The sequence below is a fragment of the Drosophila gunungcola genome, assembly GCF_025200985.1.
Source record: "Drosophila gunungcola strain Sukarami chromosome 2R unlocalized genomic scaffold, Dgunungcola_SK_2 000013F, whole genome shotgun sequence".
Taxonomy (NCBI): domain Eukaryota; kingdom Metazoa; phylum Arthropoda; class Insecta; order Diptera; family Drosophilidae; genus Drosophila; species Drosophila gunungcola.
The window spans coordinates 291,604-414,372 of record NW_026453171.1 but is presented as its reverse complement, the minus strand read 5'-3'; the positions used below and the strand labels follow the sequence as shown (position 1 = coordinate 414,372).

Sequence of the window (122,769 nt, the reverse complement as noted above, 5' to 3'; positions counted from 1 at the left end):
AGCCACCACCTCCCCCAGTTGATGGAACCAAATCTATTGAGTCAATTAGCGAGCGATTATAATGACTGGCCGGTCCATCCCCCTTGTCACTCAACCAGCCAGTCAATCAGCCCTCCTGCATCGCTTTAAAGTCATTGAAAAATTTGCACATAAATTGCGTAAAGTGCACATTTTTGTTTTGTGTTTTTTGTTCAGCCCTAACACGTTTACACGGCCTCGTCGAGGTCCTGGGCCTGGGCCTGGGCCTGGGCCAGGTCCTGTTCCTGTTCCAGTTCCAATGGGCTGCACCCTTTTGCCTGTTCGTCAATGGCAATCACCCCCAATATACATATGTATATGTGCGTGTGTGTTAACCACGTGAATGCATCACCCCTTTATCCGTGTGAGTTGGTCTTCCTCCGCTCGGATCGCTGGCTTTTTCTTCTTTATTTTTATTTGGTCAGCGAATGCGAACATTGTCAGCCCAATTTCACACAAAAAATGCAATCAAATGTGACGCTTTTCATTATCCCCGCGATTTAAATTTTCATTCAGTCGACAAGCGGGGAAGGGATATTGTGGATGTGGGTGGGATTGGCAAAAATTTAAATCAATCAATTCAAATTGCCTTGCCTGAAACGGATTTTAAATTGTTCCTGTGTTTCTTTGAAAACCACATTAATTGGGATAAAACTAAAATAAACTCTGAAAAGTTGAAATATTAATAAGTAATTAAACCCTTTTTGGTCAAATATTACTTAGTAATTATGCTGTATTGCTGGTTTGGCAATGTGCAAACTGAATTCAATTAAATAAAATGCTGGCAGTTATATTTTTCAAACAAATTATGAATTACATACATTATATTTAAATTTTAATAGCGGCTTAATTAGGGAAAAGTTATTGAAAAAAAATGTCTGAAATAATATTTTTAACTTAAAAATCAGGGAGTAAAAAAAAAGTTAAGATCTTTAAAAATAAATAAGATATTTATTTTGATCATTACCAAAAATAAGTAAGCAAGTAGTACAAAATTTTATTGATTTTGAGGAAAGGTTGAAAAATTAGAAAATTACTTATAAAACAGAAGTTTTGTTTTGAATCTCATAAACAAAAGTCACACAATTATTTTCTGTGAAATAAATAAGGGTGTTTAATAATCGTTATTTTTGACACAAAAATAAATATTAAATTTGTTAATTCATTTTATAAATACACTGTTAAGCTAGACATTAAAAAAAAAAAAAACAAATGTTTTTAATGTTTCTTAAAACACATAATGTAATAAAAAATTACACCTTGAATAAAATAAAATATTGTAGTTTTGTAAACATTTTTAGTTGGAAAAGCTATAAAAGTGTAACAGTTCAATGTAATGTTAGGCAATAAAAACGAACAAACTATAAAATATTGTAAAATTCGAAGCATAAAATAATATAAAGATGCATTTTTACCAGTGCACATAGTGAATAAGTGAATCGCTTTTCAAGAAACATTTTTCAAGTCTCAGAGCTTCCAACACTTTACGCTTCGGTGCACTCAAGTTTGGATTTTATTATATTCGGATTTTTGGTGGCTTTGCAGCTTCATCGATCATAATTGAAGTGAAAACAATGTGTGTGCTTTGGGGTGTGTGCGATGTCTCCATATAATATGAGTACAAATACGAGTACGAGTATATGCCAGCGCCTTGAAGAACTTGAAGAACTTGATGCCCTCATTGTTGGTTGGCAGCCAGAGCAGTCATACTAATTGACCATATGGGTCGTTTTGTGCGGCATACTTGAAGTTGGAAGTCGTACATAGGCGAAGGTACTTATGTGCCTTACTCGATTTCGAATATTTGCGCTCTTTATTATGAATTTTAAATCGAATTTGTATGGAAATTAAGAACTGAAAATTGCATTATGACGACGACGTCGACATTGTGTGCGTGTTTATTTTTGTTTTTGTGCAAATTGATTAGTGGGCCAAGCTTACTCCGGGGGTTGGTGAGTTCTCATTCCGAGATTTGATCCCGGTCTGCGTCCCAAATTCCGTGTTTGTTGTTGTGCAGCCCGGTGTAAAGTGATTCGCTTGAGAAAGTGAAATCTGGTCGTGCAAGTTGCGCCCATTTTCGCCCATCTCACTATTCAACTCATTAGCGGCATCTGTCGCCGCTTCCCCCCTGTTTTGGCCAAGTGCCAGCGATTTGGGCCCATTAATTACCCATTTGTACGTGGATGCAACTGAAATTGCAACTGCAACTGCAACAGGGCCGGGCGACCGGCGACGACCGCAAATACAAATTTCATTCATAATGCAGATCGAGTTCTAATTAAACGGCCCAACGCCATCTTGACTAATTGTCTTGGCAATCCCGGCGAGAACATTTGTCTCTGGCATGCTCATAACATTTCTCATATATTTCACAGGAATGAAATGCATTTCTGGTAATCAGTTCAGGGCGGCAACAAATTGACATTGGCAATTTGTTTTCGTTGCCGCCTTTGATCATCCATGCGACTTGCGTCATCTGCTTTCGGCCTATCGTGTTTCCCAATGGCATAAACAAACATTTTCGGTTCTGCTTCCACTTTGGAATGCGTCTAAAAATACCAGAAAACGTTTCGAAATCTCCGCATACACAATAAATATTTTGGGGAATATTTTTGGCATTCCCAGAAAGCTTTTGAGGTGGTATTTGGGAAATTTGAAACGCCGCCTGGAAGTGGAAGTGGAAAAAGCTCTCCCAGACAGCTTAAAATAGACATCCTCCAATGCTGATCGATGCAAAGCTTCATTGGCTATGAGCGTGGAAAACTTTTCGGTAAAGCTTATATGCCTGGATACTGTAGCATCCATTTACCCCTTTGATTGACTCACCCCCCACTGGTCAAATTTTTTCCAAAATCATTATGTTTTTAGAAAAAATTAAATCTAAAAAATCGTTTTTATTTATAAATAATTATAAATTGTTTTAATTAATATTACAATCATGAGATTATTTTACATTTCGTAGTCAATAGACCCCATCCGCTCTACCGGGGGACGTTGTTAGGTGCTGTACAAAATACATGAGGGTGTCGGTTCATTCGTAAAACAATCAAATGGCGATCAACATTTAAGGGAAGCCGCAAGCGATTAACAAGTGGATGGGGATCGCGGCCCATGGCATTAGATTGATAATTCATTGATTGATGGTGTTGTGTTCAGTCAGTACAAAAGATTATTCTCGAACCAAGGATGACACGTTGGTAAATAATGACATTCAAAAACAAATGGGTGGATGGTGTTGGTGTTGTTTTTGTCGGTGGAGCACCCGCTGCCCACACGCCCAGAACCACCAGAAGTAGAGCCAGGTAAGCAGGACAGGTAAGGTGACACCGGGAGGTGCAGGTGGTGCTAGGCAACTGCTTAGAAGCACTTGCGGTGGACGATGCCGGGGCCGGACTCGTCGTACTCCTCCTTGGAGATCCACATCTGCTGGAAGGTGGACAGGGAGGCCAGGATGGAGCCACCGATCCAGACGGAGTACTTGCGCTCTGGGGGAGCGATGATCTTGATCTTGATGGTGGATGGGGCCAGGGAGGTGATCTCCTTCTGCATGCGATCGGCAATACCGGGGTACATGGTGGTGCCACCGGACATGACAATGTTGGCGTACAGGTCCTTGCGGATGTCCACGTCGCACTTCATGATGGAGTTGTAGACGGTCTCGTGGATGCCGCAGGATTCCATTCCCAGGAAGGAAGGCTGGAACAGGGACTCGGGGCAGCGGAAACGCTCGTTGCCGATGGTGATGACCTGTCCGTCGGGAAGCTCGTACGACTTCTCCAGGGAGGTGGAGGCGGCGGCGGTGGCCATCTCCTGCTCGAAGTCCAGGGCAACATAGCACAACTTCTCCTTGATGTCGCGCACGATTTCACGCTCAGCGGTGGTGGTGAAAGAGTAGCCGCGCTCGGTCAGGATCTTCATCAGATAGTCGGTCAAGTCGCGACCAGCCAGATCCAGACGCAGGATGGCGTGGGGCAGGGCATAACCCTCATAGATGGGCACGGTGTGGGAGACACCATCACCGGAGTCCAGGACGATACCGGTGGTACGGCCGGAGGCGTACAGGGAGAGCACGGCCTGGATGGCGACGTACATGGCGGGCGAGTTGAAGGTCTCAAACATGATCTGGGTCATCTTCTCGCGGTTAGCCTTGGGGTTCAGGGGAGCCTCGGTCAGCAGGACGGGGTGCTCCTCGGGGGCAACGCGCAGCTCGTTGTAGAAGGTGTGGTGCCAGATCTTCTCCATATCATCCCAGTTGGTGATGATGCCGTGCTCGATGGGGTACTTCAGGGTGAGGATACCACGCTTGGACTGGGCCTCATCGCCGACGTACGAGTCCTTCTGGCCCATACCGACCATCACACCCTGGTGGCGTGGACGACCGACGATGGATGGGAAGACGGCACGGGGTGCGTCATCACCGGCGAAACCGGCCTTGCACATGCCGGAGCCTGCAGGATAACACAATGGGATACGGGTCCATTAGTCGGCGGTCAAATGGACAGGGGTCCCAGAAGGGGACTACAAATTGCTATAACGGACAGCGTGGAATAAGTCTGGGGACTGCTCTTCAAATACTGAATATACTGGGGCAGTAGTTAAGAGAACAATTTCTCTCAAGAAAAGTTATAGAAAAATAGTACGGGGTTTCCAGAACAAATTTCTCTGAGAAATGTTGTCAAAATTACGGGGATGCTTCTGTGGCCCTATCGGAAATTTTTGTAATCGTTAGTATGGTGATCTCTAGAGTATTTCTTTTCTAAGTGAAACTGGTTAGGTTATTCAGGCACAAATTTCTCTAAGAAATGTTGGCGAAATTGTTGCGATGATGTTTTTAAGTTTCAAGATTTTTAGATAAATTGAATATTTTTTAAGAAATTTGAAATTAATGTCGTTAAAATCAACCAAGTTTTTAGAACATTTTGTTTGTGTATTTTTTTATAATTTCCTTAAGAAATTAAACTAATTTCTATGAAATGATGTCCCGAAGGATGAACAAGTCTTTCCACAAGACTAAATCTTTCACTTTGCGATCACTTTAGCACTAGTTGCGAGAAATATCCTTGCGCTGTTTAGTCCTCTATCATTTTATTTTTCGAAAGCCAAGGAGATAATCCAGTTGATGGGGAATACGCACCATTGTCAACGACCAGAGCAGCAACTTCATCGTCACACATTTTGTTTTAGTTTGTTTGTTTTACGGCACCACGGGTGAATTAAATCAAGAGTTACGGTGTGTACGGCTTGGAACACAACTGACTGACTAAAGTATCGCCGCGTTGGTACTCGGATTTTATACCGCCGCCGAAATGCCATTTCGTCCAAGAAGCGGCGCTGCCATGCCCCCCGCCGCCTCCGCCCCCGCCACGCCCCGCTCCCACAGCGAAATACACAAATACACAACGACGCTATGCTCATGGATGCGCCATAATGCTGCCCACCGGCCGATCCGCCTAAAAATAGATCCTTCAGCATAGGGGGCTCTTTGGAAAACATAAGGCGAGCGAGCGAGAAGGCAGCACTTGGTGGTGCGGCATAGTATGAGTTTAGTATAGTTCGGCGTGATCGAGCGTGGAGATCGTATCGGTTGGGATCGGGTACGATCGGTTGGGTAGCGGGAGCGGATGCCAACCGCTGACGATCGGTGGCCCCCAGTCAAAAAGTGCCGTATAAGGCAAGGAGGCGCCTCCAGCACACTTGCTCGCTCTCTGCGATTCTCTCTCTGCCGATCTCCCACTATATCTACTATATCTTCTATAGACTTAAGGCGGTTCGGTTCGGTTTGGATTCTTGCTGTCGGTCGGTGGGCGGAGGGAGGGGGGTTGGACTCTCGCTTTGTTGTTGGCTTCTATTTTCTCGTATTCCTCGTTGTTTTCATAACTTTCGTGTTTCTCTCATGTCGTAATAAATTCATTTTCTATTTTCGATATGTACATATACACCCGTAGTCAAATCGCATTTTTATATTTTCCCAGCCTTTGCACCTTCATGCCTTTCGTTTCTATTTTTGGTCATATTTCTCATTGCGCTCTCTCGCGCGATCTGCCCACGCCCCTTGTAATGAGCATTAATTCAACTAATTGTTTATTTACAAAATGGATTGGGCATGGGGGACATGAGGGGCCCGAAGGGCATGGGGGGGTTAAGCGGACTAGGACTATGCTCAACCGTTACATTTACATGCCAGCTTTGCAGGGTTCCCATTTAAATTAGGTTTGGTGCATTCTATTTTTGGCCTGCAACTAAGTGGGGCATGTTTACGTTTTATGGCACAATCCGGTGAGGCCAATCGTTTCTATGGATCCTCCTCACACTCTACGCATTTTACTCAATTCCTTCTATATCTTAATACATGGCCACACAAGTATATGTAGGAAGTTTCGGTTGCCATACTACATGGAAAAACAAATGGATTTCGATGTCGCTAAATTGTAGCTGAGACCCAATTTATTTCTCTCCTCTGTACAAATAAAATGTGTATTTTTGCACATTTGTATAGACATATTATACCCGTTAGATGGAGCATGATGTTATCAAAAAGGATGACTAACCCCTAAAATCTTAATTTCCAAATTAACTTTATCAATAGAAATTGTCTGGTTTGAATAGGATTATTTCCAAATTAATTTTAGTCAGTTTTATATATAGCCTATATGACAACAACCAAGGTATTTCTTCAGGGTTGCCAATGAAATAAGTAAGGCAACTTTTAAAAAAGCCTTAAAATAATGAAATCTTTAAAAACCTATTTTTGTACAAGAAAAAACAACGTTTTAAATGCTTATAAAAATATTTTATGAAACAAAAGCCAAGATAAACTGTTCATTATTAAATGTTTGAAATAATAATAATTATTAGAATATCACAATAAGAATGTCCTAATGTGCACATATTTTTTTATAACTTATTAATTTATTTAATTTTGACTGCCAACATTTTTTTTTAAATCTAGTTTTAGGTCACCTACATAATTAAAATATAATTTTACAAATTTGCTTGAGATTATATAGGTCCCTTATATAATATTTTTAAAGTGCAGATTAATTTGTTTGTATCAAATAATTAAAATTAAAATAATTATTAAATATTTTTTAAAACGATTTTTAAAGACGTCGAATTTTTACAACTTTAATATATAAAAATGACAATCTAGATTCTTTGTGGAGGCTTTATGAAATCATGGTCTTCTTTTTAAATACTCCCTCCGTATAATCATAAAATAATAATTAATGTGATATTATACAAACAAATATTATTAAACAGTAAATACAAAATTTTAAATTCTGTTTGGTAAACATAAATTGTCCCTCAAAACACTTATAGAGATTTTACCTGCAGCGTGACGACTAAGACAAGTTTTTGAAAACTGATTAACTAAATGAGTAACTAAGCAAGAAAAATTATCCAACGACCACAAAAACTAATGGTCTTAAATTAAAAATTGTAAATGAATATTTTTTGAAACTTACATCTCATTTTTTCCTTAATGAAATTAAAAGAGCACATGCAATATTTTTTCATTAATAACAATAATTTTTGATAGGACTATCATAGTCGCTTTTTATACCGTAGAAGAGGGTATTATAGTTATAGTTATGTCCGTCTGTCTGTCCGTCCGTTTACAGACGAGTCTCTCAGCTTTAAAGCTATCTGCATTGAACTTTCCCAAAATGTTGCTTTCTAATTCAGGTTGGGGCAAATTGAGTCTTCCTAAAATTTTTTATTTTAACATTTATTTAAAGATTGAAAACGTTATTTTTATTGAGCAATTCAGTTTTTCCCATTAACCGACGAAAACTGCCTGACCAATTTCATTTAAAGTGGCTAAGCAGTTTTGAAGACTAAATATAATTAGTGACAGGTTGACAGGCTAATTTTTTATATAGCTCAAAATTTGTTTACATTCTTAAAATCGACTTAGGTACAAAGAAAAATAGAATGCTTACTAAAAAGTTGAAAGTGGTTGTTAACTTTGGTTACCTTTTTCAGCCAAAGTACTTAAAAACATTAACCAGCGTAACAGAATGGATTTGCCTAGATATTAGCTTAGAAATTTATTGTTCTTTTCACTTTTTAACTTCACTTTTATTTACAAAAGTACTTCTGAAATTGTAACAGCTAGAGAACGTATGTCTAGTTTTTCCACTGCCTCGTAAATTTTAAGTGTTGTTTTTCTATTTTTGTTCACGTCAAACAACTAACTGTTAATTCAGACTTGATTAAAGGTATATCAACGAGGACTATGGATGACTGCCACTGCGTGACCATTTATCCCACCAACCACCACATCAATTGGAAAGGTCCCTTAGGGCATCGGCAGTCAAATGGCAAAGCCAAACTTTGTCGTTGCTCGTTGGAATAAAGAAAATAAAGCCAATTGCAAATAGATTATATAAATGGCTAAATCAAAATTTAATAAAGTCGAGCGAAATGTGCACTCGCTGGAGCGGAGGAAAAGTAGGAGGGCCGGATGTCACCAGTAGTGCCAGGTCCAAGGAATTTTAATAATGATCACGTATCCTGGCAGCGATTCCACCTTGTTGTTTTAGTGCACGTGCGCCAATTGCCAACACTAAGGGGATTCATTTGCGAATTACCCAATGCCAAAAACCGAGCTCCCCCCGCATGAGCAGTCAACCCCCACCTCACCAGAACCAACTCCACCACCACACCAGCGGGCCTAAACAAACACTGAGCCGAGGTCGAAGGCTGGGAATCAACGAAAACAAATTGCAATTGAGCCGGCAAAGGGCCACGTTGGATGGGTGACAAAAAGTGGCCACCGCAACGCACACTGGCAGGATGAGGTTGAGGATGAGGATTGGGATTCGGCTTCGGATTCAGGAGGGATACAGATACAGTCGCGATGCGCATTTGACAGCTCAAGCGGAATGCACACAGACGATGGCGATGAGGATGAAAGGCGCGGACGGGTCCGGGGTTACGCCCAAAGCCAAGGCAACGAGTCGCTACATGGCTGGTGGATAAAGGATATAGTGCTGGGTGGCTGGGAAAAAGTGAGCCCGAGGCCCACCCCATTTGCGTTGCTTAAAAGGCCTTGGATTCCCATGAATTTCGACGGAATTTTTATTAAGTTGCCAATTTGGCAATTGGCAGAGTTGATCAAAGTGGATGGGCAAATGCGGGGGTGCCGAATATTTCCCTCAATTTCTGTGTGAATTAATTTCAAATTAATTTGCCACATGCATTTCAGGGATTTATTGGATTTTCGCAGTCGCAAACACAAAACACAGAGGGAAACCAAAGGGGTAAGCAAATAAAGGGAAGGGTTGGCCACAATCCCTTAATAGGCCTAATCACAATCGATGACCTGATCGGTGATTTGTTTGGCGCATTAGCAGCTCTAGTATTGACCACTGCCCAGCTGCCACAAACTCATCTGCCACTTGGCAGTTCCTCCAGCCCCTGCCCCGTTTTAGTGGCCTGAAATCAGGTCAGGCGAACGCATATAAACACACCATTTCGATTCAGATTGTGATTTCTGGAATGCATTAATTTGTGTTAATGGGGAAAAGAAAAGATTTCCCGTTTGTTAGTGTTTGGAGTGCATGCGAGGTTTATTTTTAGGGGCCCACAATGGATACACACATGGGGCAAAGAGAGTTTGCCTGGAGATGGAATTTTCCATGGGCAACATTTTCCATGGGCGAATCCTATCATGTTTCAGCTAAAACATTTCGCAGACTATCCATTGCATCCATAACTTAAGATTCAGTCATTCACGTGCTGCCTGCAATCGGTCAAAACGAAGGCAGACAAGTGGCCAGTTCTATATTCAAGACCCAAATATTCTATGCCAAATCCGCATATATCTGTGTCCACTTGCTAGACCGAAATACTTTTGGATACGCGCTCCATCGAGTATTGTTTCTCATATCTACAGGTCGATTATACATCTGGTAGTCTCTGTCTGCCGCACTGTACGCCTCCAGGGCGAACAGAAATATTCAAGAACAGACCGTAGAGGCTAAGATAAAGAGGATTCGACATCTAAACGTGTATATGCTCTCTTTCAGAATGTCTATACGAGTTTGGGGTGGACCCATTGCGTTGATAGATTTTATAAAATTTATAATGTTGACATTTGCTCCCCCCCAAACGTCTACTACCAAATTCTTCAATGCTGATATGTTAAACATATTTTCAAACTTACATTTATACAAAAAAACATACAGTTTATTGTATGATATTGCTGTATATTCATAATAAAAAGCTAATTATTTATAAAATTTTTTTATTTTCTTTTCGGAATTTGATTAGTGTACTTATATAACCGTAAGGACAGTTAAATAAGAAACTAAATGCTTATGGAATTTCGATTTTTAAGCCCTACTACCACGAAAACGAGAAAAAAAAAAATTAAAGTTAAATATATAAGTATACGTGTAGAAATTTATTGAATTCGTTTTATTAACACAATATCTCTAAGATTTTTTGCATTCGATTTTTTCCTGTAGATTTTTAATTGCTGTGTTGGGGTCACCCAAATCGATGGTATATATCGCCGGCTATTACCTATGCGAGGGAGGAGAGCAACAACAACGAAAAGTGACGCGGACATTTATGGTGTGCTCTAAAACTGATTCCCCATCGGCTTGCAGCACACTAACGCCCATGTATTGCCGCACCACAACACTGGCACTCTTGGACCAACAACAATCATAATCGGGGAGAATGTTGTTCGATAATTTCGGTTCTGGCCGCTGGTTTCATTTCGTTTGGATGGATTTATTTTTAACGTTGTTATTTTATATATACACGAAATAGAAGCAGCAAGCGCATAGGAAAGCAAAAATATATATTGAAAAACTGTAGAAAATTAGAGGATGAAAAAGCACAAGAAAAATAGCGCCAGCGCTTTCATCATCGACCAAACGGTCGTGATCAGCTGTATGTCGTCAATATGCGATATATCTGATGGCGGATCGAAGATTTTCCTTGGTCGACTGGTGTGTGTGTGAGATGTGTTTTTAATTAAAGTTGGAACAATTGTGATATAGACAAATGGGATATGCGGATAGAGAGAAATTGGAAGAAAGATATATACATTTGGTTTGCCCCATGGCCATTCAGCTTCCGCTCAGACCACTCATGGCCATGGGAAAGCATCTTCATTAGCATCGCGATCGTCATGATCAGTGTGATCATCTAAGTGGTATTCACTCGGACTTGGACTCGGTGGTTTTTGACAATTCCTATTTATAGACCTCCCTCCGCTCTCTGTTTCTGTTGCTGTGGAACACTTGTCGCTTGTCTGCTCCAAAAACAGCCCCGAACCCTCGCAAAATCATTAAGGAATTTTAATTCGACTTCTTCAGTCGTCGCGCCCAGAGTGTCTGTGTGCATGCACTCTTTATTCAAGTTCAATTCAGTTGGACTTTGTCTTGCACTTGGCGTGCATCACAGTTTTGTTTCATTTGTAATGTATTTTTGGTTCGTCACCGCCTCCGCCCCAACACTTCTGGGGCCCCATAATATCACTTCTTGAGGAGGATGGAGCACATGTGATTCCTTGGCTGGCATTTATGCCTTATATGGCGAGTAGTTGGCACCTACACACCCTTGCAATGGGGTATTTTCGGTATTTATATTCACCCGTCCAACTAGATGATTCATGCGCCGCTGATCTCTATCTTGCTCCCCTTCGGAAGTGGCTCGGCCATCTCTCAATGTGGCTATCACTCAATCAATGAGTGATCTATAAATGTATATTAGTTTTTCGCTGCATCATAAGTGCAATGTCCCGGCCCGGCTGCAGTTTGCCTCTCCATCAACTCTAGGTTTGACAAATTTTGCCAAAAAAGATCAAAAAATAAAAACAAATGTTTAAAATTTTGTATATTAATTTTTGATTTTATTTAATTTAAATTTCAAATGAAATGTATAAGGACCGTATTAAAAAATTGGTGTCTCCATCTGTACGGTTCGTTTTGCAGTGGGCTGTCGTATCTGGCCGAGAATCGGCGCCAGTCATTTGTCAAATGTAAAAAATGTCTTAGCTTAACATTGTTTTTCTAGGCTTTTTGTGACTAGGTCATTAAGGCAGAAGGAAGAAAATAAATATATTAACATTACTAGTAGCAGCTGCTATCGGTTTTTCAGTACAAAAACTAAATAATATAAAATTAAGAAATTATTAAAAAAAAAATTTTGGTTGAAGATAGTATGTAAAATGTACATAAATAAGAACAATCCAAAGCATAGACGCAAACCGCCAGATCAGCTACCGTCGCGGTCCACCCAGGTGGCGGGGCTGTAATAGCGAGGACGCGAATCGATAGCTTAGACCATATGTACTAAATTTTGTACTACCTGGTCATATTGGATTTGAGTCAACCGAGACGTATTTACATTTAATCTTCCATTTAATTTAATAAAAATGTTGAAAGCGTAGTTTTTAAATTCTTCGTACATGAAATAAACATGTAGACACTTTTTGTTTGTATTCATTTGGAGAACATGAAATAACTTGCAATTGGAAACTATCAAAAGTTTAGTTTTTGAACGCGTTCTTAATTAGCTTTCTCAAAAATGCATAGTTTGGTTTTCATTAATAACATGTTAATTTTGTGAAGGCAATTCTAAAAGTTATTTATCCGATGAATTTGGTATGTTTACTAATCTTGTGCTTCTTGCGTTGGCATTTAAAAGGACTTTTTTTCCGTTTAATTTAAAATTTTATTATTCCAATTGTAAATTATTCAATTGTAGTCATTTTTTGAAAAACAATTTTCATTTAATAGCATGATATGCGTTGGATTAAATAAAATAAAAATACATGTATCGGCGACTGTCATTACCCTCAGCCCTAAACACTCACCAACTACTTAGTGGCCACCATTTCCATTTCCCTCGACAATTTCAATGTAAACGCAGAGTTTTATTCCCATGGCTTGCGCTTCATATGCAAATGGGTGAGATTTTCCGACCAGATGTTGTGCGTGTGATAAGCGCACCTGATGTAATTGCAGGCAATTATCATTGCGCCGAGGTCCTTGGAGCGAATATTGACGCTCATGTGGGATACGTTTTACTTTACATATAGCTATGTAGTAGCTACAAGTACTAAAACGAACATTCAATACTTGCGACTACCACATAGCTACCCCCTGCCGTGGGCTACATGCTTGCATTTTAATTGCCCGCGGCGTTAATCAATTATGATTTTATTCGTTTCTGTATTAGATTCAACTGCGGCTACTGCACCTGTTTCAGCCCCTTCCAATACGTGTCCTTTGTTTGCACTGCATTTAGTCGCTTTTAATTGCATTTAATTACTGCTTGTCAGCATTTTCTGCTCAATGTCTCCCGATTTTCTTATTAATCAAGTCATTAAGTAGCCTTGAACAGGCGATCAATGGGCCAGATAAGCACTCATAATTGGCCCGACAAGTTGGGTTATTGATTGCTGAGGTCCCCTTAGATTACCTCCCTTATTAGCTCCCCTGCTAATTAAATCCCTTCCCAGAAAGTTTTGGAAATCTTTTTATAAAAACGTTTCGTATTTATTATTGGCTTGTTTGCATAGAAGTTTTTAAATATTTATTACGCAAAATTAATTTCATAAACAATAAAAAGCAGCTGGAAAATAATGAAAAAATTACATTGAAATTATAATAATAATCTTTAAATTCAGCTAAACTTTTAAGCAGTTTAATTTGCCATTCTTTTCATTAAGATTTGCAGTCGGCAAAAGGCAAAGTAGAAGAGTGCAAGGTAAGGTGTAAGTTAATTGATGATTTATTAGTTCGATGTTTTTCAACATCGCAATTTAACCCCTCCCCAGATAAACACAAACACTTTGAGCTAAAACTTGTCATATTTATTTTGTGCTAATATGCATTAGGAATAGACTTCTTCATCAGCCGTTTTTCTCTGAAGTAATTGAAATTTTACAAATACACTTTGCACATGTTAAGTCTACCATACAAGAAACTGCTTCAGAAATAAGTCCTTACAACACGAAATTCACTAAACTTAGAACACACCTAGAAGATGACATAGGGGAATGTGGGTTTTTGATTGGAGCTGAACCTAGTTAGGAACCGTCAGGGGCTAGACAATGGAGACCATGCCCTTGTTAAGGTTGTCCAGGTGCTCCTTGGCCTTGATCCTCAGCGTGGCGATCGAGTTGCTCCGCATGTCGGCAGGCGGCGATGCGGATGACTTGCCAGCCGGAGTGGGTTGGGGCGGAGGACTATCCCGCCCCACGTCCAGCAGCTCGATGTTGGCGCTGGCCGCGCATTTGTCCAGGCTGCTTCCCGGATTACTGCTGGTACTTCCTGCGTCAAGGTCGCTGCTCAGGTCGCGCCCATCCCCGTTGGAATCTGCATTTCCGATGCTCAGGTTTTGGGGCGACATGCAGACGTCCGGGCCACTGCACTCCAGAGAGGCCGAGGAGGAGGACGACTGCGAGGATGAAACGGCGGCGGCGACGGCGACGGCAACGGTCGTTGACGACGAACTGGGCGGCAGGCTGCTGTGCAGGGGCGTGCCGAGGGGGTTCACTCCGTGGTGGGGCGAGCCCAAGGACGTCGCATGCGGCGACATGCGTGCCAGGTGCGGCGAGAGGTGCGACAGTGGTACGACATGATGACCGGCATGCGGGTGGGGCACTCCGTGGGGCGGTGGTGGTGGCGGTGGCTGCGGCTGACCATGCCCCCCGTGACCCACGTGCGGGGGCGGCGGTCCGTTGTGGGCGTGGTGGTGGCCCATGGCCGCCAGACTGCTCATGGTCAGGTTTGCGGGCGCCAGGCTAAGCGGCGGCGTCAGATAGCTGGGGTAAACCGTTTGGGGATGCGACAGAAAGCCTACGGGCAAAGAAAAAGAAAGAGTGGGGTAAATTCCTGTTGAGAATCGTAATTTTGATTTTAATTACTTTAGTAATGGGAGAGTAAAAACGTTAAGTGCCAACTTTAAGGCAAATCAAGAAAGGACGCAAACTTCGGAAAGCAGCTGTCTATACACCCTTTCCAACAAAATAAGCAATATTCTATAAATCGACTTAATACCGATCTAGCCCGTTGAATTTTAAAAAATAATTGTTGAAATCTAAAAAAAATATTTATATTATAGAAGGTGCTGTCCATAACGTGTTTACGATTTTCCCGGTTTCCTGACTCGTCGTTCGGCCTCTAGTTTTGAAATGAGAAAATTTTGTTTTGGGTCGAAATGCCTCTAAAAAGTTATAAAAGCCAAAGGAGGATATACACGTACCTAATTTTGTTTTTATTTCTTTACTTCTGGTAGATATGCCAGCACATGAAACTAAAAGAAAAATAAATCTTTTCACGTTTCTATGAAAAAAAAATTATTTTTTTATTCTTAAGTTTGTATATTTTGTTTGTATTTAAATAAGAATTTTTTTAAATTCTTTTAAAAATCAAAATAAAAATTCACTATTTTTTTTTTCTAAGTACATATACCAACTATTGTACTTTATATGATCTCATTTTCTTTTGTGCGTATGCGTTGATAATAAAAGTTTAATTTCTCGTAATATAAGGTCAACAAAACTATGTCCCTATATTCTGTTTCACAAATGTAAGGTTTCTCCCCAAGTAGAGGGTGTTTCGTACCTGGCAGGGCACTCAGAAGCGGCGGCGATAGCCAGGGATCCACAGGCAGTCCGGAGGCACCGCATCCTAACCGATGTGGCAGTTGGGTGAAGTGGGTCAGACCCAGGCGGAGACTCTCCGATTTTTCCTGGCGACGCCACTTGGCGCGACGATTCTGGAACCACACCTGAAGAAAAGCCAAAATAAGGAAACAAGGAGGTGGGTTAGCTAATTGGGTTGCTAGAAGGGATAGAGAGCACGGAGCAATTTAATTAATCACTTGACAAGAAACGCGCTAATTTAATCGGGCGTTAAGCAACAAAAACAACGAGGAAAGCATTTTCATTTTGAGGAAGAGCAGAGCGCGTAATTAGAAAACGGAAAGCAGAAGCTGGGGGGAAAAGCGGAAAGAGCTCTACGAAAAGAGAGCCACAGCTCCAAAAGAGAGAGCCCCAAAAGACAAAAGCAAAATGGCGGCCAACGCAAAATTGTTAATGAAAACTCAAGCCAACACACACACACCTACACAGAGATCCCAGCAGATAGACCCTGCCATACACACACACACACACCCGCAGGCAGGGAGGCAAACAAAATGGCTGAGCAGCACCCACACAAACTCACCTACACACACGGCGAAAAGCACCCAGAGTAACGAAGGAAATAAAATAAAATTCAATTAGTTGCCTTGGCTCTAATTAGAATTATCGCAACAATGAGTGTGTATTAGTGTGGCTGTCTAATTAGTGGCAGAGAAAGAGAGGGGTATAAAAGCCATCTAGGGAAAGTTTTCATCGCCTAAAGCCTGTTTATTACCACCCCCCAGCTCCCACTTTCTGCCGCTGCCACGCTCAAAGTAATTAAATGCAATTTGCGCAAATTAATAAGAAATTATTTCTGATGGAAATTTCATTACCATGAAATAATGTTGTTGTCGTTGCTGTTTTTGGTTGCTGCTCCTGCCACAAGGACATAAACAACCATCTATAAGTATCTGTGCATCTGCGTGTGCGAGTGTGATGGCTTGTGTGCTCTGGTTTCAGTCGCTATGCGGCTATTTAATTAAGGATAATGGTGCGTAAAATTATTTTCGTTGCCCCGAAACTGATTTGCAAAACAGATTTTGCCAGTCTGCAAACGCAATTTCAAATGGTTTAATTAAAAATACACTACGCAAGGGGAACTTTAAAAAAATCTTACCACAGTCAAGACATAACCTCTTGGAAAGCATTATTTAAAATTTTGGAAATTATTAACTAATGTAATTATAAGCTTTGTTTCTATATATATAAAGTAAAAAATTATCAAAGCTAACAATTATATCTTCAAATTGTGGAGAAAATGTTCAAAAATTTTGTTGGCTTTAGAAATAGTATTTTATTTATAACTATCGAAAACTCATTTTATGCTAATCAAAAGCCAATTAAATCCGTTCCAATTAGAGTTGTTCCTTGATTATCTTTGAATATCTGTCGGATATCAATTAGCAGAGCAGACAGGCAACAATAACAAAATGGCTCATGCCGGCTTCCCCTTTCCCGTTCGCATCCCCTACTCAAACAAATTGAAATCCCATTTTAGAAAGTCTAATTTCCTGTCTCTCAAATCTGTACGAAGAAAATAAATTAAAGTTAGCAGCTTTAGGCCACATTCAGCTCCGCACGCTCAAGCATACACACACATACTCAAACACACTCAAGAGAGAGCAAAAGAGCAAAAGCATGCAGGGAGATAGAAAGAGAGGGCCTTTGCTGGTTGTTATAATTTGAGTTTGTGCTTCTTCATTTTAATTAAATCATCAAAATCAATTTTGTAATTTCCATTCATGGCGCGCCATAATGAAAATCCCCCATACAAACCGAAACAGGGAAAGAGGGAGACAGGAGGACAAGAGAAAGCTCTCACTCTTTCTGGCACGCCCACAAACATCATAATGACCTTTAACCAGCACCGCACTCATCCACCCGAAAGTTGGCAAAATTGTCTGCTTTCATCTTTGGCTGTTGACGCTGTTGCCACCCACCACCCACCATCCACCAGCCAGCACTCTACCCATCCCCCTTCCCCTTGACATGGACCAAACTCAATTTTCCACCCCATAGACACAAATACAAACAGGCTCACCCGCACACACACACAAATTCACAGGCATCCCCATTTTCAGCCATTTTCAATTTTGCTACATTTAGCCGGTTGTGTCCTCAAACAGGACCCAACTACCCACCCACTCACACACCCACCCATTCACCCACCTATCGAGCAGGCCTGCAGCAATTTGGCATTCATGTGGAGCACGCGACTCACCACAAGCACCCCAACCCAGCCCATCACGCAACCACTTTTCAACTTTAATCTTTTTCATAAACTTCACATTGGCAGCAAACAATTTGCGACCCCCAAGCACCACCCAAACCACCACCCCTTAAACATCATCATCTGGCTCTTCCTCTGGCTATGTCATTCTACCATTTTCCTTGTCGTCTTCTTTAATTTTGTTCGCAGCAAAGTTTTGCCGTTTTATTGGAAAACTTCTGCCGCAAAGTGTCGTTCCACCCAAAAAAAAAGTTGAGAGAAGGAATAACCCCACATAGATGTAGAAGTAACTCACACAGCATTCAAGGCGTATACGCAATGTGCGCTCTCTCTCTCTTTCTTTCTCTCTCACTCTGTTTCTCTCTCTCTCTCCCTCGCTATAGTCTAAATGGGTCCCTCTCTTTCACTCGCTGTGTGGCAGAAATTGCTTTTCGAATGTTTCTGACAGTTTGCAAATTGGAAAATTGACTTTTAACACACAAGAGCTTCAGCAGCTTAATAAAACTGTTTGCAACTTGTGGATGGGGAGGGGGCTGGCGGGGGTGGGTGACTTGGAGGGGTGGTTCAATTGTTGCAGTTCGACTTGATATTACACAGACCTTGTTGTTGTTGTCGGATTATTCATACTTCCGTTTTTGGTAGGTTGTTCGGTCTTGTGACCAGGGATTTTGGAACAAATTAATTCCCAAAATCATTGCCTGGGATTGACCAAGAATACACAAAGAGAACCTAGGCAAGCTAAAAACCAGGTTTATTGGAACTCGAAAATTGTGTTAGGTAGATCTTGCAAAGCTTCGATATGAATGGCTTTTTGTTCGGAGTTGACAATCGAGGTATTGCTGGTACAATCAATAGTAACTAAGGACAGACCTTGTAATCCAGAAAGTTTGATTTTGATAATTTGAACGAGGGGCTGAAAGTGTTTTGATTATTTGTACTTCGTTAATATTTAGTTTGCTTTCTATTTTTTCAAATATTTATAAGTTTAATATCTATTCAATTTGTTTTACCTTATGCACATTGCTTGACAATAAGACTTTAATTGATTTGTAACACACTCTCACAAATTTATTATATAAGTCATCTTGTAAAAATCAGAGTTTCCAGTTAAAAAAAAGTTTAACAACGATCTAAAAAACGTTCGATTGTTATACAAAATTTAAACATTTAATGGATTTAATGGGAATCCGAAAACAAAAACACTGTAAAAAGTAAAAACACAAAAATTCGATATAAATTAATGGGGAAAATATGGGTTTGACAGAAACAAGGTAGTTACAAACTGATGTGGCAATGGAAAGAGTAAAACGCTTCGATACCTTTTATCTATCCCAATGGGGGGCACCGGGAATCAGCTCGTGCGAACTGGTCACAACTCCTAGCTACCTATGGCATAATCATTACGCCGGGAACAGGACTATAATTATCCCAGTGCCGCCCGTTTGTCATGCAATTCAATCAAATTGATTGAAAACTCGATGCCATCGAATGCACTTTGTTTGATCTGGTTCTTGTTGGCGATAGGCGAGCTAATTGCATGGAAGCAAAAATATTGCCCAGCATGTCCTGCAATTAGAGACCTGACCCTAGGGGCTAGGGGCTGTTGGTTCGAAAGTCGGGCAGGACAGCCCGTTGCGTTCAAGGATATTGATAGCGGCGCCTAAGGTAATAACCCAAATGCAAACTGCATGGGAACTCCGGCCGCTCCTCGCGCATGCTTTAATTCAATTAAAAAATCCTCAAATCCTGGCTAGGGGAGCCTAATTATAGGGCTGTCCCGGTTCCAGACAGAGACAGACACGAATTGAATTGAGTCCGATTCATTTCTTTGAAGGGCTGTCATAATTCCAGCCCGAACTTGGAGGGACAAAGCCACAGCGTGGAGTCCTTGCCCTGCTAGTTTATGACATGTTTTTTATTCCATTGTTGGCTTTTAGTTCCGGCCCGGGAGCCTCTGAAACGAACTCAGCCCAAGCCAGAAGCTCGGGCATCCTGTTTCGGTCGCTTTGTGCGATTCAGAACAAATTAGAGCAAAGACAAAAGCTTTGACGACGGCCACAATCCGCAAGATGTTTTAATTAGTTTAAGAGCCGACAAGCGTATTGATTTACACTCGATGCCGCCGTTTGTTTTTTCGTTAAAAGAGATTGGGAATGGAAAGATTGAAGCGGCTTACACATATTTCTCCGCGGAAACAAATGTTATATTCTATTTGCAAAAAAAAAAAGGTGTTTTAATATATTTGCTGTACATATTAAATTAAATTTGTCAATTGAGAAAAAATATGAAAAATCAAAATTAATTTAGTTGTCAAAGAAATAGTAAGTATATAGGATAGTATATTTTGCTTTCACGAAGAAGAAATGTTCATAAGCTATGGTAAGACATAAAACTTAAGTCAACTTTTATCATTAAATTTATATAGAAGAAAATTCGGATTGTAAAAATTACATATCTAGAAATCGAAATCCCTTTTAACACCGCCTTTTCAGCTTTTCACACTCCCCTCGCCATTGCTAATTGCAGTCTTATTTTTCCACCGAGTGCCCTGTAATCGAAGGCCAAACACGCGACAAATCTTGATTCTCTGACAGCCGCAGACTCGAACAGCGACTCCGCCTCAAATGTCGCCATGGGAAAAGTCGAGGAAAGCGCTTCAAGGAGAGCGAGCTGCCAATCCGACACCCACTCGATCAGGTCTCGGGTTTCCTTGGGATTTCAATTGGAACTGACTTTGACCAGGGAAATGGAATGGGAGCAGGAGCAGGAGAGGATTGTTTGCCGGGGCGTATTTGCGCGTAGCCACGTGGCACCCTGTATTTAATTAGCTATTTATTTACTCGCTGACATGCCGGGCGGCATTCCGAGCGAAAGAAACGAGCGCACGCACAGTTAATAAGCAGTTAAATCGGCTACAAAGGACGACAAATACCAGGCTCCTGGCGGGGTTGCTTAGCTCAACTGTCACACGGGATTCGGGGCTTTTGCCGGCCTTGGTCCCTGCCACTTCCCAGGCACAGGGACAAATTTCTGTTGACGCATTTTTAATTTGCAACAGTCGAGGGCCCTGAGGGGATGTGAGCAGTTGCCACGCTCAATTTGAATAATTTCAGGGAACACATACAGGTTGGGGTGCACTGCGAAAAAGGTTAAAAACTTAGACCACCCATTCTTTCTTGAAATAACAACAGTCAAAGTATCAAAAATATTAATGTTGACCTTAAAGCTTTTCAAACGACGTTCCAAATTTGTATTTTAATTATTTATATGTTATTTTGTTATTATTAACTTATTTCGTTTTGGTTTTAAGGACTTTAGGATTAAGTTGACAAAAAATATATAGTGTATAAAAGCTTAACATGTCTATAATAGAAGTTTTATGAAAACTTGTATTAAGTAGTTGAGAGGGGAAATTCCTGAAGGCTAAGTAGTAAAATTTATATTTCTTAATATTATAAAATATTTAATAGCATTCTTTCCTGCCTTTATAGAAGTTTTTAAAGCTTTTCCTCTGTGTAGGGCGGCTTAGTTTTCGGGTTCTGCCGCATTCAAAGTTTGTCCTCTGATAACTTAATTATAATTTGCGTGCTCTCGAAAATAATATTGTTATAGTTATAGTTATTCCACCTGCCACCCGAAGCGAAATTTGTTTAGGTGATTAATTAGCACGTAATCAACGTGAATGAGCGGCTGAGGCCAGAGCTTGGAAAATTGTTTAAGTGTTTTGTGATTTATGCAGTCGCAGGAGGAATATATTTGGGAAACGCATAAAACCAATTAGCAGGCAGCGGGAATTAATTAAAAGCGGAAAAGCGAGCCGAGAACGGAATTCTGAGTGCGGAGAAGTTCCTTTTGTGGCCCCATAAAAATGATGTCTGAAATTATAATAAGCCGCTTGGGCCTGACATAATTAGCGTTCATATGTGGGCCCGCCGCTCTCATTCCAGCATTGTCAAAATAAGCATTTATATAAAGCTGATTAAGTCGATTTTACGTATCGCATACATGCCAGTACACAAGTCCCCCCATATTTCTACCTGTCTCACAGATGGGCTTGAAAATTCCCTGTTTTTGTCGGGCCTGGGCATTATTTTGATTGACTGTGGGTCGAAATTGAAATTGTATTGTTGCTGCTAATTTGACAACTTAAGCCCAATGCTCATTTAAACTGACAGCAGAGAGGCATCAGAGTGTTTTGAGGGGATATGGGATATAGGGTTCATCATTCCCTGATTACACAATCCAAAATCAAAGTCATAATTGAATCTCGCTCGGAACTGAAAACTGGATTGAGTGCATCCTTGACATCTGACACAGGACTGGCCTGTAATGCAATAAAACATTATACTCGAAAGCACCCGCACTTTATCCTTTATCCAGTTGCCTTTTGACTCCGAGAAAAAACGCTCGCTGAAGCGAACAGATGTGCAACTCATTACAAAGCATTTAGGCGTTCAAATTGAATAATATTCATAATGTTCCCATCAGCGAGGGGTGTGATGGCCTCTCCAAATAAACCGCCCACCCATCGCCAGCCCATCGCCATCCCGTTTTCCACTTGACACTTGAGGACTTCGGGGCTGGCGGAACAGCTGCTCTCCTGGCTGTTTTCTCAGAGATCCAAGGATTTTGGCAAAAGCAATTTGCCGTAAAAAATGCCCTGACAAAATGGGAAATAATTTCATTGTAGTTGTAATTGTCTTCGCTTGATTACATTGGTCTATATTTTATTTCGCTCTAAGCCAAACAAATGGAGTGGGAGTGTTGGGCTCTCAACAAGCAATCCACGATGTCAAGTGAGGCATGAACATATTTTGGGGGTTGAATTCACCTCGATGGAGGGTGAACTCGATGGAGGGTTATATGATTTATAATTTCATTCCGTTTGATTTATGCATTTATATTAAAATGTGTTGACAGGTTACGGTGAATTTGAGACAACTGAAACCAAACTAAAACAAATCCCCAGCACGTGGCCCGACTCCATCAGCCATCAGGTGGAGGGCGTAGAAAAGCGCAATCATAGTCGATGAAGTCCTGGAAAAGCAAATACCGAGCACAAGGACACGTTTCGCAGCTTAAACGGTGGAAAGGATGCTCTGTTGAAGCGCGGGCTCCGCATGAAAGGCGGCCGAGTAGTAGTAGGCTGCCTTTAAACTCTGCCCCGGGCTCAGACACTAGAGACAACAACACCCTTTGGCCGGGCCGGGCCAGGACATCAGGCCAGAGCCAGAGCCAGACCAGGACCTCGACGACATGGCGAGAGCGGCGCAGAGCAAACTCAATAAGTCGCATAAAAGAATGAAATTGGATGCCAGCGCAAACAAACAGCAAACGATGCCGACAATGTGGTCCTTGCCAGATCCTTCGGCATCTCCGGCCTGGAATTCCTTTGAGCCGCCCGGCAATTGCGTCGTCATCTTCCCGGCTCCCCTGCTCTGCAGCTCCTGCCATCCGCTATCTGCGCTCCTCGCTTTGGCTTTCAAGTTTAATTAATTGCGACACGGATTCAGCGTGGGCGTGTCCCGATCGCAAAAGCCTTTCTTCTCCTTGTTCGAGAAGAGCTTCTAATGAGGGTTAATTGAAAGCGGCAAACTTCTGTGAAGAGTACGCCGTCTCGATTTTGGGCTTCCTCTTGCACCCGTAACCTTTTCTTGAGCGTAGTTAACTGTCTTCAATTATAAATGAGACGACCCATTTATTTGTGGTTATTAGAGGTGGACGCGTGAGCGAAATAATAAATCTATTCATGCGCACCTTTTTGGCAGCTTGCGTCACGAACAATTAAAGCACGTTTCAAGATCAAACATAACCTTTACGAAGAAAAAAAGTTTAAAGTTTTGATCTCAGGTAGTTTTAGCTTTACTTGTAAAACAAGTTTAGTTTTGAAATGTTATTGAGTTGCTTGTAAAGGAAATTTTTATTTTAATTTTATTTATTTATTTGAGTACAATTAAAAAAAGTGACTTTACTAAACTCACTGATGTTAAAGTTCATATTAAGAGTACATGTTTATTTTACAAACTCTCTGATAAGAACTCCCTGGGAAAGGTATGTTTATCTGCTGTTATTCTATATTTATCTTCGAACTTATTTGCTTATGGAATTTCAACACCCCCCTATTCCTGACTGTTTGTCAGCCCCACCCGTGCCATCTAAATTGGCCGTCTCATATCAAGTGCTTGAAAGTTTCCCTCAAGTTTTCTTTTGTTTTAGTTGACAGTTGATCAAAATACATTTTAATAAACGGCAGATGTGTAACACAAACCTACCTAACCCTACCTAAATATGTTATAACCCCGAGTTCCGGATAGGGCAACCCCCTAGCTCAGTCAGCTTTTGTGACCTGACATTTATTTACCCTTGCGGTGGCTTTGTTTTCCTCCTCCTCCCCTGCCATTCGTTCTTGTTGTTATGCCAAGGTGGCATAATGTGTTAATTGCTTTGCCCACACCCACCCCCAACACCCTCCGCCTACGCTAACGGCACTTGAGGGCAGCTGTCGCTTGAGTCCGATGCATATTTTATTCACCATTTAATTATATCAACGGGAGTGCTTCAAAAAAGTGAAATTCAAATACGCATTAACTGCTCTGGGCACACTGGCCAAACGGACACAAATCAGGACAAGTGTCTAATAAATGGTCTTAAAAGAGCCAGCCACTCCCCAAAAGTCTCCGTTGAGATTGAGGCCCTGGAGGGACCACCTCATGACAATAAGTTAAATAAGTTTGAAAGCTTTCCCCCCCGTTTGCAACACCCAGTGGGACCAGCCTACTTAAGCATTCAATGGCTTTGTTCATTCGATTTGATGACCCGCACAGGACATTCTAGTTCCCGATGATGGCGATGAAGGAGCTTGTTTGGCAGTCGGGCCAGCGATCGTTTTCATTATTAGATTTGTATAGGATTTCATGGAGCTGGGGGCACGGAGCGGGCCTAAACAAATGAACCTAATATGCATTATTATTATGGCATGTGAAAACGAAAGCGTTGTGGGAGTCGAGGATATGGCGTGGGTAGTTGTCGATAAAACGGTCATGCAAGCAAACGAATGCCAAAGTTGAAGTAAATATTCAATAAAAAATAATCGAAGCAGAAACCAGAACGAAGCGAGCACACAACGAAATGAGCATAAAAATGTGGAAATGTCGAGGAGGGAAATCCGAATTCAAGCTCCGGCTCAAATCCGAAGGCGAGGGCAAAGACGCAGGCCAAGTGGAATGCAATAAAAATCTATTTTATTTGTTAGTGAAATGACATTTTTATTTGTTTGCTGTTTATGCACATCCACTCTGGCACACTCTCGCACACACACTCACGAATGTAAAGGACGCCCCGGGCTGTGTGTGTCACGTCACACATGTCGTATGAGCAATATATGCAGATAAATAAACTATTACACAGGATTATTATTTGCTTTGGCGCAGGATATTTTGACAGGTTTACGATATTTAATCATTTTACTATGCAAAATAATTGACACAAACTTTTGCCTCCGTCTTTTATCTTTGTTTATTTTTGCTGCTAATAAACCCAATAAAAATGGTCGTTGCACATGGAAATAGTCATGTTTATTTGCCTAACTAAAGCAAGACATGCAGGAATTCTGCTCCAGCCAGTGACAAATAAAAATAATACTATATCTTTTTGCCATCCAACCCCCATTACGATTCGATTTTCTGCGCTCGGCCATGGCAAATTAAGTTTTAATTAAACTCTTTTGGCCCTTGGTTTAATGCGGCGTGTGATTGAGTCGACTGCCGACTTTAACCCTTGACTGAGCGCCAGACAACCCTTCCGATGAACCACACTCAGCCCTGTCAGCCAGTAATCCAAACAAAAGTAATTGTCATCTTCCAGGACATATGTTGCGGCTCTCAGGGTCTCGGTGTTTTAGGGGAAGAAACGATACAGGACCACGGCAAGTGTTAATGATCGTCTAGCTACGCTTTTTTTGGGCGTTAATCTGCCGTTTAATTTGCTGGCTTAACGCGTTTTGTTTTGGTTACCATCGCCGATAATCCCCGAGCTGAGGCTGCTCAGACCCTTGTTTAATGGCTGTTGTTCTTCCCCGTTTTTAGTTGTCTTTCGGGCCGGGCCAAACCACAAAATGACACAATTTCAATTGGACTTGCATAGTTGGGGCCCACGTCTGCCAACGAATATTGCCATTTAAACAACAATCAAACAAGCCACAGAGAAATTCATTCCATTGCCATACACAAAATGCAAAATCCAATCAAACTTTTTAAACAAACATTTAACAAATCTATTACAATGCAATGACAGCAACCAAAAACGAAACCGACGAAAAGTGGGCGACCAAAGCAAAACCCTGAAATGAACTCATCTAAAGGAGAAATTCTATTTGGTGGATGGCTGACTGGGTTTGCAAAGAAACAACTCAGTCAACTTTGGTTACAATTTTTTTTCTCATTTTTTTTTTTTTTTGTCAGCCTATGTGTGCGGGTGAGTGTGTGCAAGCAAACTTAATCAAAACAAATTTCCACCTTCAACGAGTTGCACACCAAGCAATTTCCCAGGCCCAGTCAAAGAGAACAAAAAAAAATAGGAAGCAAAGGAGTAAAAACGATAACTAGAACTTCATGCAAACTAACCGCAAATACGATTACAAACACACAGGACGAAGGACGCTGGCGGGGGAGGCGAGGGCGGGGGCACTGGTGCACCCCACTAAATCGAAAAAACCAGTCAAAGGGTTGGAGAGCTCGTTTCGGTTCCTGCTGGCATAATTTGAATTCGTGTCAATTTGACAAAGTGACACATGAGGGCCAGGCTTCGCTTCATTACTTTTGTATTCCGCTTGTGCGGCCGGGCTATAGATACACCTATAAATACGTACGGCATTTTCGGTATTTGTTTATTTATTTATGTGCTGTGTTGTGTTGGAGACGCCGACGACAGTGTCGCCAACTCTGGCTCTGTGGGCACGATAATGTTTAGTCAATAAAAATGATTTGTCGGCTGAGGAAACGAAACGAAATCGTGAAATTTGATATGTCCTTTGCATTTACATTTACCGGAGGGGGTTTTTGCTAGTGCTCCTTCGCCTCCTCCTTTCACCCCACCCCCACTCCTACGGCTGGAAAACTATGCCAATCGGTTGGTCCACTCTATAACTTACAGCAGCCTCAAGCCGAAGTCCTTTTCCCACTATCAACCAACTACACAGAAAAAATATGATGAAGCCATAAGATTTGTTTAATTTAGTCTTTAAATATATTTAAAAAAAAAAACTGTTAAAATAAATTTAAAATCCTAATATTATAAGAAATATACATTTAAGTAAAGTATTAAATAGATTTCCTTTTTTTTTTTTTTTTTAAGGTTTTCAAGCGAAGTTGGTCAAAATACCTGGACCTAATTGAGTCTTTATAATTCCCAAGTTCTAATTTGAAATATTCCATAATTAAAACCTTAAAATCCAATATAATAATATAGCCTGGATCAATCTTTATAATCCAAATGTAGTACCATACTTGACACATTTTTTTTTGTGTATCACCCACTATCACTCGATAGTTCCTGCTGCCGCTTAAGCGTATTTTATGCTACACCGCTGTGAATGGAATTTACGAGGCGCCCTGCCCGTTCACGTCACAATTTGCCACCCGAAACGAATGGCTGCCAGACATGGCATCCCGCCATATCGCCACATTTCCACATTGCCACTGCCTCAGTGTCTCCGAGCATAAAAGCGCATAGTCGCATAAAATGCATAATTCTCTCCAAAGAAAGAAAAGGAAACTTATTGAATGGGCCACAGACCAACTTGAGAACTCTTTCGGCGTTGTCGTTTCGCTATTGAGACATAAATTGTTCCATGCACTTGGAGGCAAGTTATGCGCAAAGTTTGACAATTATTATTGCTCTTGAGGGGGAATCGGTTAGGGAATAAAAATCATAAATGAATCACTAAAGGAGTTATGGTAATATAAAGGTATTTAATTCCTCAAAAAAAGTCCGTTCGACTGAAATATTTCTAAATGATTTGATGTTAAAATTTACTTGTATGTAAAGTGGATGGAAGTGTTAGTTGCTCAATAATTCCCAAGTGGTGAAGAAGTCAATCAAAAAATGCAAATATCTAGCTTTACTTTCATTAGGGATCCTCCGGCCATAAATCCCTGCCAACCAGTGGAATATCTATGCACATCTAGCACCTTGCATTTACAAGGGCTTTAGATTCGAGGGGATGGTAAAAAGCGGGTACAACTTAATTTCGTTAAAATAAATAGCAAACGGAAATTATTTAATTTCCGGAGCCTGGCTGGCGGTTACTCCAGCTGCAGACACGTTGATTGCACAATTAGCTGGGGAGCGGGTGTAAATCACTTCCATATACCAGACAAACAGGAGATACGGGAGCAATGGAGATGACTCACCTGAACGCGAACCTCCGGCAGGTTCACCTTCATGGCCAGCTCCTCGCGGGAATAAACATCGGGGTAGTGCGACTTCTCAAAGGCACGCTCGAGTTCATGCAGTTGGTAGGTGGTGAAGGTGGTCCGGTTGCGCCGGTGTTTCTTCTTGGCGCAGTTATCGTCTTGGCCTGCCGATAATAATACCAGAAAATCATTGGATAAAAAATCATTGTTCAATAAATTTTCCTTGTTTTACTATCAAAAAAAATGAAATGCTCCTAAAACCACAAAAACACCTTTCTTTAAAAATAATTGTAAATGTATCTATTGAAGAATTAAATATATGTAAAAAAATACATCGATGTTCTGCATAATCGAGTAAGCAACATTTATTAATTTACTTTAATTTGATTTTAATCTTAAAACTTCTATTAGCATAAATTGACAGTTCATAAACAGCTAAATATCAAAATATATATGAGAGGCTAAACTACTAATATCATTATTTTAAAAGCGCTTTTCCAAAAGAACTGATCTTATTAAACTTAGTTCAAACTGGGAAAAAGTAATTTGATCTACTTTTTATCGTATTTGGGGAGAACAAAATACATATATTTTCTATTAATTGTGTGCAGATCGAAAACCTCCAAAAAAGCTCCTATTTTCTTTAATCGGAGATGGTAAATCGTGGGTTATACCACGTAGATTAAACTATTGAGCGCTCGTTTGTATATGAAGCTGTACCCACCCTCGTCATCGCTGCCGGATGTGATCTTCTCGCCCTGCTCGCTGCTGTTGGTCTGGTTGAGGTCCTCGCTGGAGGCGCAGCTGCCGTTGACCAAACTGTCGCTGTCGGCATTTAACCTCTCGCCATGATCGCCGGAATTGTTGCTGCTGCCGCTGGGATTTCCGTTGCCGTTGTTGCTGTTGCGAAAGTCATGCTGAAAGCCCTGCTGCTGTTGCTGCAGTTGCTGGTGGTGGTGAGACTGATGTTGCTGCTGCTGCTGCTGCTGCTGATGATGCACCTCCTCCAAGCTGCGAGCCCGAATGCCGTAATTGCCGCCCAACTGGCCGTTGGCTAATTTGGGCTCATTATCATCACAGAAGGCGCCGGCGGACTTGCGCTTGGCGGCCAGCGGACCACGTGGCGCCGGAGTGGGCGGCGACGTGACGTCGAGCTGCAGCTTTGCCGCGTCATCGTCGTCCTCCTCCATGTCGCTGGCGGAGGACATTGAACGCTCGTCGTATCCAATCTGCGACGGGGCGAGAGACGCCGTTTGGGAGTCCAAAAAGTAGGCACCCGGCGGTGGCGGAGGAGGACCAGCTCCAGTGGGCGATGACTTGGCGTATTTGCCGTTCGGGCTCGGATTCTGCTGGTTCTGCTGCTGCTGCTGCTGCTCCTGCGCCTGAGCAGCCAGGGCGGCCAAGTGCTGCTGGTGGCTGCCAAAGGAGCTGGGCGGCAAAGGGTTGGGTGGAGCGGAGCCAGAGGCTCCGGGCTGCAATTGATTGGCCTCGACCATCTGGTGCATCGAGTTGAGGTAATTGCCCGCCGCCTCCTCCTGGTGCCCGTACCCGTGACCATGTCCATGTCCCTGGCCGAATCCGAAGGCATTGTGGTAGCCAAAGGGAGCGTGTCCGGGGTGCGGGGGATGGCTCGAGTGCGTTGGATGACCTGGCTGGCCCGGTCCCATCTGCTGTCCATGGTGCAGGGACGCCGAATTCGCAACCTGGGCCTGCTGACCCCCAGGCGGAGTGGGGGGGCCATAGGGCAGGCCACCTCCGTTCTTCGCGTGCTGCTGCAGCATGCTGGCCATGTGACTGTCCATGCTGCGCAGCTGCGTCAGGGTCATGCCACAGCGAAGATCTGTGGCATCCTCGTCGCCCAACGAGGGGTCAATGGCGCCTGAAATGGCAACAGAGGTGAGAACGATTTAAGGAAAATCCAGTGTAGAAAAGAATAGGATTGTTAAGTTTGTGGTCTGAAGCAGAAATTTATTGGTTCGAGTTAAAGCTGGGAAAAACTTCATTTCCATAGTTTTTTTAGATAGCTTATCTAAATATTTAAATATTTGTATTTTTTGTATTTCATTTCCTAATCTTTTTACGGGCGATATAGCAGTTTATTTTGAATAGTAAGAATTTATAATTTCGAAATACAATTAGTGTAAGATTCCAATTTACTTTACTGTTAACATAACTAAATAATAATAGAAAATATGTCTTTACAATTTACAATTGATTACAATATTCATGTCTTTAGCAATAAACACATTAGATAAGAACTGCAAAATAAGGAAAACGTATTTTTCAAAGAGTATAACTTAAGAATCAGGGTATTTACTTCCTAGTTCAATGTTGCAAAGAATAAAAACATTTGTACTACTTAGATCTGGAAAGGCACCAATTAGTGCCAAAATATAGGAACTTACATCAATTAACCCGGGCTATATATAGTGCAGACACCATTATTAAGTGTGTAATTAATAGATCACGAACAATGGCTTATGAATCGTAATAAGGTTGGGGTTTCCCTTCTCCCACGCATTCTGCCACCTGATTCGATTTTAATTAGTGTGCCCAATGAGGCGGGAATAGAAGTCATAAGGCTGTTTTCCAACTCGCTGGCTAAAAGCCCGCGCAGCCCGTCTAATAACAACGTGTTATTTAATTTGGCGGTTGACGGGGGCCAATGGAAGCCAGCGACCTGCAGCGGGTCAAACCTGTTGTCCGCCCACCCACTAATAAACGGCTTTCAATTAGACGCCCGGTATTTACAATGTGAGGCAATAAAAATTCTCGGAAAACAGAGTCGGAACTCGGTAGATCGAGGGGGTGGTGAGCTGGTGAGTTTCAGATGAGGCGGTATCGCTCCCTAATGGGCGTTCCAACTAGCGCTGTGGTATATCACGTGACATGCAAGGAAGTCATTAGTTTGGGTTTTAGGTCTTTAGGCGGCGATGGGAGTTCTGGGCTGGATTTTGTGTAACCGAATTCAATTTCTATGTTAAATTGCCTTTTGGGGCAGGGCCGTTGCGTGGAATTGAAACAAAACCAATTACCCAGTCAGACTGGGAAGTTGCTACTCGAGAATATCTGTAATTATTTGATAGTCTTTAGGGTAATTGCTTTTCGATGTAAGTCCGCTTGAAGCCCGTTTCGCTTTGTCGATTGTCTAATGTAATTATGCACCACATCGTTCCGATTCGGCTCAGTCCGATTAATTGGGTCAAAATTTTGGCTAATTAACTTTAAACAGCAGCCAAACGAAGATTGTAAATGCCCCGAATTAACCTTTTCGAGCGTTTTCACCATTCAATCGAAATTTACACGCCCAGCGTGCGTTTTATTGTGAGCCACTGTGGTGCTAATGAAATTAACAACGAAATTCGTTTTGAAAGCCTCTGCAAATGAAGTAGCACAAAAGAGTCGGAATAGTTTTATCCGAATGTGCCACATGAGGCGAGAGACAGTAGCCGCACCACCCGACCCTCATTCCCCCCAAAAACCCCTCGATCCACCTCAATCCACCAAAAATCCACCGCTGTGTTGGCCCACACGGAGTGCGTGAGTTAATTGCGTGTGCAGCGAAAAATAAAAGGCTAAAACAAAAGTTTTCTGCCTATTTTTAGAGGGGCGGGGGGACGTTTCTCACTCTTAAGCAATTGGCCCAAGTGTGAATGATGTGATGGATATATCGCAGGGAATATGTTATATTGTGAGCTTTTATGACAGCTTTTATGACAGGAATCAGAAAGTAGTATAATTTATCTATGGTAAACTTACTCATAAACGGTAAGCAAAGATAAGTTAAGATATCACGATACGTTTCAGAGAATGTAGGTAAATACAGTAGTAATTTAACAGTTATTGTATTAAGAATATTTACGTTTTTAATACTCGCAATAAAGTATTTATAACTAAGACCAGGCCCACGGGGTAAAACTATATTGGTTGAGTTCACTTTTTTCAAAGATAAATCTATCATAATTTAATTACCCTAAAAGGTTTTACAATAATTTTGACTGCTTTTCAGAAAAGTTGTTAATTGAGTTGCCTAACTGAGTAAGTGAATAATAATACATTCTACAACTTCTAAGGTCCTCATCAGATCCAAAAATAGACCAAAAATCCAGTTTTCTAATGTTGAATGAACCGCGTTTCGAGCCACTTCCCATTCACTCAGGTTCGATGGCTTGTACAGACACGTTGGGTATTCATTCAGAGCCAGCCCCGTAACAAACTGATCGACACATCAATTAAGAAATGATTTCCGTGCGCGCTCCATTAGCTTCAAGAAATTTAAGCTAGCGGCTGTAAATTTGTCTGTTGTTAACGCAACAATATTTGAATATGAATTCTGAGCTGCGATTTGGAAGTGCTTAAAATCGTAGATAGCTACTGAGAAAATTTTCTTCAGCGAGATGATAGACTACGATTAGAATAGGGGCTCGTTTTGCTCTAATTTGGCTGGTTTTTTTCCGAGGAATCCTGCCCGACATGAGGGATAAATTGACGTTAATCGCGTCACTTCGACTTCGCCCCTGCCACTGTCCCCTTGTCGAAGTCTTATCCTAATGATGATTTGACAGTTTCCCATTGTTGGGCCAATACTGGGCCATTAGGCGGCCTAATTGATATGTTATTAGCCACGGCGCGTTTCTAAAAGTCATGGAAAGAACAGGTAGGGGCCGAAAGGAAATGCACATTTCGGCTGGTTTCTTGTTCGCCGGAAGATCTTTGCAGCCAGATGAGAGACGCGATATCGGATTCATATCAAAAAGCGAAACAAGCCATAAACAAAACTGTCAATCACAAGTGCTTGTTTACAGGGGGCAGGGGTGTGTTGGTGGCGGGGGGATGTTATGAAAAGTGGTAGAAGCCACAAAAGCGGCTAATAAGACGACGCCGACGCACGGCCACAGACACGCATTAAAATCATTAAGACGCCTTAATGCTCAATTTAATGCCGCGTCAACTGCTTAACAGATCTCGTGTAGATGGATCGTGAAGGGGATCACTTCAGTCAGTCTCTCCCCGTCTCTTTCTTTCCCCATGTAGCTCTCTCTTACTTATATCATGCTTTTCTCTCTTTTTTTTAAGACTATCTTGATGTTAACGATGCAGAGCAGGCTTCTTGACCAAATGCACTTGTGCCTCCTGCGCTTTTAGTGATTGCTTACATCTCAATCTCCCCTCTCACTCTCTGGCTCTCTACCTGTCTCTTTTTGCTGTGGGACGCCACCGTTGCCGCCAGCCGTCAGTTTAAATGCTTTTTGACGGCTTGTGTCTGGCCGCCAGTTTAATTATGGCTTAAATGCGAAACGCTGTGAGCTTGCCTTGCAGCTGGCCCCCAAAATCCCCTGCTCCTTCGATTGATCCACCCCCCTCTAATTAGCCTGCTTCTAATTAATTTGCGGCCATTTAACCCACGCTCTTGTGTTGCCGCTCAGCGCCATTTTGATTTGCTCTTGCTGTTATTGTTATTGTTGTTGTCAATCTGTTTATCTCGATGTTGTTGTTGGTTGTCGATGCTCTTTAGGAGCCTCTTTACCATTTTGGGAGGTGTCTATTGGTGTCTGTTTTGTGCGTTTGTGAAACCACTTAATTGAATTAATTGTTAATGAACTTGCTGTTAATTGTTTTGGTTTTCAATAAATGTTGATTTGCCCATTTAGGCAATTTCTAATTGATTTTCATAATTGGATATATAGCAATTCAAATTTGTTTTATTACAGTCCAGTAAGACTAAAAAACGAAACTCATTCAACAAAATGGAAAACAAATCAAAATGTCTGCAAGAAATCTATAGAGCTTCTAGTTATATTCACCCAAATTCAAATTTAAACTCGAACTAAAAGAAATTTAAAAGAAAAGCTATCGTATGTCATAATGTAATAATTACACCCAATTAAACATGAATTTAAAACTATTGTATGAAAAATGTATCAATAAGATAAGTATTAAATGAGTGATACGAAAGTATCAAAATAATATTAATGTGGTTTAAAAAAAAGGCCTTAGACAACATTCTTCGACTCTTTCTATAAATGACACTATAAAGTATAGGGGTTAAATAATGTAGTAATCAATTAATACTATTACTGTAATACTGTCTGTAGTTTGTTTTCAAGACGCACTTATAAAAATTAAACTTTCAGTTTTGTTATTGGTGTAGATTAAGTTAGATTTTTAAAAATGTTATTTTATAACTTATTATTTAAGGGAGCATTGTAGATTTATATTGGATACTAATTTTTACTGATTTTTCTGTTGTTTAACAATTTAAGACGCAGTTTGTAGAATGTTATCTATATGCACAAAAATCCTTTAATACCTTTGCTTTAATGGTAATAGGAACTCCTTAATTTCCCACCTAGCCTCTTGGATGATCCAAGGACTCAGGGCTATGGAGTTATGGCCATAACCATAATCGCAGCAATATCAATGCCCTCCCATTTTTCGCAAGTCGCTGCCAATTTTAGGCATGGGCGATGGGCGTGGTCGAGACGCGGGAGCGACAATCGCTTGCCGGCAATCAAAACAGAAGCGAAATGAATTATAAATGACGTGCAGAAGACTATTTTTGGCACCCGGATGACGGGGAGGAGCCGTCGCCAGCTGGCACCACAAATCCCCACTATAATCCAGTTAAAAAGCCTTCAAAAGTATTCACTCCCCGCGCAACTAATAGAAGTTTAAATTGGCCCCAAACAAGTGTGGAGGGGGGATTCTAATCCCATCTATGACTTCCTTTTTGCCGTCGTTTCGTTTTCTCCGCGAGCGATTACCGCTGACTGATTGCTTATCAGCTGTCGTGCATCTCGAGGCGTTGCCAAAGTGCCAGTCCCGACGCCACCACCCAACCTCCCAACCACCCACTACCCCATTCCCCCCTGTCAAGGCTAATACAATTTTGCGATTGTGTTTGTTGATTCCATGCGCTGCGAATGGGTAATTGAAATCGATTTGCCCTTTGTGACAGCGCCCACCGATCATCGCTAATGGGCAAATAATGCCCGGTGGCTTTAGCCCCGATTTGTGACTTACCATCGCTGACCGATTCCGCGTTTCGGCCATTGCCATTTCCAGTGCCATTGCGATTCTTCAGGCCGAGAATGGCATCGATTGTGTGGCGCGGCGTAAGCGTCTGTCCGCCCGATCCGAACTTCCTGGCATTATCCTTCAGCAAGTCGTTGCTATCTGCGGGTAGAACAAGAAAATACAAAAACACATTTATATGCAGGGAGTGAGGCCCGAATTAAAAGCCTGTTTGCCAACAGTTTGCCAAAGTCAATTAGGCGCACGACAGCCCAGCGACTCTATGCAAATTTGTCAGCAATTTTGAAAAGTATTAAAATTTAGACCAGTCCCCACATACACACAACTTTATTTGCGATTTTAACGAGCTAAAAGCTGTAATTGCGACCTGGACTCGCGAACCCCCCTTCGCCCTCACCTAATGGCCAGTTGTCACGACGGCATGCTGGAAAGTAGGCAACATGTTGCCTGATGGTTTTATGCATTTTTAACGAAATTAAAACAAACTGTGCCAAGTGGCGACTGGCCGCGGAAGGTGCAGCGGAAAAATCCCTTTAATTACCCCGTCTTGCAATTAGCTTTTAATTTTTCTCTCAAATTTTTCGCTGTGCATGTTAATGCACAAAAAAACATTGCTGTGAACACGCACACACTCAGGCATTCATGAATGTCCGTGTCCGCCAGCAATTTGTGTTAATTAAATCTATAATCAAACAATTGCAAGCCTTTTCCGGCTAAGGCCACACATGGAAAAAAATGTTCAACATTAAATCGCTTGGCCAAACGGGACATAAATAAAAGCTGTTAGAACTAACCGTTGGACTATGAATAAAATTAGTTGGAGATGTATGAATGAATGTACTTTTTTATTTATCAATAAATAAATATTTATTTGGAGGTTTATGAATAAATGAATTCTTTTTATAATCAATGTATTTTAAATTAATACAAAAAGTTTACAAAAGCCTTAGTTAATGTTCACCAAGCAATGAACAATTAAAGAACGGAGCACACAATTCAATAAATTTTACAATTCTACTATACCTATAAAAAGTGTTCTGGATTTAATATAAGCCGTTTCATACTGTTGTATTTTCCAATTGTTAATTTTTTTCAAAACTAAGTTTATGTTCAATTTAATAAGAGCCAGAATATGTTTAGATCAAAAATATAAACCAATATTTGTGTATATTCCAAATTTTTTAAAACCAGCGAAAAGTGTTCCTATCACTTTGTTATAAATTGTGAAAATTGCCGTCGGAATATGTGCTCACCTTCCGTCGAGATCACAGTATTGTTGTTGGCCAGATGGGCGGCGTAGTGCTCGTGGAACTGCTCCAGGTTCTTGAACTTCTCCACGATCATCTGCAGATTCTTGGCATCCCTGACATTGCCGAGCAGGTGGCGCAAATGCTCCAGTTGCTTGGGCGGGAGCTTCTGATTGCCGCCGCCCTGCTGCACCAGCTGCTCGAAGATGTGCTGGAATGTGGCGGCGGGGTTGTTGCTCGCAGCGGAGGAGTTGTTGGCCACTCCGCCTGGACCACCTGGACCACTCGATCCAGCTGATATCGCTCCTGGCTTGGTGGCTGGCGGCGACCCAGGCTGGCCAGAAGCCACTTCGAGGGCAGGCGGCGTCGAAGCTTTGATATCCATTCGATACTGTAGAGCAAAAGTACTTTTTTCGGCAATGATATGTTTGATCACAGTTAAGGCAGAAGCACAGAAACAGACACACACAAAATTTGTATTTGATGCACTCTCAGAATTTCAGTCACTTTTCCTCTGGCTAAATGTCAAGCATTTTACAGTCACAAGCGGGAAAACTTCTGCTCCGAAATTACCAACTACCGAAACCGTTGCGCACCGAGCCAAGGCAGAGTTGGCAATAAACTCGAATTCAGCGACTGTGGCCCGCTGACGGCTCGAGTTTCCAAATCGAATTGGAAACCGGTTGAGTTCGCCACATCTATATATAATCGGTGTTCCTGTGTGTGTGCTTCAGAGGGGCGGAGTCAACATGAGAGAGGATTCGAGAGCGGGAGAGAGTGCGCAGGACTCGCGGGGTGGCTCGCGCGCTCTTTGGCGGCACGGGTCAGAGTCGTCCTTCCCAGGCCATGCGATCCGGAGTTTAGAGTGTAACAATGAGTTTTCAGGAGACCCAGCCAAGTGGTTTGTTTGTCGGCTTCGTAATAAAATAAACTAACTGCACTTACTGCCCTTCGACCAGCCGTCCTGGGCGGGGTGTCCTTGCTGAGTCCTTGCATTCTTTCGCCCTGCCCTGGAATTATGACTTTAGTGCCACAGATTTTTCGACCACAATTCCATCGGAAAACCATTTTGGGCTTAGGCCACAAAGTGTATGACTCGTTTAGTCTCTCCCTCTCTCCCTCACTCCCTCTCTATCTGTCCGCATTTCCCTATCGCTCTACAGCTTCTCCCAAGGAGCGTGAAACCTAAAACGGATACATAAGTGGATTTTGTTAATATCCTGCTATTGTTACAAATTTGCAAGCTGATTGCGGCGAGCGGCATTTGTCAAGGAAATAAACTTAAAAGCATTCGGCAAGCAGCTGAGGTCAGGGAATTTATTATGCATTATGGCTCAGCTGTCTTGATTAGCACAGCAAATAAAAGCGTTGAATAAAATGGTATATAAATGTATATATTGGTTCAATAACTAATACTTATAAATAGTGTTTAATTTTAATAAGATCTCGTCAAAAACCATTTTCAACACATCTGTAAATTTGTAGACATTCTGTAATTGTTGCAAGCCATAGTTTATTATAAATATGCTCAAAAAGTTTACCGTTCAAATACCAATTTCTTATTCTTAATTTTATTTTCTCTTTTTTTTCCCCACAATAAAAATTTATGTCAGGAACCAAAAATAACCGTTATAAAAAAAATACTCGAGTTTTTACACTACTTTGACTGTGTTTTGTATACCTGGTAAAGAAGTTTTACATGTGACGTTGGTTAATGAAAATCGTAGTCCTTAAGAAACAAAAGTTCCAAAAGCATTTTTTTAGGTTCCTTGGTTTTTTATTTCAAACGAAATCGAAGAGTTTTAGAAATACTTTTGAATTATGCTAAAGGGCAGATTAGAAACAACCTTGTAAATTTGTAAAGGTAGCATGACATTTTGGATGTATACGATTGAATGTTATTTAGTCTGCCTTAATCTAGAGAAAACTATGATTATTACAGTTGATGCTTAAACCTGTTCAAAAATGTAGTTCATCAGCTGATTAGCTAGCTAAAAACACTTTGGTCACTGTGGGTGAGTTGCCTGGAAGGCCCCCGACCACTTCCGACACTTTGATTGCCAGTCGAGTAATAGACGCAGTCAGCCAGTTCAGCCAGCCATTAAGCGTGGCCAATACCATTACCATTTACATTTAGCCGGCATCTCGCAGCTTACCTGTTGTCATGAGTTGTGGTTTTTCCCCTGAGCACGACTATTTCATTTCAGCCCAGTTCATTCAGTTTCTCTTTTGGCTTCGGTTCAATTTGCCCGTTTACGCTATCTTCCATTACACGTTAAATGAAAATGCCAGATAACCAGCGCACAGTCCACCCATTTTACCCGCCCACACCCTGCCACTCGGTTTGGACCCTCCTTTTGGCCCAACGATTCGATTTGTGCCAACTAATGAGCTCTTAATGCGCGTTTATTCTTACGCATAACGAGCTTGCCAAACGTAATTACGTCCTAGGGATGTGTGTGTGTGTGTGTGTGTGAGTGTTGGGGAGAGGGGGACTCTTGTGCTCTCTGGCTGTCAGTGTGTGTATCTGTGAGAGGCTGCCATGTTGGCGCGATGCTTAATTGAAGTGGAGCGTCAGACGGACAAACTGGGGTATCTCCGTCTGTTCTGTAGGTGAATGTGTGTGTGTGTATCCACTTAAGCCCGCATCAGTGTGAGTGTGAGTCCTTGCATCCTTTTCATTTACGCCACATCCGCAACGTTAACTCGCTGCTCTGCCACTCCGCAACTTTTCGTCGCTTCCCCCTTTTTTGTTTTAAATTAATTTGCTTTTAATTTGCTTTATTATGTGGCAATTTCTCCCTCTTTCGCTGGATTAATTAGTTTGCTTTTATCGTTAAGCAGTTAACGGCGACTTTCCGACAAAATGTGTGCTCGAAGAGATGAGAAAGGTACATTTTGGCCAAATTAAGCATACGCCCGATTGGCAGGGGTGACATCTAATTGGTGGTTCTGCGTTGCCATTGCTGATATGATCTGATATTATCCGGCAGATGTGACCAAACAGCACATAACTGAATAGTCTTATCAAACTGAGAACCCTTAAATCTAAATCATTATGCGCCTGCGTAAAAGTCTTAAAAAAATAAGAGGATATTCTGCTGCTGTAATGGAAAACCAGTTTGCTGGGCTACCTTTTAGCTCTAGGCCTTCCTCTCATAATTCGAAATCTGGCTCTCCCTATCCAGTGGGCGTGGCCTAAACAAGTCGCTCTCTTTCCCGCTCTCTTCGAACGTTTGTGTGGGTGAGCGCTTCGGCGCATTAAAATAACTCATACACAAGCACTACGGCCGCGCTCACATATGCACGCACACCGACATGCCTTGTGGTAGACCATTGAAAAAGTGATGAAAATAACTCTCTGTCACTTTATTGGCGCTTAACGAGTTTGAGTTGATGAAGAATTTAATTTATGATGCTGCTCACACCATCAAGAAAAGCGAGCAGCCCCGAAAGAGATGGCAATACAGGAGGGGAGAAAGAGAGAGAGGGAAGGAAAATGGGTGGTAAAATGAAAGGGAGGTAGCCAAAAACCGCAGAGCACAAGAGGCGGAGAACGAGAGAGAGGGGAAAAAAGAAGAAAAATTAATGAACTCGTAACTGTCGCTTTTGCAAATTGGGCTCTGAGAGTGTGCAAGTGTATGTATATGTGTGTGTGGCACTCAGACCCACATACTCACACACACAGGAGGAAACAGCAGCCGTCGCTGCCGGCAGACGTCAAGCTTTGATGATTTAATTTTCTGGTCTTCTAATTTAATTTTATTATAGAAATACAGACATATGTGTGTGTGTGTGTGTGTGTGTGTGTGTGAGTGAGTCTGAGGGAGAGGCGCTTGCTTGTGTAAGTGTCTCACACCCTCACAGACACACATGCAAATTCGTTAATGGAAAATGGTGGCGTTTAATTGAAAAAGGAAGTGCGCCAAAGGGCTGAGCGACAGAGACGGGCGAAAGAGGTGCGGGGGGGAGGGAAAAGGACTCGGCGAGGACCGAGTTTTCCATGAAAATTAATTTCATGTGTGCGACTGCCTCGCTGTCTCTTTCCTTGCAGACATCTTTTTGTTGTTATTTCTTTCACCATTTTTATCTTTAATTTATTTTGTTGCTGTTTTTGGTGCGGTCACTGTTGCAATAACAATTTTCAATTATTTGTATTTGCTTGTATTGTCGGAAAAAAAATTGAAACAGAAAGCGAGTAAACAAGTGCTCTGTTCAGTTTGCTCACCCACAAAGTTAATTGAATTAAATATTCCAGCGAGATAATTACAAAATGGCGTTGATTAATCGTCAGCCGCCATATTGATTTTGCCAGCAACAATATTTAATGATTAACAATTAACATTGAACAGGGATTTTTGATGCAGACACTTCAGCCATGCCATTCCATTCTCTTTGTGCCTTAATAAAAGCAATTAAAATTCATTAGCTGCAAACACACACACGCACACTCACTAGCAAGGACTCACACAATCACACACTAATGCCATCATGCGCTCGTTTTCTCAATTATTCATTCAATTTTGCATGCCACAAAAGCAAGAGCCAAGGCAACTTAGCAATCCTCCAACCACCCACCATCCACAAAGCTCTGCGGAGCATCCTCCATACATATTCATGCGGCTAAATGAAAACGGCAACACTTAAATGCAATTTGCCTCAATTTTACCAGCAGCCAACTCAGCTCTCCTCCCCTACCCACCCTTCTCTTCCGATCCTTTTTTCCCGTCAAGCATCTTGGCTTAGAGCGTCTTAACGTCTTTTCATGGCACTTACATCGTCATTCTATTCGTCTAATTTCATTTTCTTGCACAAACTGCTGTACTGCTGAGGAAAAGTCGTTGGGCTGAGCTGAGTTGGCCAAACTGCCTTCGGTTTATTCAGCTACTAGAGGAGTTGGATTCTGGCAGACTGGCTGCTTTATTCTAATTACATTCAATTAAATATGTTGATTGATATGTTTGTTCTGCCGCGACTTCGTCGATAGAGTTAACGACTTGGCAAAAGATTTTGGTAAATGAGGCACGAAATTACTTGGCCTTTGTTTATGTTCTAGTTGTATCTTTAGCTCAAGTACAAAAATATTCTGCATAGATTTTTTGCTTGTCCCAGGCAAGACTTTTCGTTTTATAAAGTTTGTTCATATTATGATGCAAATTTAAAAATGTAGAAGTATAATTAATATTATATAAATAAGAAAGGCATAAAACGGAAACAAAAAAAATTTTGAAATTATAATGATCAATAATAAAAAAATTTGGGACCGAAAATAAAAGGTTTTTTAAAAAAGTACAGCTAATTGATAAAACTTTCAATCGTGTTTAATAAAGAAACATAATAATAGTTTATAAAGTCCTTTAGAAATACTGAGCTTATTTGGATTTGATAAATTCTAAAATGTCGCTTGTCTACTTTGACAGATAAACAGGTTTTCAAACTAATTAATTGCATATTATTTTCATTTTTGTGTTTCATTTTCACCTAATTCAACATACATAAACGCACAAACTTCCACAAGCATGATGAGTAATTATTGCCATTCTGGGAAAAATTGGATTAATTTTCTAACAAACATTTTCATATTAATTGAACATTTTGTGTGCAATCAATTTGCATATCAAGCATTAATAAATGGAATTATCCGTTTTTAATTGCATTTCTCAGACAAAAGTTTTAGTTTTTGGCCGAAAAATAAATTGTTTTGTCCACGTCCCAGGCTGCAGAACCGAAACGAAAAGCGCGACCGAAAAATTAAGCTTTATTTGTGGAAATTGCAATTCAATTAAGTTTTCAAAACATGCAAATTGCGAATGGGCGCACAGGACAAATATTGACAGAGCACAGAGCCCAACAACAATAACTGTGTGGCCCGAAACTTGCTTGTATAATTTCATTAGCGTTGATTTGCAGCAAATGCAATTGCAGTAGAATTCACTTGGCCTGCCATTGATTAAACAAGTTGACGTGGAGGTCCACGTCCGAATTGGAGGCCTCAAATCGAATTGGACCCGGGGAGGTATCCGGAATAAAAACTGATTACAAGCGAATGGCCCTGGACGGGCCGAAAATTTCCCATCTATGGTTAGGCGCCAACTGATAATTATAGTCGTAAGCCTGGAAACTGGAACTCTGATTGCCAAGCAGCAGCTGTAATGAAGGAAGGGGAGGGAGGAACTGGGACAGGAGATGAGGGTGCGTCGCCGCAGGAGGCCCAAAAACCCAATCCCAGGTCATTCCCATTTCCATTCCCGTTCCCATTCCCTGTGCCGTTGCCAATCTCAATCCCAATCCCAATCCCAGGGCGAACATGTCCGCAACAGTTTCCGCTGCACTAACGAAATTACAGTCGCAGACTCACACGCACACATTGGCAGAGCTGTGTCCTGCGGCGATTGTGCGCACAGGATGCGGAACAGGCTCAGGACCCTGCAAACGGCTAATGCTAATGCTAATACTCTTTGAACGACTAATTAGTGAATTACTATATAAGCAAACTATTTGCCCAGCAAACGGCAACCCCAAGCAAATTGTGCGGAAGACTGTGCAGGATCTGGACCACAAATCAAGCGACCGCCAGGACCAATTAGACTCAACTTGGAGGTAATGGGGTCCCGGTTGTCAAGTCAAAGGGTGAGCGTATTGGGCAAGCTTTTATTGTTGGGCCTAAAGCGATTTCAACGAGTGTTTGCTAATTAAACGAATGCGTGCGATCGCTTTTTGAGTTACTCAATGTCGCTCAATATCAATATTTAGCAACCAAAAAATCAAAGTATTGGTTTTTCATTTATTATAAAATTTTATATTGCTTTCGTGTGAGTATAAATCCCACGAGAATTCATGAAGCTTCTAAAAATAATTACAAAAATGTATAACACATAGTTTTATGATCGATGTACTATATCAATTATATTTAAAAAATTTCACAGAAATTGTAGAGAATCAGAGAATCAGGTTCAGCATATTTTAACCGCTCATTTAAAAAGCAGCAATATAACGACCGATTTCGAACTGATTGCGGATAATTTTATGGAGCTAAGTGGTGCATGCATATAAGAAATTTTAAAATGAATATTAGAGCCAATAAATCGATTTTTCTTCATATATTATGTTTTATAAGTTTTTGATCGATTAATCCAAAACTCTTGCCTAAAATCCGGTTCGGAAGCGGTTAAGGTAGACTGTGCGATCCTGGAGCGGCTGCACTGGTCTTGCGTTTCGTTCGATCCGAGCTCCCCGCCGGTTCCTCAACTGCCGGAACTCGTTCAGCTGGCGCTCGCTAATGGCCAATGACGCTGGGTGCACCCACCACTCCGCGCCCCGATGACACGGAGGTTCGGTGAGGGATCCGTGGTAGCTGTAAAAGTTTGTGTAGAAGGCTGGCATCAGGTAACCGAGCGGAAAGGGGGGCACTTCCACCGCCTGACCCGCCTGCTGGACAGCCACGAGGTGCTGGACAAGCACATCGAAGAACGGATTGTCTTCGGAAAATTGGAACAAATAGGAAATAACCAGGAGACCCTGGCTGGAGATGCAGCCATCCTGAAAGGCATCTGTGTGGAGGCACTGCATCTCCAGCGGGCTGTGCCGATGGTCCACTGTATGCTCCGAACCGGATGAATTGCTCCAGCTCCAGCGGAAGGAGATTTCCCGGAAGTCGAAGCGCCCGAGAAGGTCACCGCCATCGATGGAGGGCGTGCGACCGGGAAAGACAGCTCGAAGGAGCAGCGTGTGCCCGTTGTTCTCCAGGCGAATGCCCAAGGGCACATCATTATAATTGGACCATATTAAGGGCGAGTTAAAGTAGCTGAGCTCCAGACAGTTCCGCTCTATGTTAATGGGACTCTGATTGTTGAACGGCACATTCCAAGGTATGCGGACCCCTGTCCCATCCGTAGTCGTAGGATTCTGGCGAGCCGCGAAGGGTGCATTCCAAATTCCTGTTGGGGCCTCCAAGTCGATCCTCACCAGCGTCCCCTGCTCCCTCCTCCTCCGATCTGCTCTCGCACCTGTTGGCCATGGCGAATCCCGAGTAGACATTGAACAACACCAATAGGGCCACGCAAACGGCCAGGATCAGCTTGAGCGCATTGCTGTCCTGCAGACGGGAGGATAGCTCCTCCAGCCAACACCAGAGCTGCTTCCACAGACCACAGGTTAGGCACTCGTTCATCCTTATAATTGCAAAATAAAATGCGCTAAGAAAACTTAGAGGGAAATGTTTATTCCATTGGATGACAGCCAAGTACAGGCCTTCCTGGTTGAGCGGCAAAATTGAGAAAATTTCTAATTAAACCCGCTGAAAAGTTAATTATTTTGAAAAACAAATTGGGCGCGCAGCAATTTTGTGCGAAAACATTTGCAATTTGTTCGCATTTGTATTTTGCATAAATTAATTACGCACAAAACTCTCTTCGGCGGCGGAAATTGCTTGCACAAATATCCTGTGACGCTCCTGCGTGGACGTGGACATAGACCCTCCTGTCGCCTGCCGCCTCCCGCCTCCTCCCTTAACCCTTCTCTGTTGCATTTTGGGAAATTAATTAGTTTTGTATGTACAAAATAGGCGAAATGAGCTCTAGGAGCCAAGCGGAAATTATTTCCAGCTCTCTAACACCTTTTGTACTGCGGCATGAGCTACACAGAAAAAAGAGGAACCATAGAATGACTGATTGAGTAACCATCCCTAGACAAATGGTTAAATGGATGTTTTCTCTCTGTGCCATGTTTCCATGTTTGACTTATGGCCTGTGAAATTTGAGACTTTTTGGCCATCTCTGATTAGCATAAAGTTATCAAAAGGCAGCCACGCCCACCGTGCGGGGTTCAAGGGGTGCGTTCCCACTGCGATTCAATTATGACATTTTTCTGATCAATTCGTTTGGCTTTGATTTGATTTCATTTTCCTGCACTTGTGCAGGGCGTTGACGTCTGCCAAATGTTACAAATCGTCCGTGCCTGGCCTCTCAGGACCTCCTCTCATCTGCCTGGGTGTCCTGGTGGTATCCGTAGTATCCGTCGTGTCCTGCGGCACTCGAGCTGCACGCAAATTGACGGGTAAGCATGTGGCATAAACGGAAACACTAACATCGTTAGGCGAGTCCTGCCAGAGGGTGCCAAAATAACAAAATACGAAAATAACGGAATAACAATCATAACCATTTTTGAGTAACCAGGCCCCGCGGCAGTTGTTTTCATTTGTGACCGAATGACTCGATTTTTATGGTCGCTTAGGGTTAATTGAGGCTGCAGATTCGGTTCAGGGGTTGCTTGTTACGCAACGTTTGTTTTGGTTACAGGGCTTTAATATCCTGTACAAGGGCTCTATTTAAGTGGTCAAAATTGTTTGATCGACTTTTACAAATCACTGTTATATTAAGATTATACCATGCTTATAAGAAAACACAATGCATCATGGAAAAAGTAAGTGTAGCGTTTATATATTTTGGTGAGCTAAGGATTTGGAGTACAACTTTATTGTAAGCTTCATGAGGACAACAAATAGTAAATAAAAACAAAGTTCTAAAAATTTGTATTTTCTTGCAGGAATCGGGTGACTTTATCAGATAGTTCGCATAGAAACCATCGGAAAAAGATTGACAAAAATTATGTCTTCGTTATTTTTAATTTCAACAATGGTTTAAATATTTCGGTTTGCAAAAAATACAAAATAAAGTCATACAAAGATAGCTGCAATTGGAACGATCAAAAAATTCACAAATAAATCGACATAGCTTCATTGTTATTAAGCATTAGAAGAACATTTAATTTTTGTAATAGCTTCAGTGGTACAAAAAATACATTCAGAATCCAAATTCCACTCCAAAACGCGGTAAATGTTGTCTTACTAGATCTGTATGCGATGATCAGTTTGAGGTAAAATAAGTGGCTGATAAGCTCATGGTTTTATTTTTCGCAATAATATTTAAAACTCATATAGCCGCTTATTCAATTTCTGATTCAAAATATTGTCTTAAATCCGAGGGAATTAATCACCCAAAAAAAAAGAATAAGACTAAATAAGTTTCCTGAATTTTTCCCAATTGACCAAGCATCGATTTCTGCTACCAATTCACTTAGCTGCAGAATACAAAAAAACGACTGCAACTGCAGCCCTGAACACCCACAAACATGGCAAGGAAATTTCCGTTTCCGCTTTGGAAAACTTTGTTAAAGCGACGCGAAAAGGGCAGCAAGGAAAAACGCATCACAATTTCTGTGGCTCTACCTTTGGCTGCAGGATAATGCAAACGAAGTTGGTCTCACTTTGAATTCGATTGATTTGTCTGGTGCACGGCTCGATAATATCCTCTTAAATCACTTAACCACATTTGCCGATTACTGCGAGGAGAAAAGAATGTGCTTGGCAGTCAGGCGCAGCAGGAGCCTTGGCTTGGTGTAAATGTTCACACATTATTCGGATGCCCGGACAAGGACGAGACAATTACTGGGCTCCGATAACATTGTCTAGTGGGATTTTCTCCACCTCGGCAGCCATCTCTGTTGAACACAGCTGATAATGTTAATATGCGCCGCAGGACATCAAACACGGCGCAGGCGAGGGATCAGGACGAGGTATTGAGGACACTCAACTTTGTTTGGCCAATCCGCTTACGCTTTTGTATACTTCTCTGCTTTGGAATACTTTCCGAGGGTCAGGATTATCGGCTGTGTGTGATTGTTAAGTGAACAACGCTGGTTTAGGTAGCCTGTGAGAGAGTCTTGTCTTGCCAAACCGCAAAAACATTCCTCAAGATCGTTTTGCGGCCATGTTGCCACTGTATTTCTCGCTCTCCGCTTCTCAGCTGCCTGCGAATGTGATCCTGATCCTTATCGCAGCATGCGTCCTTTCACTATTTTCGTTTTATTTGTTGTTTTCACAGCCTCCGGCCGCAGTTGCCCTCATTAGCAGCTTAGGGGCGTTGCCGTGTTTTGCTTGCTTGTTGACAATGTTTGCTACTTGCCTTGTTTCAGCCTGAAAGACACCTCATTGAAAGCGAGCACTTCCCTTCCGCCTTTGTTGCCTTCCCGAGAGGAACAAGAGGTTCCAGTGAGACGGATCCATTAAATAATAGTATCATTGGCATTAACAAGAACAGAAAAACGCCTTTCAGGAACCAGAGGGATGGGAAACGGTTCGGGGGATGATTGGTGGAGGCAATTCGAGCGATTGCTATCGCTTGTCAGCTAATTTAGTATCCTATCGATCGATCTATTGAGCAATATGAAATTGATTTTATTAAGACCTTAACAGAATGAACTCATCCAAACTACGGTTGCTGTAAATTGTGAGAATAAAAGTCAAAGCTCACCAATCCTTGCATACACGCACAATAAGGGTGTACTTATTTTTTATCAACGTTACCAATACCAATATACAACATTGAAAAGGCCTTATGTTTTAGGATAATTTTTTGGTAGCATACTGATTAACTAAACGTAAATTCTGACTTGTTAACGTAAAATGGCGTGCTGCGCTAAATTCAAAACAATTAATATACAAACAGATTCAAGTTCTAATGCACGAATTTGTTTCGGTTTATTTCAGAGGCAATCAAAAATCAGTATCTTGGTCTTTAATGTTTGTACCTAAATAAGGTAAAAAATAATAAAAAATCCTATCGGATTTTATAAAAAAAAATTTAAAATCCCTTAAGGAGTAAAAAAAATAATAACCAGGAAGTGGCTCAGTGGTTAGAAAGTGCACCAGAATAAATTAGACCCAGGTTCGATTCTTACTGGGGGGCAAGCATAGTTTTCTCTTTTTGTAGGCTCACTGCATTACAACTCAATATACTTTTTTTGAATTGTAGTCGGACCCAAAGGTGATTCGGCTCTTGCATACGTTTCCCATTACTAGTTATGGAGATTGGTTTTCGCCGCTCGGTACTAATATTAAACATTGCCACTGGTGTCAACAATTCGGACTACATAGTCCTAGCGCCATCTAGCGGTTAACCAAATGGGCGGTGACGTTCCATTTAATGTCCACAGAGGGCGCTGTGACGACTGACGGCGGCAGATTGAAGTAAACATGAAAGCTCAACATAATTTTACAATATACATTGACAGTATTGCCAACTTAGCTTTTCTACAGCCATTTCTGTAGTTACTTTTGTAGACAGCCAAAAAAATTTTAATTTGCGGCTATATATATATAGCACATTTGTAGACATTTAAATAATGCTTCATCAAAACTAACAAAGATGTTTTCAAGAAATCTTACTTCTATTGGTACGGTAATTGAAAATATTTTTATATAGATTAATTTTAAATCGATTATTTCAAGTTATTGCAGATAAGGTAAACAACATTCTTAAAAAAATGATCCATTAATTGATTTTTCATAAGTAATCATAACATAAAAGACCTTAAATTTTATGTATAAAAAAATTATATTTATTTTATGTGCTTTATTTTATTATTTTCGAAATTAAATTTAATGTCAAAAAATGTAATTTAAATTTAAACCATATTTAAGTTAAATAAAATGGCATACGCCCTCGTCAATGTCATTCACAAGTTTATTAAAAGGCCCATGCTTGTTTTTATCAAAAATATTAACCAGAGTATTTACAAATCCGTTTAAGCGTTCTTTGTTGTTAATGTAATAAGTGCATGGTGCAGGTAAAAGCACCTGCTACTTCCTTCTACGTCTGCTCATCTTTCACGGAATTTCTTGATTGAAAAACAACAAAACTAGTTTCTGTTTTGCATAGATATATAATATTTAGTTTTAATCGGATTTAGTATTAGTCTTTGCGCTGAATTCCCTTATCTGTTTGACTTTGTACTGAAACTGGCCGAAAAAAAGGAAAACAGAAAACAAAGGGAAAGAGTCTAGCCCGACAAATGTTAAGCAAGAATAATGCGTTACACGAAACTGCACTAAGCTCAACATTTTCGGTTTTACGCTGCTCAGAGTTTTTCTTATTTATCTATCTTTTATGCGCCTCCTTGCAGCGCGAATCGAGTGAAAGGCAGCGACAAAAGGATGTTTTCGAGGAGCAAACTTTGAACTCTACTCGCTCGTTGTCAGTCAAGAAGGCCAGAAGCCTTTTTGGCCTAGACAAATTGCCCCTGAGTTCTCCAGCGGAGTCATCAGTCAGAGTCGAGGAACAGTAGAAATCTTTTTGGGTCCCGGACACACATAGCCATAGGAAAAGGGCATAGGGCGACAAAAAATGGACTCCATCCTGTGTATGGCCATGCTAATTAGGCTTGTCCTGGGGGACTGCTAACTGGACCTGGGCCAATTAAATGCTTAAGCTGACTTTCGGGTTCGAGCTTGTCATAAATTTTGACTGATTATGTGTATTCGTCTTTGTCGTCGCCTTTTGCCACTCCTTCCAACGCCCCAACGACTCCCGTCTCATCCTGGGACACAAGTACTCGTGACAACTGAAGAAAATTCTGCGGCAACAAAACCCTACCTCCCAAGTGTCCAACGCAATTCATCATTCAATTAAATTGACCGCAAAGAGCCGCATTTCACATCGCTCAGTTCGTCGACATCGCCTTGGGTTAAGTTTTAAAGTTGCCCAAAGTCAAATCCTTTAATGCGCTGCCAGCCGTTGCTGCAATCGATTATCCATTCAATAAAATGCCGCGGCCCCAAAAAAAAACTTTTCCCCCTCGAATATCCATCGTACCACCCCCAACCCCCCAATTTGGGGGATATCTTTTGAGGTTGATTTATGCGCTGGCTTAAAAGCGAATTGTTGTGAGCTGCTAACTGGAAATCTGTTTGACTGCACGTACTTGTTGGTTCTCCACACACATCCCCCCAGATCTTTTCCCCGGCTTAAGCGATTGCCAAACAAAGTCAAAGAAGCGTCGTGCATGCTGGCAGAATCCTTTGCATTTGAGCTGCGTTTTTTTGCCAGGCTCTTTGGTATGCCGGTCCAGGCATCTCAAGGATTTCCCAGCTGTCCTAGTCACAGTCACTATCCGACTCCCTGGCTTTTGCCAAAGTGATTTACGACCTGCTCATGCCGAGCATTCAAAATTCGGTCTAATTGAGACTCCTTTGATGATTAGCCCTTGCTTAACATTTTGAAATTGAACCACTCTACGCAACACAAATATTTTTTTTCCCATAAACTAATTTATCTTATTGCTGGCGGACTCAAAAACACCATTGATTAATTAACACACTCGAAGTTTTTATTTTGCTTAGTGGAAAAAAATGAAAAGTGATGCAGAAGCTCTAATAAGTGAACCCAACACTGTATTGAAATGTTATCACGATTTATTCGGCTTGTTTACTTTATAATACACTAACCAAAAATATCATGGCTTATGGCTTAACATAGGAATTAAATATGAGTAGCTGTTACTTTAGAACTACCCAATAGTTTATGATAAATTGTTTTTAGGTGTATTGAATTAATCTCAAAGTTTGAAATTGCCCCTTTTTTTATATGACAGCTTAAAGAAGAAGACATCCGTTTCCGGCTCTTTATACTTTTCTATTCAAACCTCAATTCGTTCTGCTATGAACCACAAAAAAAAAATGATATATTGGTTAAACTTAAATAAAGTTTAGTTTTTTTGTTGAGATCTTGAACAAATGATTTATATATGTTTTGGTTGCACAGGAAAAAATCTTCTTATGTTTATTAAAGATTTTAAAAAGTAAAAGACTCAAAAGCTGATTTATTATATTTGATTCTTGAAATGCAAAACATATAGACACCGCTACACGATCCAGTCTTTTTATTAAACTGTTTCTTTTCTGGATTGAGCATCCTAATCAATGACTTAGTAAGTCCTTGAATTATTTACAAGATGATGGCCGTATATTTTCTTATAACGACATCAATAATAATAATGAAATCATTTCAAAAAGACTAGTATCATGATGATTTTAATTCAACTTGAACTTCTTTGCGATCGCATGCCAATATACAATAGTTGAATATATAGAGAAGTTTTTTAAATAACGATTACTCAGTATCAAATGCTAAAAACCAATAATTAAAACTTGTTTTTTTGGTGTCGAAAGCATCATTTTTTATACCCTTGCAGAGGGTATTATAATTTCAGTCAGAAATTTGCAACGCAGTAAAGGAGTCATTTCCGACTTTATAAAGTATATATATTCTTGATCAGCATCTCTGGGAGAGTCGATCTAGCCATGTCCGTCTGTCCGTCCGTTTCTACGCAAACTAGTATCTCAGTTTCAAAGCTATCTGCATGAAACTTTCCCAAAAGTTGTCTTTCTATTGCAGGTAGTACATAAGTCGGAACGAGCCGGATCGGACGACTATAGATCCATCGGAAAAAAAAATAAAAAAAAATTTCAGAATTACGGTTTAAATTTTATCAAAATCGGACGACTATATCATATAGCTCCCATGGGAATAATAAAAATATATAAATTTTTTTTTTTTAAAGTAACTTTCCTATTTTGTATTTTTAAAAAAATTTTTTTGACTTATTAATAATTTGACAGTTTAGAATTATTTTATTAAAATCGGACGATATCATATAGCTGCCATAAGAACTAACGATTATTGAAGCTGCAAGTCATCAAAGCTTCAATGTTTTAATGTTTTCATAAAGTTTTTTTTTGACATATAAAATAAAAATGGTTAAATAACAATTATTTTTAAGTTATTTGTAAAAATCAAACCAATATTATATTTACAATAAAATAAGAATAAATTTTTTATACTTGACATTTTTTAGTTAATTTATTTAAATTCATACTTCTATTGTAATGTCCACAAATAAAACCCAATGCTAGATTCCACTTGCAAATGCTCTATGTTTGTGCATTCTCTTTGTGATTTCAATTTTTACTTTGAGTTTTTAATTAACGCCCCCGAATAAGCTTTATATGTGAGCACGAAGAAGAGGGCAACATCAAGTTGTAGACGACCAAGAAAAGGCGGGAGGTTTTTAGGAAGTTAGTGGGGAGTGAGGCATCCGCGGACGGAGAGGGGAGATCCTTTGAATCGCGCGGTTGCCATGACAAGTTCTCATTTTGCCAGGCATTCCGTTGTCTGGCTAATTCAACATTTGTGCAGCATGCAAAATATTATCAAAATTCCGCCGAAAGTCGGAGGGACTCCCCCAACACCACCACCACCACCACCACCCACAGAAAGCGGAAACTAATAAACGACAACAGGTGAAACTGGGCGCTGACACGTGGCAGAGATGCTGAAAAAGAATTTGAGGGCAATTTTCGGAGAGTGGACTTTCGGCAATAACTGTGGGCCAAGCGCAGGTTGCCAAAGCGACCAGCTGTGTGGATAAAATTTGATGGTTGCGGGGAAGTCGAGCCTGGAGCGGCATCGATTGGCCGTCTATCGATAGGCCGCAGGACCTGTTATCGCAGAGGGCGCCAAAATGGGCTATCGTTCTGGGGCCCACAATCCCCGAACTCCCTCATTCGTTGGTCTGAGAGCTGAGGGCGTGGCCAAGCCTACGCACACGAATTATACCCAGCCCGCTCTAGCAACCACTGCCGAGCGCAGCCAGAGCGAGGCAGCATGCTTGCCTCGAAAGCAAGATGGCAGTGGGCTCGGGTAGTTGTCTCTTTCCCTCGCCCATCTGGGTCGTTTTTTGCGATTTTTTCCAAATCAATGCAGGAGATAAGCCCGCTGGCAGATAACGCCCGACTTACCCGTCAATTGTGCGAGGGGGTGGAGTGGCGATTGAATACGGCGCCAGTGCGCAGTCGTTGTTGTCGAAGTTATCAGGGCCCGGAGTCAATTCGCTTTGATTTTTTCGCACTGCCCTCAAATGCAAGCGAGTCCGCCTAGGCAGCGCTACGTTTCCGGCGTTCTGCTCCGATCCGATCCGATCCGATCCGATTTGATTCAATCCGCCTCCGTTTTGTGTCAGTACTCAGAAGCCGTCGCAACCAGAGACCTTTACCCGAATTGATCTAAGCAAAGCATAAACAACGAATAAAAAAGTGAAAATGTGCCAGAAATCAGCCGGAAAAGCTATTAATTAAACAGTAAAAACAAGGACGAAGAACCACGCCCGGGGAAGTGGGAGAGCGCCGTGCCCTCCGGCGGACAGTGTCCGGCTGTCAGTTGGCCAAACAGTTCATCAATAAACGATTCGACTTCCGTTTCATTGCGTGTCCTTACCTGTGCATGTCTGCGTGTGCGTGTATGTGTATGTGTGCGTGTATGTGAGCTGAGGAAACTTTGCAACTTCCGGCCAAGTGACTTCTATTTAATTTCTTTGGCTTTTTTATGGTCAAGGCATTTAATTAATTTTACTATGGCAATTTGATCGTCTGCTGGTCTGCTGGTCTGCTGAACTCTGACCCCTAACCCTGTGGCACACACAAAACAAGGAACCAGAAAAAGGAGGAGGAGCCAGGTGAGTCCTCGGCAAAATGAGCAATAAAAGTCAATGCAAATACCCACACAATCGAACGTCTGCAAAAGTTTCTGCGGTTAAGGAAAGTGAAACGGATTTAGTTTCTCAAGTAAGTCGCACATTACTGGAATTGGCCGAATAGCTGGTCATCTGACGAGGGTCAAAGTTTAAGTTGAGGACATTTACACGATGGAATCAATTGGAATTGTTAAGAATATAACTAATCAAGCCACTTGGGGCTAAGCTAGCGAAGAAAAATAAAATAAAAACCATGATTCATGAATAAAAACTCAGGGTTAATCAGCGACTAACCCAAAATGCTTTTTAATGACTGAAAACCAAGATTAAAAAAGGCTTAACACCTTCAAAGCTAAACATCTAGTGAAAGCGGTCTAGTTTTAACAATTTAAATTTATTTATCTAAATTACATTTACCCATAACATAATTTTACCTTTAAGCTATCAGAATGGCTTAGATAGCAAAGCTAATTAAATACATTTTAGTCAGCGCAACCGAACTAATTTAATTAATTTAATTTCATAATTTATTTCCAGCCACACTCATTTCCACCGAACAATTGACATGTAGTTCGCACCGAAGGTGAACTCCAACGTTCTGTGATAGACGAGTATACGAGCAGCCAATCCCCTTGGGATTCTGCCCCCCATCGATTCTCGATTCAATCAAATTGAATCCCGAATCAGACAGCGAATCGAAGGTGATCTTGACTTTTGGAGCGGCTATCAGAAACAGCCGCAAACTGTCGACTCTGTCGATACGTAACTTCTCGGCAAACATGCTGAACAATCTTGGGGCCAATGTGCTGGGTAAGTTTTGTGCTCCTCGATGGAGATGGAGGGGTATAATAAGGCGTATAATATTGTAATTAAGATCGGCTGGTGAATTGCGCTAATTTATAATAATGTGTGTATTAATCCATCCCATCCGACTGGCCATAATTAAACTAATTTCTTGAGCACACCCGCAAGTGTATGTTCGTGTAGTTACTTCCGATCTTCCGATTGGCATCTCCAATGTCTGCTAAATGGCCTATAATTGAGACGTCTAACCAGATGGCGCCAGGTGTCGCGTGCATTTAGCAATAATTAAGTTGTATATTTAACTAACTCGGCAAACCTTCTCCCATTCCGATTCCCAGGCCCATTTCCATGGCGTGGGTGTAGGTGTTGGTGTGGCTATGGGTGTGTGTGTGTTAATTGATATAATTGCTCTTTTAAATATGCCGCAAATTGTGAATTACATTCGCACATCGCCCGGCGCACGCACATAATTATCAAACTGTACTTGTGTTCGCATATTAATATATTAATAAATCTGTGCATATATATATTCATGTGCTGGCGAATAAATTATTTTTACCACACTGTTGATCAATGGTTCAAGCACTTTCAATTTTGGCAATCAATTTGTTGTTAGCCCGCCCAACACTACCACCAAATGCCGTTTGCTTGTAGCTGCAACTGCAACTGTAGCAATAAATGAGTTATGGCTCGCGTTTTTATTCAATTTTTATTGCCAGCCCGTAAGCGATTCACCGTTGCATCCTTCGAAGCGTTGCAATTAATTACTTTTATAAATTTATTGCCATTTTTCACGCGCCAGTTGTCTCTGCTTGGTCCACGCTGCGTATGCGTAATGTCCATAGTTGCTGGTTAAGCGAAAGAGAGTTATTTTATTAAAAGCAATCGACAGGGGTTTCAAACCAGGCGCAAATATATTACCAGTTTCGTAACTATTGAAATATTTTGGCTGTCAAAGTGGGCTTTAAAAGTTTCATGCTTAAAGTTATGCTCTTCCCCTCCTGCCGACCACCATGTAGAACTATAAATATCAATGGTTCGCAGTGCGGAATCCTTTGCCCAAATCCTGCCTGCAGGGCTGGAGTCTGCCGTAATAAATTTCGTAAGCCTTTTTCGTAGTTCCGCACAACAAACGGAGGCCAAAACCTTTGCATACTGGGTGCGTGGCCAAAGGGGGGATAGGCGAGGTGGAGAGCCCCATACAATTAAGAGTAATTTGCATGCAAAAGAAATGGCAGAACTTTTCCGTGTGTCTCCCACCGTGTGTCTCCCCGACTAATGCTTAATTTGCATGCAGCAAAAGAAACTTGAATGGCGTTTTATTCCATTTTCGGTTGGACTTTTTCGTGAGCCTCGCATTAATTAAATTAATTTCATGATTGCATTTGTAATTTGCGCAGAGCCCGCTTTGGTTTTCCCCCCTCTCAAAATATCTGCGTGTGCTTCGCTTTGTGCGTTGGCATTTTTGCGGTGGCCTGCGCTAGTGAAATATGTGCTTATACCCCCAATGCCCCACTTCTCCACCATCCGCATCCGTTCTGCATTGAAATGTTTTGCGGTTGCTGCGGGTTCTGTTCCCTGTTGCGGTTAGTTGTTGGAGCAGCCTAGATTCCATCCTAGATTCGAACCTATGTATGTCCTGGGAGGCAGGCTGCTAAAAACCGCACAATTTCCAAATTTCAATAATTATGCACATTGCACATGCAACTGACGACTGACGGTGGTGGTGTATCTGGGTGCAAGTCCTCTTCTATCCTATCGTATCGCATCTCACTGCATCGCATCGCATCCCATCCTGGATGGACCGTTTCGCTCCAGTCCAGGTCCATATATTTTGCGGGAGAAATCGCGTTCGCTCCCAAAAACAGGCAAACTGATTTGCGCAAATTGTGCAAATTGCTTGCGCGATAAATTCATGTTTGCCAATTTTAATTAATTAATCGCTTTGTGCGGTTTTCATTTCGTTTCGCTTCTCTTTCTCGCCAGACCAACTAAAATGTCCGCTTCAGGCCAGATGTAAATGTATCTGAGTGCGACTATTTGTGTGTGTTGGTTACTTGGTTTCGTGTGGCGGTCCACTGCTGCAATGTTTACAGTTTCGTATTAACGTTATCGCAGTTTTGGCCCGGTCGCAAATGGAGGGCTAACTAAATTACGATGATAGATTACAAAATTATGCCCTATTAGCGGCGTCATTATGATTTCGGAACATGTTCAAGTTTTTAAGTCAATTTTGCGGTTTACACATAGTTGTTGGCCGGTCCTATTTGGCATTATGACAAAATTGTATATGCGTACCTGAGCAAATGTACCTTTTCAGCCAAGTAGCTTTAAGTCAATTTATTTAAGTTCACGTTAGATATCTTTTCACAATCTGATTTCTCATACGATCTGTCTTTTAATGGTTTTCTATTTTTTATGGTACTGTGTTGACAGTTCACATACATATGAACATTTCGTTTTCTTGTAAAATTTATAAGTTTGAGTACCAAAAACTTGTCTGAGAAATTAAATGTAAAGAGGCCTTGAAATGAAACATAAATGAAAACTACATCTTTGAACTGAAACAGAAAGAAATTTTAATTGTCCAACTATAAGTGTTTGTAAGTCAATTTCATTAGAAATTGTTTTAGGAAGTAAACGTTAAATAAATAAATTATTGTTCTGTGTGCGCTACCTGTTTTATAAATCAAGCTTACTATTACTTTACGGTTTTTTCTTCACACATACCTTAAAAATACTGTATAAAATATAACTTAAGTTCAATCAACAGAAATTAGCGTTAAAAAGGCAAATACGATGATGCCAAAGAACTGCAACAATAAGCTACAGTTCCAAGGGACTCTTGCCCTGAATGAAGAACCTGTCATCTTGATCTGCATACACAATGAACAGTTAGGGCTGCTTCTTTTTAATATTTATGTGTTACAACTGTAAAAGGCAAGGTGAAAAAATCAAAGTTAGGCCAACTAACTAACTAGTTGGCCGGCGAGGGTCGGGGCTTGGGTTCGGGCCATTGCCAGCAAAGTGCGATTTCGAGAAGTGGCGCTATTTTATGGCTCCCAAACGTGGTCAAACACTCTTCGCACACATGCACATACACACACACACACACGCACACACACTAGTTTATTTGGGCGAGTGTGCACGAATGTGTATGGCTCTGATTTGAGAAAACAGAAAACAGAAATCTGAAAACAGAAGGAAGCGGGAACAGTTGGATGTTAAAAGTCGCACTTCTTTGGAGCAACGGACCAACGGCGATGATGTATGTATCCCGCAGTCGCAGATACATGTTTGAGATGTTGCCATCGAGCGTGAATTTCGAGATGGGGAGGGATATAGAGTCTCGATGGAGATATCGCACCTAACACCGCGCCTTAAATTTACTAATCACGAGCAGCGTTTTGGCGCAGCTAGCTGCTCTTTCGTGAGCATTTAACCACCGCTCTGTGCGTGCTGCGTAATGCTCTAAAAATATGTAAGTGAGATGCTGGCAGCGACTTTCATCGATTGCTACAGTTGGCCACAATTGCAGTTTCTCAGCTGAGTTTGGAAACCGCTGCGGGAGAACAGCAACGAGGTGGGGAGTTTGGGGGTGAGTTGTCCCGATTGGGGACGTCACCATCTGAAAATCGCTAATGAACAGTAGCCGCACTGGGTGTATGTGTAAAAATTAGCACTTTCCGGGCAGCGCTTTAAAACGCGACTGTTTGGCAGCAGCAACAACAAAGCCCGCTTCAGGGAATGTCGCTCGGAGTAACTCCATATCTTTTATTTGTTGATATTTATATTTATGGTTTTATGTGGCGTCTCTCGACCTGCACTCGTTCACCTGTTGGGCGGTGGGTTCTGATACCCGAATACCGCTCCGGATCTCTGACGTCCGAGGGTCTGTGATGTTTGCCGAAATTTTAACAAGTCCATCTCGAAAACAATAAAAATCATTGAGAGCCGCCATTCCCGCCACCGTCGACATCAAAGTCGGCAATCGAGAGTGATGTCGACTACCTATGCGCTGCCGACATGAGATGAAATTGAAATGGACTGCATCCGCGGACGAGGAGGTTTTCCACTAAGTCGCAATTTGCATTTTGGACTCGCTTTCAAAAGAAATTGCACAAGGCCAGTGGCTAGTGGACAGTGCCGCCTACACCTTCACTTTGAGCCCAATCGAATGGGCATCGTGACGGCATCGCGGGTCCCCCAAAAGGTTACATTTCGGGGACGAGAGTTCGCATCGACCGGCGATGAGTAAATGTTTGACTTGTAGCAACAGTTGAGCTCGGGCAACAAAGGGAGTCGTCGGGTAGAAAGAGTTGAGCCCGGAGTCGCTCTCGCACGTAGATGTTAAAAATTCCAGGCGTACGATGAAGATGACTCTCCCGTGAATCGCAGATCCCAAACCCAAACCCCTTCCCATTCCGTTCCCATCCCGTTCCCAATCCCAATCTCTATCCCATGCCGCGATATACACGTACAAATAAGATGGAAATAAAACGAAAATACGTTACGTAGTCAAGTGAGGCAAGAAGGTAGGAAATGAAAAGGGGTTAGCACTTGGCGGCTCTCTCGTCTTCTATCTGTATCTGTATTTCAACCTTTGCTTGTATCTGTATCTGTTTGTTCACCTCCGTTTCAATCTGTATCTCAACCTGCGAGTGTATCCGTGTGCCTCGCACCTCAGCTTGTTCGCTCTCTCACGTTCGTTACTGTTTTTGGCATCTTTTTCCTTCTGAATGACAGGTTGTTGAAAAATTCAATTTATCCGATCGCCGCAGTTTGGTGCGAGCAATCCTCTAGGTCGTTAGCTCATCGGTCCCCAGTTCGCGCAGCCAGCGAGAAACTTAACTTGGTTAATTAAAAGACAAACGCTTTCCGATTGAGAGGAACAAGTGAATACGGCCTCGTGTTGTAATTCGTTTAGAGATTTAACAACAAATTCAACAAAATATTTGCCAACTTCGTGTGCGTGTGTGCGTGGGTATTCAAGCCCCTAGGTTTGCCCTTCCATCTGTAAATTTTCGAGGGCTTTTACAATCAAATTAAAATAAATAAATAAGCATTTGCTTACATTTACATTACGACGTATTGGATTCACTTTGGCCGTTTTATATCCGTTAGAAGCGGGCGAGTTTGTTGATTTCTTTGCAAAAAAGAGTATCCAGGCAAGTACCATAACAAAAGGAATAATCTGCATCTGTAGAGCTTTACAACAATTCCAAATCATCCAATGCAGGCCGAAGGTAATCAGGTCCAGGAACCATTCCACAGCGATGGTAATCATTGTTCAGTACAGAAATATATTTCGATAAAGGTTCAGAGACTAGTTGAGTTTTTAACAAATTTGTCCAAGCTAACTGAGTTGGATTAAAATAACTGAATTTTTTCGGAAGTCTTTTAATTTAGCAAATTGAATAATTGGATCTAACTAATTCTGATGACTGTAAAAAAAATGTTTTTTCATTAAATTAAAATTTGTTTGCAAGGAAAATAGTCGTTCAGTTCTAACCAAAACACTTTAGGTGCCACCGACCACCAGCCGCTTTTCTGTTTATTTATTTATTTAAATTATTTTAGCAAGATTGCATTTTTGAAAAACATCATGATAAGAAGTTTTTGTTTTTTTTTGTTTGTTTTGTCAAGTTTAAGTTCATAAACTTATCCAGTACCATCTATCCAAATTTGAACCCCCTTTCAGGTCCCAAGGATTGTGATCTGCCAAAGGCCGCGCTAACAGCGCTGCACGCGGGCGTCAACAGTTTTGGCCAACTGCCCGTGGGTCCCAACTTGGCCGAACTTGGCGGCGGAGCAGGCGGTGGATCTTCTGGCGGAGTTCCGGTGGGCGGAGGAGTGGCACGCCTACACATTTCAGGCGGACTGTGTGACAATTCCAATGTGCTGAACAGCGGAAACGGAAACGCTGGCAACGGAAACGGCAACAACAACGGCAACGGCAACAGCAACAACAACAACATGCAGCAACAGGATCAGGTGAGCAGGCCAGAGCTATATATATATATAGAGAGAGAGAGATAGGCAGAGTCCTAGAGAAGGGAGAAATGGAGAGATATAGCGCCTAGCTTATACGATACTTTTTTAATAATCCATGTTCTTTTCGATGTTTATTTATTCCTTCAAATTCTTCTCTGCTATGCCAAAAATCCAAAATCAAAAATCAAACAATCCAATTCGATACGAAATTCGATCCGAAACGAAAATGCCAATGAAAATCTGAAATTCCAAAAACGTGAATGTGTGTGTTCTGAATTGTGTAATGAACCTAATTAAATGTGCCATGAATCATATTCGTACCTTATGAATCATATCCGTAAACTATAAAACAAAAGTAAGTGTACTTTGATTTCCATACTTAGAACCGTAGAACTCCTATCCTAGTCTAACTATAACTTCTGTAGACCGTAAACCCTAACGTAGTGCGTAGCTTGCATTCCTAGTCTGGTAGTTCGTCAGTGTTCTAAGATCCGCTCGCAAAGGTCAACCCTCTCATTGCCCCTTCACCTTTGGCCGTGTCTGTCTTGCAGCACCTGGACAAAAACAAGCAGAAGCGCCACCGCACCCGCTTCACGCCGGCCCAACTGAACGAGCTGGAGCGCTGCTTCTCGAAGACCCACTACCCGGACATCTTCATGCGCGAGGAGATCGCCATGCGCATCGGACTGACCGAGTCCCGTGTTCAGGTGAGATATACTATATTATATATCCAGTACTAGCACTTTTGTTTCGGGAAAAAGGCAGTTAGCTAGATATGGAATTCAATATCTGGGGAATGAGTGTTTCAGTCTTGAAAGTTGTAATATTTCCAACATCAATCAGTTTACCTTAACAAAAACTTGGCTTCATAAAATTTGTAATTGAGAGGAAAGTAACTCTACATTGAAAGTAATAGTGAAAGAAATAAACAAATAAATAACATAGACTACGATGCCTTAAACAAAATAGTAGAGCTTTTACTATACGACAGATTGCGATGATTAAAAGTATTTAAGTATTTGGGAACATTCGATGTAAACTTTGCTGCTTTACTCTAATATAATATCTTAGATTAATTTAAATATTATATTTGCGAGTATTAATTTAAATGTGTTCAATGTGATGTTTTATGATTTTTATTTGTGAACTTAACAATGTACCTAATAAGATGTTTAACTTATGAATTATAAGAAGCCAATGTGGCAATACATCTTGTTTATTAAACATTTTTGACTGTAGTTATTTAGATGCATAAAATGTACTAAGGCTTATTTAACAAAACGTCTCTGCTTACACTGAATAACTAGCTCTTATATAGTTAATCATTTTTTCTTTCTCTGTTTGCTAACTTTGCGTGGTTTGTCCTGCGGCTCGACAATTGTCAGTGGTCGGAGCTGTCGGAATTTCGAGCTCAGTTCGTTTTTGGACCGACATGACATTTCACTTGTGTTGCACACAACCGCAACGGACGTTTGGATTTTGGTTTTTGGGTTGCAGTGGAAAAGTTGGGGAGAAACATACTCTTTGCCAGCTTGCAACAGTTTACGAGGCTCTGGGCTGAAAGTCGCCGCCGAACGCCATTTAAGCGCCCAAAATTATACTTTATTAAAGCACATAAAGTCACATTTAGTCGGGCATTCAGCCACACCCACATATTCAGACTCACCCCAGGATGCTCTTCGTTTTTCCCTGCAAACTTTGTGCCACACACACACACACACTCACACACACACAATGGGTATTATCCTTTTGTGGCTGGCACAGCTCCCCTGTGCTGCTGCCATTATCCTTGTCTCTCTTTCGTCGCCCCATCTCAGTCCCCATTCCCGCGAAGGTCCTTTTTGCATGCGGGCGGGCTTTGTTTATGCGACAATCGAATTTACTGCTTCATCAAATTTGTGTTTAAGCTTCCGCTTCCGCTTTCACTGCTCGCATTTGCTCTTTTCCTGAGATTTCTGCTCCGAGTGCTGTTGTGCAGTGCGAGAATTGCTTTGCGGTGGAAATGAATGCCAAAAACTTTGTCTTATTGGCCCTATCCTTGTGAAGGCCACTGGCCCTCGCTCTGACTCTGGTTCTGGCTAAAACAATTAGCCATGAGTGAGCAACTCAGGCGGCGACACCTTCATGATGATCCGGCCGACTTTCTGCCCTCCGCCGGATGTGTCCTACTTTGATAAATTGTTTTAATAATTGCGTATCAGTGTTGCCGGTTAATGCTTTTTTCCAACCACTGCTCCATCCTCCAGATCCGGTTGTCCAAAAGGACAATGCAATCACCTGCCAGGGGGTAAAGCCTGCAGACGGGGGTGAGTTCGAAGCTGAAGCTGTTAGAACTGCCGACGGCTTTTATTCAGGCGTTCTTTTTTTCTTTTTTTGTCCAATGTTGTTGTAGTCCTGCTGTTTTAATGCTTGATTTTGCGTTGTCGTTGCGGCTTAGAGGATGTCAGGCCGTTGGATTAGTTTTGGGATTGCTGTTTAATAAAATTAGCATATAAATTAAGTTCGCAGTCGAAGGCGAAATAAAACATTTAGAGCTTCGAAAATTTCACACTTTCACGAATATGTGGATATGTGTGTATTTGTCGAGGTCGGACCTTCATTCGATATGCACACACACGTCTGGCCCTAAATCAATCTACAAGGATTTGCAGCTAATGACGGCATAAAGACAGCCGGTCCGACCCCTCGCAGATAAATGCCCGAAAATCGCTTGTCCGTATTAGCCCCGAAAATCAAGTCAAAGTTGTGTATGTTAAGGAAATACGGGAGCGGGCTCAGCAGGTGCATAAGTTATGAGGCTCACGTAGGCCTGACTGGCTGAGCGGGCCCACTCACGTGTGTGCTGTAAAGGAGCAGCATTTATGGTAAATATAATTTAATAAAAATAAAAGTCACAGCTAAGCAGTTTTCCCCCGCTTCGGAGGATGGCTTTTCCTAATCGGATTTTCGCCAGTTTTCGGTAAATTAGAATGGCCGAGACCAGCAGGAGGCAGCCCCGGCAATTGGTAATTTGTGTTTTCACACCGCCCAAGCCAGTGGGCGGCATTTGTGCAATTTGCCCGGCACAATCTGTTTGTCACACGTGACATCTACGCGGGGGGCAGATTCCTCGGTTTTCGGGGGTGGCCCAGAAGATGGCCCACCAAATTGACTTATCATGATCTGACATTGTCAAAAGCACTGCTTCGGCTTTGTCTGGAGCGCTGCAACATTTATTGGTTTGTTTATTAAATTGTTGCAACGGAGTGAGGTCAAAGGGAGGGTCGAGCGACGGCTCAGCACGTGCCTGTGTGCGTGGGTGTGTGCCGGTGCACTAAATGAATTTCTCACATGATTAATTTGCCTGGCAACCTGGGCAAAAAAAAGCCGGATAGGAGTCAGCAAGTAATCATTCGCTTGGCAACCGTTTAACAACAAGATATTGTCTAAAGTATTAGTGCTCTTGTGTCAAATACAATCCGAAATATGTATATGCACCTTTCACATTACAATTTTGACACAACATCATGTTTGTATCTTCATTTATATCTTGTGATAATCCTTAAAATTTGTAAAACGTTCTAAAAAGATTTTGCTTTAGCAGCCAGTACTTTAACGATAAGCTTCTTTGATCAGTATTTGTTCCTGCCACAAGTACAGTGAACATTTTATAAGTTTTGTGCTTGCAACTTGTTTCACTAAGTAAAACATTTCGCAAATTATTTTCAGCCAAATTAGAACTAGGCGCATAATTTTGTAAATAAAATAACTATTGGCCAACATCACACACAAATGTTGTTTTGGAGAATTAGATGATACACCACTCCAAATGTATACTTTCAAATAAATTTATATTTTTGTCAAAAACTTCTCGAGCTGTCCAAACGATTCTTGATTATTATAAAAAGAAAAAGTATAAAAAGTAGAGTCAATCTAGTGCCATGTTTGTAAGGACTCTGGATGATACATACCCATACAAAAGTATATTGCAGTTAGTTCATAACATCTAAAATAATAGATCGATACAAAAAACAAAAAGTTTGTTTTTCAGATGCTAATATAACTAAATATATAAAGTTAATTATTAAACATCTTAAGACATTATTAAACTCAATTTGTACTTTATAAAATGTTAAAAATGCTATAAAATATTCAAAATACTTAGTTGGAGCCGATAACTTTTCATGTTCTAGGTATACAACGCAAACGACTTGTGATGCAGCAAGAAATAGGAAATATCGATTGGCCTAAGCCACTGGCGAAGCAAAAGCGAGTCCATTCCCATCCAAGAGGAACTCATCGGCCTTCCCACTGTGAGCGCTGATAAATTATTGCCTCGACTTCAGACAGAACTAATTTATTTGCTGAGCCGCTTAATGCCCCTCTAATAATGGTCCCCCGACTGCCGAAGATGCTGTTCACTGGAGGTGGGCGGGATATCAGATGGACCTATGTGACGCCCAGCCAATAAGCGAATATTTCGCGAAAATTAGTCGAAATATTCTCATAAAAAGTGAGCATCTTTATTAAAAGTCCTTTTTAGGAGAGGGGAGACGGGGTCAAGGAGCCGGGGACACTGTAACGAGTATTTTCCAGCGAAGCACTCGAAGTGGGGCCAAAGGCGACTGGGTCGCGTCTGATATAACCATGGCATCGCAAATTTTAATTAAACTTTAATTGAAATACCTAAAACGAAAATATGCAGCCAACGGAAAAAGACGAAAGGTGGGACCGATAACAGAGCTAAGCGAAATAAGTGGGCGGTCTAAATTTAGCGAAAGCTTTAAAAATCCAAACTCAACTCTGGACAGGGAAGTGAGCCAGGAGGCGGGCTCTCCATAAAATGCACATAAAGAGCATCAAGGAAATCTGGCACGCATTCTGTTTATGGCATATGAAGCAATTCCAAAAGCAATTTCGTTGATACTTTTCATTGAAATGTTTGTGTGAAAATGGCGTGCCAAAGTGCCGGACCGAGGGAGCGGGTGCCAGTGCGGGTGCGGGCTCTATCTGGGGATAAGCTGGTCCAAATGCTGCTGCCATTGATAGAATGACAAGAGAGTCCCCACGACCCGAAAAAAAAGGCTGAAAAACTTTGTCAAGAAGGAACAAAGCGAATCCGAGGGGAGCTTCGGCATGGAGCTGCGCATGCCCCACGAATGCAGCGAAATATTTTCGGGGGTTGCATTGGCCGGCCACCATCCCCCGAACCCCAATCCTGAACCCCCAAAAATGAGGCTGCAGTTGCCCCGACAACCCACTGAAAACGAAATGGCAAAATGAAAAACACAAGTCCCAAAAAATTTGGGAAAGCATCTAAAACTATTTCATAAATCAGGCAAGTCGCAACTCGGCCTGAGCCACCCCCAGAGAGAGCCCAAAGAATTGCTTTGATGATGTCTATCAAAGGACACATTTCCCCGAAAGAGACGGCTAGAGTGGGTTGCGGGAGTGTGGGAGAGAGACGGCCATAGTGGATTCAGTCCCGGCGGGTTGGAGCCCCAGTCTCTGGGGTGGGTGGCTTTCTGGTGTCGCGGCAAGTGTTGTTGGGGCTGACTCGTAAAGCAGGATTTAAAGGATAACATAAAATAAATCGACTCGCATTTGTGTGTGTGTGTGTGTGTTTGTGTGTGAATGAGAAGGGAAACAGGGGGCAGAAGTCGAGACGGCATTTTATGAATTTATACGCATTTTTTATATGCTTAGGAATGAAAAGATATTGGCCGAAAAGCGATTTCCATAAACCACTCAGAGCCGGAGTTGTAGTCGCAGGATATGAAAGCAAAGATAGGACCAATAATGATAATAAAAAGATGCTCGAGCTGAAGTTGAAGTCGGAGAAAGAAAACAAGGAATACAACGATGACATCAAAGGACGGCAGCCAGGGGACAGTTTGGCGTGGACTTTGTTGAGTGGCCATTTTATATTTCGGTTGCCTGGCAGCCTCAAGGGGGAATCGGGGCACATCCTCCTGGAGTGGGCTCAAGGAAAAGCAATAACCTGGCCAATTGATTTTTGATTATGTCTCAACAACAACAACAACAACAGCAAGAACAACAGCGGCATAGGAGAGCAGGGCAATAACCAATCTGCAATCGGCAGGGCCAGCAAAAATTGTCAACGCAAAAGAGCCGAAAAATATTATTGCACTTTCTGGCTTTTGCCAATCAACCGATTATTAAGAGATGCTCTCCACCACCCGTCCCATCATCCACCAGCCGACCCACCTGATGCAACTTTTCCAACTAACTGGCCCCGCAAATAATATTTGCATCGGGGCTAATCGAATTTTGATTGCAATTCTCTGCAGAGCTCTCGCGGCTCTTTCCCGTCTCTGATTGATAATTTTGAAATTGGCTTTTGAAGTGCGGCCTTCCGTGGCAAAGTGCATTTCTATGTTGGCTTCGACATGGTTTCTCTGTCATATGCAAATCACGGCGAGCAGAAAAACCCGACTGCATGCTGCAACTTACCTCTCGACATCCTTTCGATGTTATTATCCTTACAGCTGTTTAATCAGCCATTAGGCATAATGCGCAATTAATGTTGCATAACGAGCCGGAGCAGATATCGTAAACAAGTCGGGAATGAGGGGATCATCGGGCAGGTCATATATATGACAGAGCAGACCATTAAGGCATGGAACTGCAATCATAAGCAGGCTGAGGGGTGAGGATGACGGCGACACAATAAACAGGTTCATAATAAAAAGCCGCTGGGTCTTTGACACCCACCCCGTCGTCATAATAACCACATTCACAAACACCCCGGAAAGGCAGAGAACCATCCACCAGCCCATAAAATCAAAGCAAATCACTTGTTATCCCATTTCCAGCCACTGTTCCCCGGCCGTGTAATTTAGCCGATACTTAATTTCTGACTTCTGCTTCCATTTGCTCGCCCCTCGTGAGCATTTCTGGATCTACGCCTGGATCTGGGTGCTAATATCTGCGGCCTGCCACAAGAAATTGCTTTTTCATGAACTTGACTCATTTATTATTTGCAACAGTTGCCCGCCCTTTCCACTGGCTTTGTTTGCCTTTGGCCGGTGGTGTCTCTGCCTTTGTTGCTGTTTTTGTTTGTGTCAGTCGTGAAGTGAAAATTAAAAGTCCAAACATGAAAATGCTTTTGTATGGAACATATGGCTGAAATTTTTGGGCCGCCAACTTGTTTTGGTTTTCTATTTTTTGTCTGTCTGTCTGTGCAGTGTGCAGATTGAAAGTTCTTTTTAAAAGTATAGAGAATTGAGCAGTTAGGCAAACGAAAAAGAGGACGTTTGTATTGGTATTCGTTTCAACTTAAATTAGCAAATTAAATAATTATTTAAAGCATTGAATGGCTACTTTGAAGTTTACAAAAGGATCTTTGATTTGTTAAAATATTTTCAAACATCTGTTATATAAAGAAAATACATAAAAAAAACATTTTTTTTAGAGATTTCTTGAAATATCTTTTTATAAAGTACGTCATATGTCAAAAGATTAATTCATAATAAACTTTATTTATAGAATAATAAAACGATTCCTAATTTAATGCTAAAATTAAAAATTGTTTTGATATCAATTTTGAAATAAAATATATTCAGACATTCCTCCGTTGGTAAAAAGAGTAAACATATGTATGCTTTTTTGTAGTAGGTTAATTAGCTTATTTATTTCAATATTTAAGTTGCGAACAAAATTATAGCCATTAAGGGTAATGTTTGTTTGTTATTTATTACAATTTAAAACATATTTATTTATTTGAACTTCAACCTTTAACTAAAACCTCAATTTATGGACTTAATTTAATAATTAAATTTAATTTTTAGTATAAGGTTGTTCTTTAAATGTGCGAAAACCACATTATTTGAATAGGTTTTAAAAATGTACTATTTTGCTTAGCAAATATCCAAAGAAAATACCCCTTATATGGTCTCATAAAAATGCGTGTGATTTGACTTTAGCATGGAAGTCAGCCACTCAACAGCTGATAATTTATTCATAAGGGTGAAGCTTAAAAAATTACCGTTAGACACACAATTTAACGCGACATAAGGAGCTATTTTTTATGCTTTGTTTGGGTTCACGCTTCAAATTGGGTGCAACTGAAGGAAGCCGCAAAGGAACCAGGAGTGAAAACAAATCAAAAGCACTCTCATACACATACCCATACAAAGTGGGATTGCCTGGCACACACCCTCAAATATTGTGAATATATACGAACACTTTTCAGGCAGACATAAAAAATAAATGTTTTGTTTAACCGACATTTTAACGCCTATTTACGTGCCGTGCACGTCATGCACGTTATGCCAATTTAATGGCTCGCAGCCTTAGACCAAAAAAGCAGGCAATGACTTTTGGCTTTTTCTTCCTCTTCTCCCCCCGGTCCGCCGCTTCTTCTTCTGCCTATTTCCGTTCGCATTCTTCGTGTGGGCGTGACTGTGTGTGTGCGAGAAGGGAAATGCTCTCACACGAATATGGCTAGCAAAATAAAACAGCAAGCTAAATTTAATTTACCGAACTCAATAGGCCAGAAGGAGATGGCAATACGAATAGAGCCTGGGAGAGAGCGAAAGAGAGGGAGCGAACAGAGACCAGACAGTCAGACATTGTCTTAAATTATTAAATTAAAAGTTAATGAATAGAGCGACGCATAAGCACGTAAAAAACATAAACAAGTCAAGGTCGCCGACACGGCCCAACCCCCTGGAATACATATATACACACCCCATTATCTCACCCCTGCTCCATCCATTATCCCTTGCACAATCTGGCATATTAGCGTCCCTGGTGTAACATCCAGAAACCCGGTGATATTGCAACTTGAACAACCTGCGATAGTTCCAGTTCTGCTCGGCTTAGATGGGTGCACAGAGAGAAACCGATTTTAAATCTCTACTCAGTTTCTTTAATCAGAAAATGATTATATTTGAAATTAGTAAAGCAATTTCCTTTACAAAAACATTGTTGGTTCTAGTAAGCTCTTTAAAAACCCTAAATGTTTTCAAAAAGTACATCCGTTTTTATTTTGATTCGTCTTGAATTGAATTGTGTATTTATTATTTACTAAAAACCAGTCAACATTAAATTTTTAATTTATAAGTTTTCATACGGTCCCTTATTTATAAATCTTTTTTTTAGTGGCAACCTTTATATTAAATACAAAAATATACTGATAAAAATACTTTTTAGCTGAAGTCAAATTCAATTTAAATGTAGGATTCGGTTTAAAAAAACAACCTTTAAGTGCTGACGAATTTCATACTTCCTTAAATCAAAACAAAGTTTAGTTTGAAAACATTGAACAATATATCAAAGTGTAGGTTCATTTTATCAACAAAACGTTCTTAATGCGACATTCTTAATTTTGAATTTAGATCGATTTTTTCACCGCCCGAACTGGTCGGATTCTGGTTCCGTCTGCCGTTGTCCGACATATGACAAACCCACTGGGGACCATCAGGCCATCAAAAGGCCTTACAAGCAAAGTTACTTTGCTCGAAACTTGCCATTTTTCTTTCTGGCTCTCGCGTTGCCCCCTTACTCGCTTGCCTTCCCACTCGCTTCCTCGCTTTTGGCACGCTGTTTTGGCCGTATTCCTTTGCCATTAGTCTGGCGCACTCAGACAAAAACAGAAACAGAAACAGAAACAGTCGACGCCGACGCCGACAGTCGGTGACAGCTCAAGATTGGCCACGAAATGCTGGGATTTATAAATGCTATATATCCGTATATACGTTTATACGTATGTATGTTTCCGAAGGTGTGTGGTTGGGTGTGTGTATAACGGTTAAGTTGTCAACCCGACTGCGAGTGATGTGGATGCGAAGGCCTGATGGGTTGGCAAAACCGTTTCCATGTCACTAATCATTCACCGGCTGGCACTTTATTCACATTTTTTTGTAGTACCGCTCAAGGAAGGCAAAAAAAAAGTAAACTTAAAAGGAATGCCGGAGCTGAAATTTGAGAGCTAGAATGCCGTGCAATCTGCAGTGCCATATAGTACATCCTGCCCCTAAATGTAGGCAACCCTTTTCGCCCCCACCCCTGAAGGTTACCTGTACTAGTGTGAGTGTGAGGGTGAGTGGGTGGGAGGTAGGAGGCTAAGGGCTGTGTGCTTGTGTACTGCCTTGTAAATGTCAAAACCTCAACGTGTCTACGTTGTTTGGCTGCGCTGTTCTTATGCATATGGAAATGCCAATTTGAAGCGAACACATCCGACATGGCCTCGACCTCTCCGGCCCTAAGACAAAAGCTTATCGAAGGTCCAGCCAGGATTCGCTGACCGAAGATGCCAAATTGCCGGGGAAGTGGGTGGGCGGCCGAGGAATTTACATATGGAATTTATGCGCATGTAAATCTGTTTCTGATTCTGCGAAAGTTTGTGTGTGTGTGCCTGTGTCGAGACATGTTTTGACTGTCACGACGGTAATTGATCTCGATTATGACCGTGTTTGTAGGAGGCAGCAGCATCGGAAGAAGCCTGAAGGGTTGGGTAGGAGTGGTCCAACACGGCGCCGAAACACACGCACTTACAGGGCTGTCTCAGCAACAATCATTTACCTGGGAAACCCCTATCAGAATATTAAAGGTATCTTACCAACGTTGGCTACCCAATTATATATTTATTTTTTATTTATGTGGAAAAGACAAATGTTTAGATGACTATCTCATCTTTAAATTGCCTCAATTAGATATACAAGCACAAACTATCCTAATTCCAATTTTGTACAGAAATATCTTTAATTGAAATCATGTTATTCAAAGATTTCCCTGAAATCAAAAAAACAAAATTTAGGTAATACGACATATGAAAATTATTCTTCAAATTGTGTATTTTTTACGAGTGTGTTTTATACTTATATTTATAGTAATAATAGCTTAAGCTAAAATGAACGAAATTAAGTTATACCAACGTTTAAGCTTATTTTAATTACACGCACTACTGACTAATTATAAAGAAACAAAAAATGACTTCTAATAATTTAGTTAATTTGATGTTGACATTTTTTTTATAATTTAGTCTAGAAGAAACCAATTGTTCAGTTAAAGATTGCAAATAAATAATTATTTAAACACACATCCTAATAATAGCTCGATTGAAATCAACTGTCTTAATGATTCCAAAACATCGAGAGCTGAAATAAGCGACGGCGTCATTGGTCACTATTGATGTCGTATTAGCAGGCATAAGGGCATTTTTTTTTTTAGCCTGTGTGACTGCTCAGCCAATTCTCAAGCAATAATTAAGCGAAAATGTTCCACTTTTTAAAAGCTCTTTTTGTTGCCTAAGTGCTGAGTATGTAGATCATCTGGAAAACTATATATAAATATCTATCTTCTAACACCTTTTCGTTGCAGGTCTGGTTCCAGAACCGTCGGGCCAAGTGGAAGAAGCGCAAGAAGACCACCAACGTGTTCCGCACCCCGGGCGCCCTACTGCCCTCTCATGGACTTCCGCCGTTCGGGGCCAACATCACCAATATCGCCATGGGCGATGGCCTCTGCGGCACGGGAATGTTCGGCGGAGATCGCTGGAGCGTGGGCGTTAACCCCATGACGGCAGGTGGGTGATCCATAGCCCTTTGGAAAGGCGCACCTAACTAACTATCCTACCATCATCACCCCTTACTAACTGCTGCTTTTTTGGAACGGGGAAAATGGAATGTGGGCGCAGGCTTTGGCCAGCTGAATCAGTCGTCGCCACTCTCGTCCTCGCTGAACAGCGGCCTGAACTCGGGCATTAACATGGGCTCCGCCCTGGGAGCGGGCAGCTACCAGCACTACGGCCTCAACGCTCTGGGTAGGTGTTGTGTCAGGCCCCGGTTCCGACCCCCAAGTAATCTCTGCCATGATCACATGCCCGGAAATTTTCCATCTGCATGCGGCTGACAAAAGCCAAGCGTTGACACTTTTTCGCCTGCCATGTTTTTATTTTTGGGGGCTTTGTTCGGCTCTCGGCTGTTTGCTTCTGGCGATTTATTTGCTTAGCTTTCGATGCCATCCAGTTCCAGTTTGAGTTCCAGTTTGAGTTCCAGTTCTGCCGACAATTGACCAAACACGACGCATAGTCCGCGTCTCATTTCTTTGAACTCATAACACTTTTTTTCGGTAGCCCCAAAACATATGCATGCGTATGGGTAGTACCGCATCGTATCATTTATAATGCCCGGGTTGCTTGTTTGTTCGATCAATTAACAGCCAGTCGTTTAATTTTCAGGAATACCCAAAGGCATTTTTTCATCTTCTTTATTTGGTTTCGTATAGTTGTGCTAATTGACATTTTGGAGACATGTTCATGTCGATTTTTTATTTTTCGGCTCCGGCTACCGTCAGCAAAGTTTTCATTGTTACACTTTTTGTTGAAGATTTTTATTTTTTGTGCTCTGCGCACAAAAATGGCATGACATAACGCCCCCACAAGTTCCGACTATCAAAAAAGTCTTATGATATATGTATGTAAAAATCTTATTGGCTTGTTCGAAGTTATCAATCACATTTTAAATTACACAATACAGTGATGTGTATATTAATACCTTAGTTATAAATACAAGTTATTGGTTAATTTTATGATTTTTTTCATAGCATTTAAAAACTTTATTCGGATATTCTTTATAGGCTGTTTTAAGTTTAATACTTGTATGTCTTTGTATGTACTATTTGTTTTATAATGTCCTTAAAAAATAACTGAATTGTTGAATAATGTTATTTTATTCAAACACAATATATTTGGACCGTATTAAGTGAAATTAAGATGGGTTTCTAATTGTGTTTCTCGTACTCTTTCCCTTCAGGCGACTCCATGATGTACCAGCACAGTGTGGGCGGGGTCAGCTGTGGGCCCAGTGGTTCGCCGAGCGCCACCACCCCGCCGAACATGAACAGCTGCTCGTCGGTGACCCCGCCGCCACTTTCCGCGCAGCCGAACTCTAGCCAAAACGAGCTGAACGGCGAGCCCATGGTGAGTCCACACAAAAAAAAGGGGATTAAAACATTTAATAGTAAAATAATCTGTATTTTCAAAAAAAATGAAGATACAGTTCATTTAACTCTAGTTGTAATATAAAAATGGAAATTTAAAGTTCTAGTCAAAAATTTTAACTCGCAGTCTAACTTAACTCAAACAATAATAAAAATAAAAAATATATAAGGTTTTTTAATCATAAACAAAGTTTTATTTTGTAAGGAGATTTTTGAGACCATGTGATGTAATCATTTGGTTTTTTTTCATTACTATTATATAAGATTTTTTTTCTTTATTTTATCATTTAAATAGTATTTGATATGGGCTTATTTTATCATTTAACAGATTTGCCAAATGTTTAACAAAAAAAGTTATTTAATAAGTTTAAAGTATATTGCATGTCATGACATGATATTATTTTTTAGAAAATGAAGTTGCCGCTTTTAGCTTAGGTTTTATTTATTTTAAAAGACGTTTAAGATACTAGAAAAGCTTTAAAATGTAAAACTTTAGCTAAGCCGATAAATATATGATTAAAATATAAAGAGTATATGACACATTTGTACATATGCATGAGTACAAACCCAATCTAAAATGTTCTGCTATTTAACAGCCACTGCACCAGCAGCAACAACAGCAGAGTCACCAACAGCAGCAGCAATCTCACCAACAGCAGCAGCAACAGGCTCACCACCAGCAGCAGCAGCAAGCTCACCAACAGCAGCAAGTAAGTCACCACGGTTCGTGCATCGGCTATAGTCATTACATCATGCTCTACCCAACCACAGATGGCGCCACCGACACCCAGTCTTCGACCTGGTCAAGAACTTCAAGGTGGTGGCCAAGGCGACGCAGGACTTGCGCTCTGCCACCAGTCCATGCAGTCGCCGACAGATGGCGCCACCGATGACGACGTGTGGCGGGGACACAGCATCGCAGCGCTGCGACGGCGGGCTTCGGAACTCAATGCCACCGCTATTCCATCCTATTTACATCACCACAATTATGAGCATCACAACTCGGTCTACTGAAATTTGTTGAAGAGCTTCGAAAGCTTTTCGGATTACGGGTTCACCAACTGCGGAGGTCCCGACTTGGGCTAGGGTGTTGTAATTGTAAAGTTCGTGTAACCGGCCGTTGGGGATTCAAAATGCGAAACTGCGGCAGCGAAGCGTTATAAGATAACCAAAACCTAGGCTTAGGGCATTGTACAATTTATGTGTTTGCATTATTTGTTTCATGATTTCCAAGATTAAACTTAAAAGACTATAATGAATGTAAACCATGTATACGAGAAACGAAGCTTGAGAAGGCACTAACGATTGGAAAACCACGATTACGATTACGTGTGTATTCGAAACTAGCTCCTAAGCCAACTATGAAACTATTCCCGCATGAATATGTAGACACTAGACTTAACATTTGCCGTAAAGAATACGAAAACTGTAAAAACTTGATCGCAAGCGAGGATAGGACGAAACGAGTCCTCGGGGCGGCACAATAATTTTTGGCAAGGCGATGTACCCGAATTCGCGCTTAGTTCGTATGTAAGCATATTTATGCCTAGGAGTGTATGTAAGTAGATCTATTCTTATGTAAGTGTTGTTGTTTTTGTGTATAGACAGTCTCCTTCCATTCCGTTCCGTTGCTATCACTTGATCTAACCATACGATACAACCCATAGAATATCAAACGAGCAGCCCCAACTATAGCAAAGTGACACTGACGCACCTCAAGTCTCAACCTAAAACCGTTTCAGAGTGCACGCATCCAATGGATTACTTTTACGATTACCAATTACAAATTAAACAAATAAAAATACCATTATATACACATACATGCATACGATTATGGCATACTTGTAATAGACTTCCTTGTATCGTTTAAGCCTAAATTTAAATCCAACTAAAACAAAAAACGAAACACAATTACTATGTATGTAATTATGCGTATTATTAAATAGTAAACTAAATTAAAATTGAACGTGATTTGAATACATGAGAAGTGGAGGTGGAACAAAAACTACTTCATGAAGTGGCTGATTGAGTTGATAATTGATATCAGTTGACTGTCGAACACATTGTTGCTGATGGGATGTGGATGGATGGATTTTTTGTTTTGTTAAAGGGACACCTATTTTGCAGGCAATTATAATTTCTTTATATTCGTTCAATGAGCGCTTAAGCTTTATTTGTAATTTGACAATTTAAAAAAAGAGGAAACTCCTTTATGAATAACAAAACATAATACAAGTTACGAAAATAAATAGCACTGGCTTACAAATTGAAATGAACAAAATTTTTGAGAGATCAAACCCGCAGATTTAAAAGATGACCTGTCCAAATTTTTTGTGTGATACCATTTTTTTTAAGTGTTAAGTATTTAACACTTAATAGAGAAACAGTTTGCCTAATGTTAAAAGCAAAATAAGCAATTAGAAAGCTTGGGGCCTTTTTGAGCTTATAACATGTAAGTTTGTTTAAAAATATTATTTTTCTGCATAGCTTTCCTCAACGGTCCGTCCCTTTATTTTTCGAGAGAGGAATTTATTTGGAAGTATTTTGATTGTTAGTTGTTAAGTTTGTATGCTGAGTGTGGGGCTTGCATATTTCTTCTTTCTAAAGAATCGGAGATTGACCACTGCCCACATTTTGCCGCCTTTGCTCCCTGAACCCCTTGCAGATGCAATTACAATAATTGAATGGGATTGGAACGACGGACAGGCAGATGCTCAAATGTCAAATAAGTTTAAGCTGAAAATTGGCAAAATTGATAAAACTTTGACAGTGCGCACATACACAGCCACAGCCACGTTGATAAGAGTCTGGTTTATGAGAATGTGTGGCCTGGGGGCAGGACGATTTCCATTGGCCGTGACACCAGTCCTGGCCCGGTCCGTCCGATTGGGGTCAATAAGGGGCAGGAGTTCATGAGGGCAGGCCGGCATTCGATCCTACTGAATGCATGGGCTTATAAATTTTATAATGCTGCCTGACATTTGACATGCACATTGTCACGACAATTGGCCCGTGGAGTCTGCAGTTGGACCCGTAACCAGAACCCGAGTCCGGATCCCAAGCCCTAAACCCACAGCCCGAGGCTCCAGCCGGGGAGCAAACTTAATCACACTGATGGCACTTTTATGCTATCTGTTCGGGTATGTTTATTCGATGCAAAAGCGCATATAAACAATTTAATAAAACGGGGTCAGCACTGAGAAAAACTAGTCGTTTTAAATTTATTAAGGTTTCTAGGAAGTTACTATTAACACTGGACATGCAAAAATACATATAGGTAAGAGTATGCTTAACAATTCCAGTTAACCAGTTGACCACACTTAAGGGGTTATCAATTCGTTTTTTCTTACTAAATTCTATAACATTTCTAGAATATTGTGCTACATTTTTAATTTTATCCGAGATACAGCTTTAAAAAGTTGTGCGCTCATTGCTTTCATAGTCACTTGAATCTTTGAACGGATTTTGTTTCTTGAAACTGTGTTTTTAAAGCCGGTAATCAAGATGTGTTGCGAACTACTCAACCGATCTTAATGAAACTTTTCACAGGTCTTTGAAATGTAATTTACAATTTAAAAAAAAAAAAACGTCTAGAATTTTTTACCAAAATTGTTATTTTTGTAACAATGTTTGCCAAAAATACAATTTACACTTTTTTTCCTTTGTCCAATACCTAGTTTATGGTCGCAACTAAAACTCGTATTTCTTACTTCTGATGACCCTGCAAAAAGTTCTGCTGTCAATGCGGAGAGACCTTGTTTCCAAGTTTTAAATATATATTATTTTAAATTTCACAAATATATTTAAAATAGTTTGAATAACAAAAATATACTGAAAAGAGGCCATTTTTTGTAAGAGGAAACCCATGTAACCCCTTAAGTAAGCATAAAATACTCCATTTATCCATTACCATTTTATTGCTTGAAGATGTCACCAATGAAAAATCCTTTAATTTGGTGATATTTTCTCACTGTGGCATTTGGGCGAACGACAATTTTATATTCTGATGTGGAAGGTGGAGAGGAAGTCGGGGGCCCGGAGTATAACGTGCTCGAACTCCAAAATTGATAACTTGCCATCACCATCGACGTCGGCCTCCTCGATTACCTTGTCGGCAATCTGCTGGTGCTCCTCCGGACTCAGCTCATTCTTGGTCATTGTTGTCAGGCAGGACATGAGGTCGGCGTGCCCGATGAAGCCGTCCTGATCAAATCTGCAAAGTTATGCCAGACATAAGTACACACAAGTGCCAAGTGGGTGGGTTGGTGGTTTGTTGGGTTGGTGGAATGGCGATGGCTTACAAAACTTGACATTTTCTTGCACAAAAGTCAAGTGATGTGTGCCAAACTGAGTTTGCCTAGCAACCTGCCACGTTTGAGTCCTTCTGGCGCTCAGGTAATCGCCTGCTGCACGTTTCAATTTGTGTCAATCTAATAATGCACATTGAAATAAAGTGTAGCTGCCTCACCACCGCTTGACTTTCGGAACTACATAGTTAAGCAAAAATTTTGCTGCACTCGACCTGAGAGATACTTTGCATCCTTTATTGATCGCAGTCGCCACTTTCTATGGACTTCGGCCCATTAATTTCGAGTGCCAAGTGCACAATCAATTTGCACGAAAACTTTTGCCCCATTTATGGTGGCATTTTTCGGATTCTAATTTAAATTTCAATTAAAATGCTTATTAGAATTTATGGCTGTCCTTGAACTTAGGTCCTGCAACAGCCGTGCACAAGCAACAATAGTCGCCTGGAACGGCGCCACAAACTGCCGAGCCGCGAGTCACGAGTTGTATGCCACACTTGGAGGCCAGGGCCGTGTGCCACACAGATCCCTTTCTCCCCAAAACAGGACAGAAAGGACCAGCACACACTCACGCACCGAGAGCAACTACACCAAAAGACAATAAACACGGGCTGTGGAAATGCATAAACAAAGGCTCAAAATGCTGGCCAGCAGCTGGAGCTGTGAGTGTAGATGGAGCTGGAGCTTTAGAGGGTCTGCCCCCCCGACACCAGTGATGGCAGCCATGCACCCAGGATATTTCCGTACTTTCCACCTTCTCTGCGTACATTGAGAATGATGTTTTTTCAGCTTTAGTTGAACTTTTGGCAGGCAGCAATTGAGAATTGGCAGGGATTGTTCTAAATTGTATTTTGAAATTGTAACTCCATATTTATGTTTCTCAGATAAAGGCAATATTTGCGTTAAGCGCTTTAGGAATTAAAGTTATGGATTTATTCACTCTCTTTGGAGCTTAGCAAGCCGAAAACTGTACGAAAGTACCTAGTTGTTAAAGGTTTAAGGTTTAGAATACGCATCGCTTTAAAAATTAAGAATATTGTGAAAAGGTAATATAAAAAGGAGATGAAATTGTTGTCCCAGCTTTAAATTTAAAAGCTGTACAACTAAGTGACTTTGAACAGTTTCTTAAAATGAATTTCATCTATTCATTTCTTGCAGCAAAAAGCGAATTATAAAATTGAGTAATAGCTTACAAGTATTTAATATCCTCAAACTAAGTCTTCTTTTGCAGGGCATTTTTTTTTCACAGTTCACTAAAATATTGTCTTTTCCCATCACTGGCTGCAACCAGCCGAAAATGGGAGGAACACTTACTTACCATAAATTTTGAAAGCGTAAAAACTTTAATGTCCCTTGGCGCCTGCTCGCTAAAAACGGAGAGGGCGTCCAGAAAGTCCTCGAAGGATAAATTGCCCTGGCCATCGCGTGAGAAGGCCTCGCCTGTGAAAACGGAAAATTGCTATAGTCCTTTCGGGTTAGGGTCGCTGTTTGGCTTTGCTTTGCTTATGCAGGCATTTGGTGGCCTGGTCCTTTGTTACGAATACGCACATATTCGCCGGCGAAAGGGATTCTCACGCAACTCGGGCATCTTCTCAATGCACTCGCAGGGAACCTTAACACTCGAGGCCTGACCTTCGGTCATTTGGCGAGGCACCAAATCCGGCCGCAGCTCACGAAATCGTTTATGCACGCTGTAAAGTACAGAACAACAAAGATGGGGAATAATCATCGGGGACCGAAGTAGGGAATACCCTTGAACAGTGACTTTCGACTAACTAAAAAATATTAAAATGCTGGCAACTGCTACACACTCCTTAATGGAGTACTTGTGTTAAAATAATTGAGTTAGAGGTATTGGAATAACTTTCAGAAACGTTTTTTTAAATGTAAAGACTACTTATTTCAGAATTTCTTTCATTTAAAGTTCAATCTACATATCAATTTTACTATTAATTTCAAACGATCGATCAATGAACAAAACTATTACTTAGTGCAAAAGTTTAGTATATTCTAAATTGTATATTATTTAAGTTGCATACAGCTTTGATCTAAGGTTTAACAGCTTTATTGGCTAATTCTTCTTTAAATTAATTTATTATTACTTAATGGTGTTATAAAAAGATCGATCAATAAACTCAACTATCTGACTTGGCGATGCTGACTTAGTGGATACTGCCCCAAAATGATAATCTCCTATGAAAGGGTATAGAAAGTGGTTCGATGGCGGGGCCAAAGGGCGGAGCCATGAAAGGCTTTGTGTTTCTGAGTTTCTGTCTGATGTGGGCTGTCGTGCGGGTATTTTCCTCTGTTTCCTGCTTTTTGTTGCCGCCGAGTGCCAAACAAAAGGATGCTGCGAACAATGGCAGCCGGTGCTCTGTCGCCGCCATATGAAATGGAGTAGTTTTGGCTTATTACGGGCATACAAATGGCCTACCGCAGGATCTCCTTGCGCGTGAAGAACGTGCAATCCTTTCCGAAATGTGGAGCAGCGGCATTGCATTAAACCGAATTAGCTGGGTGGTTTTGATCAACTGATTGATTGCTCACCTGGTAGTCGTCCAGTTCCTGCTCCGTAAATGTCACAACTTTGTTGCCCATCGTTTACTGTTCTCTTGCGTAGCTGCCAGCCAACCTGGTTAGTCCCGAGCGTGAATGGCAACTGACAACGTAACCGAGTGAGCCCGGGTGGGCCAGCACCAACTCCCATGGCCATAACTTTGCATAGCTCCACAGTTCCGCGGCTGCGGACACATCCTGCGGCGCCTGGCCAGCGTATGGCGCCCGCATTCGCATGGAAATTAATTAAGGAGTGTTCAGGCGCGCCACTCCCCCCATCTGCCCACCTGCCCCACAACTACACCCTCACCCTCACATCGTGGCTGTCACAGGACTGCGCCGTGTATCCTGTGGTTTGTTCGCCGCTGCTGCCTTTTTCGCTGTCAAGCTGTGGCAAAAAAAAAACGTTTTTAGAGGTGCGGCTCAACAAAGTAACTACAGAAATATGGAAAAACTAAGCCAAGTCGATCTACCGAATAAAGAGTACCTGATAATCAAATTTGGTGATTATTTAATGCCGAAAGAAAAAAATTCTCATAGCTCGGAAAATCGAAGGAACAATTTACTAATCAACATTTTTCTTACAATTTAGGTGTTTTATCACAAATGAGGTTTTCTGTAAGTTGTCTTATTAAGTACCAATTTCCCAATGTCATGTTAAGGGTTTAGTTCGTAATCTGTCAGAGAAAGTTTGCGAGAAGTCAAATTTTTTTGAAACGTAAATGCGCTTCCTCAATGCAATGTTAATTTTTCAAATAATTTATCTCTCCTTCAGTTAAAATGTTGTTAATACAAAAATCTTAACATCAAAAATAAGAATTCGAACCAATTTCTTTCATTAAAAAATCCTGCCGCCGCGTTTATAAAGCACCCAAAATATTATGTTAAACATTTGCTTCCTTACAGCAAGTTTCGCTAGTTACCAAGTTAAAATCCTTCCAAAATCAGTTAGACCTCGGATTAGCTTCGCTCCCGGCCAATTAGGCAGATTTAAACCAGGAACATGGCTGAGTCGTAGTCAGAATGTCTGACATTTTGAGCGCTTAATAGTCTAACATTCCGCCTTTCACTTACAACCACTCAAACAATCTCAACATACCCTTGTCCCCAATAAAAGGGCATGAAAAAGAACTGCAAAGGCAGCAGCACAAAAAGAGCAACCTAATTTATATTGAGGAGAAAAATGTAGCACAGTTTTGTGAGCTCGACAGTCGATGCGTGGGGCTTTTAGTTGGACGTAAAGTTTATTAATTAATTTAATGCTCGACGGCACTTTTCAATTTCACGTGTCTGCACTATGAATTTATGAAAGTGACTGTCGGGCTTCGGGTCCAGGTCCAGTACCGTGAGCTTGGTTAGAAAGTGATGACCCGGCAGTGAGACGCACCAAGGCTGCAGTGGAGCAGCGCTGGAAAGGATTGGGGATTGGATTAGCACCGGAGCGGCGGGTGGCGGCATTGTGTGACCATTACTTACCTCTGCCCAGCCGGGCAATCGGTTTCACAATCGATTTCGATTTCCTGAAACGTCAACATAATCGAGCAGTCCAGAGCCGTTGCCCCCAGCATGTAAGCCTGCTCTTCATCCGGCTCGAACTCCGCCACCTTCTGCTCCTTCCGCTCCTCAATGGAGGTCAGCAGGCCCCGGAGCGAGTTGTAAGTGGGCTGGCAGTGACCGGCGTACCCGGAATGCCACATGAAGTCGAAGTGGCGCTGCAATTGCCAAGAAATGTTACTCGCACAGCACAAAGCCACTTGGCCGCCATCCATTGGCCATTTAGCCGCCTCTTCGAATAAACTTTCAACTCCCTGACCACCTGAGCGTTCGCAGAAAAAACAGGGAACTAGCTAAGGGTACTGAACTTTCGGATACTCTAGCAAAAGGTTTGGCATAAGTTATTTAATAAAATATAAACTAATTTTTGAAACGAAAAAGAACCTAATTGCTTTTCTTAACACAGTTAAGTAAGCGATATTAACAAGCAAAATCGGCAATCGAATTGAAATCCCCATTATCTAATGCATGTTCCTAATTTTAAGAGGTAAACAATGCGCTGTAGAACGTTTCAGAATAAAATTACTTGCTGCAAGGGTATAAAAACCCACTCGAACTATCTGCAATTGCCAAGGTTCTCTTAGGGCAGAAGAAATAAACAAATCCAGCCTGACAACGGAGTGGGCAGTAGTTTGATTGGTTGGCTTACCTTTACCAGCAATTGCAAATTCAAAATTTTTTGCAGCACACAATTGTTTGGTAAGCGAAATATTTCCGCTTTGTTGATTTGTGCTTGAGTTTGATTCGCAGGCTCACCCTCATTCTCATTCTCATTCTCATTCCGAATTCGGCTTTCATTTTGATTCTCATTCCGACTCGTACTAGGAGTTGCCAGTGTTTCCGTTTCCGGTTTTTTTTCCGTCCGAGTTGCCGTTGCCAGTTGGCTTCTCAATGTTGCTCCTGCGACCGTTGTTTCCATTCTGGCCATTTTTGTGTACCTTTGGGTCGTGGCTGTTGCAGCAGCTGCTCTTGTCCGTGTCGACGATTGACCAGCAGTGACAACAGGGGCGGCAACCCTGCCTCCAAGCGGCAGGACAACATTAGCGGCGCCAATTCCAGCAGCTACGGCTTTTGTCTCCGTCGCCGCAATTGAAACGCGACTCTGATTCAGCTGCTGCTGCTCCTGTTTCTGGTCCTGATTGGGGCTCTTTGGCCGGTTGGATTCCGGGTCCTGCACAGAAGAAAATCAAAAGAACATAAGCCCCTTATTGTCATATCTGTGTTTAAAAATATTAATGCAGAGTCTTGGTTTTTGAGTTAGGAAAGAAGTTGTATTTAAAAATAGTAGAGACTTTGAGTTACTTTCAAACATATTTTATTACCACAAAAAATATATAAGGTTCTAGAGAAATCAAATTTATTTAATTTTAAATTTATTTAAAATAAACTGCATGTGTGAATAGTTTCATATTCGTTAAATAATTATTTGTTAGGAAAAAGTTACATAAGAGACCCCTTTTAATACGTAGCAAATATAATAAAATAATTTGATAAAAGCTATTAAGTGTATGTTTTAAAACTAAGCATCACTTTTTTTTTGCAATATTTACTAATGATCAATTGGTGAGAAATTTACTTTTATTACTGTAATATAAATGTTAAGCCTTACTTTATTTTCTTTCAGTGTAGCTCACCTCGTATTCCCTGAGCAGGCAGGCCACCAGCAAATGTTTTATAAGCACCATAATTTCACTGGAGAATTTCAGAGATTTTATGGCCATGGCGATGGCGTTGGCATTGGTTGAATTTTGTTTGTTAGCGTTTTCAATGCGCATTCCCATTTGGTGTGGTCGTTGTCAACGTTGTGCCAAAAGGTGTTGAAGCGACACAGCCACCGAAAAACACAGCCAAGTGGTTGAGAATGGTGATGGTGATAGTAGAGGTTGAGGGGTTGAGAAAAGATGAAAGCCAGGTGGATTGGGATCGGGACAGAGAGGATGCAGCCAGGAAAATGGCCACGTTGGCATTTGGCAACCGAGAATTTGTGTTTGGCTGTTGCTTCTTGCATTATTTATTGAATATTTGCGTCTTGCCCGAATTGTTTGAGAGTTTTCCTCCTCCTCCAGCCACGAACATTTATGTCAGACAAGCAATAACTCGAAGAGAAAATAATTAAAAATAATGAGAATGATTTATAAATAAATCAAACCCAAATTCTGCATCCTCTCTGTCCATCTCTAAAAGCATCTCACATCTTCATCCTGCGTGATACTGACTTACATACAATTCCCCTTTTTTATACCACTAAATCGTATTTATTTAAAAGTCGACCCCACTTACCCGGGAAAGACAAGCGAGTGCAATTCATCGAAGGAAATCGAATTCGCGTGATCGCCATAAATTAAATTGCCGTTCTGGAATACACGTAAATTATTTTGCGGGCAGGCGAGAAGTGCATCCAAGGCATCGAACATACGACTGGGTGCACTAAAAGCAGAAAAAAGAACAGATGAAACTACATCTGACAACATGTCTCTTTTACAGTGCAGTTCATTATAATAAGGCTTTTTTCTACAATAACGAATTTATCACATTTCATCTTTAAGGAAACTCGTATTAGTCAAAACGGACTAGCTCTAATTCTTTTAGTAACTTTTATCATAGAATAAATAACAATTTTTAAACCAAACCACGATCTTTCAACATTTTACAATTTTAGGAAACTACTAAAAAAACGGTGTATAAAATTACTTCAAGCCTAAGACTTCAATTAAAAACTTTATGCAATGCAAATTTCTATTTAAAAATTAAAAATAGTTTTTCGAAAGTTTTATAAATGAATTGACTATAAAACTTAAAGAACACAAAATTTCAAGTTAACTTAAAAACACAATTGAATAATCAAAAATAAAAATAAAAAAACGTCTGTTTTGCATATGGTTCAATTCAGTTACATAATACAAAAAATCATCTACTTGCGTCACGTGCTGTATTTATGAATATTACTATTAAAACTGATGTATATCCAAATGGGTTGCGTGAAAGATGCTGGCCTCGAAACAAAAGCAACAGAATTGGCAACAATTTTCGAGTGGCAGCGGGCAAGGAGCAGTAGCAGGAGCAAAAGCCATAAAAAGTGGGGTCAGGGCCAAGGGAGGATGCGGAGCAGGCGGTAAACCGGAATGAAAGCGCAAGCAAATTGAATTTTGTGCACGGATGCACGCATGACTTCAAACAGCGGGCCGCAAATAAACGAATGAGTGGGGCGAGGACTGGAGCTGGGATTGCAATTGAAGTGAACCGGGGGCCGTCGGGAGCATTCAGGCTCCTGTCGTACAATAAAGCAAAAGAACACACAGTTCTGGGGCGAAAAGCAGGAGTGGCAAACAGTAACCGAAAGTGTTGGAATTATGAAGCACGACAGGACACGCAAATGGAGCAGATTGAAATTTATGACTCGATGTTCGTGCCAAAAGGAGCGCCGGACCGGTCCGTGTTCATTGTTCGGCTGTGTCCGGAGTTCGATGACATACCCGGAGAATAGATCCAGCGGACAGTAGTGGCCCAGACGTTTGATTTTCCCATTGTGCAGCTGTCGAAGGGAGTGAATGAAAAACACTAAAACGACCTTCGTTATCGGCCCTCGCCCACTCACTCACCTTCAGTAGTTGCATGCTGCAAAAGCGGCACCAGCACTTGTCCCGATGCCCGAGCTCCTCCTTTTCGTCCCTCTTCTCCTGACTCCGGGGCTCCTCCTTTCGCTTTGTCTCTTCTCCTGCCGGCATTAAATCAAATAAATCGTTGACATCACTTGCCAACTGGAGCCAGCCTTGTTTGGGTTTTATTTCGATGGCATATGTATCGCCCAGACGACGGACACCACTCCTCGTTCCATCTCCTGTTGTGCCCTTTGCCTGCAAAATTATATCGTTTCGCTTATTTGCCCTTACTTCTTCCCGGATCCCGATCCCCGACCCCATCACCGTTCCCATCCCGGGTAAATGGAGTAAAAGGAAGGTGCCGGCATGTCCTGCCATGAAATATTATGCCTGCCGTGTACCGCGAACTTTTGCCCCGGCGTTGATGCCATTTTGACTTGAAAATGCAGCGACGGGAGTGCAGCACGGAAAAAAACCATCATGAATAAGGCCACCATGGTTGGGGATTGGGCTCCTCGGACAGGTTATCGCTGCTCCTGCTCCTGCTCCAGCTCCTGTTGCTGCTGCTGCTGCTGCTGTTGTGACATAAAACAAAAGTTGCTGCGCTGATTGTATGATGAGTTATGGAGCCAAAGGCCGGCGCAGTTCTGTTCTCCATTCGCGCTTCCCAACTTGAAATTGAAAATTAACATTTAAAGCCGCAATTAAATGGTTTTTTTTCAGCGCTCACCTTTTTCCTTAGTTTTTCCGCCCAAAATTCGCTCTTGCGCTAGCACACAATATGGCGTTAGTTATGGTCTCGTTGTGCCATATATGTACATACATATATATGTACATATGTACCGCTTTCAATGGCCCTTTTTCTACCCCTGCTACACTAGTTGTTTGTTTCCTTTGCTAGCAATTTTATTTCGGTCAATGCTTTGGCACCAAAGCCATAAATTCAATATATACCCGCCGACCACGGCGAACAAATAGCCAAAAAGTGCAAAAAAAAAAAGTAAAAGCGGCGGTGGGCAACTGATCGAACCGGGTAGTACCCTGAAGTCCTTTCAGGGGAATCCCCCGCCTCACATTTGCCCCAAGCTAGCTATGCTACCCGATGGCTGTCCGATTTAGAGGACGCAGGGCATATAATAAAAGTTGCAGCTATGGCGGCACTTTCAAAGCAATTTCGGAATCTTTTATAACCGCACAAGCCCAAACCGAACGAAACGAAACAAAACGAAACGCAACGAATCGAAATGACCTGTGGTTATTGGACATTGGACATTGGTGGGGCAAGGTTGCGAGTAACACCAACAAAGTGTTTACACTGTTGCCCACTTTAATTCAAAACAAAGAACCGTTGATTTATGGGCCTTGGCTGGCCGGGCTTTAGCTCCGAATTTGGATGTCGGGGGGGTGGTTCTTTCGTGGGTTGGTCAGCCGGATGCCTCGGCACAAAGGCAAACTAAACCGCAGCAGGAGCAGCAAGAGCAGCAACATCGGCGGCAGCTTCAGCTAACGTGTTCAGCACATATGGCCAAAAATGCCAATATTGTCCTTGTACAAAATACACAATTTATTTGGTCAGCGGCAGCACGACTCCGGCCAAAACAGCAGCCTCAGCATTCAGTCCAATCCAAGAGCAGGAACTGGAGCAGGAGCAGGAGCAGGTGACGACCAACTCACCTGTAAATTGGCAAGTAAAACATCGAACGTGGCAGGCAATTGGGTCACATCTGGCAGCAGCAGACCGAATGGCCCCACAAATTCCTTATCCAGACGCGAAACTGCAACGGGTGGAAAACATATGGAATGAGAGGCGGGATGAATGGATGAAGGGATAAAGGGGGCTGTGGCCCAATGAATGTAAAGTGCAAGCGCCAGCATCCGGCGATTATTGATATATAGACGCCGCTGGGTTAGACTGCAAAGGTGAATGATAAATCGCCGGCCAGTTCTGCAGCGTGCAGCCTGTTGCTGGCTGCCGGGCATAAGCCCGATTTTGATATATGGCCACGACCATGGCGTCCGCCACTAATCAGTCCCATGTGGACGGGCTGCTGCTGCTGCTGCTGCTGCTGCCCTGGAAACAGAAACTCACACAGAAACTCACAGTGAAACTCACACTGAAACTGAAACTGAACTGAAAGAATCTTCCCTATCGAAAACGTCAGTGGGAGGGACTGACCTGGGACGTTGGAGCACTAAAACGCTCGTTTATGATTGATTGCAGTGGCTCTGAAAGGCAAAAGCGGTCGGTTGCAGCCAAACCTGATGAAATACAAAATTTGCTTCCACAAACTGGCACAATGAAGGTCCGCTTAGATGGCGGTAAAAACCACTTATTGGTGAATAGATTTTCAGTTTACACAGGGAAATAGTGCTATTTTGCATTAGGAAACTCTATAAACTGTGACTTGCATTAACAAGGTCATATATATAGCAATCAATCAATCTCATCGTTTGACCTTGATTAAAATAAACCCTTCAATGAATAGTCAACACATGACTTTGCGCACCTTTTGGTCTACAAGTACTTAAAACGTAAAATGTTAATGCTATATTAAGATGGATATTTTTTACGCAGTGCACTTACTCGGTCTTTGAGCGCGTATGTGCTCGTTTATCCACAATCTATCGTCTTCCTTTGGTATGGCAACAATATCCGCTCCGCAGACAAACTCATTTCCTAATAGACGGCGCATTATCCCGATATAAGCCATAAAATCCGGCATTGTCAAGTCGCCAGCTGGAGTTGGAGGATGGTCCAGCAGCAGCAGCAGCACAGGGCAACATAGAGAGAAATGTGGATAAATGAAATAAACACATTTGATGCAATAGCCAAAAGATGCACAGAGATAGAGAGATTCCCAAAGGCAGCTGGAAGTGAAAAGGGCAAAGGGCAAAGGGAGAAGGAAATGGGCGGTGGGTAGTGGTGGGTCGAAATCCAGCCAAGCGGGCAATAACCAAAGCACAATACTCAAATTGGCTGGGAGCTGGAAGCTGTGAGATGGAGCAGCAGCTTGTCTGGGTGTTTGAAGTTGCACGCAACCATTTCCTGTCCAAAAAAAAAATGGAAAATGTACGGCAGACCAGCTAACAATAACAGGCGGGACCTAACACTTGCAAAAAAGTCTGACCAAGTGTTGAATAATCAAAATTTTTGGTCCCGAGCGGTGAATAAATATAACTTAAGGCTCTGCTTATTCTAAAGTTTAGCATTTGCTTTTCAAGCTGACAAAATATGTTGTATCAAAAGAGGATAGAAGTATTTGTTATACCTACCAACGCATTATTATTAAAAAACTGTTAGATAAATGTTTATTAAACAAAAACACTTCATAATTAAGCAATTTCAGATCACTTCACTGTTATGAAATCTAAAACTACGTATATTCGTTAGTTCTTATGATAGTTCAGGTAGTTCTTTTTTAATTTCCTCACTGGCTTTTATATTATTTTTATACTGGGTTGTGAAATTGAGTTTAAAAATTCCTATATGCAAATTACCTATATAACACCTAGTATTAATATTTAGGTCTACAACCATTAACACAAATATATTTCTTATAAATTCAACTACGACTTCATTGTAAATTTATTTTACCAAGGAAGGACAATACTAGCAAATGCTTACTGGAAAATTAATTTTTTGTAATTCTTAAAGTATTTTGTGTTCTAAGGTGTACATTTTTCATTGTGTACATACGAACCTTTTTCAGCCCCGGCTCCACCGGATGAGTCGCCCTGCCCTTCCGGCCCAGCGACCTCATCCTGCTCATCCTGCTCATCCCGCTCCTCCTGCCGTCGTCCGCTGGATATCATTTTTGGCAAACGTAAAACTTTTTTAAATTGCGGCAAGGCGAGCACCAAATTTGCATTACCCTCCGCCCGATAGATCAACTCAATTTGGCGCAGTTCCATCGCCGCGGGCAGATCCAGCAGGGCGTGCAGATTCTTGGCCGGCCGATGTGGCTGGAACTGAAACTGAAACCGAAACTGGGGCTTTAGCTTTAGTTTTTGCCCGACGCCGGGTGGAGCCTGGGGCGCTCGTGCAGCTGTCATGGCTTATGCGCGGGTGTTTTTGGTTCGTTGCCGTTGTCAAAATGCAACTGGCAACTGGCGCCCTCGGATTCCGTCTGACCTCTGACCCCTGCACGGTCTGTGGGGCGCCAGTGTTGATGATTGCCGATTGTGGCTTGTTGTGGTCGACTTCTGCGGCTTTACTTTTGTTATTGTTTCAGCCCCTGCTCCTGCTCGTATTGCTGCTCCATACTATTTGTCCTGTCGTGGCCACATTTATGTACATTTATTGACCGGCGATAAGATGCAGCAGCCAGGAAGTCGTCGTCGCTGGCTCAAAAGTCAGGTCACTAGGCGCTGAAACAGAGAGGAAGAGATGTTTTAAATGGTTTGGGGGCATTTTAAGAGGTACTATCTTTGGCAATAAAAATTGTACAGCAAAAAATCAACATTAAAAGCTGATGTAGACATATCCTCTTGAAGAATATAAAATAATTCATAACTTTGTATTTGCAAAAAGGCTCTATTTTTTCCAAATGAATATATACAAAAAAAAAAAACATTTCATGTAACTCTGGTTTTTTGAAGGTTTTACAGAAATAATCGAATCTTAGTTGTGTAGTTAACCGTTTTATATATTTTTAAATATGAAAACTTGGGATGGTGAATCTAACTTAAATTTGCAACACGTTATTGTGTCAAAACTCGTTGGTTTAACTGATTAACTAGTTAAAATTAATTTAACTTAATATACTGAAGTTCGGAACAATTAATAATTAATTAAATCACTTTTTAACACATAAAAGTAAGTTTTTTTTGTTAAAGCCTTTGTTAACCGTGTTCTAATTGAGGTTTATAGCCTGAATCGGCTTAAAAATCAAAATATTGGTTTTTATAATTGGGAAAACACAATAATACCTTAAACAATTGTTGTTTTGGTGAAGCTCGATTTCCAATTCTAGGGATATTATGCCAGGATTGCTTTTAATCTTTTTTGAGATTCATCATTCCTTTTTGATATTACAAGTATTTGTATCTCAGCCTTCTAGAAATATAAGTTTTAACTTTATTTCTCTTGACCCAAGACAGCTTCCCCAAGTCACCATACATACCCTTATAATAAACTTACGAGTTGATTTCAATCACAATTTAGTAAGTAAACTGCCGGCATTTTGAGTGCACCTAACAAATTTGTGTTTTTTTGAACAGCTGATCAGCTGAGATCATTTCTAGTGTGTACACACCACCAAAGGAAAAATCGAACCCCCTTACTTCTAGTATTTTTTGCCAGTGTGACCCTCTCTTGGCAAGAGCGCCTTTTTTAAATTTTAAATTTCTCATTACAGTTTGATTTCAATTTTTAAATAATTTTTATTTGTTGAATCATTTTGTAAGGGTTTGAGGTTTTTTAGTTTTTGCGAATGTACTGAGAGCGATCCGTTTGAATCAGTGTGTGTCCGCCAGCATTCAAGACTTGGGTAGCTGTATAAAAAAATAACTGATAAGTGCAATGTGCTTTATAAGTTGGCTGTTTTTAAACTCACCAGCCTCTGCCGTCGTCAGAGCCGCAATCAGCGCAAAGACAAAGCCGCAGATCTTCAGACAGTTCATGTTTACAGAGTGAATTCAAGTTCTACTTTGACAATCGATCTTGCGAGAGCCTGGCTTTTATAGCTTGATCCGATGCAGTGATCGCTGATTGAGGGCTTGGAAATCCGGAATTTCCATTGGGCATCAAAATACCCCAGGGTCACGATTGGAAATTGAACGCGATCTGATCTGATAATGCGCGTGCAACTGATATGCGGCTATACTTTAATTGTTCCTCCATGATAATTAAGATTTTAAAGGGGTAAATTGATTTATTTTTTGATCGATTTTGTACTTTTTACCCCTTAGTAAAATGATTATAAATATAAGATAATCATGGAAAATGTAAAAATATAAAATATAAAAAAATATAAATAAAAAAAAAACTTACAAATCAAATCTTACGAATCATAAATTAAAATAAAACTTAATATTCAAAAGATGTAACAAAATAAAATTATACGTTTTGATTAGCTCTGAACATACGAACGCGATCTGAAATGGAGGCAATGCACTTCGTTATCTGAAACCAATTTGTAATCGAAATTTAATAATCATAAAAGCATTAACATAATCAAATAATTTGAAGAAGCTCGTTTAAAAACAAATAATATTGTCTTGTATTTTTTGATTTGTAAACATTTGTTCCTAAAATAAAATTGTTTGCTTAAAAATAATTGTTGACCGCTGACGGGGATTAACTCTACACCATAAAAAAAATTGTTAGTTTCGTTTTGATAAGAGGGCCTTGAAAATGAACTACTTACATTATAAATTCAATACTAAATAATATAACTTTAGTTTCATTTCTATACCGAAGAGTCTAAAACTTTAGTGTAAGGCCCTATTTTTAAGCCACATAAGTTTTATTTCGATACTTTCGTGGTAATAATTTAATATTTATCGTATTAAGAAATGTTTAATACCTATTAGTTTAAAATACATGTAACAATAGTTTAGTTTCTATGATAATTTTTTTGTTGTGTATGTAAAAATCAAAATTTCTAAAACTCTTTACATTTCGAGTTATTTTCTCAAAATTTGCCAGGTTTTCCTTTATAATTTTTACCAATCGGTCACCAAAGCGTTTATAAATATAAACAAAAACAATTTTTTTAAAACGTGCTGTATTATCTTTTAATTAATTTGTTTATACCAAGAACATAATAAAATTTTGACTTAATTTCATTGGGAAACCATTAACTGCCATTTTTTCCGGAGAAACTACAATAAAAGGGTATTGTAAAAATACAAAACTGGATTGCATATGCGCTGTTTGCGCGCAGTTCCAGTTATTCTAATAGTCGTTCGTCTACGTGTGCTCGTATGCGAATGTCAATAACCAGCGCTAATTGAATTGCGTAGAAAACCCAGACAGGTTCTCGCTTCACATGAATCGCCAACGCCGTGCATCAACAACAATCGAATCTCGGATTGACGAGTGAAATGATTAAACCGATCTTTTAACCTGTGTAATACCCCAGGCTGGAATTGCCCAGATCGCTGACTGAACGTTCTGCTATAAAAGAGCTCCCATTCTGCAGTGGGGCATCAGTTACTCAGTTGTACACCAAAGCCAACCAACAAACCACCAAACCACCCAAATCAACATGAAGTTCTTCCAAGCCGCTGCCCTCCTCCTGGCCATGTTCGCTGCCCTCGCCAATGCTGAGCCCGTTCCCCAACGTAAGCTTACATTTACAAACCTCAAACTTAAATATAAATAAATTTATTAAAAAATAATTAATATTGCAGCCGGAACCGTGCTCATCCAGACTGACAACACCCAGTACATCCGCACCGGTTAGGACTTGGGAATGACTTCGAATTTCTTTGCTAACCTATTTTGATTTTCAAATAAACAAAACTAAAATTAACAAATTTGTTTTTGTTATTCAATTTGATTCCCTTAAAACGGAAAATAAATAAATAACAATATGAATATGCATAACGTCCACTAAAGTTTGACGAAATCATAAATATTAAAGGGAGGTGAATGATCTTACAGAAAAAGCATTATAATGTCAACAAAATTTAAATCAAAATTTGGTTTAAAAGACAAATAAATTCGTAGATGGGAGTAGATTATTTAAAAGGAACAGTTCCAAGAAGACAAGAACATTTTGAATTTTTACAACTAAGAGTAAAAATTATAAAAGGCGTGATTTAAATACTCTAACAACTTTGCTATCCAATCATAAAATTTTTGGCATATTCTAAGTAATTAACTTAAAGGTTAAAATAATCATGAATAGGTGAATATATATATATTTTACAAAAAAAATTGCTTAGCTAGCTGTCTTTCTGCGTTGCAAGCTTCTAGCTACAATTTTAAAACTCTTTGTTAGGGGATAAAACCAGAATTCGTTAAGTGAAAAAAAGATTAGGCTAAGCTTTATAAACAAAATATTGATTTAATATATTTAACGGAACACTTGTTGATTGATTTGTAGGGACGTGCAAATTAATTTTAATTAAAAACAAAAAACAAATATTCAATAAGCAATGCTGTCGTAAACGTTGCTTTCAGTACAAATATTAATCAATTCAAGCTTGTTTGTTTGTATATAGAGTCATTTGATAGGAAATTGTAGTAAGTTCAACCTCATTGCCCCATTCAAGAGTATCAATAAAATCTCAACAAATAGATAGTCAATAAGCAGTACACTTGTAAGCTTTGCTATCATTTAAATTATTTAACAATCAAATAAATATGGAAATTGTTTATATTGTTTGTTTGTGTTGCAAAATTAATTGTACAGTTTTATTATTTGTTTTTAAATATTTTAATTTCAACCCAATTTGGTCAACTAATTGCCTCTCAATCGGTCTTAGTGCCTGACCTCTGTCGTTTTAAGTGCTTCAACCTGATTGATAGCAAATTCTCACACTTCGTCAAAGTCTGATCGAGTGCATATAGTATGCGTATACCCAAAACTTGTTATTCGCATCTAAATGAAAATTGTTTGGAGCTTGTTTTAATTGTTTGACTTGCAACTGCTGACGGCTAAGCAGCGAAGATGGGTTGAGCTGGTTGAGTTGGATGGATGGTTGTGTTGCCATTTGGACTGGAACTTTGGCCACTCGAAAACAACAGCGATATTTATGTGTATGCAAACGAGACGGGGCACAACTTGAAACAATTTCCCCAAGCGAAAACTATTCGGTTGTCCTGTTTGAGGCTCAGTTTCTGTTTTTAGCTACTCTAACTGCTCCTTTGCTCGGTCATTGAATTACTTTATGCCACGCCCACTATTTGGTTCGTTACAATACATCAACAATTATTTTAAACTTTCGCCGCAAATATTTCCTACGCTGGTTTCTCGGCTGAAATAAATCGTAATAGGAGTTGCCAGTTCGGAATGTCTGCCGGCGTCAAGGTGGGGCGATGGAAATTAAATATATTATTTTAGCTGCCTGGACCTGGCCAACCCCAAAGCTAATCCTTTTGATATTCGTGCAAAGGAATGCCGTAGTCAGGAACAATTTGCGCCACCGCTTTTGAAGTAGCCAACTATGCAGCCCATCCGTCGGCTCCTTTTGCGGTGGATGTGGGTGCTGCTGCTGGTGATGGTGATGCTGAAGTTGATGGTGCTGGTGCTGGGCAGCTCCCCCCAGCCCGGAATTCAACGATTTGCTCCTGGCCTGAAACGTCGGTTCCGGTTGCTTGCCGGCTTCCCATTTCAAAGCGATTTTCAGCGAAACTTTTTAGCCAATCAGCATTCGATTCCCTTTCTGGCCAGCGGGCGTTTATTGAAAATTAATTTCGACAATTTTCGCAACTGTTTTAGCATTTGCAGGCAGGCAGCGAGGCATTCTCCGATTTATCCCTCTGACCAAACGAAATGAACAAATTCCCCAGGCCAGCAGCTCGTGCATTCTCCGCTTTGGACTTTGACTATTTGCCTGGCTGCACCTGCAGGCAGTCGGTCAAAGAGGCAAATAGTTGGCCAGGATCCCGAGTCAAAGCTGATGGACTGCTCATCAGGTGCGAATCACGAACTGAATTGCTCGACTGCTCCTTTGGAAACGAGGACTCTCGAGCTCACCGCACATCCATGCAAGTCGCCCAACGTTGAAGCTCCACATTTAAAAGGCACTGATTGGAAATGCAGAGGTTTATTTTCATCACGTCTACTTTTATACTCAATCTCTGTAACAATTCTAAGATTTTCAAAAAAATTTAGCATATTCGATAATGACGAGGGCATATTAGCACAGGTTGTAGTATACATAATTTTATATTATTAAATGTAAGATACCTTTTAAACCAATTATACAAATAAAATATCATACATTATTGGTTTAATTATATATTGGGATTGTTTGTAGATTTATGGCAAAAAATTCCCTGTTCTCAGTAATGGAAGAGCACAGTTCGGCTGCCCAGCGGCTGTGGCTCTCGTACGTTGCTCCAGATCCTGCTGCCATCCTTTCGGCGCAGGACCTCAAACTGGGCCATCTGGTGGGAGTTGACCCCAGTGATCTGGGAGTCGATCAGCCAGATGGTGGGCAGCACCACCTCTCCGTTGTCGTAGGTGCCGTGGTAAATGTAGTGACCTCCGGCGAAAGGACGAAGCAGTGACCCCAAATCGAAGGGCGGCAGTTCAATCGAAGATCCTGGCCGCAGGATCCACTTGAGGTGATCGACGATCTGCGTGAGTGGTTCGTTTTTAAAGGGAGTCAGCACGAATAGGTATGATATTGTCAAATATTCACTGGTTCCCTTTTTCTGGGGACATCGATGCAGCGCCTGCATCTCCAGGCAGAACCTCTCCCGCCCTATGGAATGCTCGGATCGCAGGATGCCCCACTTAAATATTGCCTCCACAAAGTGGTAGCTACCGCCCAAATCGGCTCCACTTAGGTGGGGCAACAAGTTGGGAGCAGTGTAAATCCGCAGGATCGCCGTACTTCCATTGTTTTCGAGAACCACCGCCATAGGAAGATCCTTGTAGTTTGTCCAACTCAAGGGCAACTTCAGCTGCCTCTTGATAACCTCGTTCGCAATGTTAATGGGTGAGGGCTGGCGGTCTAGCCTCGATTTGAGTCTCATGTTTTCCACCGCTTTGACCACATTCCGAAAGATAGTGCTTCCCGCTCGAATATTCAGAATAAAAGCCACGGCCATTGTGCAGCTAACCAGCATCATAATTATCGACGAGTCCTCAGCCAGATCCATCAGTTGGCCGAACAAGTTCATGAACTTTACACAGATGTAGTCAATCTTCGAATCAGCATTGCTCGACGAGGTACGTTTGGTCAAATACTGAATGGCAGTTGTTAGTTAATTGAAAATGTCAATCAAGGAACATTAAATGTTATTTTGGCAAGAAGCTGTCGAGTTCAGGTAGCTTAGACTGTTTTGACCAGCAATTGTTAGAATTAATATTTTGGACTCGGATAAAGTTCTTGTAGTAATATTTTTTAAAGACCATGAAAAGAAGAACAAATTAATAACAAAATTAATGTAATGAATAACAAGAATATATAAATTTAAAAACGAAATAAGTTTTTATCACACATTTATGAATGTAGGGAAAAATGTTTTTTTAATTCAGTGTTTGGACAAATTATAACTTTTCCAAAGCATTTTTCAATAAATAGAAATTAATTTGTTTTAATGTGCTTTTACTGGGTTTTTTTTTTTGTTTATTTTTTTGTTTTTTTTTGTGTGCTCTGTTACTAAATATTAATACATTTAAAAATCCCCCATAAATGTCAATTTTAAACAAAAAAGCTAGAAATCCTTTGTCTAAAATATGCCTTAGTTAAAAAAGCTCTCGTTTGTGCTTCATAAAAGCAGGCTAGACTGGTAAGTTTACCCAGAATCTCCCCCTGTTTGCACTTTAAGCACTCCATTGACGAATGGCCAGTAAAGGGATTATTGGAAATCAGCTGCAAGTGGCATTTAACCAATGCTTAGTTTACCCTTTCAATTAACCAGCTAATCGCTCGGTTCAGTAATCAACTAATTACCCAACAAGCCGGAATCTCGCAAGGGCCCGTCACTTTGAGAAATGAATATTGGGCCTAGGCATAATGTAATCAAGACTTGGAGTGCAAGGCGAGTCAGGTGCAAGTGCTCGGGTATTGGACAAACTAACCGAGAGGCTTGCAAATGACGGCCGGCCACTCAAAGTGGGTCGAATTATTAATTTGCAGATGGCCAACAAAACGGATAGACGGATAGGTCAGTTACACATCTGACGGGCCCATTTTACGACTATGTGCGTCCAAAGTTTGGTTGCTCCGAAGTGGGCCATTTGGGGCACATGAAATTGCGACCCCCACAGGCCATGAATGTGGGATCCTATTGTTTGGGCCACGTTGCTGGATGCTATTTGCTGGATGCACTGGAAGCGCTGAGCCATAAAGCAGATAGGCCCAGGACAAGGCCAGGGGACAACGATGTCGGTTTATGTGCCAGGCTTTGTGCCAGGACACACAAACACACACACACAGGAGCACGGGCTGGGAAACTCGAATAAATACCTAGCAAACACAGGACTCATCGGTGGCGTGGCGGCGGGGCATCCTGCATCCTGACTGCCAAAGTTCTCGGCGCGTGCTTCATAAAATAGTCATAATGCATGTTTTTATGAAATATGAAGTGGCCGAAAAGTTGCTGCCCAAGCACAAGCCACCGAAACCCACCGAAACCCAAAAACCTCGCCACCTCTGGCGTCTGCTGGCCTATTCGGTGCATAAGCCAAAACCAAAATGTAAATATTTTGCCATGTAATTATTTGTATACAGGACTCGAATCTCCATTTTATGTGTGTGTGTGTGCTTATCCAGGGTCTTAAATGTATTAGTGGGGCCATTAAAAGTTGCCAAGTCGCCTGGGAAAGCAAACCGAAGAAGTGAAATTGCATTGGGATTTCGGTCTCGGCTTTGGCTTTGGATTTCATAAAATAATCATTTATTGCCGGCAGCATCGTTTGCTGGAAGGATTTAAGATTGCTTCAAAATCTCTGACAGGATATGCAGCTATAAAAAGTGCTACGAGCAGCTAAAAACTAATCAGGACCATTTTAAAGCGGACATTTTTTATATGGTCTGAAATGGTGCCTTTAACCATATACCAGAATCAATGTACCCCTTTTGCTATACAAGAAATGGGCATTAAAAAGCTAAATACCATTGGCTGGAACATTAAATATTTTCGTACTCCTACATTTTCCCCTATTGCCGCCTTTCTAATACCGGCTAAAATGTCGTATTTTCGTTTGATGTACATAGCTACAGGTAAAGTTCTTTACAAAGAGGGCAGGATAGCGACCTTTTGCGATTGACAGGCTTATGGGTTTACGCTCAGCTGAAACGGTTTTACGGTGAGCTTGGGCTGTGGCTACTGTCAATATTAACTGCTGCCCAGTAATTAAATTGCGACCATGGCAGGCACACAAAAACGGTCGGAAATTATTGCCCCATGGTGCAGCTTTCGTTTATGGCCACCACACCACCCAAAAGCTTGTCATCGGCACTCGAGCCGAAAATGGAGCCTGGAATTGCTGCTGTTCAGTTCGCTGTGGCGATAACTTTTGACACGGCAATACACAAATATCGCTGCAACGAGGTGAGTTGACATAAGTAGGAACATAATAACGAATTTATTGGGCCACTTATTTGCACTCTCCTGGGTAAAAATATATTGGGGCAACTTTTATCGCTGCCGAAGCGAAACTTTACCGGTTGAAAGCAGGGCCAGGAAGTTGGGAACTTACTTTATTTCTCCTCTCAGCGCTGCTCGAAAAGTATTAGCAAATCAACGTGATGTAGTTGGGAGGGGGATCCGTCCAGGTATTTTGACTTTTAAGTACATACAAAACAATTCAAACGAAAAATTAGGAAAGTATGTGTTTGACAGAATTTTCCTGGCTACTAAGGGAATTTTTTTCCGTGCGTGTGCGGCCACATTAAAACCAGGGTTGCCTTGGAAAAAAGCTGGGAAAAGCCAGCAAATTTCTATGGTAACTCAAAAAAAAACGCTACATAGATATTTTTTTATGAAGTATTTTTGAGAATTTAATAAGGTTGTTCAAAATTTTCTTCTTCTTTACCCGTTGGCAATTTATAATTTTGGCAGCATTTACCATCCGACAAAGCCCGTATCAAACAATTAAAATTAAACAAATATTATAAAATATTAGTTTAACAGATCAAGAATATATACACTTTATAGGGTCGGAAATTTCTGTTTCACTGCGCTGCAAACTTCTGTGTGAAATTCTAATACCCACTGCAAAGTGTTTCAATTTTATTTAGAGTGTAACTTTTGGGACATTGTTTTTGGTCTTTAACTTTTTGTCTCATTTCGCTGTCGGAGTAGCGAATGCTATCCAATTTCTGCAGCAAAGAGTTATTAATTCCAAATCCTGCTTGCCATTTCCACCCGCGTCCACGATCTCAATGAAATTGCTTGTTTACTTGGAATTATGCAAATTTCAGCGCAATCACAGAAGTGATGAGGCCAAATGACAAACACGAAGGCAGCTCCACCTCCCCAACGCCCCCCTTTTTGGCCAGTTGCATTTCGTCTCTAAGCCCGACCCTGCAACTAAAATCCCCTTAAGTGCTTGCTTTGGTTGGAAATTGAAAAAGAATTATTATAACTTGTATTTGCATTTCGCTGGCTGGACTTCACCGGAGATCTGCAGAGAGATGAGAAAGCGATGGGTTCGACCGCTTCGGGCGCAGTTGATGCCAAAACTTTTCGGGTTTTTCGGGCAACAAATGTCGGGGCATCGGACCGAAACGGGAAATGTATGCAGTGTACGTGCAGTCGGGAGCGGAATTTATTCCCCTCCTGCCCATTTGATAACTGCGATGGATCTGCGTCGTCCTTTCACAGGGCTTGTTATTAAAAAACTTTCGCCGAGTGCGTCGCATGTTTGGTTCTACTTCTACAGCTTCTACGGCTATTTTCCATCTTATTTTCCCTGCTCGACGGCGAAAGTTGAAGTTCAAAATTAAAAGGATTAGCACGGGGCGGGGCAACACGGGGGCTAAGAACAACTTTGTACTGTATTTAATGCTAAGGTTATTTTTTTCAGCACGCAAATTTTGGGCAGGAAGCAAAGTTTTTTGATTGCAAACTTTCGATGTGACTGCATTTCTTTCGAAATGAAGAGGTTGTGCTAACTTGTGGAGAGCCTAAGCCCAACCATGCGCGGATTCAAGGGTGAAATGAAAAACCGCCCCACTTGGTGTACTAAAACAAAATTTGATCTGAAAACCCCTCTTCGATCCGACACTGGGCCCAACCCAAGCAATTTTTTGCAATTTAAGTAGATCTGGGATTGTTCTGCCTGCTGCCGAATGAAATCTAATTCAATTTCTAATAATACCCCTAGGAGAGTGGGACATAACTTTCGCAAGACTTGCTTTTGTGTTGCTAAAAACTTTTTGCACCCTTCGCTTTACTGCACTCCATATGTGTGTGTTTTCATTCGGGTTTCGAAATTGAAAAGCAAAACTTGGCCTGCAGTTGAGCCAATGGAAACTGCATTTGTATACAAAACATTCGAGCTGTCCAAAGTTCAGGGTCCTTTTCAGAGTGTGTGTGTGTGTGGTTGTGTGTGGGTGTGTGTGTGTGTGTTTGTCGCATCAAACTGTCAACACTTTGGCTTCGACATGGGACTGAAAAGGCAGCTAAGTGATAACCGTGTTTAGCCAACTTGAGCGTTCCATGTGTCTGTGTTTTGTGACTTGTCAAAGGGGAAATAAGAGAAAATTAGCAAGCACTGGACTTGTGCTTCAAGGTAAATTAACATTTCCGGTCATCTTCATTAAAGTTTTTTGATTAGAAAATTCGGATAGGGCCATGTTGACTCACACTGCCACTAGAAAAAATACAGCATTCAAAGCTAAAAAATTGTAGACTTAATTTTATTAGCATTAATCGGAATCCGTTATTATAATTTTGCTTTTATTTTTAAAAGAATAAAAATAAATGAAAAAATCAAAATATAAAATCGAATTTCTTAAAAGATCTGATCTCAAATTTCAAAATCGGCCTTCAGAAAGATTAAGATCACTTTTGTCTCTTCTGATGAAATCTCATTTCTAGTTTATTTAATTAAATCTTAACGTTTTAAAGTATTAAACAAACAAATTTGGTTCATATTTACTTAAATATGTATTAATCTAAGGTCAAGTGGAGTCTCCTTTTTTTGCTGTGCAAGAATGACTGCAAATCAATGACAAAATGGAGAGGTGCAAGTGCCGGGCACAAAGCGATTTGCTTGCCAACTTACTGAGCCATCCTCCAGAAGGCAGTTATGCCAGGACACGGCTCCTGCAGTTTGTCGATGAGTCCTCCCAGAGAACTGGCTGGAGCACCGGGAGTGGCAGGGATCTGGGCACGGGGAGGAGGAGCTGGCCATGTCAATGTACGAAAAGTGTCCCTGTCCCTGTCCCTGCTACGTGACTGACATTAAGTATTGTCAGGGCTCTTCCTCCCCCGTTCCGCTCTCATTTCTTTTTTTCATCTATTCGCTAGCCACGTTTATTACTCTTGCAAAAATCATGCAAATGTCCTGGCCAAAGGATGCCAGGCCGAGCTTATGGTCGATTTCCAGCAAAGCAAAGTGTCCTCTAATGGTAATGGGTCCTAAATGCGCCTTTCAACCTTGCAAGCTGTTGGATCCTCGGATCTCTGGACTCTCGCCATTCGGGAAGTGCCATGGCGAAAATAATGTGTCAAAACATAAAAGGGGGTCCGAAGAGACTCTCAATTTGAGTGCCGCAGTGGTAACTGCCGAAACTCAAAAGTAAAGTCTGAAAAGATTCGAAAAGTGCTACAGTTGAAATTTTCAGTTATCCTTAAGGACGCATTTGAAAGTGAAACATAGATTAATTTTTAAATATTTGTAAATATTTAAGTTATTAAAAGTCGATAAAGTATTAAACCATTTTTCCCATGCCTTTATCCTTAGCAAACCACTTTGCCAGCAGAGACTGATTAAAAATCTGTTGGCCACAAACTCATTGAAAATTTTAAGTTTGCAGAGTCGCCTCTCCTTGAATCTGCTCCAATCAATTCGCTATCTTGGCCTTTCCCACTTCCATATTTCCATTTCCAAGCACAGCACATCTTCATTTACATTTTATTCAGCAATTCTCTCATTTTTTCTAGTGCACTATTTTTTCCTAGAGCAGACTCTGCGCGATTTTCAATGAGGAAAACAAATAATTTTCCTGCTTTCATTTGCAGCATTTTCTCTGGAGCTGATGCTTTGCCGTTCGCTTTCCAATTGCCCTTGGCGGTGGCGGTGCACGGTGGAGATAATCGTCCAATTTGATATTACTTTATAATTCTATTATTTTTGTTAGATAAGACCCATTATTCGTAGAGTAAAAGGGTATATTGTGATCGTTAAAAAGTATGCAACAGGACGATGGAAGCGTTTCCGACCCTTTTAAGTATATATATTCTTGATCAGGATCAGTATCCGAGTCGATCTAGCCATGTCCGTCTGTCTGACCGTCTGTCCGACTGTCCATCTGTATGAACTTCGAGATCTCGGAAACTACAAAAGCTAATGATTTGGCATGCAGATCCTAGTTTTTCCTAAGCAGCGAAAGTTTATTTCAAAATGGCCCCTCTAATGCCCAGTAATAAGAGATTTGTTTTTAGATAATTTTATTCTTAAATTGAGAAAAAACTGCATTCAGCTCAAAAACCAATTAAACTAGTTTTTCGCGAGTGAGTACTGAAGAGCATGCAAATTGAAAACCATGTTCTTGATGGAGAACTTACGATTCTTAAACTCACAAAGTAGGAGCAGCTGTTTTGTTTCATGTCTTTTTAAGTATATTAAAAACCAAAATAGTCCCTGTGGATCCGCGTGTGGTTTGACCTTCTACTTTCACAGAAACTAATTAATCGGGAACCGAATACAAATTTCCCCCACTGTGCGATGGTTGTGACATTCAGTTCCACTGCGGTGGATCCACCGTGGAGTGCTTTTGCCGTGGACGCCAGCACCAAACGCTCGAAGCTTTTGCTGCTGGTGGCATTAATATGCAAAGTATGATATGCTGTTGAGCTGCGATTTGTTGCACTCGATTGGGCGAACTTAAATTTACATGCAAATATTGAAACGCAAGCCACGTGCCACACAGCGGGGAGAGGGAGGGGGAAGGTTAAGGGTTAAGGGCAACGGAGAGGACAAACATTTGCAGTTCATTAATGTTGTGCTAGCAAGTGTCATTGAAATTGGATTTGTCAAATCTAATCGCATTATTATTGGAGCATCGTCAGAGCTACTTGTGGCGCATTTCGTCTGCTGAAGCAGCTGAAAAATTCAGTTTACCCTTGACTAGCCTGCATAAATGCTGTTCTGTGCACTCAGCAGAATAAGGCTATCGTTGATTCATAAATACGATGTTTTATTTTAATAAGGCAGTGCTGTTTAGTATTCTTTGTTTTGATTGTGAATTGTCTATAAGGGGAACCATAATTTGATCGCTTAGCCTAAAAATAATGTATAAAACCTTTTAATCAGACAGCAAAAAAAAAGTTAATTCGAGACTTTTATTTTATAAAGACTAATATTTGTATCAAATTTGTCTTTTTCGGCCATATTGTTGTTTTATTTGCTTACCAATTTGTCTGTACAAAGGGTAAACAAACTCCTTAAGCCTCATAAAAATAAAAAGATCAAAACATTGTATTTATTAAAACTAGCCTAATAAAAATGGTAAACGTTTTATAAATATCTGTTGTAATCAAAAACCAACGCCAATGAACAAGAATGGCTACTTTGTAAGGCAACATTATAGACACTTTCTACTTTGTATGTGATAGGTTTAACTATGATTAAATCCGGCAACTGACGTTTCAAACTAAAATTAAATTTAAAAAGAAAGTGGTTCAAAAAGGAAAGGAATGCACCTCTTTTTCATATTTCGTTTAGTTAAAGATGTTTTATTGTGAAAACCTGAAAACGTTGTTTCTGAGTGTGGAGCACTCGCATTGCATTTCAATTAGAGGGGCACGTGTGCGGCCCTCCTCCTGGCCCGCATTTGACATTGTCCCCGGCCAAGAAGTCACCTGGCTGTGGAGCGCGTGCCTGGCCAAGTTAAGCGGCACACGACCTGCGGGCAGTGCAACAATTGTTACCTGTTGCCGGTACACGTGTGCCTTAATCCGCTTCGAGGCGGAAGGCGGGAAAGGTGGTGGTGTTAAAGAGGTAACGTGCTGGTTTTTTTTTCCACCCTTCCTTCCATTCTCCCAGTGACTTAATCCGAGGTGCGAAAATGCAATGAACTCGGAAAATATGCTCGGCATCAATGGATACTCATTCAAATGCCAGGCATATGCCGCTTACTCCGGGATTTGCATGAGTTAAAAAGCATTTCAATATGCCTGCTGAAAGTTATTTCCTATATTGAAATACATAAGGAGGCATGCGAGGCATTCGGTCGGGTGAAATTGCACTGGCTTAAAGGCGGGTCCTTGAGGAAGGAGTCGGCAAATAATCAGGTAGCTAGGATACACAGGATGCGCGTTGTTTCAAGGCAAACAACCGCACGCAGGCACACAATTGGCCATGGACTTTACTGCACTAAACTGGCCAAAGTCCATGTAAGTCCTTAGGCCCTAATGTGTTTCTCATGGCCTATTGAACGCACGGCTAATAGGATTGTCGAAACCTGGATCCTGGATACTGGACCTGGTTCATGAATGGACGGACGAGAGGAAGTTGTCTAATCTGTGAGCGCTCGCCTTAGGCTTTTGCAGCTTACGCTCGCATTTGCATTTGCATCTGAATGCAGTTTTAATTATACAATGCCCGTTCTGGCAGGGTCCTGTATCAGCAACCTGTCCCTGTCCATGTCCTTGTCCGTGTGCCTTGATTGTATATGTGTTTGTGTTTGTGGGTGGCCGCCCCGTTCGTTATCCTTATGTTTTATGCATGCGGCAACTGCGCGTTAACCGTTGCCGGTGCAGTTACCGGTTCTTAGAGTCGGCAGTTCGCCCGCTCTTGTTATCCCGCTGACCTGCTTCCGCTTGTCCAGTGTCCTGAGTCCTTTGTCCTCTGGCCCGATTGCCCTTGCAAATGCATGCAAATTTAAACAGTGATTTCTGGCCATTCAATTGACATACAATTTTCCACTCCCTGCCAGGGCCAACCAACCCAACCACCAGAGATGGCCATAGCCTTTCTAGGTTTATGTGTCACGATAAGCTTCTTGGTACTTCTTATCTGAGGTCCAATGCCTCATAGATGACCTGAATAAATTAATTACTGTTTCGCCTACAATTTACTTATTCGCTTTAAATATTTGTTTTCTAAAGCATTTAAAGCTGAGTTAAACCAGCGAAATTGCCCCTCGGACAATTTGTCACCTTTGTTGAATTTCCATATTTAATAAATTTAATTTTGAATTTGCACCATGTTGGCTAATATCTTACCACTTGCAGCTGTTAAATCACTTCATTAGGTATGATAATGAAAATTATCCGTGAATAATAAATAATGATGCATAAATGCTTGCTATTTTTTGCTTAAAGTTCTTTAATATTTTGAATTCTAATGCTTCTACTACATCCGTAAAAGGGAAGGTAAGTTATTAATATGATTTGACATTGTTATTAAAGCTTAGAAGGAAAACTATATTTAACCGTCTTAATGGGTTATATAATAATACATAGACCATGGCACCTCTACCAGGTAAAATAAAACGTTAAATTTCCCAGCACTTGCATATTCATATATCCTAAGAGGGAGCTGAATATATAAGTCCGAGTGGAATTGGAAGCGTTAATCAAACGCTAATGAAAGTAAATCCTCCTTCGAGCGCTTAATTTGTTAAACTAGGGGCGGGGACTGAATCGGGCAAATAGTATTATAAAAATACACAACGGTAAACTTCGCTAATTACATCAGGAGTAGAACGCAGTCGTTGTCGAGCAGTAGAGCGCAAAATAAATTGCACCACCCACAATCACACACTCACACACTCCCACACTCGCACACACTCACACACTGAAAAGGATGTAGAAGGATTTAGACGAGTGTGCTGGTGGGTGGGTTTGACTTGCCGGTGGGGCAGGTGAAAGTTGGCTATAACTCGTTGCCGGGCGCAAGGACATTGTGCACATGCGACGCAAGCAAGGACGTCAGACCGACAAGGACGCTCTGGGTGACGCGACTGTGATATTTTTACCGCCCACGTTCTCCAACGAACTCCAGTGTCCAACCTCACAAGCTTGCCAAAGAACTAAAAGCTTGAAAACGTACAGGTATTTAAAAAAGCCGGAGTCTTACTTATTTCAAGGACGGTTTTCAGCACGCGTGTTTTAAATGCGGTCTGGACTGCGAGGACTGTTCATAGGAAAATGTGTGCTCCACATCAGGCATTCACTTAATAGACACGTTCAATGGGTCGAAAAGGGAATGTGGAACACTGTTAGCTATTCGTATACAAAAAAACAGATTTTTTTACAGATTCTCAAATTAGAATTTCAATTCTAGATCAATATTTGTATAGAGTTTCTTTCGAAAATACTGCATAATTTGCGAAGCTAAGAAAGGAAACCCTTGGAAATGAATGGATGGAAATGGGAAACATTGAAGAGGAGATGTAAGGAAGGGACATTTTTAGTTGTATTTGCCTTTTCCTGATTAATGATGGTTGCAATGGTTCGAATTTACTGCATGACTCCGGACGGAGAAGTATGTGGCAGGACTTGGGTGTATTGGAGTGTGCACTTAACCCACTGACAGAAGCAAAAGTAAAAACTTTTTCGCTTCGCTCCAATTGCCTGCAGAACTTTAAATGCGTTTTTTTTTTATCAACTTACCCCGTAAATTCTTAATAAGAGAGCTGTGTTGGTAAACAAAATTTTTGGGTATGCCCCACTAGAAATGTAGTGGATATAATGAAAGGAATACTGGGAAAACCGTAAGCCAAATTAGATTTAAAATCCAAAGCGTAAGATTTTTTTTAGAATGAAGATACAAAATTCAAAAAAAATTTACTACCTTTTCAAATTGTCTACGAGGCCAAATAGGGATTAGACTCATCATATTCAAATATTAATCAAAATATCATAAAATAAAAAGAACTTTGATAAAGGACTGTGAAAACTTATTAAAAGGTTGACACGTTGTTAATTTATAAAAAATAAATAGTTTTTTTAAACCCGTTTATATACGATCCATATTTAAATTACCCATTATGATATTAATCTTAATCATATCTGCAAACAATAAAATAAGTGAATAACCTATGGACAGGGTACAAACAGATTCGACCCCAGGCCAAGTCATTCTTCCTTCCTGTTTTGTATAATTTTTTTTTTGAAAGAGAATTACTTTCACAGTATTTTTCTTTGGCTGTTAATGCTGCGTAAGGATGTTGCCAGCCGAGTTGTTGCTGTTGCTCTGTATTCATTATTTATTCGCAGGTCCTGGCAGTCAGAGGCTTTTTGCATTGTGTCTGAGCTAATAAAAACGGAGCAGCAGGAGCAGCGAAGTTGTATTTTCTAGTTGAATTGAATGACTGCGGCTAGCTGCAACGTCGTCTTCAGAACGCAGGAATGGCTCCGGGCCCCCAGGATTCTTCCTTGTTCTGCTGAGTTTTATTCCCCTTCTTTTTTTTGCCATCAAAAAGTTTGTCCTCCGGTCAGCAGTGCGTTTTGACCACGACCATGTCTGCATCTTGTGCAGCCAATGAATTGAATTGTTGCTTGTTTTCTGTTTTCTGTATTTTGTTTTTTGCCCTTTGCTTTTGTTTATGCAGGCAGAGCATAAATTTTCTAAGGTTTTAGTTTGCGGAAAATTAATTTTTTTATCTGTGCCCTCCTGCTTTTGCTGTATTTGCTTTTATTATGTTTTATGTGCTGCACAGCCAGAAAAGAAAGGAAACAGAGGAAAGTGGAGAGAGTGGGACAAAGTTGATCGCAAGTAAATTAAAGTTTTGTTTTGCTCGTCTGCCTGTTGGCTTAAATAGCCGGTAAAGTGTTTTCGTTGTCAGCTCAACTGGCCTGGAACGAGTCACAGGGGAACACATATACAAATTTGAAACTCAAAGTAACAAGCTTGAATAAAGTTGCACCGGGGTAAAAAAGTAAATTAAAAAAATCAAAGTGAACAGAAATCTAGACCACAAATTTATGCAAGAATTCTAAGGAAAAATTTTAATTTCTCTAATGTTATTGAGCTTCTGTCGTTAGTCCTTTGCATGAACTCAAAAGCACAGTAATTAAATTGCAATTATTCGCGAGTCCCATTTGTCGGGTTAATAAGCAATTATGAGCCATCAATTAGCAGTGGCAAACAAGCCCGACATTGCTTCCCTACGAGTGGCTCAAAACAAAGAAAATCCGCCGAAATGAACAGTTTAATTGGCTACGTCGAAATCGTGCACTCACCAACGAATCGTGCTGTTTGTTAAACTTTTATACAGCTGTGCTCAAAAATGCAGTTGTATTTTAAAAATTAATCACAACATTTTAGGTCAACCAATTTTTAATAACTGTATAATTATAACATTTCTTTCTTGCTCTGTGACAAAAAGACTAGTGTCTTTTGTGAGGTATAAAACGTTGCAAGTAATTCAGAAATTGTATCAATAAGATACATAATAATTATTTATCAATGAGAAAACAGTTTATGACAAAATAATTTATTACCAAATTGAATCATAGCCTTAACACAGAGGAAAGGAAAGGAAAGGAAAGGAAAGGAAAGGAAAGGAAAGGAAAGGAAAGGAAAGGAAAGGAAAGGAAAGGAAAGGAAAGGAAAGGAAAGGAAAGGAAAGGAAAGGAAAGGAAAGGAAAGGAAAGGAAAGGAAAGGAAAGGAAAGGAAAGGAAAGGAAAGGAAAGGAAAGGAAAGGAAAGGAAAAGAAACTTTTAAATGTGTGTAGATTTTTTCTTAATCAAAATGACTACTAGTAGTTTGAACACAGCTGTATGCATAAAGAGGCACTTACACACATGCAACTCGAAAAGCGGCGACAATTGTGAATGGCTTTTGTCGATGGGCCAGGTGCCACAGTGGCGAGGCAACAATCGCTGGTTGGTAGGGCAGGAGCCTTATCGGAAATGGCGATTTTCCGGTTCCGTTCTGGGCCATCGTTAACGGGGCACATTAGGTGCATATGTGCGAATTTTCTAATTAAAATTTTTTGGCAACTCATTTTCCGTTGCTGGAGCAGCAGTGAGCAGGTGCAAATCGCATAATGGTCTGGTTGAGGCGTTAAAGCGAGTGCAAAATCAGTAGTTAACACAAGTTCCTGAGTGCTTTGGGAAATGAAATTAAAATTGCATTTGGATTGCTAACTGTAGACCAGTTAAAGACAGCTTTTTCTAATGATTAACACGCGGTAGGTATTTAAGCTGCGATACCATAAACAATTATAACTTTTAAGGAGCCTTTAAATACATTCATAGTGTTTGTGTTGTTGTGTTTTGTTCATTATTCGCATTAATTTGTATAAGTAATTATGTTATATATAAGACTAAAGTTTTAAATTTAAAGTAAGCCCTTAACAGCAAACTAGCCTCCGGTTTTGACGATTGTGCTAACACTTTCAATAAGTTCTATATTAAGCAAATATAACAAAGCTAATAATGAGCAAATTTAAAGGGCCAACTAAACGACATTAACAAGGGCTATAATAGCAGCTTCTCAGAAACATCTTATATTACCATCAAGCCCATTAGAACAGCGTTTATGCTAAATGCTTTTAATATGCCATTGGGGACTGAGAGTTTCCCCACAATTACATACATACATGCATTTGGAACCCTTAAACGTATTATTAAACATATTCGTAGTTTCTTATAGTAAAGTTCTGCCATCGCCGCCCTTGCACCAATTTTCAAGTGTGTAGATGGTTTTGTGGGCAGAACACGCACACAAAAGGCAGTTTTGAAATTGCAGTAAAATAGGACCTCCGTACTCCATCAATTTCATTATGCATACGGGTGGGTGTTTGTTTATGCACATGTGTGTGACTGCAGACACACTTAAACACATGCGAACATCTAAGGCTCTCTAATTAAATGTTAATGAGTAATTTGGACGGATTATTAGTGCTGTAACGATTTACAACGACGCCCAAAACACATCTCTCACTTGTGAATTATTGAATGGCAAATGGCATAATCTCATTTAAATTATTCAGCCGTGCATCGAATCATCTGTTCGGCCGATTTCCCGTCTATAATTTGCATATCTCGGACTTTAATGTAATTAATTTAATTGCATGCTTAAGATGTACAAAACAAGTCTTGGATTCCAGTTGATTAAGGTACATAATGTGTTTCATTTTTTTAATAACTTCAGTCATATAAGAGAAAAATTTGTGTAGCATAAAATTTTAATAATTTTGAGTGGGGAGTTATTATTTATAATAAAACTAGATTCCTTTTTGAAATTTCTTTTAAAATAACAGCCCTTGATTAATTTTTGTTTTTTTTTTATATTTCTTCAGATTTTAACTGCAATCTATTCGGGTTCAAGGAAACTTATTTTCATTGCTTAAATTGAAGCTTTCTATTTACCTGAATTATTACGAACTAAAAAGTATAGGACTACTCCTGAATTTAATCTTAACCTCGCCCCTTAGGGACATTTAATTTGTTTTAATTACAGTTGAGATTTTCTCGTTCTTTCGCTCAACTTTTTGTTTTGATTCTTATCTTACTGTCAACACTTTTATGGCAAATTAAATTAAATCATAATTTCAATTACCAGAAAATTGACCACAAAAGGCGGCCAACGGTCATTACTCTGCACATAAAGCTTTCCCGCTCCCGCTGCCCCTCAATTCATTAACACTTCAAAGTTTTCTTGCCTCAATCCAAAAAGAAAGAACGAGAAAGGGAGATGCAGAAAAAAAAGAGAGGGGGATAGCACGCAACAACACTTGAGGCGTTCGTTAATTTGTTAGACGAACAACAAGCTGCTGTCGCATCTAAGGTTTTCGCGGAGACCCCTCCACTTCGAACATTTCCTACAGAAAAATTTCACAGCCTCCGGCAAAAGGCAAACAATAAATAAGCGCAAAAACGCTAGAGCTGTTCTGCGAGCGAGACGACGAGAACGAGAACGAGATATATATAGAGCACCCACAACCGGAAGAAACTATTGTTCCGGAAAAGTATGCCCAGCTAGTTACGGGGGAAAAAAAAGCAAAAATGATTTCGCACAAACTTTTCTGTTTAGTCAATCATTTTAATTAAGTAATTTTTTTTCGCTTTTTACTTGTCGTAAAAGTTTTAATAGACGACCAGTGGGGTGAAGGGGGGGTGGGTGGTGGTGGAGGGTTGGAAGAATCCTCAACTGCATTTTGCGGTTAATTATAATGTTGGGCCTGATTACATTTGCCATGTCGGCGTCCACGACTCTCGGACTCTTTTCCCTGGTTGGTGACTTTCAGTTAATTGCCGAGATTTGAAGTTAGTTAAATGTGGCCCAAGTTGTTTGCAGCCGCCCTTGTTTTGCACCCCAGTCTAGTTCAGGTCATCAAAAGGCTATAAAAAAGTTGCTCGAAACTTTTATTAGCTGCTGATCAGACTTCGTAGCCACTTTTCTGCCTCCCCAACTCTCTCTACAGTTTGTTGCACATTTCTGCCGACCGCGTAATTAATTAAGTTTAGTTCTTGCATCAAGCGAATTTAAGCGAAATCAATAAATCAGCCTGGTCGAGGCAAATCCGAGTTTTTCACTCAGCCACCGGGGAAGAACTATCTCTGGCACGCCCACCTTCCGTCCGCTGATGTTGAGCAACTTTTCGCCCGCCTACACGAATCGAAGTTTAAGCCACCAGTCCCCCAGGTGGATGCACCTTGCATTTTAAGTTCCGCCCGAACATTCAACCCACTTGTCCCGCAGCCATACGCTTGATTTCCTAACTAAGCACGCAAATGAAGCGTGTGCCCATCAAGGATGCGACTCTATCTCTCTGCGGTTGCACATGCCAGTTATACATATACAGCTGGGTGCGTATATATCCACCCGGCGAATCGGACCGAGGCAACAGAAACCAGGAATAGTGGCACGTGGAGACATACGCAAAGCAGAAGCAGGGAAACAGGAACAGTCGGGGAGAAATGGGGAAAAGCCGGGGAGCGAATGGAGCTTAAATCGTGTTTAATCGTTGAAATTATACAATTCGCAGACAGTGGGCCACTACCGGAACAGTGGTTGCAGATTCGCAGATAGGCATGTGCAGAACAAAGAAACTAAACCTATGATTTCACATATATTAAGAATCGTACATAAATCATTATAAATAAGGCTCTTCCATAGTTACGGAAATATTAATTCTGTAATTGGCGTTTAGTTGTCTAGATTATATGTTTTTTATATCAAAATTACCAGATTAAAGGGTTATGTGTTTGGTATCCCAATGAAAAACAAAGTGTTAGTTTGGAAAAAATAAAAAATAAAAGAAATATATATTCAGAACCAGCTATGACACACTTTTAGCCCCCTTTGTTTTAACATATTTATAATTTATATTTTCCTATAATTTAAGAGACTTAAACTTGTATTTAAAGAAGCCTTCATATTTGAAGATTTCAAAGCACGACACAGCTACTAAATCTTGAGTAGCATTACCGTTTATTCCCATTTCGACCAATGTCAGCATTCAGGCTCATGTGCTGGAGCCAAGCACACCTGACAATTTGGCAGTGCCAACTGTCGCCTAAGTTTATTAGAAGCGAAGGGACGGGTGCGGGTATACAGAACGTGCTGCGGCAATTAGCAGGTCGCACGTCAAGTTCTAACACCTCCAACAGTCGACTGCGATGCCCCATATATATAGGCCAGGCCACACTCGCCAAAACTCAGTTGATGTGTGTGGAAGTTTTGTTTGGTCCAATCGACCGGCTAACAGGAATCGAAAAACCAGCAGGAGAGCCCAATGGCGGCCACCAAGTACGACAGTTTCGAGAAGATATGGTCGGGCCCGAAGGACAAGGAGTACTATGGTCCGGATATGACACTCGGCGAAGTGGCCCTGATCATTTTGCGTCTCTACTCGGACAAAGTGATGCAGGTGTTCGATCCCACGGGCGAGGAGCTAACAGGTGGTCAGTTGTTGGAGCAAAGCCGACGTTTGGCCCACGCCTTTCAGCGCCTGAAGTTGCAACGCGGCGATGTGGTCGGCATTTCGGCCAAGAACACCACCTATCTCACTGAAGTGGTCATCGCAGCTCTGCTCAGTGGAACACCCATCAACCCATTGCATCCTGACTTTGACCCTGGTAAAATCTAGTGAACATGAATACTTTAATTAGACAAATTAAAATACAGGCGTAATACCTATTTTCATGCTTTTCATGAACAAAAGCTTTAAGTATATAAACATCACATAACTTCACCCCCAGAAACCACTGCCTATGTGTACGAGATCACAAAGCCTAAGGTGATATTCTGTGACCTGGACAACTACCAGACCTTGAGCGCGGTTAAAAGCAGTCTCAAGTTCAAAACGGAGATCATCCTGCTCACTGGAACGCTGCCCGGAGTGCGCAACATTCAGGATCTGCTGGCAGATGGCGGTACTGGATACGACGAGAAAACACTGTAGGTAGATCTCGTCCCAGACGATGTTTGGAATAACCCTTAAAGCTGGTCCCAATCTTTCAGCTTTGCCTGCCCGCACTTGAGTGGCGATGATACGGCTTTCATCATCACCTCCTCGGGCGTAACCGGTTTGCCCAAAAGCGTAACCCGTTCGCATCGCAGTCTCCTGAACAGCGCCAAAATGTGAGTTGTACCTAGCTTCCTGTTTGTGAAATAAGATACCCAATGGATCGTATATCAGCCCTCAGCTGTTCACCTCGGAGACGGTGCTGTTCTGCATCAGTCCGCTCTACTGGATTAGCTGCATCTTCACCCTGCTCGCATCACTGGTCAATGGATGTCGCCGGATCATTACCAATCGTCCCTATAGTGTGGAATACTTTGCGGACCTGGTGGAGCGACACCAGGTGAGCTTCGTGCTCACAGTGCCCCACCACATGGCCCTGTTGGCCAAAAGTCCGGAGCGACAGGAGCTGGCTGCCAAGATGCAATCCGTGCAGTCCCTTGTGTGCAGTGGCTCGAAGGTTCCTCTGGGCATCTGGCGGCAGTTGTACGAACTACTGGGTGCCGACAGGTTTGCCGTGCTCTACGGTCTCACCGAGTTCGGAGGTATCTCCAAGAATGTGGGAGGTCCGTTGGGCAGTGAGGGCAGGCTGCTGCGAAATGTCCAGGTGCGACTGGTGGATGGACACGGTCAGTCCTTGGGTCCCAACCAGACGGGTCAGATCCTCGTGAGACTCAACCTGCGCTGGGGCGGCTACTATCACAACCCACAGGAAACCCAGGTGACAGTTACGCCCGACGGAAAGTGGCTGCTCACCGGGGACCAGGGGTACTTCGACGACGACGGATGCCTCCACTATCAGACCCGTGACATGGATGTCTTCAAATATAACAACTTTCCCATTTACCCCAAGCAAATCGAGGACGTAGTTCTCCACCTGCCAGGAGTCCGTGAGGCGGCTGTCTTCGGGATTCCCGACGAGGTTTCCACCAATCTCACAGCTTGTGCTGTGGTCCGGGATGTAAATGAGCTGGGTGAGCAGGTGACCGATGCGGCGGTCAAGGCAATTGTGGAGCAACACCTGAGCGAAGCGTTCCACCTCCGTGGTGGAGTGTTCTTCGTGGACGATCTCCCGAAGACGCAGAACAACAAAGTGCAGCGCAGGAGAATCTGGCCGGAGTTGAGTGAGGCAACCACCCATCTGTGAGGTTATCTGCTTGGTGGGGAGGTTATCTTCTTAATGAAATAATTGTCAGCTGTAAAAACAAAACCTGGTGCTTTATAAATGTAAACACACTGACTCATTCGAAGAGTTGTCCAAGAAATTGAAAAGTTTCCATATCTGCCATGTCTGGTGGACTGCTGGTTTTGATTAGCGGGATCCAAAAGCGGGCCTGGCAAGCCAACGAGTAAATCAGCATCTATTTTGGTTGACACTTGGCGTGCCCGACTAATTAACAGCTCCGCTTTGTTTCCCGTGCTCCGGGTGTCATATAAAACCCAAACGAGGCGCAGTAAAGCACTTATTCGATTGTCAGTCGTTAGGAAGCACTATGAGCTGCGAGGTGCACTACGATGCCGCTTCTCGGACCTGGTTTGGACCGCGGGGCAAGGACTTCTACGGTCCGGAGATGACCCTCGGCGAGGTCATCATGCGCGTGCTGCAGATCAACGCCGACCAGGTGATGCAGCACTGCGATCCCACGAGCCAGGAACTCACCGGCGGCCAGTTGGCGCAGCAGAGCGCCCGCATCGCCCAAGCCTTCAAGCGGTTGGGATTGCGGAGGGGCGATGTCGTCGGCATCTCGGCGAACAACTCCACCCATCTGACCAGCGTGGTCATCGCGGCTCTTCTCCGAGGCATCCCCATAAACCCACTGCATCCGGAGTTTACAGAGGGTAAGCCGACTGGTGTGAAAAATGCCATAATCTCTTCTTGTTCAATAGCAGGTTTCTTTATAAAGAAGGTATTAGCATAAGCTTCTGTGTTTATCTAACGATGTCTACCGTTCTGCCACTTGATATTTACTTGCTACAATAGCAAAAAGGCAACATTTTGAATGGTGTTAAGGAAAAAAAAAACAAAAAAGCTTTCTATCTTAAAAATTTTAAAAATAATAAACTAAATCAAAAAAATGAACGTCATCTTTTATGCTAAGGCTATTGGTAACAAGTTTCAATTATATTATTCACTCTAAAATTTACCTAAATGTTCCTTTTCAGATACCGTCAAATATATGTACGACATCACCGAGCCGAAGCTTATCTTTTGCGATGTGGAGAACTACCATATAATAAAATCGGTCAATGAGAGATTGATAAATCCCGCTAATATTTATCTGGTCAATGGACAACTAGAAGGAGTGCTAGATATAAGCGTGCTGCTCAATGATGACGAATGCATCACAGCTGCCGCGTAAGTGTCTTCGTTCTGCATAAAAAAAAAAAAACAAGTTTTTAAATCATAACTTCATTTTAGTTACGTGCCCTGTCCAAAACTGCATGGTGATCACACGGCATTTATTGTATGCTCCTCGGGAACTACGGGAATGCCCAAGGGTGTTACGCGCTCCCATCGCAGTTTACTATGCAATTGCAAAAAGTAAGTAATGATGGGGTGCGTTGGGTAAATTTGAAAACTGGGATTTTCAAATTATTTTTTTTAACAATCGTAGCACAGTTTCTCAAAAGAAACTTAACAATAAAGACCGTTCCCCGAAATATTTAGATGAGCTGTTGCAAGAGGTTTTATTGATCTTTTTCTTGCTACATTTTGATTACACATAATTTGTTTGTTGAAAACAAAATTTTTACCCTGTAGGAATTTCGGATAAAAACAAAAGATTATATCCTTCTTATATAAAAATGTCATAATTCGTATTAATATCATCCAATTGCAGTCCAAACACCTACACCAGAGACAGCGTGCTGCTCTCGTTTAGTCCGCTCTACTGGATATCGGGAACCATAATTCTGCTGGCCTCCCTCCTCAACGGCTGTCGTCGCATCATCACCAATAGGCCTTACAGTGTGGAGTACCTCCTCCAACTGGTGGCTAATCACAAGGTGACCTTCCTGTTCCTGGCCTCCCACCAAATTGCCCTGCTCTCCAAACATGACAGCGATCTGATGGAGCTTAAGGCTCAGCTCCAATCGATTAGGGTTCTGATTGGAGCCGGATCCAAAGTGTGCAAGGCTGTGTCCCGACGAATGTACGAGCTGATTGGGAACCAGAGGTTCATCGTGGGTTACGGGCTCTCTGAGATGGGGGGACTGAGCAAAAACGTGGGCGGGCCGGTGGGCTGCGAGGGTAAGGTCATGCGAAATGTGCAGCTGCGCGTGCTGGACAAACTGAAAATGCCTCTGGGCATCAACGAGGTGGGCATCGTCTATGCCCGTTTGCGGTACAAGTGGGAGGGCTATTACCGAAATCCGGAGGCCACTAGGAGAGCCCTCAGCTCGGATGGCATGTGGTTTCGCACCGGGGACATTGGTTACCTTGACAGCGAAGGCTACTTGTACATCCAGACACGGGACACGGATGTCTTTAAGTTCAACAACTTCCAAATCTACCCCGAGCAGATCGAGGAATTCATCCTAAGGCTGCCCGGTGTGAGTGAGGCCTGCGTCTTCGGAATCCCCGACGAGACCTCTACCAATCTTACTGCCTGCGCTGTCGTTCGGACTCTGGGCCTGGAAGGTGAGCGCCTTACGGCAGACCACATCCGAAACATAGTAGAGCGCCACTTAAGTGGAGCTTACCACATTCGAGGGGGAGTCTACTTCATCGACAGTTTGCCAAAAACTCCCAACGACAAGCTGCAACGCAGAAAGGTCCTGAGCCTTGTCCAACAACTGAAAGTTGAAGCCCAATAAAAAAGGTTTTCTTCATAGTACAGATTAACACAACGTTTTTCAATAATAACCATTTTAGATTAAACATTTTCCAACTTAAAAATTAGTCGACATTACCCTCAGCATTGTTCCACTGTGCGTGCTTAGAAGCTGATAGCTAAGTAATGCCTGGAACTCAATGAATTCAAATCGAGATTCAAATTGTAAAAGCCCTTTCTAAGGCCTTGCAAGGATGGGGGTCGACTTCTACGTAGCTGGGAGCCCTGGGACCCTGGCAATGCCAATGACAAGCAATTTGTTATTTGTGGCACCCCTGCGGCTCCAATTCCAGTTGGCCGGGGCGTAAAACCATCGACTCGGACAGATATTCTACATAAAATGAATTGAAAAATTAAAATTGCAATATGCATGGGGCAACGGGCAATGGGCAATGGGAGATGGACAAAACATACATATTTTATTGGTTTCTGTTTCTGTTTGGGGTTTTTAGGACTTTTAGGATCGAAGCCAGTCTGCAAAAATTCGACATTTGACAAATTCCGAAATGAAATGCTGGACAAAACACGATTCAATTTGCCTTTTTCCCTTCCGCCGCAATAGAAACAGCGTAATGGCATCAGTTAGCTGGAGGGAGGTGACTAAGCCCAATGGCCACATGGTCCTGTCGGATCGGGCGGACTTGGCCTCCTGGTTCGGTCTCATTCGGTTTCTGTGGCCGTCTGCATGCTGCAACTAATGCGGATTATCCCGGGGCTTTGCAAACTGCACCCAAGGTGTAAATTTGTGTGCCAGGGATTTGCATGACCAGCGAATAACTGAATGAATCAAGGCAGGAGGAAGTCGGTAAGTGGATGAATGAATGGGTAAGTGAATGAACGAGCTGAAGGCGAGTGAGTTGCTTAACTATTTCCGCTTAGGGGATAAACCAAAAGAGGTCAACATCCCTGTTTCCCTCTCACTTCTAAGCCTCTTTTACTTCCTACATTTGAAGGTTTGGGTTTTTTTTGGACTTCCCTTAATAACAAGTTGACAAACAACCATTATTTTGTTTTGGTATAGCCTTACTTAAATGAATAAAAAAGCGAAGAATAATGCTTTCTAATAATACCCGTTACTCGGAGAGTAAAATGATATAGTGTATTCATTGAGAAGTATGTAACTATGTATGTAATTATATGAATTCTTGATCAGCATAAACAAAAAAAGTTACCATTCAACAAGTTAATAAGGGAACATCAAGGTTTGATCTCTAGAGCATATTGTCGATTTTAATTTTTGTAAGATATATATAATATATATAATTTTTAAAACTCCACTGTTTAAAGTTAGTTTGAATATAAGTAAACATAAAGTCTTAGTCAAAGCCTTTTCAGATATTATAAAAAAAAATATAAAAACTTTTAGTGTAAATATTTTCCTATTCGATACAAGTATTTTCCTAAATTATTAAGTTTATTAAGTGTTGTTGAAAAACAAACATCACTTCAACTTGAAGCTTTCAGATTCTTTATAATTTGTGTGTCATTGCAAAAATATTTTCCCTTTTTTTCGTTTTTATTACATACGACATACCTTAATCTGAGAATACATTTTTCAACAAATCTGACCACACGTTTGACTGAGAAATTCAACTTTAAATTTATTTGCTTTTCCTCAGTGGCTCACTTTATAAAATTAAAATTTTCAAGTCGACAGAAGAGCGGTCAAGTGTCCCAAGACAAAAATGTGCGAAAACTAAAAAGGCATTCTTGTTTTAACTAAACCGTATCTTTTAAATGCCTCTGCTGAAACTATTTGGCTATGCAATCCCATTTGGCCAGCACGTAAATATTATGAATATATAAGTAGTATTGTTTGCATTTTATTTGCTCTGCATTCGACAAATATTTTCAGGAAACGAATATTAAAATTGTATGCTTTACATTTTCATCAAGGAAATGCGCAGCATATGGAATCATGTAAACAAGAGCAGCCATAAAAGCAACAATAACTGTACCGGCAAGTACGGAAAGTGCAACAATAACACCACCGAACCCACTCAACCCAACTGAACTCGGGACATATAGAAGTTTTCTTGCAATCAAACAAACATTTTCGGTTGCACCCAGGGTGGATCTGCAGAGGGCACAGCAAGAACACGGAATACCCCGCATATGTCCTGCGCCACTAAACATGTCCTGTGCCGCGATCACTCAACTCGCACATCTGCCGTGCGTTGATTTCGCCCTTTGGAGGGTTGAAATGTTTGGCCAGCTCATAGTGGTGGCAACTATTAAAGCCACACAGCAGTTGGGCAAAGGGCCGTTACTTTCGATGGTGCTCATGGCACACCTGGACTAGGGGAGTTGAAAAATCTACTGGCACAAGCCCTCATTCATTGCAAACGAAACTATGAACTTGTTTGTTATCATGGGTTTTATGTTGTCAGTTTGGTGCTTGCTCAAAAAATAACTGAAAGGGTATTGAAGTAATTTGGAAAACATTATATTATATTATTATTTTCATGTTACAAAAAAACATTTTTTACTTATCTTTTTAAGATAATTTAAGTGGCCAGAGAACAAGTACTGTAATAAAACATGATTTCTTTACAATTAAGTTTAGTTCTTTAACAAATAGTTTTTAACTTTTTAAAACTAGTAAGCTTGGATTCTTAATAAATATGGATAAAAAAAGGCACTCGGAGGAAGTTACGTAGTAAATTAAATATTTACTTAAAATTTTTTTTTGGAATTTTTTTCATACTGTTTCTTAGGTTTGAATGTTATTTTGATGTTACATTTTAGAAAAGTGACCTAAAAAAATACGTTCTAAAAATTAGCAGTTTCTTAAACCTTTTACTCAAATTCCGAAAAACTCATTGTTAAATGGTTTCACAGATAAGTATTCTTTATTTAGTTGGTATTTGTTTTAATTTCCTTATGTAGAAACCTTCTATTTTCTTACACACAAAACAAAAATGTTAGTTTGAGATTCCCTTAAGAGTCGCAGAAATTGCGCAGCGTGAGACACGTGTAACAGCAACTAGAGAAACCACAATAGGTGTGTTTGGGACATGGCTGGCTGCATTGCAAATAGGCTGTGGTGAGGTAATATTTATCTGCTCAGGGGCCACATTCAAATCAACTTCAAGTCCATGCAATTTTTATGCCCACGCCCCTGAGCCACTCGACCACTCACCGCCCACCCGTGGGCCTACACGTGCACCTGACTTGTGGTCTTCCTGCAGGATTCCCCGAAGAACGGCTCAAGTGTGCGTTGCGTGGTCCAGGCAATGGTCAGGGGCATCCCGTTCGTGTTTGTCGGTTAATAAAATGTGTGTTTTTGTTGGCCTGCGGTTGCCCAGGACCTTCACGCCACCCCCAGGACGACTGTGCATACATTTCTCGCCCTTTATTGAGCTTTTTATGCGATTTCCCGGTGTCGACCTGCTGCGGCTGATGCTTTTATCTGCTCAATGCGCTCGACCGTGCCCTGGCTGCCAATGAGGCATAAATTCTTGATTTCACGCACTTTTGATTGATGGCAAAGGATGTGCGAAAAGACCCTCCAAACACCGAGAAAAAAGAGCACCGAAATCGGTCGTTAATTTAAACTCTTTACATAAAAAGTGGTGGTTCCACACTTGATATGTTTATTGAAATCCTTAACATTTGAACATGTTGTATTATTACAAAAAATGCCTCTTTAAAACGAAAACAAGACAAGAATATAATATTAATATTTTATGTAGTCAAGTTTATTTGATAATTATTCGGTTACAGATTATAATATTTGGTAAAGTATTTTCTGTGTGCACAAAGCGAACAAGAAAAAGATGCTGGTTGGAAAGTTGAGGGGTTTCGTAAGGCTCTTCAAAATCCCCAAAAACGGAACGGAACACACAATATTACAATCGGATTCTATGTAAAAGCTGCGGGCCCCAAAAGATAAACAGAAAACACTTCCTCACACAATAGAATCCAAATTCGTGAATATTTTGTGTGTTGGTGTGACAAAAGTAGGCATGATAAGATTTTGAAAGAAAAAGGTGTCTTAAACTCAGCAAGAGCCACAAAGTATTTAAAGCGTGTACCCATCCGGGATTAGATAAGCCAAAGAAAAACATTTGCAAAAACTAAAGGAAACTATAACCGAATTACAATTGCCCTAATTTTAAATTTAAATTTAAATACATAATTAAAAAAAGTCGCTAACTATACTTTTTTTAAAAACACATTGGATGGACTAAAATAATATAATAAGTATAGTATAAATATAAATAAGAATATATATAATAATTCAAAAATAATTATCTGCAATATTTATTATTAAAATTTCTCGTTAAGGAGAGAGAACCACAGATTAAATGTTTTTCATAAAGAAATGTGACCAATAAAGGCAGGGTCCCGAATTCCCATGCTAATGATTTCTTTGGCCGACTACGTGAGGATCTGCAGCTGTTGTGCTGGCTTTAATTTCCTTGGGACAGGAAGCCCACCACCGGAAAACTTTCTTGGCCTGAATGGGAGCACAACGCAAGCAACAACAGAAGCGGTAGTTGGGAAAAAAGGACGCGTGTCCTAACACCCGCCAGCCGTCTGTCTGGACACGCTTCGCAGCTCCTACGCAGGATAACAGCGAAGGTCCTCGGGAATAGGTGCTGGGATAGGGGTTGGGCGGGGTAAGTCTTCGGGGGTGGGGTGGGGACGAGGTCTTGGCACACGCCGCTGGCGTCTCAGTTGAGCGCCTCTTGGTCAGGGCCCACTGAATAATAGTTCACTTTTCATCGCAGATAAGGAAATATATAAATAAGCATTCACGAGTGGCAAAGCCCCTTTCTCATTTGCCTCTCTGCTTCCACTTTTTCCCCCCCTCTCTGTATGGATTATAATTTCTGAAGACACGCAACCGAACGCCCACAAACTCCCACATTTAGGCAAAGGTCTACTTGGAAAAAAATTTTTATTTTCGTAAATTCTTCATTGCTTAAAAATGAAGAAAATCCAGTAAGTTATTACAAAATGTGTTCTTAAAAATGTTT

At 41.2% G+C, this 122,769-nt stretch overlaps 11 protein-coding genes and 1 long non-coding RNA gene across 21 annotated transcripts; 4 read left to right on the top strand and 8 right to left on the bottom strand.

Moving 5' to 3' along the window:
* Positions 1-3,173: 3,173 nt before the first annotated feature.
* LOC128256139 (actin-57B) lies at positions 3,174-5,310 on the bottom strand. The gene is made up of 2 exons (XM_052986268.1): positions 5,153-5,310; positions 3,174-4,466 (listed from the first exon to the last, which is right to left on the bottom strand). The coding sequence occupies exons 1-2, from the start codon at positions 5,190-5,192 to the stop codon at positions 3,376-3,378; spliced, it is 1,131 nt and encodes a 376-aa protein (XP_052842228.1). The 5' UTR covers positions 5,193-5,310; the 3' UTR covers positions 3,174-3,375.
* Positions 5,311-13,849: 8,539 nt separating this feature from the next.
* On the bottom strand, positions 13,850-37,253 carry LOC128256131 (retinal homeobox protein Rx). 2 transcript variants are annotated; one of them, XM_052986248.1, is made up of 6 exons: positions 36,607-37,253; positions 35,342-35,494; positions 29,043-30,197; positions 28,316-28,482; positions 15,615-15,780; positions 13,850-14,846 (listed from the first exon to the last, which is right to left on the bottom strand). In XM_052986248.1, the coding sequence occupies exons 1-6, from the start codon at positions 36,983-36,985 to the stop codon at positions 14,092-14,094; spliced, it is 2,775 nt and encodes a 924-aa protein (XP_052842208.1). In that variant the 5' UTR covers positions 36,986-37,253; the 3' UTR covers positions 13,850-14,091. The 2 variants fall into 2 exon arrangements, with proteins under 2 accessions (XP_052842208.1, XP_052842209.1); XM_052986249.1 differs by lacking the exons at positions 13,850-14,846; positions 15,615-15,780 and having other exon boundaries at positions 28,384-28,476; positions 29,039-30,197.
* Positions 18,008-93,196, top strand: LOC128256147 (daisho1). The gene is made up of 3 exons (XM_052986277.1): positions 18,008-18,014; positions 92,906-93,010; positions 93,080-93,196. Exons 2-3 carry the CDS (start codon positions 92,935-92,937, stop codon positions 93,130-93,132), a joined length of 129 nt encoding a protein of 42 aa, XP_052842237.1. The 5' UTR covers positions 18,008-18,014; positions 92,906-92,934; the 3' UTR covers positions 93,133-93,196.
* On the bottom strand, positions 43,638-44,855 carry LOC128256140 (carbonic anhydrase 2). The gene is given in 2 exon segments (XM_052986269.1): positions 43,638-44,466; positions 44,468-44,855. Coding segments are annotated over 2 exon segments (1,023 nt in total). The 5' UTR covers positions 44,771-44,855; the 3' UTR covers positions 43,638-43,746.
* Positions 53,252-75,674, top strand: LOC128256137 (homeobox protein orthopedia). 7 transcript variants are annotated; one of them, XM_052986262.1, is made up of 9 exons: positions 53,252-53,946; positions 54,502-54,774; positions 60,470-60,762; positions 61,335-61,469; positions 72,088-72,292; positions 72,404-72,529; positions 73,521-73,687; positions 74,304-74,417; positions 74,479-75,674. In XM_052986262.1, the coding sequence occupies exons 2-9, from the start codon at positions 54,744-54,746 to the stop codon at positions 74,719-74,721; spliced, it is 1,314 nt and encodes a 437-aa protein (XP_052842222.1). In that variant the 5' UTR covers positions 53,252-53,946; positions 54,502-54,743; the 3' UTR covers positions 74,722-75,674. The 7 variants fall into 7 exon arrangements, with proteins under 7 accessions (XP_052842222.1, XP_052842221.1, XP_052842219.1 ...); XM_052986261.1 differs by having other exon boundaries at positions 53,253-53,449; positions 61,314-61,469; XM_052986259.1 differs by having other exon boundaries at positions 53,253-53,946; positions 61,314-61,469.
* Positions 59,651-60,136, bottom strand: LOC128256149 (uncharacterized). Its single transcript, XR_008267703.1, has 2 exons — positions 59,843-60,136; positions 59,651-59,782 (listed from the first exon to the last, which is right to left on the bottom strand). It is a non-coding gene; the product is annotated as an uncharacterized LOC128256149 (long non-coding RNA).
* On the bottom strand, positions 77,606-81,659 carry LOC128256148 (calcium and integrin-binding family member 2). The gene is made up of 5 exons (XM_052986278.1): positions 80,562-81,659; positions 80,449-80,483; positions 79,563-79,705; positions 79,325-79,454; positions 77,606-77,920 (listed from the first exon to the last, which is right to left on the bottom strand). Exons 1-5 carry the CDS (start codon positions 80,610-80,612, stop codon positions 77,704-77,706), a joined length of 576 nt encoding a protein of 191 aa, XP_052842238.1. The 5' UTR covers positions 80,613-81,659; the 3' UTR covers positions 77,606-77,703.
* Positions 81,796-90,987, bottom strand: LOC128256133 (inositol-pentakisphosphate 2-kinase). Of its 3 annotated transcripts, none has more exons than XM_052986253.1 (12): positions 90,847-90,987; positions 90,653-90,779; positions 89,425-90,091; positions 88,308-88,460; positions 87,398-87,498; positions 85,724-85,978; positions 85,598-85,656; positions 84,405-84,551; positions 83,759-83,816; positions 82,774-83,295; positions 82,047-82,282; positions 81,796-81,978 (listed from the first exon to the last, which is right to left on the bottom strand). In XM_052986253.1, the coding sequence occupies exons 3-12, from the start codon at positions 89,774-89,776 to the stop codon at positions 81,822-81,824; spliced, it is 2,040 nt and encodes a 679-aa protein (XP_052842213.1). In that variant the 5' UTR covers positions 89,777-90,091; positions 90,653-90,779; positions 90,847-90,987; the 3' UTR covers positions 81,796-81,821. The 3 variants fall into 3 exon arrangements, with proteins under 3 accessions (XP_052842213.1, XP_052842214.1, XP_052842215.1); XM_052986254.1 differs by having other exon boundaries at positions 90,653-90,776; positions 90,847-90,986; XM_052986255.1 differs by lacking the exon at positions 90,653-90,779 and having other exon boundaries at positions 90,864-90,962.
* LOC128256146 (daisho2) lies at positions 91,083-91,345 on the bottom strand. Its single transcript, XM_052986276.1, has 2 exons — positions 91,279-91,345; positions 91,083-91,216 (listed from the first exon to the last, which is right to left on the bottom strand). The coding sequence occupies exons 1-2, from the start codon at positions 91,343-91,345 to the stop codon at positions 91,143-91,145; spliced, it is 141 nt and encodes a 46-aa protein (XP_052842236.1). The 3' UTR covers positions 91,083-91,142.
* Positions 93,197-95,633: 2,437 nt separating the features above from the next.
* LOC128256142 (carbonic anhydrase 4) lies at positions 95,634-99,055 on the bottom strand (the record flags this gene model as incomplete). Its single annotated transcript, XM_052986271.1, has 2 exons — positions 95,634-96,593; positions 99,020-99,055. Coding segments are annotated over 2 exons (948 nt in total), but the record flags the coding sequence as incomplete, so codon positions are not given.
* A 14,138-nt stretch (positions 99,056-113,193) lies between these two features.
* LOC128256239 (luciferin 4-monooxygenase) lies at positions 113,194-115,226 on the top strand. Its single transcript, XM_052986493.1, has 4 exons — positions 113,194-113,565; positions 113,689-113,887; positions 113,951-114,070; positions 114,129-115,226. Exons 1-4 carry the CDS (start codon positions 113,223-113,225, stop codon positions 115,096-115,098), a joined length of 1,632 nt encoding a protein of 543 aa, XP_052842453.1. The 5' UTR covers positions 113,194-113,222; the 3' UTR covers positions 115,099-115,226.
* Positions 115,227-115,262: 36 nt separating this feature from the next.
* LOC128256237 (luciferin 4-monooxygenase) lies at positions 115,263-117,789 on the top strand. The gene is made up of 4 exons (XM_052986491.1): positions 115,263-115,790; positions 116,115-116,307; positions 116,371-116,493; positions 116,792-117,789. Exons 1-4 carry the CDS (start codon positions 115,445-115,447, stop codon positions 117,765-117,767), a joined length of 1,638 nt encoding a protein of 545 aa, XP_052842451.1. The 5' UTR covers positions 115,263-115,444; the 3' UTR covers positions 117,768-117,789.
* The last annotated feature ends 4,980 nt before the right edge of the window (positions 117,790-122,769 follow it).

Coding starts and splice junctions, on each gene's coding strand:
- LOC128256139 (XM_052986268.1), bottom strand. CDS start 5,192: ATGTGTGACGATGAAGTTGCTGCTCTGGTCGTTGACAATG. Junction 4,467..5,152: donor TGCTCTGGTCGTTGACAATG/GTGCGTATTCCC, acceptor GTTATCCTGCAG/GCTCCGGCATGTGCAAGGCC.
- LOC128256146 (XM_052986276.1), bottom strand. CDS start 91,345: ATGAACTGTCTGAAGATCTGCGGCTTTGTCTTTGCGCTGATTGCGGCT. Junction 91,217..91,278: donor TCTGACGACGGCAGAGGCTG/GTGAGTTTAAAA, acceptor TTTTTTATACAG/CTACCCAAGTCTTGAATGCT.
- LOC128256239 (XM_052986493.1), top strand. CDS start 113,223: ATGGCGGCCACCAAGTACGACAGTTTCGAGAAGATATGGTCGGGCCCG. Junction 113,566..113,688: donor GCATCCTGACTTTGACCCTG/GTAAAATCTAGT, acceptor CTTCACCCCCAG/AAACCACTGCCTATGTGTAC. Junction 113,888..113,950: donor GGATACGACGAGAAAACACT/GTAGGTAGATCT, acceptor CCAATCTTTCAG/CTTTGCCTGCCCGCACTTGA.
- LOC128256148 (XM_052986278.1), bottom strand. CDS start 80,612: ATGGGCAACAAAGTTGTGACATTTACGGAGCAGGAACTGGACGACTAC. Junction 79,706..80,448: donor ACGCGCAAGGAGATCCTGCG/GTAGGCCATTTG, acceptor TGTACTTTACAG/CGTGCATAAACGATTTCGTG. Junction 79,455..79,562: donor TCCCTTTCGCCGGCGAATAT/GTGCGTATTCGT, acceptor CCGTTTTCACAG/GCGAGGCCTTCTCACGCGAT.
- LOC128256237 (XM_052986491.1), top strand. CDS start 115,445: ATGAGCTGCGAGGTGCACTACGATGCCGCTTCTCGGACCTGGTTTGGA. Junction 115,791..116,114: donor GCATCCGGAGTTTACAGAGG/GTAAGCCGACTG, acceptor GTTCCTTTTCAG/ATACCGTCAAATATATGTAC. Junction 116,308..116,370: donor GAATGCATCACAGCTGCCGC/GTAAGTGTCTTC, acceptor ACTTCATTTTAG/TTACGTGCCCTGTCCAAAAC.
- LOC128256131 (XM_052986248.1), bottom strand. CDS start 36,985: ATGGATATCAAAGCTTCGACGCCGCCTGCCCTCGAAGTGGCTTCTGGC. Junction 15,781..28,315: donor TGCCGGAGGTTCGCGTTCAG/GTGAGTCATCTC, acceptor GCTTTTCTTCAG/GTGTGGTTCCAGAATCGTCG. Junction 14,847..15,614: donor GCTTCTGAGTGCCCTGCCAG/GTACGAAACACC, acceptor CTTTGCCCGTAG/GCTTTCTGTCGCATCCCCAA.
- LOC128256133 (XM_052986253.1), bottom strand. CDS start 89,776: ATGACAGCTGCACGAGCGCCCCAGGCTCCACCCGGCGTCGGGCAAAAA. Junction 85,657..85,723: donor GCAGCATGCAACTACTGAAG/GTGAGTGAGTGG, acceptor TCCCTTCGACAG/CTGCACAATGGGAAAATCAA. Junction 83,296..83,758: donor GCCTGCTCAGGGAATACGAG/GTGAGCTACACT, acceptor TCTTCTGTGCAG/GACCCGGAATCCAACCGGCC.
- LOC128256147 (XM_052986277.1), top strand. CDS start 92,935: ATGAAGTTCTTCCAAGCCGCTGCCCTCCTCCTGGCCATGTTCGCTGCC. Junction 93,011..93,079: donor TGCTGAGCCCGTTCCCCAAC/GTAAGCTTACAT, acceptor TTAATATTGCAG/CCGGAACCGTGCTCATCCAG.
- LOC128256137 (XM_052986261.1), top strand. CDS start 54,744: ATGCTGAACAATCTTGGGGCCAATGTGCTGG. Junction 61,470..72,087: donor TGACCGAGTCCCGTGTTCAG/GTGAGATATACT, acceptor TTTTCGTTGCAG/GTCTGGTTCCAGAACCGTCG. Junction 73,688..74,303: donor AGCTGAACGGCGAGCCCATG/GTGAGTCCACAC, acceptor GCTATTTAACAG/CCACTGCACCAGCAGCAACA.